General features: G+C 46.7%; 10 protein-coding genes and 2 pseudogenes across 12 annotated transcripts; 9 read left to right on the plus strand and 3 right to left on the minus strand.

Moving 5' to 3' along the window:
* The first annotated feature begins 13,451 nt into the window (after window positions 1-13,451).
* Window positions 13,452-19,175, plus strand: LOC112875675 (protein DETOXIFICATION 40-like). The gene is made up of 7 exons (XM_025939612.1): window positions 13,452-13,893; window positions 16,259-16,890; window positions 16,999-17,055; window positions 17,158-17,396; window positions 17,869-17,987; window positions 18,064-18,150; window positions 18,773-19,175. The coding sequence occupies exons 1-7, from the start codon at window positions 13,621-13,623 to the stop codon at window positions 18,854-18,856; spliced, it is 1,491 nt and encodes a 496-aa protein (XP_025795397.1). The 5' UTR covers window positions 13,452-13,620; the 3' UTR covers window positions 18,857-19,175.
* A 249-nt stretch (window positions 19,176-19,424) lies between these two features.
* LOC112875673 lies at window positions 19,425-23,892 on the plus strand (annotated as a pseudogene).
* A 1,001-nt stretch (window positions 23,893-24,893) lies between these two features.
* Window positions 24,894-29,300, plus strand: LOC112875674 (protein DETOXIFICATION 40-like). The gene is made up of 7 exons (XM_025939610.1): window positions 24,894-25,607; window positions 27,096-27,727; window positions 27,823-27,879; window positions 27,985-28,223; window positions 28,335-28,453; window positions 28,549-28,635; window positions 28,787-29,300. Exons 1-7 carry the CDS (start codon window positions 25,272-25,274, stop codon window positions 28,847-28,849), a joined length of 1,533 nt encoding a protein of 510 aa, XP_025795395.1. The 5' UTR covers window positions 24,894-25,271; the 3' UTR covers window positions 28,850-29,300.
* A 5,414-nt stretch (window positions 29,301-34,714) lies between these two features.
* Window positions 34,715-37,791, plus strand: LOC112878275 (protein DETOXIFICATION 40-like). Of its 3 annotated transcripts, XR_003225670.1 has the most exons (8): window positions 34,715-35,190; window positions 35,304-35,935; window positions 36,023-36,079; window positions 36,174-36,412; window positions 36,555-36,673; window positions 36,813-36,899; window positions 37,083-37,349; window positions 37,479-37,791. XR_003225670.1 is itself a non-coding variant. In XM_025942721.1 (7 exons), the coding sequence occupies exons 1-7, from the start codon at window positions 34,807-34,809 to the stop codon at window positions 37,545-37,547; spliced, it is 1,587 nt and encodes a 528-aa protein (XP_025798506.1). In that variant the 5' UTR covers window positions 34,718-34,806; the 3' UTR covers window positions 37,548-37,791. The 3 variants fall into 3 exon arrangements, 2 of the variants coding, with proteins under 2 accessions (XP_025798506.1, XP_025798507.1); XM_025942721.1 differs by lacking the exon at window positions 37,083-37,349 and having other exon boundaries at window positions 34,718-35,190; XM_025942722.1 differs by lacking the exon at window positions 37,083-37,349 and having other exon boundaries at window positions 35,076-35,211.
* Window positions 37,792-42,594: 4,803 nt separating this feature from the next.
* Window positions 42,595-57,930, plus strand: LOC112873511 (protein DETOXIFICATION 40-like). Its single transcript, XM_025936472.1, has 7 exons — window positions 42,595-43,057; window positions 44,180-44,775; window positions 44,883-45,135; window positions 45,422-45,425; window positions 56,548-56,705; window positions 56,794-56,880; window positions 57,859-57,930. Exons 1-7 carry the CDS (start codon window positions 42,788-42,790, stop codon window positions 57,928-57,930), a joined length of 1,440 nt encoding a protein of 479 aa, XP_025792257.1. The 5' UTR covers window positions 42,595-42,787.
* A 950-nt stretch (window positions 57,931-58,880) lies between these two features.
* LOC112872768 (tyrosine N-monooxygenase-like) lies at window positions 58,881-60,832 on the minus strand. Its single transcript, XM_025935824.1, has 2 exons — window positions 59,813-60,832; window positions 58,881-59,733 (listed from the first exon to the last, which is right to left on the minus strand). The coding sequence occupies exons 1-2, from the start codon at window positions 60,830-60,832 to the stop codon at window positions 59,110-59,112; spliced, it is 1,644 nt and encodes a 547-aa protein (XP_025791609.1). The 3' UTR covers window positions 58,881-59,109.
* An 8,776-nt stretch (window positions 60,833-69,608) lies between these two features.
* Window positions 69,609-74,733, plus strand: LOC112872769 (annotated as a pseudogene).
* Window positions 74,734-75,522: 789 nt separating this feature from the next.
* LOC112872770 (tyrosine N-monooxygenase-like) lies at window positions 75,523-77,764 on the minus strand. Its single transcript, XM_025935825.1, has 2 exons — window positions 76,796-77,764; window positions 75,523-76,377 (listed from the first exon to the last, which is right to left on the minus strand). Exons 1-2 carry the CDS (start codon window positions 77,762-77,764, stop codon window positions 75,733-75,735), a joined length of 1,614 nt encoding a protein of 537 aa, XP_025791610.1. The 3' UTR covers window positions 75,523-75,732.
* Window positions 77,765-80,731: 2,967 nt separating this feature from the next.
* Window positions 80,732-86,231, plus strand: LOC112874611 (polyadenylate-binding protein RBP45-like). The gene is made up of 7 exons (XM_025938041.1): window positions 80,732-81,093; window positions 83,212-83,689; window positions 84,914-84,969; window positions 85,055-85,185; window positions 85,504-85,600; window positions 85,690-85,860; window positions 85,937-86,231. The coding sequence occupies exons 1-7, from the start codon at window positions 80,797-80,799 to the stop codon at window positions 85,937-85,939; spliced, it is 1,233 nt and encodes a 410-aa protein (XP_025793826.1). The 5' UTR covers window positions 80,732-80,796; the 3' UTR covers window positions 85,940-86,231.
* Window positions 86,232-87,666: 1,435 nt separating this feature from the next.
* Window positions 87,667-89,951, minus strand: LOC112874610 (pentatricopeptide repeat-containing protein At1g09900-like). The gene has a single exon (XM_025938040.1). The coding sequence runs from the start codon at window positions 89,852-89,854 to the stop codon at window positions 87,908-87,910; it is 1,947 nt and encodes a 648-aa protein (XP_025793825.1). The 5' UTR covers window positions 89,855-89,951; the 3' UTR covers window positions 87,667-87,907.
* A 2,089-nt stretch (window positions 89,952-92,040) lies between these two features.
* On the plus strand, window positions 92,041-96,668 carry LOC112873699. The gene is made up of 9 exons (XM_025936722.1): window positions 92,041-92,165; window positions 93,248-93,539; window positions 93,618-93,687; window positions 94,025-94,080; window positions 94,387-94,462; window positions 94,552-94,588; window positions 94,954-95,068; window positions 95,986-96,252; window positions 96,361-96,668. The coding sequence occupies exons 2-8, from the start codon at window positions 93,256-93,258 to the stop codon at window positions 96,194-96,196; spliced, it is 849 nt and encodes a 282-aa protein (XP_025792507.1). The 5' UTR covers window positions 92,041-92,165; window positions 93,248-93,255; the 3' UTR covers window positions 96,197-96,252; window positions 96,361-96,668.
* A 9,289-nt stretch (window positions 96,669-105,957) lies between these two features.
* Window positions 105,958-110,109, plus strand: LOC112872771. Its single transcript, XM_025935826.1, has 6 exons — window positions 105,958-106,142; window positions 106,263-106,388; window positions 106,477-106,674; window positions 106,981-109,672; window positions 109,778-109,862; window positions 109,957-110,109. Exons 1-6 carry the CDS (start codon window positions 105,958-105,960, stop codon window positions 110,037-110,039), a joined length of 3,369 nt encoding a protein of 1,122 aa, XP_025791611.1. The 3' UTR covers window positions 110,040-110,109.
* Window positions 110,110-111,207: the final 1,098 nt, after the last annotated feature.

Below are 111,207 nucleotides of genomic sequence, written 5' to 3' on the forward strand. Positions count from 1 at the left end.
GAAAGAAAAGCTGGTAAAGAGGCATGATGCTCAGCACAAGGAGGAGAGGGAATATAAGCTGGAGCGTGTTCACCGTGCAAAGATAGCAATGGAGGAGAATCCAAATGTATTGAGGAAGGGAAAGTGATCTCGTTACACTCATTAGTATGGTAGATTTGCTAGTTGTATAGTTTATTTATATAATGAATTTGTCATTGTGTTCTTACGTACTTGACTTTTTATTGTGTTGTCATTTATTGCATCTTCCATGTGTCGTTGTGTTCCTATGTACTTGACTTTCCGAGCATTGGTCATTTATTGCATCTTCCATAAGCTCAAGTGTCGTTCTTTCATTGATGTTGTTCATAATATTTATTTCAATTTATGCAGAGGTAATAAAACAAGATAATGTAATGGAATCAAGACCAACAAAGTAGTGCATTACATAATTGAACACGCACAACACATGAAGTGGCATGTGAGGATCGGTATGAAACAAGAGTAAAGTGGTCTTGGACTAAATCTAACATGCCTTAGGTAATTAAACGAAACAACAAACATATGAATATAGCATGTGAATAAGACAGATAACTCCTAGCACTATCCCCACATAGCAAATTGTGTTGCCCCTTCTCCATAGTATCCCCCCATTGCAGCCGGCGGCGGCGGTGGTGGCGAAGACCCCTTGTTCCTGTGACAAGGGCAGTTACAATATGAATCAGTGCACAACACCTCCTGTGAACTGGCACCATTGTTGTTATCGTCCTCTTCCTCGTCCTTGTCACCGCTGATCACTTCCCTTTCTAGATCGAAGATATGATCCTGCAGGTAGTAGATGTAGTCCTAATGCGGATGAAGTGGAGGAGGATCGACCCACCTAACGAACCCGCAGTTTTCTGGAGCATCTGAAGACTGTAACAAATATCTCATGTAAGTTTTAGAAAAGAAGAGAAACATATCTAACAAATGAATAGTAGTAACAGTTACCCAAACTCGCGAGCATTCAAACAAACAACGACCTCCATTTGTCCCCTCGACGCACATCTGCACTAAACAGTCCTCACCGTGCCTGCATTTTGGCCAATCTTCTTTGCGGTCACCGTATTCTCTGAGAGGCTTCTCTTTGGTGAATTCACCTTTCCTTTCGACTGGAAACTCATGCATTGCTTCCGAATAGGATTCAGGACAAACAGACCCCTCCCACACAATGGGAGGTCCCTTCCTTCCTCCCTTCCCTCTCCCAGTGCCAAAACCCTTTTCACTAGATGACCCTCCAAACATTCTTAAGTGTCTCTTATTTTCGAAATTAGAAGCAATGCATGCAGCGACGCGTACATATAGATGGGTGCAGGTTTACTACCTGATCTGCGGTGTCGTAAATGTACCTGAAAAGCCTACGGATCTATAACTGAAAAGCCTATATCAAAGGACACTCAAAAGACTATACGAAAACATACTGAAAAACCTACATGAAAACATACTGAAAAGCTTATTCAAATTCAGACTGCAAAGGCTATATCCTTTTTCCGATTGGACAATAAATATTGCAATAAATGTATTGGTACATTCATAATTGCCATAAAATCATGTTATATGCTTTTGTACTATGATGAACGAATCACGAGAAAAATTCGCAAGAACTTTACTTGTTTTACGAGCATCCAGAATGATAATAATAATACATTACAATTTGATTCAAACATGTATTCAACCAAATACCACCAACATATCCACCAAGAAACAGAATATCATAAGCATAGTTCATAGTCCATAAGGTCCATACAAACAAACCAGAGATAAAGTCCATACAAGCTAAATAGTCCATACTAGTTGAATAGTCCATACAAGCTGAACAGTCCATAGTATCCACGAACTAACTCTCACTGCCTCCTAATCTTACCTTTGCCCTTACCAAGAGCGTCGATACCTGGAGTGTAAGGGTCACGTGGACGGCACTGCCTACGTGCTGCCTGCTGTGAAGGCTGTGTGAAAGGAGCGTCTTCCAGCCGAGACACTCCAATCCCCTCGGCTCCGTCCTCCTCGTCCTCACCACCACTATCCTCAAAAGTAGCCCTTATTGACCAAGACGAGCTCTGTCGTCTGGACCCGAGCCTCGCTGCATTGATGTACTGAGGCCTCCGCTGGTGTCGGATAGTCTTATCGGAGGACCGTGCACGTCCATCGCCATGCTAGTCCTGCAACCACAATGAGCAGCAACACGACATAGACGACCTGCAAGTCTCTGCATTTGAACATGAAGTTAGTGCATAAGATTGAACGAGAGGTGAATGTCCATATATGTAGTAATTTTAAAAATTTACTCCAAGGAAGTTGTTTAGTGTCGTCTCGTCCACTCCTCGTTTTGGAAAATGCTCGATGTCAAGTATGGATTGCTTCAACATGTTTTCCTACACTCAAACGAAACAAATGGTTAGTCGTTATACATGATCATATTATTACAATGGATCTGAATTATTCTGGGTTAAAGGAATCTCCTGAGTAGCCATACCAACATCATCAATCCTACAATGTGCACCAGCATCAGGACAATGCCAAACTCATTCACGCCGGATTGAGCATCAGAGACCGCAACCGCATCTTCCTGATCCACCTCAAGATTAGGTAATAGAGGGTCAGCAGGTGGCGGATGCTCCTGTTCTTGCGAAAACCCACGAGGGGTGAATGCAAGTTAAGGGTTGAATGCACATGAGGGGTGGGAGCATTTGACAACTTCCACAAAATCAAATCCAAATATTGATACTGATTCTTCATGACAGTCTTCACATACTTCTCCCATTCAACCTTGCAATTGGGACCAACCGTCTGAAAATCTGGCCCAATTTACCAAAGTGAACGCCCCTTTAACGAAGATGGCATTCTCATTTGAATTGCATTGAAGCTCATCACGAGCCCTAGCAAACACCTCACTAAACAACGGCCGATTATTGAATATCAGAGAGACCCTGTGTGTTCCATCAAAAGTGATATTCCCAAACACATCTTCCTTGACACTGCCACCATAATACAATGTTATCAAATTGTCCATCTAGTTTGTATGCACAACAGAAAGGTTATGACAGGTATAATGTACAAAACAACTAATAATATTTTCTAACTATCTAAATTACCTAAATAACTAAATTACCTAACTAAATACCTAACTGAAGTACCTAACTAAATTACCTAACTAAATACCTAAATTTATCTACCTAAATACCTACATCTATTGTCTAACTAAATTTTCTAAGTATAGTTTCTAACTATCTACAAAAAATGACTAACTATATTACCTAACTAAACTACTAAAACTAATTAAATAAGTTATCTCAAATTAAATAGACTACTAAAATTACCTAAATTGCTAACTACAATACCTAACTAAATTAAAAAAAACTAATTAAAATAAAAAACTTTACGGGAGGCTTGCCGGCCAAGGAGGCCGTGCGCCGGCTCGCTGCCGCGCCGGTGCTCCCGCGGCGGTTTGGCGGAGGAGGCCGTGCGGGGCCGCCCTCATCGCCGGTCCTCGCGCGGGGGCGGTCGGAACGGGCGGCCGGCGCCTCGGTGTAGGCCGCGCAGCGAGCGGCCCGCAAGACCACGCGCGTGGGCACTCGGAGGAGGTCGCGCGCCTGGCGGCTGTCGGTGTTTTACCGGCTGCCCGCCGAGGGTTATACCCGAGGTGGTAAGTTTAGGTGAGGAGACGCCGAGATCAGGAACTCGAAGGTGCAAGGAACACAAGACTTTAGACAGGTTCGGGCCGCGAGGCGTGTAATACTCTACGTCCTGTATGGTGCTTTGTATTCCCTTGGGTGTTGATGTTGTGTTTTGAATGGGTCCCTGCCCCCCCTATATATCCGGAAGGTCAGGATTACACAGATCTAGTCAACACTAGCCAAGGAATCGTACCCGGGTATAACTCAGGTAGTTTCCTTCTGTACCGACTAGCTTTATCTTCTACTCAAACGAGTAGAAAACAACATAAATAAGAGATAAGACGGGCTTTATCTCTTAACCCTGTTTAAACTACGTTATGTACACAGCCCCGTAGCCCCGGGTCTGACAAGCCCCCGAGCTCTTCGTAGCTGAGTACTGCAGGCTTCTCGAGTACTTTTGAAGCAATCTTCGGCTTCTTTTGAAGCTTCGTCTTGAAGTTCTTCTTCGAGTAATTTCTTGGCTGCATCGAAGCTATGAGGTGCTCATACCCCGAATTACTTCTTTGGTATGGTGTGCGATTGAAAAATCGCACTCTATATGGAGTAGCCCCCGAGCCTTAGGTTGAATCGGAAAATGAGGCTGAGGGTCACATTAGTCTTGAATCTTACTTACTTACTTTTCGAATAAACTCGAAAAACAAGTAGTCGATGCCACTATCCCGCAGCCCCCGAGCCTTAAATCCAAATCTCTCAGGTTTGTAAATAGGATCCAAGAATCGTGGCATTGGTGTTACTCTGAAATTCCGAGAAAAACTCTTCGCCTTCTGCATAGGGAAACTGAGCCTTCCGCTGTTTTATTTAACCGCGCGGTGACTTAAAGTTTCTTCTGCACTCTCAGTCTTCATATGAGTCGTCTTCGAGTAGTTTTGTGGTGTCCAGCCCCCGAGCTTACGAGCTAGGAGAGCCAAAGGAGCCATGCTACCTAAAGAGTTGTTGCCGAAGCTTGATCTAAAAAAAGACAATGCATACATTATGTAGCATAATGCGAAGATATCGAATAGTACTCAGTAATAATGTGAAGACACAAAAATTTATTCTGTGTAAAAATTGCTGTGTCGAGCTCTTTTTTAGGCCATTTAAATCTCCCGAGTAGTATGCCTGTTATGTTTAAGCACTCGGTCCCGTTTTAGCCATTGCTCATAGCGTGTATGAGATCTTTGTCTCGTCTACACGTAAAGGCATTAGGCATGATAGAAGAGCCGACGTTTCATGGATTAGGGATGTGCTACCCGAGTAAATTAGCGACCGTTAAGAGGAGACAACGAGCAGAAAGTTGTCGTCATGCGATAAAGAGGATGTGCAGTGCGCAAAAGTAGTCGACAAAGCGTAGCTCTGGAGGGTTTCAATACCCATCGAGAGTCGTACACGGATAAGTAGTCGGCGAAGTGTAGCTCTGGAGGGTTTCATGCCCATCGAGAGATGTACACGGATAAGTAGTCGGCAAAGTGTAGCTCTCGAGGGTTTCAATGCCCGTCGAGAGACGTACACAGATAGGTAGCCGATCACGGAGTAGCCCCCGAGGGTTTCATGCCCGTCTAGAGGCGTACCCAAAAAGGTAGCCGATCATGGTGTAGCCCCCGAGGGTTTCATACCCGTCGAGAGGCGTACACAAAAAGGTAGCCGATCTTGTGAAGAACAAGTCGGAAAAGGTATAGGTCACTTAGCTTGATTCATGGACGAATGTCGACGAAGCCGTGGAGCTCGTTGATGGAGCTGCGATGATTTGTTGATGAAGCTCGACTAGTCGGAGTCGATTCCGACTAGTTTTCAAGTCGAGACGAGTAGTTGATATAGTCGGCGGCGGGCCGCCGATCGTTCTCGCGAAGTCGAAGTAGTCGAACTCGTTGCTGTTGCGCGCGGACATTGCGGCACAAGCCGAAGTTGAACCGGGTCGTCGAGGTTGGCAGTCACGGTGCATCGACATTGCAGCGCGAGGTGAAGTCGAGCCGAGTAGTCAAGGTCGATGTAGCCGTTCGCTTGAGTGGATTGATGTTGATGAAGAGATCCTTCAAATTCGCCCAACGATCGCAACGATCAGCCCCACGGTGGGCGCCAGCTGCGACGCAGACCCATGAGCCGAAAACGAGCGTCGTGCCGTCGGGGAGCACGGCACTGGTGAACTTAAACGATGCCATCGAGTTCGCCGGTGGATCTTTGATGCGCTCCCCTACCTGGCGCGCTAGCTGTCGGTGTTTTACCGGCTGCCCACCGAGGGGTATACCTGAGGTGGTAAGTTTAGGTGAGGAGACGCCGAGATTAGGAACTCGAAAATGCAAGGAACATAAGACTTTGGACAGGTTCGGGCCGCGAGGCGCGTAATACCCTACGTCCTGTATGGTAGTTTGTATTCCCTTAGATGTTGATGTTGTGTTTTGAATGGGTCCCTGCCCTCCCCCTATATATCCGGGAGGTCAGGGTTACACGAATCTAGTCAACACTAGCCAAGGAATCGTACCCGGGTATAACTCGGGTAGTTTTCTTCTGTACCGACTAGCTTTATCTCCTACTCAAATGAGTAGAAAACAACATAAATAAAAGATAAGACGGGCTTTATCTCTTAATCCTGTTTAAACTACGTTATGTACACAGCCCCGTAGCCCCGGGTCTGATAGCGGCCGTAGGAGGCCGCGCAAGGGGCGGCCAAAGGAGGGCGCCGGTGGAGGGGCCGCCGGCAAGGGAGAGCAAGAGGGCGCGGGAGAGAGAGGAAGAGGGCGCGGGGAGAGAGAGAGAGAGAGAGAGAGAGAGAGGGAGGGCGCGGTGTATAGGATAAGAGCTCGGCACCGTGATCTGTGGCGCCGAGCTCGGTGCCATGGGTTGTGGCGCCAAGCCCTCAGCCACATCAGCGCCAAGTCAACGGCTTGGGGGTGGGACCTCGGCGCTAGGTCTCACGGCGTCGAGATGTGTTATCTCGGCACCATGAGTCACGGCGCCGACCCCTAGGGTTTAAATTTAGAAATATATTTTCCAGGGGTCTAACTATGAATTTTTTAAAAAAGTTCAAAATGCAAAAGGTACGGGTCAGAGTAGGGGTCGCGGTTGGGAGGAGAGGTCACCATTGGGAGAGTGGTGCCCGCACCAGCAGGTGAAGACCAATGAAACAATGCAGAACCAGTTGTTTCCAAAAGTTTGGTTAGAACTTTGAATGCTCCGTTTGAGTCTTCTAAAGTTCATTCAGAATTTCGATAGTTGTAATTAATGTTTGCAAGCTCTACTGGGTTTTCTAAGTGGTAAACTAGTAATCCAATTTTTTAAGCCCCGGCTGATTTTTGTTAAAATTAATTTCTGGATTCAAAACCCCCAAATCAAAATTTTAAAGCCCTTAAAATAATTAGAAAGTTCCTTTACACAAATATTGTTCTTATCTCCTGTATAAATATCTGATTGTCTGGTTCATTAATCTTGATGCCGTAACCCTTATGTGAAAACTTGATTTGAATTTAAATTCTTGAAAACTTGACGAACTTGAGAGGTACTAGATAGAAAAATTTAATCATGGGAGGAACTCGCAAGGCAGTGGATTTGGATCTAGACCTAAAGCACTCTAGACTAGGCTTGGGTCGGGCAAAAAAAAAGCTAGACGGCTTAGCCCAATGGTCATTCAGGGTTGGCCTTGGAACTGGTTTTGTTCGAACTACATGATATTTAAGACATCAAAATAATTCAGAAAATAATACTTTGACTAGTAATTTCTATTAAATGTAACATTTCAACAAAGATAATAACTACATATTATGAAAAAACCTATTCATCATGATTCTAGTAGTACATATCTTGCATTGTCAACTCTTTTTATCTTGATGGTCAAGGTATAATATTTGTAAACACATATGCTCTCGTGTAGGTATGCAAACTCATTCTTATAACTACATGCACGCATACTTTATCTCCTATGAATGCCTTCAGAAAACCTGGGTTGGCATATCTTGACAGTGACGAAGATTATACGCGTGGCTCCCTGCCGACGAACATATCACCTGTTTCTAAAAGAATAATTATGGAGGCTCGCAAGAATCCTAAGGTTATTGAATTTTAAATTGAAGCACATATCAAAGTGGCTGAATTTTTTTTAGCATCAGAGGTGGCTTAAAGTTGAGAACATAGCCATCCTAAGCACAAAAATACCGTTGGCTTGGTTGACTGTGTAAGCTTCGATCGTGACCCAGTCATCTTACGCCCAAAACAAGATATTGCTAGCTAGCAGCAGGCGTCTGCACGTGATTGGGTTCAGAATCCTCGATGTCAATCGGCGTCCGCATAGGCTGGCCGGCGGCCGCCACCGCCACTCCTCCCCCGCGACAACCCAGAAACCACGGCGGCGCGCGTCCAAGGCGCGCATCCTAGCGCTTGTGGATATGGAAAACGACGAGCTGATGGAATCCTCGCTGCCCTTCTTCCGCGACGAAGGTGACCGCCTCGGCAGCCGGCGAACCCGACAAGCGCATCGCTTTCGGATATCCCGAGCCCCCGGCCACCCGATCTTCGTTGATGTTATCACCACCCTTGCCGCCTAGACCCCGCGCATCCTTGGATCCACATGGACGCCGCGCCGTATTTAAAAGCGCCTGTCAGCCCGCAGCACGGCACGAGCAGGACCAGCCGTGCCAGCAGCAAGCTGCACTTGCCACAAGAGATAGAAGAAGACCAAGGACGTGCAGTGTGTGTGTCAAGCGGGAAGCGGCTGCGGCGAGCCGGCGACCATGAGCAGGCCGCGGGCGCTGGAGGACCTGATGATGGCCGTGGACGCCGGCCGCGTCGACGTCCCGATGGTCGACTCCGACAAGCAGCTCACGGCGCCGCGGCGCTCGAGCTACGGCGGCCGCGGCCGCATGGGCGCGCCGGCGCCGGCGTTGGCGACCTCGTCGGACGCGAGCTTCGAGTTTAGCGCCGTGGTGAGCTACAGCTCGGCGTCGCCCGCCAGCATGGTGTTCTCGGACGGCCAGCTCCGGGCGCACCAGTTCCCGGCCGTGCGGTCGCCGGCCGGCGGCAGCAGCGAGGCGGCGTCGCCGGCGCGACGGAGCGCGTCCGCGGGCGGTAGCGCCAAGGCGGCAGGCGGGCTAAACGGGAGCAAGAAGCGGGTCAGCTTCGCGACGACGGACGGCGCGGCCAGCAAGGCCGGCGGCGGCGGGCAGGGAAATAAGAAGAGCGGCGGCTTGCTGGGGTGCATGGGGTCGGCCTGCGGGTCGTCGCGCAGCGAGGTGGTGGAGCCGGCCAGGAACGCGAACCGCAAGGTGGTGGCTGTTTGATCTGACCGGTGAATTGTTGGGGTTTTAGTAGAGGGTTTATATATACATATCTTGATCAGTATGCACGATCATATGCAAGCATGCGTGATCGCGTTAGTCGTCCATCATTTGATATGGTGAGATTGATCACGCCTTTTGTCATAATTTTTATTTTCCTTCTGTCGCTCGATCAAGCGAAGCCCATCAGTGCAGCAGTCGTACTATGTTTCTAGTGGAACGTCAGCCTGTGTGTCTCCATTTCTGGCTGTTTTTGCCAAAGAAAAAAAAGTGAAGATAATACTATTATGCCTAGCTGTCAGCATGATTGTTTTTTCTTTTTGGATAAAGCCAGCTCGATTTTTACTTTCTCCCGTCACGTTTCGGATACTGATGCTGTCTCCGAATATTAGTATTAGTTATCTTAATTTTTTAACACTCATAGATTTTGCTATGTATAATAAAAATTATGTACCTAGAAAAGCTAAAACGATTAATAATTTGGGACGGAGGAAATAGCGATCATCATGCAATGCAAGTAGCAATCATACAAATGTGAGCATGGCTGACCCGTGATCATGCGAGGAGAGATGGTTGGGAAGTACTCCAAAGAGAGGAGAGGAGGAACAAGAGAGAGGTGAATTGCAACATGATTATACAAGAAAATTCAGTTTTAACAGATGACGGAAGTTATATACTTCCTCCGTTCTGAAATGTAAGGTATTGAAGGATTCAAAATTTATACATAAATATAAGCCATGCTTGGGTGTTTTGGAAAATAATTACTCCGAGCTGCGAGCCGGCCATGAAATCAGCAAAATGATAACCAAATAAGGTATTAAATAGGGTACATGTGTTATTTTCTCATCTCCTTAATTTGGTATAAAAATGATATTTTAGGACAGAGGGAGTAAATGATACTAGGATTGTAGAAGGTAAATCGATAATTAATTAATTACCGAAGGTCAAATGTGCTTCTTCCTCACATCAATATCTTAAATTTGGTCATGGCCAAATTTTGGCTTAGGGCATTCCCAACCCTTCATGTTGTCCATAGCATTAATTATATTATCACATAAGACTTTTAGCTTACGTGACACTGTAATAAATGAGAGAGAAGAGAGAGAGGAAGAAACTGGGTCTCGTGCAAGACTCGGTTTCAACATGAAATCCAATACACTAGACACTATTATTAAGTTTGCATTAGGAGAAGGTAGTATCTTCATGATAGATGGAGAACAAATATGATAGATGAAGAGGAGAGAGAATAAATTTATTAGAGACCACACTAAGAAACTATGGATTGTAGAGCATAGTTTATAAAGAAAACATCATAAGGAGACATCATACATATTATCTATGCACATCACGAGTTGGGATTGCTCGGCCATTTCGCATGGCCTCGCTGAAATTGCGTGAGGGCCCAGGAGTCACTTGCTGATTTGGTAGTTTTTGCCCGTTTAAATAATTTACGATGGACACCAGCCCAACATTTATCCGGCGCCCCGTTTCAGCTCAGAGATCACATGCTTTGATATTGGTGCAGATGAAAATCGAACGGCCACCACGTGAAGCGGCGCCGTTGAGGCCTCGAGGGACCAGGGGCGGGTGCGGGGTACAGCAGGTAGAGTAGCGACTGGCTAGTGCACCACATGTCTGATTGCAGTTGGTGAGGATGAATTTGTACTTCAAACTGAAAACGTGTTTCTTTTACTGCAACTCAATTTTCATAGTTGTTTGAACCTTTGCAGTGTGGCACAGGCTTAATAACACGCAATGAGGTCTAAGATGAGAACGGTTTTAAAATTTTAAAGTTTTGAATAATTCAATATTTTCAGGGCACTATTTCAATAATTCAAGAATACTTAACACAAATTGTTTCAGCCATCAAAACAGAAAATGCTGGAATTTTTTTTAACCATTATTCTACTATGTTTTCGCAATTTTGTTGAATCAATCCTTAAAAAACAAATGGAATGTCGTTTTATCTAATTGTACAGAAAACTAGGAAGATTGGCGCGCTTCGCCGCGCCGGTGCTGCTTGCGTGCGCCGTGCGCTGGCCGCTGGGGGGTGTCGTGGAGTACGGAAGGTGCAGGTCTGTGCTTCCAGACATACTGGCTTGTGCAGTCCATGCAACAAAAAGCAAGAGCTTTTTTTAAACGGCCAGCAAAGTAATGCTTACTATACAGGTATCAAGTAACGCACAAGCATAGAACTGTAGAAGGGACCAAGCCATGCAATCGTGCGTCGTAAAGACAAAATAAAGATAGGTCAATTACAAATGTATAAATGATAAAGCACAAATAACTGCATATGCAGTGGGTTTGAGCCAGCTAGCACAAGATAGTGGCCATTCAGTGTTGGCCGCCCTCCTTTTAAACTGATACCTGAAAATGAAGTAGCTAGTACTCAATTTCTCCAAGAGCCAACATATTATAGCATGAGACAACATGAGATGAAAAACTATAGCATTGTACCATTGTGTGAGATATGTAACCGTTCAAAGTACCAAGAACCAAGACTGCTGCCTTAGTTCTTAGAACCCAAAAAACTTGCAAGAAAAGACAGCAATGAGAAAAAGAATTGAGCCTTTCACCCAAAGGTCTAAACCTTTAGAATCAAAGGCGAAACTAATACCACATACCAAATTCATGTTTGCACCTAAAATATAGATATGGTTCTCGCTCTTTCGAATTGCAACTCTCATGGGGTAGAGTCTATAAAGGAAGATATGAACATAAAATCAGTAACCCCTCGATTTAGTAACTAATAAGAATAAAAGCGCATTGCTAGATATGGTTGATGCCTTGTTGGTTGCCTGGAGCAACAACTGAAATCCAATGTTTTAAACATATAATCTGGTACTACCACGGGCGAACAGAATACTACAAAAAATATAGGAGAAGAAATAATGAGAAAAGAACCAAACTTATCATTGTTTGAAATGACAATTCTAATGAAAAAAAGAACTGATTGTACCTTCCTTCTTATGAAATTCTACTATTCTAGTATACTAAAATCATATATACTAACTTGAGATAGAGCACTTCATAACATTGAGTGCCACAAATTGAGATAGAATTAGACATGTAATGTTTTTGCTATCTTGGCTACTTCAGATCATTGGCTCATTGAGTAGCACAAAGAGCTGCAAGATATGTCCAAGTATATTATGAAATATTTTTTATTTTAATAAAGAAAGACTCACTGGAACTCCTAATAACCTCGACAGATTTGTAGCAAAATCACGGGCACACAAAAGGCTACAGGATAAGAATCGCAGATCAATTTGGAGGAACAACAGAGGGTACAGGAACTATTATTTCAATCATCCACTACTACACCATTTGAGGGGAGAGGGGGCTAATAGTACCCAGAACTGGTAGCGGACCCGTGACGACCTTCATGACGATAGGCCAAGGCAAATGCGAGCGAATCGCCTCCTGGCGCGGCAGAGGGAGACGACGCTGAGCTGAATTGGCAACGGCGGGGTTGCCGCAGATGGCTCGTCTGCTGGAGACGGATCTATCTATCACCGTGCCGAGCATGCACAGCATTGCGGCCTATTGGAGTTGGAGCGGAAGGAGGACCGCAGCTGCGGCACCTTCATCGTGCCCCTCCCCTCTTGCACGCACGAGCTGCCGCTTAAAATGTTTAAGTTTCCTTTGCGGAAAAGATGTTTAAGTTCTGCATGCATAAAAAGACACAAAAGCTGCACGACAAACCAGAACAAATTTCTGAGCCGCGGTCGACGAGAATAGCCCGTAAAATCGTGTGCCCCAACTACAGGCAAATGCTATAGAAAGAAGACGGGCTTCTATTTCTAGTTTTTTTTTTAAATCAATCACGACTTGTGGACTCTGGGCTGCGTGAATCCGGTCCACAATGTACATGCGAGTCTGGGCCGTACTTCTTCCATTACAAATTATTATTCGTTTTGACAAATTAAAATATTAAAAATATATATAAATATAATATATTATATATAGATGTATAGTAAAATTTATGTATCTAAATTTATTAAAATAATCAACGAACCGAAACGAAAGGAAACGTAGGAGCAGGAGATACTATTTCATTTCTGCTGCGAGCACAGCCGAGGCGGCATGGAACCTGCTCGCCCATGGAAACGAGTGCTGACATGACTAGCCAACTCGGTCGCGAGCTTCTCTCCCAATCGCTTTCCCAGCTCATGTGCAGGTAAATCTCTGGGCCAGCGTTACAGAGATAATAACCCTTTGAAATTAGCGGCGCAAGCGACACCACACGGACGGATATCATTTGCTTGACGTTGGACACAACAAACAACGCATGCTACACCCTTCTAGAAGCCGGAGTAGAATTTGCATCCGCCCTCCTCTCTGCCATGTACCTGCCTGTCCTACGTGGGTGAACCCCCTGATACCGAGTGCAATTTTTAGTCGGAAAAGATCGCCGGCGGCTGTCAGCACGCGCGTCCGCCCTGAGGTCACCGCGGGCGTCTCGTGGAAGAGAAGAGTGACTGACAGTCGTGTGCCGCCGCTGCTACTGCTAGTTGCCATTTGGAGTGCAGGCATTCCAAGCCCGCGGCGGCGACCATAAATTCGCAGCCCGCCCGCCACCAGCAATCCTCCTCCTTCCTACGGCTTTCCTTTTCCTATCCACCCGCGGCCAAGCACGGACGCAGGGACACCCCGTGGCTGGCCGCCGCCGGTAGCAGCAGCTAGCATCCATGCCCGGCGGGGACGCGCACGGCGGGTCCGGGGGCCGGCTGGAGAGCATCCTGGCGGACGCGTCGTCGCCGCGGGCGCGGCGCGCGTGGGCGGCGGGCGCCATCGAGCTGCGCCTGCTCACGCGCCTCGCGGCGCCGGCGGTGGTCATGTACATGATCAACTACCTCATGTCCATGTCCACGCAGATCTTCGCGGGCCACCTCGGCAACCTCGAGCTCGCCGCCGCCTCCCTCGGCAACACCGGCATCCAGATCTTCGCCTACGGCCTCATGGTGCGCTCCTGCTCCTCCCTTCCGCCCCCCCCCCCCACCCCCCTCCCTTTTCTTTCTCGTCCCACTCTGAATTCTGAAACCTCCATGCATGATGCACGCTGTCCATCCCGCGGCCTCCGATCCGCGCGAGTCCATCCGACAGTTCAGGAATGGCCGCGGTCTGCAACCTGAAAAACTCAAATTCCCATTTTGAGCTCCTGCAGAGGCATCCTTGCTCCAGTCGTTTTGAAGAAATCTCTTTACACGGTTCAGATAAGAACACAGAGCAGATTATTAGCAGGTTCGGGATGCGAATGCGAATGTGTTCCCTAGCTTGGTGGTCGATCGGTAGGAACGTTTCATTCTCCATCGTATAGTATTCAGTTGCGCAGGAAACTAACAGGGAAGTCCTCCTCCTCAACCGCTTGCTGCTTTGCATGTCGTCACATTAAGATTCAAGAACTACAATGAGATCTCAACTACAGTAGGACCCCTGCGTGCTCTCGATCCGGTCCGGAGCTCCAGATCGTTCGCCAGGTAAGTAAGGCCGCCAATGCCAGGCTTTGACTTTTGACTTTGACCAAGCATGCACATGCTGCCTGAATTAGTTCAAGCATGCACAGGCCGCCAATGAGATCTCAACTACAGTAGGACCCCTGCGTGCTCTCGATCCGGTCCGGAGCTCCAGATCGTTCGCCAGATAAGTAAGGCCGCCAATGCCAGGCTTTGACTTTTGACTTTGACCAAGCATGCACATGCTGCCTGAATTAGGGATGTTTAGTTCGCTTTGCATTTTTGCAAAATTTCACTGTAGCAAAGGAATCTTACTAATTTAAAGTACTAAATGAAGTCTATTTGCAAAACTTTTTGCATGGATGGGTTGTAAATCACGAGACGAATCTAATGATGCTAATTAATCCATAATTAAGCAATAATTAGCGGATGGTTACTGTAGCATCACTGTTGCAAAACATGGATTAAGTAGTCTCATTAGATTCGTCTCGCGATTTACAACCCATCCATGCAAAAATTTTTGCAAATAGACTTCATTTAGTACTTCAAATTAGCAAGATTCCTTTGCTACAGTGAATTTTTGCAAAAATGCAAAGTGAACTAAACAGGGCCTTAGTTCAAGCGTGTCCCAACCTACTACGGGATTGACAAGTCGATCTTAGTCAGTCTTAGCTGACAAGTCGCGCGGCTGGCCGGTGAGGACTGTTTGATTCCTCACTCATCCGCCGCAGCCGATGCGAGGTGCCAAAGCAAAGAAGAAGCAGAGCACCACCGCTCACCGGCCCGGCGCCGCCGGCGGGAGCGTCTGTGGTTGCTGGGGCAGCCACGTCAGCCCCCAGTCTAGTGCAAACAATTACTAGTACAAAGCTAGCTGCATGCCCTGTCGCTCTGGCAGGCTGCTACGAGGCTGGACGTGCGGCGCGGAGGCCCTCGGCCAGCCGGCCGGCTCCGCGGCTTTCTCGTAGCGTCCGCCGGAATCCGTCGGGGCGAGCTCGTCTCTAGAGGGTCTCGCGAATTTCGGGGGTCGCGGCGTGTGGAGAGGCAAGGGAACGTGGTGGTGCCGAGTCAGACCCGGCGGCTGGCGCTCGCGCCGCGTGGTGACGACTGACGACGATAGAAACCGACAGGGGAGGGGACGGTCGCCATCGCGAAGCGAAAGGTTGCCGATAGATGTTTCCAGCGGCTCGCGGCGGCCCTCGCTGCGCACCAAGGGCTGGCATCTCGAGGCTTCCGTCGACTCTTTTTTCTCTCCAAGTGCAGAATTGATGAATTTTGGACCTATAAAAGGAAGCATCTCTAGACGATTTTTATAATTTTGTATGTTTCTCTAAATTTTTATTCAATTTTCATTCAGAGACCGACTCCAAATGCTCCTTACGTTTTGAAATAGTACACCAAAATCTGCATGGAGCAATCAAATACTGTCTTCTTAGATTTCCCGACATTTGATTTGTGCCGTTACTTTAGCTGCGCTGGTAAATTAGTATGTGTACATGGGCCTGCATCTCCGTCGACTCTTGCTTGCTTAGTTGGCGTTTGGGCCTTACTCACCAATATCCTGAAGTCGGCCCACGTCTGTTTAAATTCATTTCTTGCGATCCAGGGGACGGTCAAGGGTTCACCCAAATCAAGATCCGAATGTTTTTTCTTTTCTAAACCAAATTAGACTACTGTTTCTAACTACCGTGATGGAATAATCATATTGTATTTGCATTAGTAAGTCTAACCTCCATTTCAGAATAATTGATAGCTTATACAAGCAGCCAGAGATATTAATCCAGACTCTTGTTACCTTACTTAACTAGACATCTAAACAAAAAATGTTAAAGTTTTTGAGTAGTGACAGTAATAACCTGACGTTTCGTACTTGCAGCTAGGCATGGGCAGTGCAGTGGAAACGCTCTGCGGCCAGGCCTACGGCGCCCAGAAGTACGAGATGCTCGGCATCTACCTGCAGCGCTCCGCCGTGCTCCTGTGCGCCACCGGCATCCCCTTGGCCGTGATCTACGCCTTCTCGGAGCCGATCCTGGTGCTCCTGGGGCAGTCGCCGGCGATCGCCCGCGCCGCGTCCGTCTTCGTCTACGGCCTCATCCCGCAGATCTTCGCCTACGCCATCAACTTCCCCATCCAGAAATTCATGCAGGCGCAGAGCATCGTCCTCCCGAGCGCCTACATCTCGACCGCCACGCTCGCGCTGCACGTGCTCCTGAGCTGGGTCGTCATCTACAAGGCCGGGCTCGGGCTGCTGGGGGCCTCCCTGATGCTCAGCCTGAGCTGGTGGGTCATCGTCGCCGCGCAGTTCGCGTACATCGTGATGAGCCCCAAGTGCCGGCACACCTGGACCGGGTTCACCTGCCAGGCGTTCTCGGGCCTGGGGGACTTCCTCAAGCTCTCGGCGGCGTCTGCCGTGATGCTCTGCCTTGAGACCTGGTACTTCCAGGTCCTGGTGCTCATTGCCGGGCTGCTCCCGAACCCTGAGCTTGCCTTGGATGCGCTCTCTGTATGGTGAGCATCACCATTCATCCATCATCTTACCATCTTCCCTGTGATTTACAGCTCCGGTTATTAGAAATCAGCAAGTTTTTGTGACGACTTGTTTCGTGTCATCTGCAGCATGACTATTTCAGGGTGGGTGTTTATGATTTCAGTAGGGTTCAATGCCGCCGCAAGGTTTGCAACTCAACAAAACTACAACTGAAACTTGTTGCATGAGTTGAGTATGGGAGTTTATGCTAACTGGTGTTTTATCCTGACCTCTGAACCATTTTCCAGTGTGAGAGTGAGCAATGAGCTTGGTGCCGGCAACCCAAAGTCTGCATATTTCTCAGTGTGGGTCGTGACGGCGCTCTCTGCCCTAATCGCCGTCATCCTTAGCATTGTGATCCTCTGCCTGCGCAACTATGTCAGCTACCTGTTCACAGAGGGTGAGGTGGTCTCAAACGCGGTGGCAGATCTCTGCCCGCTGCTTGCTGTCACGCTCATTCTCAATGGCATCCAACCTGTTCTATCAGGTTAGTTTCAGATACTTCTTGTCATGTGGATATACCCAGTTATCAAATTTTAATTTAATTCTTGTGTAGTCAATATGTAGTAAGCAGAGCACAAAAACACTGCTTTACCTTTGTCGAAAAAAATACCTATACATCAGGAAAAAAGAATGAACTTGTTATACAAGTATTTGCATATATTCTGACTCAGATGGGAGTGGGGCTCTGCTTGGTTGGTCAGCCCACGTGGGTGCGAGGCTGGCAACCAGAGTTCGAATCCTGCGGGTCACGTCTTTGGTAGAGTGTGGGACGGACCGGCCGGGATTTAAATCTCGGTCCCCATGCCACGTTCCTCGGGGTGGCAGGAGGCTAATCTATCATCTAGTCTCTATATTCTGACTCAGAAAGCACTGAGGACAACTTGGTATCATGTCCATTTTCAAGTTTAAATTGGATGGCCATCATGTATTCTCTAACAAGTCAATAATTCACATAGGTGTCGCTGTTGGGTGTGGATGGCAACAATTCGTAGCATACGTGAACATCGGCTGTTACTACATAGTTGGTGTTCCCCTCGGCGTCCTTCTTGGGTTCGTCTTCAAGCTCGGCGTAAAGGTAATGGAATCACAGGCATAATGTTTTTACCTCTTTCCAGATTATCAACTATAAGACGTTACTTGTGTCCTGGCAGGGTATTTGGGGTGGTATGATAGGAGGAACTTGCATGCAGACGGCCATTTTGTTGTGGGTCACCTTGAGAACAGATTGGAACAAAGAGGTAGCCATTACTGAAATTGACAGAAGAAAGATATGTTTTTTTTTCATTTCCATTTCCATTTTGTATAAAGGATCCATGCATTATCCACAATTACAAACTTTAGCTACCTTCGATCCCAAGATTTGATCTAGCTTTCTCGGTGGCATAAGCATAAATTTAGTAGCTGGAGAAATATTGCAGTACCCTTTACTCCCATATATGCAGTAGGTACAAGGACTCTTACAGGCCCTTTTTTTGGGTAAATTATATATGTAGTGGGTACTACTTTATTTTAACCAGTCTATGTTGGATTGAAAAGTTTGGATAGGCTAGAAGGACCAATAGGTACAAAGTAAAACTTCTTCGTCTTACCGTACAAATAAACCACTCGCGGCCCCATGAGGTTTAGAACTCAAACTTAGTAGCTTTAATGTAGGAATCGGTGGTCATCAGATCACTCATGGTTCTAACATAAAACATTGGATGATGCTGTTTATCAGATTGGATACGTTGTCGAATTCTGGTGATTGAAGAACATTACTTTATTCCTATTGCAGTATCGTACATGACTTGCGAGACATAAGTGTTATATATTACTATTACATCTGTCAGACGGCTAACAGTATTGCTACAACTTTTTCAGGTAGAGGAAGCACAGAAGAGGCTCAACAGATGGGAGGATAAGAAGACGGAACCCCTTCTTGCGGGGGTCAGCAATGGCAGTTAACTGAAACTATCCGGAACAGTAGCTCCTATTTCGACATCCATCACCCTGCAAGCGCAAGCCTTTCTCCGGAGTGCTTAGATCTTTTTTTTTACGGTGTCAGTGACATCAAGCTGCTGAGAAATTAATACACTGAGAAATGCAATCACACGTCGCAAATTTTAACTGAAACGGAAAGGAAGATTTTAGAAACAGAACTGAGGTGTCTTGCATGGTTGAGTCGGAGAATTCGAGGCTTATACACACTAGAGGGAGTAGTGGACAATTTAAATTTTCAAAATCGTATTTGATCAGATGGCGGGAGCTAATCTGACGACCTCGATCCCTTGCTGGATGTTTCGATCTGTTTGAGTAGCGCGTTGTCGGGCTTCAGTCAGTAGCAAGTAGTTACAAGAATCCTTTTCTCATGAGCTGAGACACTTTGCGTTCTGAACTTCTGATAGATATTTGAACTGTCGTTCTGAACTTCTGATAGATGTTTGAACTGTCGGCCTGCGAGCCCATTCTGTTGCCAGCGAGGCTTTGCCAATACTTCTGTAATCCTGTACAATTAACTTTCACATACAGTACAAATTAACATAGATAAAAGAGGTTATCTGTAAGTTTCACACACAATGCACAATAATACACCTGACATGCTCTTGCACTAATCTTAAGGCACTCTATCGTGCTGTTCGCACACGCTATAAAATCCACACGCCGTAAAACAAGCAAGCCTACAACTAAGCTCTCACCGAATCCCTGTCCGGTGGTTAGGTCACACGAATGAGAGAAACGTCATGAGCGGCGCCGGCGAGGCCGCCGGCGGCAGCAAGCTGCAGAGCCCGCTGCTGGCCGCCTCTGGGCCGGCGGCCACATCAGCTGACGGCGATGGCGGGCACGGGGTGAGCCGGCAGCTGGAGGGCATCCTGGGCGACGTATCGCTGCCGTGGGGCCGGCGGATGGCCGCGGCGACCCTGGTGGAGATGCGGCTGCTGGCGCGGCTGGCGGCGCCGGCCGTGCTGGTGTACATGATCAACTACCTCATGTCCATGTCGACGCAGATCTTCTCCGGCCACCTCGGCACGCTGGAGCTCGCCGCGGCGTCGCTGGGGAACAACGGCATCCAGATCTTCGCCTACGGACTCATGGTACGCGAGCGCCCACAATCTCTATCGTCTGAAACTCTGAAAGCGATCGTGCAGCCTTTCGTAGTAAAATATAAATCTTTGGTGTGTTCGATCGTGCAGGACTCGTGTGTCTGTCGGTCTGTCCTGCGAATTTTTTCCCCTCAAGTCATCACGTCTCTTCCACTTTTCCGTTCACACTCTTGTCCGCAACGACTTCAAACATTTTATCGACCAAACTTGCTGCTCCTCCAGGGCATTTAGGCACTTGTGACTTGTGATGCCCATTGTTCCGTTTTCACACAGCTATTGTGTAAATGTGTACTTTTTCTAAGCCATGCATGTATTTCGAAACTCAGCTTTTCTTAATCTTCGATCAACAACTAGCCTAAATATTTGTAAATTATATTTATGTAATTTTGCACCAATGGTCCATACATTTATATGATGTTAAATTTATTGTCATGCAATGTAGCGTAGTGATAATACTACTACTAGTTGTAATAAGAGAAAAGTTCAATTCACACCCTTAATTATCATAAAAATCTAGCTAATTTCAAACTTTCAACTGCAAAACCGGATAACAAGGACCATCCAACTATTGAAATCACGCAAACTTGGGCCCCTTAAGTGGTTTCAAATGTGGTTTTCAATTTTGTAGAAATTAAAAAATTCAAGTTTAAAAAAAATCATAAGTAATTTATTTTAAATTAGAAAAATATAAAACGGGTGCCAATATTTTTCTAAAAATATAACCTATTTGTTGGTAATCTATTCATTAGTTTTTTTGGATCTAATTTTTTCCTATTTCTAGTATTTTTTTCTTGAAGTTATGTTTATTATTTTTGAATAAATAGATCAGCAACATATAGGTTATATTTAAAAAAAAATTGGTACCAATTTCACATTTTTCTTATTTAAAATAAATTATTTTTGATTTTTTAGTCTAACTAGAATTTTTAAATTTAAAAAAATATATAAATAACAAATAGTGCTAGTTCGAGAGTGAAATTTGGACTGGTAATAACAAGCATGCATGCAACACCTTAAATAGTTAGACGAAAAATAAAAAACTTTTTTGTTCACATTAGTATGGTTAGACAAACTATTATATTCAACATAGTCCCGTACACCTTTGGTAGATTATTTCAAAATAATATCTGATACCCAAACCCAACTGCGTCGATGTGGCTTATGGTCGAAAATGGAAATTGCAGCTTGGCATGGGTAGCGCCGTGGAGACGCGGTGCGGGCAGGCGTACGGCGGGCTCAAGCACGACATGCTGGGCATCTACCTGCAGCGCGCCACCGTCCTGCTCATGGCCACCGGCGTCCCGCTCGCCGCCGTCTACGCCTCCTCCCGCCCGATCCTCGTCCTCCTCGGCGAGTCGCCGGAGATCGCCAGCGCCGCCGCGACCTTCGTCTACGGCCTCATCCCGCAGATCGTCGCGTACGCCGCCATCTTCCCCATCCAGAAGTTCCTGCAGGCGCAGAGCATCGTGGCGCCCAGCGCCTACATCTCCGCCGCGACGCTCGCGTTCCACCTGGCCCTCAGCTACCTCATCGTCTACCGGCTCGGCCTGGGGCTCCTCGGGGCCTCGCTCATGCTCAGCGTCAGCAACTGGGTCATCGCGGTCGGGCAGTTCGTGTACATCGTCGCCAGCCGGCGCTTCCGGCTCACCTGGACGGGGTTCTCCTGGCAGGCGTTTCTCCGGCCTGCCGGAGTTCTTCAAGCTCTCCGCCGCCTCCGCCGTCATGCTCTGCCTCGAGACGTGGTACTACCAGATACTCGTGCTCATCGCCGGCCTGCTCAAGGACCCCGAGCTTGCGTTGGCCTCGCTATCTGTCTGGTAACATTCCCACGTCCAGGAACATTGTCATATTTGAAGTGGAGCTCCATATGTGAAGCATTTTTTATATGGAGATGACTGAATTGCGTTTGCGCATTGCAGCATGACAATTTCAGGGTGGGTGTTCATGATCTCAGTTGGATTCAATGCAGCAGCATGGTAAATAAAAGGCATGCATTTTTCTTTGCATGCTAGTGTTCTTCTGAACTGCAGCTGAACTTGCAATTAGTCAGACTAGCGTCATGCAAACTGTTCCTGTGTGTTCTTCCAGTGTAAGAGTGAGCAATGAGCTTGGTGCCGGCAACCCAAAGTCAGCAGCTTTCTCTGTCGTGGTGGTGACAGTGCTGTCCTTCATCCTGTCAGTGATAATCTCAGTGATCATCCTGCTCTGCCGGGACTACATCAGCTACATCTTCACTGAGGGCGAGGACGTGTCGCGGGCTGTCTCCCGGCTGACGCCGCTGCTGGCGTTCACTCTCATCCTCGACGGCATCCAGCCGGTCCTGTCAGGTATGCAGAAACCAACACACTGCATATCAGCACATGGTTTTGTGCTGTTATTCTGCTAGCATCACTGAAGGCCACCGTACCCCTGAGACAACTAAGACCTTCAGACCTTAGTTAGGAGATAATTGATGTGAATCATTTTGAGCATAGGGGTAGCTGTGGGGTGTGGATGGCAAGCCTTCGTCGCATATGTTAACGTCGGCTGCTACTACATCGTTGGCATCTCCCTTGGGTGCCTCCTGGGGTTCTACTTTGACCTTGGAGCGGCGGTGAAACCTCTGCACATGTGATTTTGAGTTCATTTCCGTCTACTTATCATGTCTTTTATACCTCGATATATGACAACATCCTTGTAATGTAGGGTATTTGGAGTGGTATGATTGGGGGGACCCTGATGCAGACCTTGATCCTGGTATGGGTTACATTCAGGACCAACTGGAACAAAGAGGTACATTGACTTTATTATTTTACTATCAAATGGTCAATTTTGAAAGTTTTCAATTGTTCAACCTGCCATCGTAAAAGTAGCACAAAAACCATTAGAAAAATATTAGCAAAAAACTTTCATTCTTGAAAACTTGGGACCATCCACGGACTAATTGGTCGGTAGCTTATTTTAGCTAGGCGGATCCAAACCAGACCGGCTATGCGCAGCTAAAATTCTTCTAACTGGCTGGATAGTGACTATGGATCATGACTATCCAATTAGTTGGTCCACCCAGCTAAATTCAGCTAGCCACTAATGGGTTAGATGGGTGGATCCAAATGGGACCTTGGAATATTATTAGAATTCAATTTCCCTAAAACTGTATTTTCTCTATTTCTACTTCCTACATATAGGTCATTTTTTACAAGACATACTGAAACACAATACATAATGCTAGAACATACTATGTGGGACCAATAGGCGCAACAATGCTCGGATAAATGTACTCGATCAGTTGCATGCTTTTTTTTTTTTGAAAAAAGAAGTTTCACTCACTTTTTAATTCTTTTATGTAAATCAATGTATCCCATTCAAGTACGTGAGGAACATATAGATAAATTTACACATCATTACTCCATTAATTTCAGGTGGAAGAAGCCACGAGAAGATTGAATAAGTGGGAAGATAAGTTCCCTATATCTTGAACCATAAAATGAAATAAGTCTTATGTATTCTCCGATGAAGGACGAAAAGAGCCTCATAGCACCTTAGGTCCTCGGTTCGACTCCTTATGGCCTCATAGCACCTTAGGTTCTGGGTTCGACTCCTCGTGGAATCGAATTTTCTAGAATTTAATGGCGTTGTGCTTTCAGTGGTAGGCGACGTTCCTATCGACAGCGAGGTGCCTATGGTGACTTCGTCAATCTTGAGGATTTGCCGGCTCATTCTTCGAAGATGCTCATAGAGTGCTTTCATTGGGGTGGTTATGCATGCTTTGTGAGTGTCTGAGTTGTACTGTGTAATCGGAAGGAAAAAAAAAGATAAAAAGAGGTATGGTCATTTTATCGTCGGACCAAGAACCAAACGAGCATGTGGATTATCAAGTCTTGGCCCAGATCTATTGAGAGTAATCAAGGAAAGATTCTTGTATAAGGATAGAATAATACAAGGTTCCTGAAGGTTAAACAAGAGGGTTGTGACAATTGGGAACCCGAGCAAAGAGGTGAACGGTGCAAGAGATGTAGCGGCTAGGAATGGTATGGATAGAGATTTTGATAGCGTTAACGAAGTTGTTAGGTTCTACCTGCGAGATGGAGATTAACACACGTCTCTACCTACCCGCCCATGCATGTTATTGTTGGGCCAGCACACATAAAACATCCTAGAGGACCACACCTCAATATGTCTGTACTCATTTCACCATGCGCCCATTAACAACGGCACATGTCAATAGTGCACATCGCAGGGGTAGGTACGTGTGTGTGTGCGTCATCAACCAGTGGAATCTAACACCTACGACCAGTTTTCCTCACCTGCTAATCATGCTGTCAGCGGACGTGTGAACGATACTTTTTAGACAACGAAAAGACAAGGAAAAAAATAAGCAGGTGTGCGTGATGCCGTCCGGCAGCCATCAATATCCCGAGCAGAAGAAGAGGGGGAGGAAACAAAAGCCAAACAGAGATCATGTCCCGGGCCGTTCGTGGGCGCCTGCTGTCAGGCGCCGTGCCGGCCAAGACGCGCGAGCAGCCAACCACATGAGCGCGGGAGAGGAGGAAATTACTAGAATAAACATAATAGCGGCTGCAGGTAGGGAGGCGCCGCCACGCCACGTCACAGGTGACGCGGGAGCCGTGGCGCCGCCGAGAGGTTCTGCGTCATCACTGACCGCACCGCCGCCGCCGCCGAGAGGTCGATCGCTAACTCTAAGACGAAGCGCTGGCCGCGAATCGTTCGATCTTCATTTTTTTTTTCCCTTTCAGATTGTTACTGCCAGCAGCCACTCCAGCAGGACGGCGTACGCTCACCGGCGGCTGGGCGAGCGTTAACGCACACAGGACCACCCGATGCTGCACGCACCACCTGCTGCTGCTTCCTAGCTAGGAGTACCCCTCCGATCGAAAACGATCGGGAGCTGCCGCTGCCGGCAGCACAGAGCGGAACAGCAACCGGACCTCGCGTTGAATTCGTATGCAGACGCAGCAACGGCCACCCATCATTGGCACTTCCGCCAGCCGGAGCGAGAGGTAGCTGCTAGCGCAAACCAAACTCCGATCCCACCACGCTCCAGACCCAAAAGAAAAACAAAAACCCACCACCGCTCGTTTCATCCACCCAGCTCGTCCTCCTCCTCCCGCGGCGCCCGTCGCCAGAGTTCATATAGCCCGCGCGCACCAGTCCCAGCTGATCGACCCACTGCAGGACTAGAGATCGATTACCATCACAGCAGCGAGCATCTTCCTCCTCCTTCTACCCACGAGCCCCCCGCGCGCGCGCGCACGGCAGCAGTTCCTGGTAGTCGATCGGCGATGGGCAGCGGCGCCGGGGGGAGCAAGCTGGAGAGCCCGCTGCTGGGCCCGGCGGCGGCCAGCCGCGGCGGCAGCGGCCACGGGGAGGCGGCGAGCGGGGAGCTGGAGGGCATCCTCAGCGACGCGTCGCTGCCGTGGCGCCGCCGGATGGCCGCGGCCACGCTCGTGGAGATGCGCCTGCTGGTGCGCCTCGCGGCGCCCGCCGTGGTCGTCTACATGATCAACTACCTCATGTCCATGTCCACGCAGATCTTCTCGGGACACCTCGGCACGCTCGAGCTCGCCGCCGCCTCGCTCGGCAACACCGGCATCCAGGTCTTCGCCTACGGCCTCATGGTACGCACGCGCCGCGCCCCCTCTCCTTGATCACTCGCTCGATTCTAGCTACTCCTATATACACGTCGTCTTCGTCTATCTTCGATCCGTGATGCAATCTTGACATTTTACCAGTACAGTTTTCTCGAACATTCTTTGTCGGGTTCGAATAGGTTGACACCAAACTTTTTCCGCCGGAGATCGATGTGGTGTGGATGACCACCACTTGCACCATCTATCTCTGCGCAATACAGTTGGACCAAACTATAATTTTTGTGGAAACATTACGTACTTTATAAATAGGTAAAGATTATTTCAGCCCCCACAAAGTTCTGTACCTTTTAGCTTCGCGGGTAACCTTTATGCTATCTTCATGCTTGATCCTTGGATTTGAACTAACGATCCCTTAAAGTTAAAGACACGAGGTATCTGACACCGGTACCTCATCAGCTGCTGGCAGATGCTTGTAAATTTTTTTTTAGAGTTTAAGGGGTGAACCCCCAGCCTTAAGCACTGCCAAAAGGCCAGGAAAAACGTTTACAGCATCTGAATAGGGTTACCATTCTACAGTTTTGAAGCAAAAACACCAGGCGAAGCTGGCAACCAGCAGACAGAACTGTGCCGAAAACAGAGAACTGCTAGACCAAAGACTAGTATCTAACCAGCGTCTTCAGGCAAAACCTCTTTCCCAGATGCTTGTGTAAAATGAAGGGTGGGCAGACCGACGACATAGCTGGTATAGTATCGGTAGAAAAATGCGATTCGGTCCCTGGGTCTAGGCGTCTAGTACACAATCTTTTCCTTGCTCTCGTTTAGTCCACGAGCACATGATAGATCCTGAACAGAACACGTGGCCTCGTCCTGTAGCCAGCAACAGCATCGGGTGCAGGGCATCTAAGTATCCAGCATCCATAGATCACTCGCTGCTCTAGATAGCGAAGTGATCGCTCAGTTATTCCAAAGGCTAGCAAAGTGTGTGTGGCCCGTGTCGCTGGAGCCTCAGATTAATTTCACAGCTAGCCGAAGAACCCTGCCCCTCCGCAGCTGATTCGACGGCCGGCGTCCCGTCCCGGCCCGGCCACCCGCCGGAAAGCTCCAAACGCGGCCGCGCCACGCCACACATAACAGGCGCACAAGCTAAGACGGCCTTTGGCGGCTCCGATCCTCATCCCTTCCCCCGTGCAGTAGCGCTCCCGTTCCGTCTGCGGCGTCCGCGTCTGGAACATGGACGCCTGACGCCGACGTCCATGGACTCCGTGTCTCTGCCCATTCAACGGTGGGCTCCGCGCTAGGCAGGGTCGCTCTCGCAGCCTAGATAGCTACTAGTACCTGCTGCCTGTGTTGGTCGACGCTTTGGATACGGACATGCCACCGCTGATCGAGGCCACTCATCATCATCAGTTCTAGACTTTTATTAGCACACTGTCAATGTATGATAGCAAGAAGAATTGACCGATCGACGGCGGCGGCTCGCCATGCCCGGCGGCGTGCTCGTGATGCCCTGTGCAGCTGGGGATGGGGAGCGCGGTGGAGACGCTGTGTGGGCAGGCGTACGGCGCGCACAAGTACGACATGCTGGGCGTCTACCTGCAGCGCTCAACGGTGCTCCTCATGGCCACGGGGGTGCCGCTCGCCGTCGTCTACGCCTTCTCGCGCCCGATCCTCGTCCTCCTCGGCGAGTCCCCAGAGATCGCCGCCGCCGCCGCCGTCTTCGTCTACGGCCTGATCCCGCAGATCTTCGCGTACGCCGCCAACTTCCCCATCCAGAAGTTCATGCAGGCGCAGAGCATCATGGCGCCCAGCGCCTACATCTCCGCCGCCACGCTCGCCGTCCACCTCGTGCTCAGCTACCTCGTCGTCTACCAGTTCGGGCTGGGCCTCCTGGGGGCCTCGCTCATGCTCAGCATCAGCTGGTGGGTCATCGTCGTCGCGCAGTTCGTCTACATCGTCACCAGTCGGCGGTGCCGCCTCACGTGGACCGGGTTCTCGTGGCAGGCCTTCTCCGGCCTGCCCAGTTTCTTCAAGCTCTCGCTCGCTTCCGCCGTCATGCTCTGCCTCGAGACCTGGTACTTCCAGATACTCGTGCTCATCGCCGGCCTCCTCAAGGACCCTGAGCTTGCATTGGCATCGCTCTCAGTCTGGTAAAATTCTTATCCCTTTTTTTTTCTTTTAGCATGATCGAACTAACTGATGCGTTGTTGTTCAGAAGACTGACATGTTTTTTTGCATCTTGTAGCATGACAATTTCAGGGTGGGTGTTCATGGTCGCGGTTGGGTTCAATGCAGCTGCCAGGTAAAGAAAAGCTTACAATTTCCATTCTGAAGCAACCAAACTGAACTCACTGAGAAGATTAACGCAATTGGGGACCCAAAAAAAAAATCAATTTTGTACTTTCAGTGTCCGGGTGAGCAATGAGCTTGGCGCCGGCAACCCCAAGTCGGCGGCGTTCTCCGTCGTGGTGGTGACGGTGCTGTCCTTCATCCTGTCGGTGCTCATCTCGGTGGTCATCCTCCTCTGCCGCGACTACATCAGCTACATCTTCACCGAGGGCGAGGACGTGTCGCAGGCCGTGTCCCAGCTGACTCCGCTGCTGGCGCTCACTCTCATCCTCAACGGCATCCAGCCCGTCCTCTCTGGTAAGTAGAAAGATCAGCACACTGCTCGTAGTCCCAGCAGAGTAGAGATCAACTGAAGCCTTCACTCTACAACACACATTGACAGAAAGAAAAAATTGTTTCGAATGGCAGGGGTGGCCGTGGGGTGCGGATGGCAAGCGTTCGTCGCGTACGTCAATGTCGGCTGCTACTACATCGTCGGCATCCCCCTCGGGTGCCTCCTGGGGTTCTACTTTGACCTTGGAGCGGCGGTAACGTCCCTGCTAGACACTGTTCTAGATCACTGCATCTCTGATCTACTGATGATGCATGGTTCTAATGATCATTGTCCAATGTAATAATGCAGGGTATCTGGAGCGGCATGATCGGGGGCACACTGATGCAGACCTTGATCCTGGTCTGGGTTACATTCAGGACCAACTGGGACAAAGAGGTATGCTGATTTACCGACTATGCGCCGATTATGCCTTTTATTTTTAAAAGACAATATTTGCATTCTGTGCAGATATTGAAATTAAAGTTTCAGAAGTTTTCCTTTTCCGAATAGAGAGATTGAATTCATGCCATTTGTTCTTTGGTCGCAGGTGGAAGAAGCGCAGAAAAGGCTAAACAAGTGGGAGGAGAAATCTCCCCAACTGTTACACTAAGAATGGAATAAATCTTCCTCATCTATTGCCAACCCAAGAATGGGACATGGATGTGGTCCTCTATTACTGGGCCAACATGAACTGTAAGGTTGCGCCGCTGATGTGCTCAGCAAAGAAGGAATTTTGATGTGAGCTCCAGGCGTCGAGGACCTTGTGGCCAGCGATTCTGCTGCGTCGAACGTTTAATGGAAGTACCTGTTGTTCCTCTCAAGAAAGTCAGTGTTAAGTACTAATTCTGTAGTGCTCATTTAGCTTTGTGTTCCCATCTGTTGTTGTTCAGTGATGTGATTGCGTACGAGCCGGTATTAATTTTTTGTTGAGCGTTCCTCGAACAAACTTGTTGAGAAATGCTTGTATGCGATTGCTTGGCCACCTGTTCAGCTCAGCTTCATGTTGATCACCCAGAAAATGGCTATGCTCCATCAATAATGGAAGAAATAATTCCAGAGACTTATCATCTCATCCGGTAAAACGACGGGAAATATATATTTATTAGCACGAGCTGCTAAAAAGATTGTTATTGCTTGGCGTCCGTTCTTCTCTTACCTTTCACTTTTGCAGTCAGCATCTTGTCCCAATTCTTTGTCCTACTTGAGTGGATTAGTGCCAATTATATTGCTCTCTTTTTTATGTTAGATCACATCTTCATGTCTGGGGCCCGGATTAGATCCAGTGTCACTTCCGTTTAGTGATTGATATGATTCATTCACATGATGAGTCCATGTTGCGCGACTCTGCCCGAGGAATTGCCAAATAAAGGGACTCTTGAAGTAGGTAAGATTGGATCTCCCAAATAATTGCACAGCTATCAAGATTGAGAATTTGGTAACCGAACCGGATGGGTGTCATGGGAATGATACTCGTCTCTTACCTTATGAAACTTCCCCTCCTCTCTCCTTGTAATAACCTTGTATGTCATGTCAGCAAATTTGCTGATGTGATATAAAATTTAATTTAATGTTTATGAAGTTCTTATGAAATCCTCACTTGAACTGGCTTTACTATACATGAATTACCCGAGTAGTAACTAATTTCTAATTTATGCTTTGTACATTCAAGGCAGGAAAAATGTTCGTGACATTGAGAATCCAAGGGGATGCATATATGAGTAAAGGCTCGTGGAAGATAGGTTTACATAATATGACATTATTTTGTGCTTCCCACACTTTGATGAATTTACATACATGCCATTTTGGACATATGGCACATATGAGAGTTACTTTAAATATATAATATACATACACTCTAATGTGCTAATGCATATGAAAAGAAGTTCATTAATGCTGCAACTAAAGAGGGAGCAGACTAGGAAAAACATACCTAAGTTGCCTGGAAGCTGTGGAACAACAAATATTTTGAAAAATTGTAAAGAAAGCAAAATTATGATACAGTTGAGAATCGAGGAAGTACTGCCATAAAGAAAATTTGTTGCTGCACACATCCTACAACATTAGGTTACGTGGCAATGGTAGTATTGAATCATTTCGCTGGCTACTTAATTACTTGCAGCAATGATATACATTCATTGAAACCACAGGGTAGGAATTCTGTTGCATTCTTTTTGTCCTTGGTACTAGTACAATAGAACAAATAATTTGTCCATTGTAGTGAATGACTTGGTTGTAGTAAATAGGCTCCATTAATATTGTACTCCTAGATAGACGGTGCAGCGCCCTTTTTTCAAGAAAATTGTTTTGCGTAAAAATATGCCTAAGGGTAAAAAAAAAAACTGAGTGCTCCCTACTCCTAAACCTTGAAGCGCCACACAAATACTCATGAAAATTCCAAACAAGAATTTGAAATTGTAGGTATCAATTATTCCACGAATCAAGTTTGCAACACATCAAACCATATCATCACATACACAAAACACGCTTCCTCAACACCAAATGATCGAAACTCTTCCATGTTTGGTTTGGTTACACCCTATCAGTGACCCACATATTCAATGCACGAACGTGTGAAGTACTATGAACTGTGAACCCGGCCCGTTCAGCATACGAAACTACGAGGGATGGTCTGAATGTGACACAAATTATTAAGAATAATTTAGATAGTAACCAAATCAAGCGTGCCTGGGGGTGGGGGTGGAGGTTATTCTTGTAGTGGTGGTTACATTATATAATCTCCACAATAATATGGACTGTTTGGATGAGATACAATTGCTTAGCTGGTTTTCATAATATGAATATCACATCCAAACAACACAATTTGTCAAGAAACAATGCCGGGACCAACCTGAATACTAGATGGAGGCTCCACTTCTATACCCTATTTTTGGACATGATAGCTTCAATATGGAGATGATTCGCCAGCTCATGAGTCGTGCATCTCTTTTCTCCTAGTGTCATTGACCGTACCCCTATTCTCTTGGAGGCTCTGTGAGAGCTAGATAGCATCTTAAGAGCATGTTAAGAGATTTAACCAACAACGCTATGGTCCGTTCTCTCCATACACGTATGTGGCTGACTCAAATTTTTTGGTTGTTGGATTGAGATTCAATGTATTGTCTTCTTCTTCAACCTCAAGGAGCAGAGATATACGACTTCGGTATTCTTCCCTCGAGCGCCATTGGCCAAGCTGCTGTCCTACCACAGCATAGCTAGCATGCAGGCTACTGGCATAGCACTGTATATAGGCTAGAGATCCACTCCTAGCTCTTTTCCCTGAAAAGTATAAAGTTTCGGTTAAACCGGTTGTCACTGTCGATTTAACCGGTCGCACTCAGCTTGCCTACTAGTCGTTGAACTCCAACTGCCATCATCTGCTGATGTCATTGCATAGACGCAATGCAGCGACGACCGTTGGTTTAACCGGTGCTGAAAACTTTCCTTGGAAACCTTTCTAGAACCCAAAACATACATACTGAGTAACCACAGCACGCTTCCACCGACACTTTTTTTGCACCGTCGGTTTAACCGGTACCTCTATCATTTCTTCACTTGATTGCCATGTTATCTCCTCATTGCACCGACACCTCCATACTGATAGCGTCATTTCAACCAGTGGTACTGAGTTCTTCTGCACTTTACCGCTATTGCACAGTCCAATGCACCGCTCGGTTCAAATATGATGCCGTCGGTTTAATCGACGCATGTATTCATGTTGAATCTAGTCCAAATCAGCTCGGTTGTTATTTGGACACCTCTAAAATATTTTTCACTACACCTTGGATATCTTAACAGCGAATTAGAACATCTTGTATATAGATTGGACTCCATCAATGAAATTAGAATGCTACAAACTTAAGCTTACAAACTTATTAATTCCATTAGCTATATTATCACACAATCATCAAAATTACAGTTATAGCGTAATGGAACCATATTCCCCGTATTCCTTAGGGCAGTCCCAACCGGTGGTTTCCATACACGGTGTCCAAAGTGCCATGTCAACTGGAAACTAGCTTAGGAAACTACTACTCCAACGCAGATTTCTTAGTGTGGGCTCGTGCTGAAATTTTATATTCTCCCTTGTGACTCTCTCCCCTATCCTCTCCTTCCTCAGCTAAAGCAATCCAACCGCACGGCAACAACAGGCAGCGAGCGCTCGGATGGAGGCCTCGAGGCGGGCGGCTCGCGGGTTGCAGAGGAGCTGGGCCGGCGCCGGCGCGGCAGTTCGCGGAGCAGGACCGTGTCCGGCCGGCCGACGAGGCGATCTGCGCAGGCGGTGGCGCATCAGGACCGCATCCGGCCGAGCGGGCAACGCCGGAGCTGGCCAGGCCGACGAGGCGAGCTGCTCGGCCGGCGCCGGAGCAGGACTGCGTCCGGTCGCACGGGCAACGCCAAAGCTGGGCCACGGCGGGCGCTTCGGGCGGGCATGGCGCTGCGGCGGCGGAACGGAAGCGGGCGCAGCGGATCGGGAAATTGGGGGAAGAAACGATGAATCGTCCCCAACGCCCGTTTCGCTGATTTTTCGTCTTGGAGCATGTGCCGACATCGTTTCGTGCATGAGACACCGTTTCCATATTTTTTCTTCTCTTTCTTCATTAATTCTCTCGCCACATCAGACTTTTGCGAACACCAGCTGAGGTGAGGGTTGGGACTACCCTTGCATATATATCATCGCTGAAAACGGCCTCTTGTTTGCAAGCCGACAGAGGCGAGCAGCCACCTTTACGTCTGCATGACCTACCCCAACGGAGAGAGGCCACCGGCCGGAGTGATGGAGCGAGCCTGGACTGGAATATCTCCGCTCAGCGCGCGGCCGGCCGGCGGCCTCAGCGGCTGATCCGACCGCCGCGCCACTCCACGTACGTCGCCACGCACGCTTCTGTGTCCACACGTGCGTGCATGCGCCACAGCACACACGTCGCATCGTCTCGCAGCACAGAACACGGGATGGTATAAGCCACCGCAGGCTACAACAAGCCCACAACTGCTACCAAGCTAGGCTCCGAGCTGGACGCTTCGACGGCGCGCGTGGCTAGAGCGGGAGCGATCGAGCCCGCCGTCGTCGATCGAGATGATCGATCCGCCTTCACCGGACTGCGCTACGGGCACGGCGAGCGACCAGCAGCATGTGCCGCTCCTGTTGCGGGACGGCGGCGGCGGAGGGGCAGCGGATCGGAAGGTGCCGCGGCAACGTCAGTGAAGGACTGAAGGTGCGTGGTGGCGGCGGATAGTATATATAGCTTGTCTTGCAAAAAATGCGCACGAAACCAACATTAAGTACTTAGGCCAAGGTCTATTCGAAAGAACTAAAGATAAGTGTTAAATTTTAGCATATATTAGCAATTATATTTATACTAAAATTTCTGAGTCTCGGCTAAAGTTTAGCCCACCCTATTAGCACTCATGTTTGGATGGACTGGTGCTAAAGTTTAGCACTTTCACCCATTAGCATTTGGATCCAAACAGAGTCTCAATATATACATTTATGGTTGCCAAACTCATAAATATGTACGGGATTATCTACTGCTGAAACTGAAATAATATTTCTCTTTAAGCTAACCGAGTATGCTTAAATCAAGTGTGCTTGCCGATCACGAGTCCTAATCGGGTATGTAGGTCGGAGACGTGCTCTAGAAGTTTCTCTCGGTTTGTTAACCGATCGAGAAGATTATGTAACAAAAATATCCAACAATTTCACCAATATTCCAACAGTGATATATGGAGAAGAGAATGTGTGTGACTGTGGTGGTGTTATGCGTGTGAACATTATTGGTAGGCTCATATATATGGCTACAACTAGAGAAGGTATATATGTGTTGAACAGCTCGAGGGTGATGGATTGTATGTGGTGTGAGAATTTTGTGTTTCAGGACACTGAATCTAACCTAGTTGTGAGTATACATATAGCAAGAGGGAGCGTCATTAATTCTTAAATCCGTCTTGAAGAAGTCTTGGAGCTGCATGCAATGCATTCGTTCAACTGTCTCTCTCGCTTAATGGTGATTATAAGCAAGATACTACCTCCATTCTTAAATACATGACCTTTAGGACAAGTAATCTAGTTTAATTTTTACTAAATCGCATGCCCTAAATATCAAATGTTCAAGGATGGAGAGAGTATTTATTGTCATATGAACTTGATTTAGACAATGAAGAAAACGGCCTCTTGTTTTTAACCCTAGGTGCTCGGCCTCGTGTCGTCCATGAAACCGGCCTCTTATTTGCAAGCCGACAGAGCTGAGCTGCCTCTTTTACGTCTGCATGACCTAGCCCGGCCCATCGGAGAGAGACCACCGGAATGATGGAGCCTGCTGGAATATCTCCGCATCTGCCACCGCCCTCACTAATTTCGCGTAAAGCGACACGACTGGTCCGATCGCCGCGCCACGCACGCTACCGTGTTCCACAGCCGCCCACACGTGCGCAACAGCACGCGTCGCACCGTCTCGCAGCACGGGATGGTATGAGCCTAGCCGCCGCAGGCTACTGCACTAGACCTACCACAGAGCTTGGCTCGGAGCTGGAGGACACTTCGACGTCCGCCGCTCACCGGGCTGCTGCGCTATGGGCACGGCGGGCGACGACCAGCAGCACGCGCCGCTCCTGTCGCCCGACGGAGAAGGCGGCAGCGGATCGGAAGGCGGCGCCGCTGCGGCTCCGTCGCCGGGAGAAGGTGGCGGCGGCGGCGGCGGCGGGCACGGGGTGAGCGGGGAGCTGGAGCGCATCCTGTCGGACGAGTCGGCGCCCCCTGCATCGCGGCTGGCGCGCGCGGCGCGGGCGGAGCTCCGGCTCCTCGTGGCGCTGGCCGCGCCGGCCTGCGCCGTGTACATGATCAACTACCTCATGTCCATGTCCACGCGCATCTTCTGCGGCCAGCTCGGAACGCTCGAGCTCGCCGCCGCCTCTCTCGGCAACGTCGGCATCCAGGTCTTCGCGTACGGCCTCATGGTACGTACGTCGTCGTCCTAGGTGCCGATTGGTCATTTCATCGATCACTTTGCTCGAATCCAAAACCATTTCAATTTTCAAAACACCAAATTGATCGAGAGCTCGCATCGCAGCTGGGCATGGGCAGCGCCGTGGAGACGCTGTGCGGGCAGGCCTACGGCGCGCACCGGTACGAGATGCTGGGCTTCTACATGCAGCGCTCCTTCGTCCTGCTCGCCGCCACCGGCGTCCCGCTCGCCGCCATCTACGTCTTCTCCGATCGGATCCTCGTCCTCCTCGGCGAGCCCGCGCGGATCGCCGCCGCCGCCCGGGTCTACGTCCTCGGCCTCATCCCGCAGATCTTCGCGTACGCCGCCAACTTCCCAATCCAGAAGTTCCTGCAGGCGCAGAGCATCGTGGCGCCCAGCGCCTACATCTCCGCCGCCACGCTCGCTGCGCACCTCGCCCTCAGCTACCTCGCTGTGTACCGCCTCGGCCTCGGCCTCCTGGGCGCGTCGCTGGTCCTCAGCCTGAGCTGGTGGGTCGTCGTCGCCGGGCAGTTCGCCTACATCGCCACGTCGCGGCGGTGCAGGCTGACCTGGACGGGGTTCTCCTGCCGGGCCTTCTCCGGCCTGCCGGAGTTTCTCCGGCTCTCCGCCGCGTCGGCAGTCATGCTCTGCCTGGAGACCTGGTACGCGCAGATCACCGTGCTCATCGCCGGGTTGCTCAAGGACCCGGAGATCGCGCTCGATTCCCTCGCGGTGTGGTAAGGCTCTGTTAAATCTTGTATTCTTGTTTGTTCTTGATTAACACGTGCTGAATTCTTCCACATGCTGCGTACTCTCTCGATCAGCATGTCCGTGGCAGGATGGTCGTTCATGGTGTCGGTAGGCTTCAACGCTGCTGCGAGGTAAGCAGCTTACCTCGATATATGCGTGGCACAGTGGCACTGGTACTGACGACGACGAGCGCATCGATCATCTCTCCCGTTGCATGCAATGCAGTGTGAGGGTGAGCAACGAGCTCGGGGCCGGGCACGCCAAGGCGGCGTCCTTCTCCGTCAAGGTGGTGACCGCGGTGTCGGCGGCGGTGGCGTGCGCCATCGCCGCCGCCGTGCTGTGCCTCCGCGACCGCATCGGCTACGTCTTCACCAGGGGGGACGACGTCGCGCGCGCCGCCTCCGCCATGGCCCCGCTGCTCGCCGTCACCATCGTCCTCGACGGCATCCAGCCTGTCCTGTCAGGTATCATTATCAGCATCGATTTTGGTGCTCTCAAATCCAAATCATGCTGCTGCTGTGTCGTATTGATTATTGCATGGAACTTTCTTATTCATTACTACTCCTTGGAATTTGCGATCTGTCTACGTCTTGGTATTTTTCGCAGGTGTGGCGGTTGGCTGCGGTTGGCAGGCGTTCGTGGCGTATGTGAACATCGCGTGCTACTACGGCATCGGGATCCCCCTCGGCTGCGTCCTGGGGTTTCACTTTGATCTGGGCGCCATGGTAATTATATTAACCTTCTTGTCGATTTTTGGATCAAAAAAAAAATCAGTTGCCTTTAATTTGTCCCGCGCGTGTGCTGTTCGAGTTCGAAGGAGATATTAACGGCTGAGATTTATATTATGTGATCCTCCACCCGCAGGGAATATGGGGTGGGATGATCGGTGGATTGGTTGCTCAGACGCTTACGCTTATCTGGATCACACTCCGTACCGATTGGAACAAAGAGGTATGCTAGACAATTTTCACACAACCTTACTATGCAGTCTGCTTGCAGTGCCATAACATATGTGGAAGTGATGGAACAGATTCTGATTTATATTCATGTATTTTCATTTGAGTTAACTATATGTACCATCAGTAATTTGGAATACATGTAGCAAAAGAATGATTCTTTTAGGACAATTGGCAGGTGCTCTGCCTTTTCATTACAGTAGGAAGCAGCAGAAAATACAGTGGTTTAGAATGAAAAACGTGAAAAAAACCGAAGGAGCTAGAAAAGGAAAAAAAGGAGAAAAACGGTCGAAAGAGGGAACTCGACCGCCGACAACCAGGAACGCAGAAAAAAAAGGGTAATTACAGGAGGGATGACCAAACGGACTGTGCTGAGTAGGAGCAGTTGGCAGCAAGGTGTGAAGCAGCAAAAGAATGATTATTCGAGTTAATATCTCAGAATTATGTACGGTACTGTTGGGTTTTTGCACGTCTTGTGTTGGCAATTGTGATTTGGTGTTCTTTGAAAGAAAAATTGTGCCGTCGTCAACTTTAATTTGAATATGCATTTAACTTTTTTAAACTGTATTTACAGGTGGAACAAGCGCGCATGAGGCTAAATAAATGGGAAGACAAGAAGAAGCCCCTATTGGCGGAAGATTGAGAAGTCGCACGCATGCCGCGGTGCACGTGCTGATCTATACACTATGCATGTCAATCATGGTATGGAAGATAGCCAAAATGTAATTAAGTCATTCTCATGGGCATTGAAAATAGTGGAAACTGAAACTCGAAAAAGAAAAAAAGACTACTGCCCCGGCTGTCAACTTGTCACAAACAGCCATAATGTAAGTGGCATAAAGGGCCACATGCATGCCATCGATCTCAATCAATACCGAAGTTACGTACCGGTTTGGGCCTTGCTGTAGATCAGGCCCATGTGGGCCTGCTCAAAACTCCGGTCCACGGTTGGGCGCCTCCGTGCCCGGATTTCCTATACATCTTCCGATAGATCTCAAGTATTTGAGATTGGTGCAAACAATTACGGTTGTTGGATTCATACCCAAACCCAAGCTTCCTCTCTCTATCCCGCCAGCCGCCTGTGCCCGCCGCCGCTGCCCCACGCGTGCCGCCGTTTTGCTGGCGCCGCCGTGCGCCCAGCTCGCCGGAGAAGAGGCGCCCTGTTCAACATTTCGATTTTAGTATTTTTAACATTTGTTGCTTCCAATTTCAACATTTCGTCTTTACAATTTCAACATTTTGAAAGTCAATGTTTAAGAAAAAAATTGAGTTAATCCTATCAAAATGTTGAAAATATTTGCAGCAGCTTAATTTATCTGCACAAGATAATTGGGCCAAAGTGGGCTTTAAAGATGGATGGCTTATGTATCTTCCACAAGATGGATAGGAAGCCCCTTCCGTGCCAAAACACACGAAGGAGCCTTCTTGATATTCTGGGATGTACTCGCAGTATTTACCGGTAGGCTCGTTGTTGGTAGAGGCCAATGCCTTACCAGAAGCAACCATGGTCAGTTTCCTGAGTGCAGAATCATCAGTCATGAGTGCCAAATTGTGATTTTAATGACAAGCCTAGCAAGTGTTATCTTACCCCATCCAAAGAGTGCTCAAAGGCTCGGCAGATTTCCATACATGGATCAGAATGGAATTCATACAAGGAAATAAGAGTTACTACTATACATGAAGAGTCGAAGTCGCCTCGGACTTGGTTCATCGCAACTACATATGCATGCCTTCATCATCATAGAAAGAAATCAATAAAATAAAATCCAGCACAAAATCTTTGTCTGATACTAATTGGCAATCGGCTTACTCTGTCACAACCCAAATATTAAAACCATGATTAACATGTAACTAGTAGCATCATGAGCATCATTGAATCATAATGGAGCATCATATGCATGAAATTGAATGATTTTATTTATTTTCTTACCTTGTTTGTGTGAATGTTGTGAAGCAAGTTTAATTTTTGTTAAGTAACTATGCACTAAAAAATTTGATTCAAATACTATATTTAAAATGATGAATTTAAAATATTTTTCTTAATTTTTTGGCAGCAAACCCGAGGCACAAAATTCTTGGAATGTTTAAAAATTGCTGTCTTGTTTATTTTACTATGAGCAATCTAGAATAGATTTTTGAGTTCTTGTTATTGCATTGTGTTTGAGGTGGTTTTATATTGCTTCTGTAAATTTTTGGCAATTTTTGAGCTTGGGAAGTTCTAGGTTTTGAATTTTAAAAATGAATCATCGTTTTTTCTTTTCCCCTCCACCCCAAGCCCACCTGTCAGCCCCGACCCCTGCCTCCTCTGTGCTTCCTAGCACGCTCGTTGGCCAGCCTAGGCGGCGGCACCGTCGGCTACTAGTTGGGCCAGCGTGACCGCGGGCAAGCGAGGCCCCGCCTGGCCGCTTGGGTCCCCTCCCCTTGACCCCCGCGCTAGATCTCCTCCCCCAAACTCTAGCCCTCCTCCTCCATTACCGCCGCCATCTTCTTCTTCCTCCTGCCAGCCGCTGCGATTCGCTGCCTCCGGTGAGCCCCACTTCGATCCCTCGCGCCCCCACCTTCTCCTTCCTCTCCTCAATCGATTCCGGTGCTAACCCAGCCTTCTTCCCCGCCATGCAGGGCCCCCGGTGAGCCCCTCCCGCCAGCGCCGCCCCTCCGCCACCGCTCACGGCTCCTAGTGAGCTTCACCCCTGCCTAGACCACTCCATGCGCTCGTCGCCTTGCCGCGCCGCCGCCCGCCGCCCACCGTCACAGGCCGGGCCTGCGCCCGTGCATCGCGCACGGCGCGTTTTGGCCGCGCACCTACCACGGGTCAAGGCCAGTGGCCGGCCTTGACTCAGCTCGGGTCCGTATGGCTTCCTGGGCCCACCTGTTAGCGTTTGGGAGCGCCGGATCCGGCTGCCCCTATCGTTTCCTCGCGTTTTTATGTATTTCATAAAGCTGTCAAATTGTAAAATTCATAGAAAGTTGTGTAGATCTCCAAAAATTGAGAAACTTATTTTGTTGGATTCCTATGTTGCAGATATACTCCCCAAAAATGTTATTTTGCATGTTACTATTCTATAAAATTAGTTATACTTTATCTTTATGAAAGTAATTTAATTGCTTAATAAATAATCTGATGCTCTGAAAATACCAAACTAAATTTTGTTGGACTCCTTGTGAAATGTGTTATCAATAGGTGTAGCTTGTTCTAATGAATTCTACCTGTTTAATAGGATTTTGGATTGATTTCATGTTTGCTACCTGTAAGCTTGCTCATTGCATATCTCTTTGTTGAAAAATGCTAAAATGGCAAAACCATTTCTGTTATCCTTGTTTCATGTCTAGATCCTTTGGTTATTTTCTAAGAATTTTTGGAAGTGATTTTATTATCTTTTAAGATTTAACTTTTTTGAAGTAGCTGATTATTATCGTGCTCATAAATAATTCTACAAAAATGATTTTGCTACAAATCTAAATTCCATGAGTTCCTTTTGATGTTCTCCGTATGCTAGAATTAAATTTTGATTTATGTTTGCTGTATGAATTTATTTTGACCAATCCTGGCTATAGGCCCTTTTGTTTAAGAGCATAGTAAGCAAGATCTTCTCGCTAGCGTTCATGTTACTTGTCTAGTTTATGTATGCCATCCATTTCTCATTTCATGTCATATCATATTTATATCATGGCATCATGCTAATGCATGCATCTCATTCATGCATTATAGCGACCGAAATGCCGGAGAACGAGCACGTTAAGCCCGCCAAGATCGTCGAACCTGAGCCCGGAATTGAGTTTGCTGTTGAGCTGGAAAAAAATCAAGGCAAGCAGCTAAGCATGTTCCTTGACCTGCCTAATTTGATTTAATTTAGTTATCTCACTTGGGTATATGTGGTTACGCTATATGTTTATCTATTGCATCGTTGATCCTACTTTCTTGCATTTACCCTCCTTATTTTATATATCCATATCCTTGTCTCTTGTAGTTAGTAACTAACTAATTGATTAGATGCTTAGCCATGCTTAGAGTTGGTCTATAACTTGTAAGGAAATTTTGGGAATAGAATCACACTACACTCACTTAGCAACTTGGTTACCCTTGTTCACACTTGTCCGGTTTTGGGAATGTTGGAAGGATTGGAACGGTCTAGTTGGAAAAGTGGTCACGTGGTTTGGACGGAATGTACGGACTAGAGAAAGGAGTCTCGGAGGTATAGTCCGCTTGAATCGTTCAAGGACCATCCGTGTAACCTCAATTTTGAGCAACTTAACATACTACCACGTATCCAATCATGATATGGATGAGCCGAATACCTTCTATGATTTAATCATTGACGTACGGTTCTAAATGCATGGCCATAGGGCTTTGTAGAGAGACTTAGAGGTGTCCCTGGTGGACCTAGGTGACTCTCCGTGAAAGTTAGGCGTGATTTTCAACTGTTGAGACTTGTTGGAAAAGGTTGATGCGAGTACCCCCTTACCCAGCGTGATCCGTTGGATGAGCCGCATGGTCCTTGTGTCCTGTGGGTAAAGAAGTACACCCTTGCAAGGCTAAATAATCAATTTGAATTGCCGCACTCTCGGTTATGAGCCTGCCAATATCCAATAAATTCTTCGTAGAAGTATCATTTTTACTTTGTTATGACCATGCCACCTTCTGTTACTTTAATTGTTTAGTAATTTAAGCAACTAAAATTGTGAGTTGGGTTAAGTAAGTTAATTAAATTGCTAGAGAGCTGGATGTTGGATTAGAGAGCTCATGCTTTGCAAACTTACTTAACCCTAAAGCCTGCCTTTATCTTGTTGAGCCCTCATTGTATACTCCTTGGTTATTAAAATTGCGTAAATCTTGCGAGTACCTTTATACTCATGTTGCTTTTAAAACTGAGTTGCAAGTGAGCCGGAAGTTGTGTTTGGCCACTTCTACCCTGCCGATCCTGGTGCGGGGGAGGAGTAGGTCATTGTGGCCTCTGATGGTGTCCTTGAGCAAGACTCCATTAGTTTATCACGTTTTATCAAGTTTATCCGCTGCGCAATGTTTCTTTTGGGATAGTATGTTAAACACTAAATTTTAAATCTCATATCCCTTTTAATGCTATTTATGAGCCTAAGGTTTGTAAGTTGTTGTTGAACCTTTAATTTCATATTTGAAGCCTCCTATGTTGAACTTGTAATGTTTATTTGCCAAACTCTTGAAATGTTTAAAGTTGCTCTTTGTGGTTCATCAGTAGTAATATATGTGATTGTAAACGGTATGTGTGTATGCTTGATCTTGGGCATATGGTGGATCACGTACCGGAATTTATTTTTGGCAAACGACGTGTCGGTTGTTTATGTCGTTAGATATGGGTTAACACGTGGCACGCTCTCGCACGAGTACGTATTAGCTCTCATCTTATTAACAATTATCGACGATTTGGTTAAAATGGTGTTAAATTGAGGTTCTTGCATGCTCACACCGCTAGATCTTGCCGATGGCGCCCAACGGCTGTCCGGATTCAGTTTCCAAGGACTACTTGTCGACAGCAGGCCTATCATTTTCCTCCTCCCGGACAGAGCAACAAGCCGACAACTACACTGGTTCCAACTTCCAACTAGTCACACCACACAGATGTGACAAGATACTGACCTAGGTGGAGACAAAAAAAAAAGTTACAGATCCAAAGACCCATCTGATCAGCATATCCATATAAAAGAAGGAAAACCGAAAAGTCAGTGCTGAACTTCTGATAATATATGCATTGCTGCGTTTGTCCCAGCTGCTAGTACAGAGAGTTGGTAGTATACTTCCCTAGCTAGCTGTTGCTCACTAGCTTTTCACATCTTCATCCTTCTGCGAGTGAGCTCTAGGCCAGTAGCCCAGCAGAGAGGGATACATGGCCGGTGGCGGCGCCGGCGGCCATGGCGGGACGTCGGCCCCATGAGCTGAGCGGCCGGCTGGAGGGCATCCTGGCCGACCGCGAGGCGCCGTGGGCCCGCCGCGCCTCCCGGGCGGCCATGATAGAGCTCCGGCTGCTGGCGCCGATCGCGGCGCCGGCCGTGGCGGTGTACGTGCTCAACAACGTCCTGTCCATCTCGACGCGGATCTTCTCCGGGCACCTCGGCAACCTGGAGCTCGCGGCCTCGTCGCTCGGGAACAACGGCATCCAGGTCTTCGCCTACGGCCTCATGGTACGTTGGCACTTGCTCTCTCTTCTTCACTGCACTGCACACTTGATTTATTTCTGAACGATTCAGCGGTGTAGTTTCTACCCTCTTCTTCCCTTCAATCTGTTTGGGACGGGTGCGTTCGAAATCCCATGAGAGTGAGAGAGAACAAAGCTTGGCGTCCCATGAGAGTGAGAGAGAACAAAGCTTGACTTCCAGAATGAAAACGATGCAACGTTTTGACTTCTTAGAACAAAACAAATGACTGCTCAATCGAGACATGCATCTACCAACATGCTGGCCCACATCCATTATTATATTAGCGTAGTGTATATGAAGATACAACGACGCATCAATTTGAGGTATGGGTCCCATTTATATTCGCAAAGGAAATGGAAAAGGGTGATGTGCTAGGTGATCAAAGTTTTTGGATTGATGTGAGTGTTGTAAATAAGTGGCAAATGCAAAAAAAGATTAAAATGGCTCGGTCACACACATTAAGGTATGTTTCGGAAGAAAACAATAGAGTAGATGAGACATCCCTTACTATCAAATAATGTGGCATTGTTTCCAAATTATGTTTTCCTTTAGCTTCGTTATAAGTCAAACTTCTGTAATTTTGACCGAGTTTATAGGGAAAAAATATTAGCATGTACAATAGGTTCATTGAATCCATTTTGTAAAATATATCTTGATAGTGTATTTAATATTTATTTAGTATTGTAGATGTTATTATATTTTTTATAAGTCTGGTTAAAGTTAGATAAACTTTACTTAGATAAAGCGTAAGTGAGGTGTGACTTTGAACGGAGTGGTAGCTCATTGCTCAATAACCTTTTTGTCAACATCGGCCATTCAGACTCCAGTGGGCTCCTTTGAGCTTTCACCTCATTCGATATGTTCTGACGAAAGGGAAGCTGTCGGCCCGTCCTGACTCGGCCCAGTTCCAATACCGGCCCAACCCGCTGGCCCACCATCAATGTGCTTGGCCAACTCGAAGATACTGGACTGGGTGAAGGAATTAGAATATGACTGAAGAAATATTGCACACTTACAACCTTGTGAAACTATTCGATACTAGGCGTGCCTTCAGATTTTCCATGAAAATAAAGCATCGCTGAGACCATTCGAAACACAACCGTGCAGCTGGGCATGGCGCTGTGCGGGCAGGCCTACGGCGCGCACCGGTACGAGACGCTGGGCGTCTACATGCAGCGCTCCTTCGTCCCGCTCGCCGCCGTCTACGCCTTCTCCCGCCCGATCTTCGTCCTCCTCGGCGAGTCCCCGGAGATCGCCGCCGCGGCCGCCGTCTTCGTCCTCGGCCTCATCCCGCAGATCTTCGCCTACGCGGCCAACTTCCCCATCCAGAAGTTCCTGCAGGCGCAGAGCATCGTGGCGCCCAGCGCCTACATCTCCGCGGCGGCGCTCGCCGCGCACCTGGCCCTCAGCTACCTCGCCGTGTACCGGCTCGGCATGGGCCTCCTGGGCGCCTCGCTCGTGCTCAGCCTCAGCTGGTGGCTCATCGTCGCCGCGCAGTTCGCGTACATCGTCACCAGCGAGCGGTGCCGCCGGACGTGGACGGGGCTCTCGTGCAGGGCATTCTCGGGCCTGCCGGAGTTCCTGAAGCTGTCGACGGCGTCCGCCGTGATGCTGTGCCTCGAGACCTGGTACTTCCAGATCCTCATGCTCATCGCCGGCCTCCTCGCCAACCCCCAGCTCGCCCTCGATTCTCTGACAGTCTGGTAATCATATAGTTTATCGATAAAAAACAAGGTGATGTCTTTGGAAGTTTGGATTGCTTGAACACATGGAATAATAATCTCAATTTCTTTCGTTTTCTTGGACACAGTATGACGCTCGCCGGGTGGGTGTTCATGATCTCCATCGGGCTCAACGCCGCCACGAGCGTGCGCGTCGGGAACGAGCTCGGCGCGGGGCACCCGCGGGCGGCGGCGTTCTCGCTGGTGGTGGTGACGGCGCTGTCGTTCGTGATCACGGCGGCCATGGCGGCGGTGTTCCTCGCCTTCCGCGGCCGCATCAGCTACATCTTCACGGAGGGGGAGGCGGTGGCCCGCGCCGTCTCCGACCTCTGCCCGCTCCTCGCCGCCACCACTACGCCAAAACAGCAAGATGTGAGATGCAAGCAATCTGAGACAAGCTTCTAAGGGCACGTCTCAGATCACAGAAAGAGAGACGCGCTAAAAATGCGGGCGCGACGCTGCGTGGGGTGGGGGAGGGTAAGAGACAAATGCGAGACGGGCCGTGGGAGGGCACGTCTCCGATCATTTTGAGATGTGAGATGCGCCTTAACGTGGCTCGTCTCGCATTTATTTCCACCTCAATGCGCCGTGGGAGGGTTTGAAAGTAATGCGAGATGAGCCTAGTAAGGCACGTCTCTCATAGTAATACGAGACGAGCCTTAGTAAGGCGTGTCTCGCATTGATCCAGGGCCCCCAAAAGGGGGGGCGCGGTGGGGCGCGTCTGTAGCGTACAATACAATTACATATTACATTACGTACATGGAATCAATCCCTTGAAACCGAACGAACATTACATTACATTATCTCAAATACGAATAATCTCACAGTACATTACAATGTCTAGCTAAATCCAGCAATTATTATTACATTAATTATTACATAGATATTAAATCAGGCAATGGCGCTGGCTTAGGAGCGCTAGCAGCTTGGCGAGCTGAATCATCGTCCTGCCCCCTGTAAGCGTTGTTGTGACCCGAGTTACAGCAGTTTAGGTGACGTTGGTGGAACAGTCGCTGCAGGGGAGGCAGCCGCCGAAGCAGCTAAACAGTTTTGACCAGCTCGGAAATTTCATCCTGGACCAGCTCGTGTTTCGTGGGTTTCGTGAGACAATAGAAATCGATAGAGTACTACCACTAAAGCAAACAAAGAGAAGCTTCCTCCGTGCGTTTGCTGATGCAGATTCAGGCAGAATGCGACGATTCCAACAAATACCGGCAACAATGGGGGATGTTGGTGGTGAAGGGCGTTGTGGTCCCCGTGTCGCAGATCTGCGGCTGGTGGTGGAGAAGCCCGGGGATGTTGGTGGTGAAGGGAGCTGTGGTCCCCGTGTCGCAGATCTGCGGCTGGTGGTGGAGAAGCCCGCTGGAGGAGGCGCCGCAGATCTGCCGGTGGCGACCGCCGTGATCTCCGAAGCGGTGCACTCCGGGAGCGCGGCGGTCTCGGAGGATGCGCCGAGGAGGGTGATGCCGAGCGCCGCGGTCTCCGCCACGCTGGGGAGGGGGATTTTGGTGGTGGCGAGCTCCTCGGTCTCCGGGACGCTGGGGAGGGGGATTTCAGCCGTGCTCATCTCGTTCAGCAGTACATCTCGCGACTATATTTCTTTCGTTAAATAGACGGGACGCGTCTCGCTTTACAAATGGAAGACGAGCCACTGGACGGCGCGTCTCAGATCATGCGGATGGGAGACGCGCCACTGGATGGCGCCTCTCAGATCATGCGGATGGGAGACGAGCCACTGGATGGCGCGTCTCAGATCATGCGGATGGGAGACGCACCACTGGATGGCGCGTCTCAGATCGCGTCTTGCATTTGTTCCCACCTCAGACAAGACCCGCCTAGGGGTCTGGAGGTCCGAACAAGCTGTCCGAACTTGCAGTCTGATACTTTGGTGGTGCGGCTGGGTGGATCTGGGGAAAGTGGTGCTGGCGGATGTGCGGCTGGGTGGATCTGCCGCGGTGGGCGGTGGAGATCTCGTGGGGAGCGTGTCGCGGCGGGCGGCTGGAGCACGATCGAGCCTCTTCTTGCTGTCGTGTGTCGCGAGGGCAGTGGCAAGGTACCTCCGACATGATATCGATTATTTTGGGCCAATAAAATTTAGCGCAACTCTAGATCTAAATGACCGTCGTACTTGATATTTTTTCTAGCACATGATATCATGTTATTTGCCATCTAACAATATTTGAACTTAAACACTAGTTGTGCAGGGCCTCAAACTATCAGAATCCTAACGTTTTGATTTCATATTCTATATAGATGTCGTATCGGCGTTGGATGTATGGTCCACGCCTTTGCAAGGAGTTTATGGATGGTGTTCAAGCATTCATTAAGAACGCGAAGAAAGATATGGTGGACAATGGTATACAATATCTTTATGGCCCATGCAAAAATTGCCAAAATGAGAAGCGATATCTTCAAGAGCACGTGTTGAAATCACACTTGATCAAATGTGGATTCATGGAGGATTATCGATGTTAGAATAAACACGGTGAAGAAGGACTTAATGAAGCAGAGAGTAGGGATTCCTATGTGGAGAGGGAGGTCCATAGCGTTATCGAAGAAGAGGACGATGATGTGGACGAGGCGGATATACTAGGGTTGAGCAATGCCGACATCATGGAACAGGTACTAATCAAACCTGGCCCCATAATAAATCTTACAATTAGTATAATAAGGTCATGCTAATATGACTTTTCATGTCTGGCTTGACAGGTTGATAACATAGAGGAGATGGTTTGCAATGCTGACAGACACGGCGACAATGAGTTCAAAGGAGGCGAATTCGGAAAGTACAAGAGGATGATCGAAGACTCTAAGAAACCTTTCTATCCTGGTTGTGGATTGAAATACTCAAGGCTATTTGCAATGGTGAAGCTTTTCCAGTTGAAAGCAATCCACGGATGGAGTGATGGCAGTTATCCACGGATGGAGTGATGGCAGTTTCAAGGAGTTGTTAGCACTCCTTAAGGACATGCTTCCACAAGGCAACACCGTCCCTGAGACCGTTTATGAGGCCAAACAGATTATCTGCCCGTTGGGATTGGAGGTGGAAAAGATCCATGCGTGCAAGAATGATTGCATTCTCTATCGTGGCTCGAATTATCAGGACCTTGAGAAGTGCCCTGTTTGTGGACTCGATCGATTCAACCGTAGAAAAGATGGTGGTGATGATGAGGACTGCAATAGAACAAAGGGCGGACCTAAAAATGTGTTTTGGTACTTTCCAATTGTTCCACGATTGGTGCGCTGGTTTGCAAACAAAAAGGAGTCAGAATTGTTGCGATGGCACAAGGAGAAGCATAAGGTGGACGGGTTGATAAGACATCCTGCTGATGCCACACAATGGCGGAACATAGATTTGCGATATCCTAAATTTGCGGAAGATCCGAGGAATATTAGGATTGCAATGAGCACAGATGGCATGAACCCATTCATGAACAAATAGCACACATAGCACCTGGCCAATTGTTCTGACGATATACAACCTTCCGCCTTGGTTGTGTAACAAACGGAAGTACATTATGCTGTCGGGCTTGATACCGGGGCCACATCAACTTGGGAATGACATCGACACTTATTTCAGTCCTTTGGTTGACGATCTGAAGTTGCTGTGGTGTAAAGGAGTGGAGGTCTGGGATGAGTACAAGCGTGAGTACTTTCAGCTTCGAGCCATTTTGTTCACGACTATCAGTGACTCTCCAGCGGCACGGAACTTGTCCGGACAGAGCAAGAAAGTAGGTTGCGGGTGCCCACATTGTTTGAGAGAGACAGACTCTGAGTACTTGAGTGAGTCAAAAAAAAAGTGTAAATGGGACATAGACGCTACCTTGGAATGAAACACCCATTCCGGAACATGTGTGATCACTTCAACGGTAAGGCCGAGAAGAGGCGTCCTCCCCTGTATTTATCAGGTCATGATGTCTATGAAATGGTTAAGAATGTCCATGTTGTCCTCGGTAAGCAGAAAGGAGAGAAGAAAGGCAAGAAGGGCAAGAAGGTCGTTGTTGAAGAAGATGACATGTGGAAGAAGCAGTCGATTTTCTGGGAGCTACCGTATTGGAAGGACTTAGACGTCCGTCACTCTATTGATGTGATGCACGTGGAGAAGCATGTCTGTGAGAGCCTTCTCGGCACATTGCTTAACATGGATGGAAAAACGAAAGATCACGCACATGCACGAGCTGATCTGAAGAAAATGAAAATTAGAGAAGAGTTGTGGCTCAATGATGACTCCGTTAAAGGAATGGAGCTGCCCACATCATGCATCACCCTTTCAAAGAATGAGAAGAAGGAGTTTTGCGAGTTCTTGAAAAGTGTGAAAGTTCCAACTGGCTACTCAACCAACGTCTCAAAGCTTGTATCAATGCCTGATCTAAAGCTATCTCCCGGCATAAAGTCTCATGATTACCATGTATTGCTGACGCAGATGATTGCCGTAGGAATTCGGAATATCCTACCGGTTAATGTTCAGGAGGCTATTATGAACCTTTGCTTTTTCTTTAATGCAATTGGTCAAAAGGTTCTGAGTGAAGAAGATCTTGAGTCATTGGAAAAGAAGCACTATGAAACTTTGTGCGTTCTTGAGATGTACTTTCCACCTGCCTTTTTCGATATCAGTCTTCATTTCACGGGCCATCTTATCAAGGAGATAAAGCTACTTGGTCCTGTGTTCCTTCACCAGATGTATGCGTACGAGAGATTCAACGGCATCTTAAAGTCACTAGTAAGAAATCGAGCTTTCCCCGAGGGCAGCATGGTACAAGGATATTGTACAGAGGAAGCTATTGAGTGGGCCCTAAACTACGCTGACCCGAGTAACCCGGTTGGTGTTCCCAAGTCTCATCATGAGGGGAGGCTCACAGGCACGGGGACGATCGGGAAGAAGGCTATAATTCCAGATCGAGATTTATTTCATAGGGCTCATTTCCACGTGTTGCAACAAATGGACATTGTGTCTGAGTACTTTGATGAGCACAAGGAGCTATTGCTTAGAGAGAATCCTCTACACAGTGAATCATGGTTAGCAAAGGAACACATGAACAAATTCTGTGGTTGGCTCCGGAATCGAATTTCACGATCAGATACTCCTATAAGTGAACAACTCAAAATTTTGGCTCTTGGTCCTATATTCACCGTTATGACATAACAAGGATATGACATAAATGGATACACGTTCTACACCAAACAACAAGATAAGAAAAGCATGTATCAGAATAGTGGTGTATGTGTTGATGCTTACGATGTTAACGGAGAGGACAAAACTGCGTACTATGGTCAAATACAAGAGATATGGGAGCTTGACTTTCACGGTTTTAAAATTGCTCTTTTCCGTTGCAATTGGGTTGATGCAAATAGAGGTGTACAAAAAGACAAGTACGGGTTTGTTAGTGTCGATCTTAGCCATCACGGATACAAGACGGACCCTTTCGTCCTCGCACAACATGTGGCTCAAGTGTTCTATGTTTCTGACACAACAAACAAAAGACTCAAGGTGGTTATACCTGGAAAACGGCGAATCGTCGGTGTTGAAAATGCGGTCGAGGAGGAAGAGTTTGATCAGTTTGATGAGATACCTCCTTTCGCCACCTCAATGATCAAGCCAAGAATACCATCGGCCAACGAAACTCCCTACTTGCGCAACGACCATAAAGAAAAAGTCAAGAATTTCAAAAAACCAAGGGAACAACGGAAAGTAGCAAAATAATTGGGCACACAATGTATATTAATTGTTCCTTTGTCAAGTATGGGAATTGTGTGACTTTAATTGTTCCTTTGTGAAATATGGTAATTGTGTGACTTTAATTAGGCCTTTGTGAGATATGATAATGTGTGAATATTTGTGAAGTACGAATTCATATTTGTGAGATATGAATATGTGTGAATTTTCAGTTCCAGAACTGAACCATTCAGTTCTGGAACTGAACAAATACAGGCAACCATGAAAGGCGAGACGCGCGTTACCTACGGCGCGTCGCTCATATAACACGCGCGACGAGCCGTAGGTAACGCGCGTCGCGCATTCCCTATGGCAGGGGCATGCAAAACCTAGAGGGTCCGGGCGGAACCCAGGGACCCTGTGGTCCATGATGTAAAAAACACTTGTGCCTAAAGAGAGAAAACATAAAAAAGTTACCCCCGGTTGGGGTCCGGGGCCACCGGGCTCAACCCGCAGGGTACCACGAACAGATTGAACGGGTTCGACCCGCAGGGAGCCCACGGGCCTAGACCCACACCGCCAGCATGGGCAAAGAGAGGAAACAGCGGCTCAAAGGTACATGTATCGTAATTTCGAAACGGCAAGGACCGCCCAAGCTTATAAGCTGGACGCACTCGCCTTGCGTTGGTGAGGTGGGACAAAATCCCCTCCCCACGCGTGCCTGATCAGGCAACCAGCTCGGGGGCATCAAAGGCGAGACGCGCGTTACCTACGGCGCGTCGCGCATATCACAATGCGCGACGAGCCGTAGGTAACGCGGGTCGCGCATGGTACCACGAACAGATTGAACGGGTTTGACCCACAGGGAGCCCTCGGGGCCCAGACCCACACCAATGCGCGACGCGCCGTAGGTAACGCGCGTCGCGCCTTCCCCATGGCAGGGGCATATCTGTAATTATTTTTCCTATTCTAAGGGGGTCCGGGCAAAACCTAGAGGGTCCGGGCGGAACCCAGGGACCCTGAGGTCCATGATGTAAAAAACACTTGTGCCTAAAGAGAGAAAACAAAAAAAGTTACCCCCGGTTGGGGTCCGGGGCCACCGGGCTCAACCCGCAGGGTACCACGAACAGATTGAATGGGTTCGACCCGCAGGGAGCCCTCGGGCCCTAGACCCACACCGCCAGCATGGGCAAAGAGAGGAAACAGCGGCTCAAAGATACATGTATCGTAATTTCAAAACGGCAAGGACCGCCCAAGCTTATAAGCTGGACGCACTCGCCTTGCGTTGGCAAGGTGGGACAAAATCCCCTCCCCACGCGCGCCTGATCCGGCAACCAGCTCGGGGGCATCAAAGGCGAGATGCGCGTTACCTACGGTGCGTCGCGCATATCACAATGCGCGACGAGCCGTAGGTAACGCGGGTCGCGCATGGAGATGCGCGACGCGCCTTAGGCACGGGAGCACGTCGCGCATTTAGAACGCGCCCCTCGGCCTTCTTGGGACTTAGGTCAAATTTTCAAATCGTTCACACCCGTTCTCTGCTCCCCGCCGCCGCCGTCCTCTCGCGCCGCCCGTCGTCCTTGAGCCACACCTTCACTCCCTCGCGGCCGTCGTTCTTGAGCCACACCGTCACTCCCTCGCGGCTGTCGTCCCTGGCCCCGCAGCGCCGCTCCGCGCTATCGGCGCCCCCCGGGCCCGAGCTCCCGTCCCCGCGAGTGCCGCCGCCGTCGAGCCTTCCCCGAGCCGTCGTGCCGTCGTCCCCGGCCCCGCGGCGCCGCCCCAAGCCACCGCAGCGTCGTCCACTGCCGCCGTAGGTGAGCTTTCCCCCTTTCTAATTAGTCAGTGTTCATACCCTGTATATGGATGTATGAGGCAAGAAACATCTTCCATGGACACACATAATATGTTTTGCTACACAGAATTCAAAACAAATCAAATTATCAAGCGCAAAAAGAGACCAACCTAGCCAAATTAAAAAAAAGAGCGGTTAATGACCAAAGATTAAGTCATATATTTCAAAAAATGGAGATTACTTTGCGAGAATATGTATCACTAAAGCATTAAGCATGTCTAGGCCTAGGTATGGGATTCATGCGGTTACTCTATGGTTGTATCTGATTCAGAGCGGTTACTCTATGGTTGTATCTGATTTTTTTTCTTTCTCGTGTAGCACAATGTCCACTGGTCCGGACAGTGTGTAGCAACCTACAGATGACAGAGCATCATCAGGACGGCCGGCACGATCACAGTCAGGAGCTAGCACGTCTGGTGCTGGCAGAAAGAAAAGGTCACAGACAACGTGGCCATCAGATGTGAAAAGTTGTGGCCGGGTCAATTCTGAGGCAGCACCCGAAGACCCGTCAATCTTGGTGAGATTAGGACGGCTTTGTGGCCTCACTGCCCGGCAAAGGGTGCCACTCACTTTGGAACATTTCGATGACTTGTCTTGGAACGACAAAAAGAGAATCTTCGAAAACAATATTCAACCCTATGTTGAATATCCGATAGAGTTGCACGATAAGGCTACGAAGCATGCTATGAAGATCATCTATAAAGCCTGGAGGAGCTACAAGAACAAGTAAAGTGTTGTCACTTACTATTGTCATTTACTAATATTTTTTCATTATTTATTGTCACTTATGCAGATTTATTAATTTGTCGTGCAGGCTTATAAAGTGTTGGAAGAAGAAAGAGAACCCTTTTGACAAGTATGCGGACTTGACCAAAGAAGCCTGGGACGAGCTTGTTCAAAAGTGGAATACTCCCGAGTTCCAACAATCAAGTGAGTATTTTCGGGGTCTCCGAGCGCGGAACGAGCTTGACCACCACCTTGGCTCAGCGGGATATGCTGGAAAGCAACGCAAGTGGAGCAGGAGGATGAGATGCTGGCAGCGAGGGGCATTGAGAATCCCTATGAATCATTTGAGGGACGGCTGGCACCATTTATGCGTGCTAGGTCAAAGCTCACGGAGGATGGCAATATCAATTTCTACAGCACGAGCGCTGAGGAAGTTGCTCAAAGGGCTTTGATGGAGAGCAGCCAAGGTTCAAATGAAGGAGTGAGGGAGTTTGATGCGCTCACCAGGGCTTTGGGAACCCGTGAGCAACGGGGTCGTGTCCGTGGTGTTTCCAGTCAGTTGACCTGGAAGGAGGGGTTCCCTTAACACAAAGGCAGATACCGGAAGCGGACTCGAGACTCCTCATCAAAGGTTGAGATAGATGAGATCAAAAAGCAGGTGAAGATGGAGATGTTTGGAGAGCTAAAGACCATCTTCGAGTCTCAGGGATTGTCATTCCCTGATTTGCCGGGGAGTACGATGAGTGAAGAGAGAAGGGACAGCTTCGCTTCTACTGCAGCGGGTGCTTCTCATAGTAGAGGGACAGAGAGGGCAATTGTGCCTACATCAGTGGAGCCGGATACGATAGATGGCTTGGCTCGTCCGACCCGATGCAGTCTTCTCGTGCAGCTGGTCGGAGATTCATCTCGATTGGAGGTCGGGAAAGGGCTTGTGTATCCCGGTATGTCCCAGCTTGAAGGTGTCCAGGTCAGTGCATTGGTCTTTGCCTCTCTTTTCTTTTCTCCTATTTCTTTTTGTTTTTTTTCTTTTGGTATGTACAACTTGCTTGAGATTTAAAGGCTTTGTTGTTGTTGTTGTTGTTGTTGCAGGTCAGGGCTGATTGTGCTGTGGTCAAGATTGACTTACTGCATGAGTTTGCTAAGAATATCAAGCTGGATGTGCCACCAGATGACACGACCACCACTTTGCGGGATGCAGTTGCGAGAAGGGTTCAGTGGCGGAGAGCTGGTATTCATATTGATCCAGCAGATGCAGATTTAGTACCGACCACTGAACCTCAGCCATAGAGTCCTGTAGTGCCACCGACGTTTTCTGAGCCATGGCCACAGCTGCCGGATACATGAGAAGCGTTACCGGATCCGCATCCTCCTGTCCCTACTCAGCCTCAGATTACCCCCCCTCCACCTGTTCCGACAGAGCCAGCTACCGCTCCCAAGAAGCCAAGAAAGGCTAATCCTGTGAGGAAGAAGCAGAGTAGGCCGATGGCGACGAAGCGGAAGATCTCAGAGGGTAAGAAAAAGGTAGAGTGGATAAAACACCCGGTTACAAGCGCTTACACTTCTGAGAATCCAAAGTACAGGGTTGGAAAGTCCTTGCTTAGTGTCCCTGAGCTTCGGAGAGCAGGTCAATATTGTGTGGACCTGCACAACTACTACATGCGCAATGTCAATCGAGCCCAGGAAATCATGGTGTCATACGAAGAGCGGCACTTTCTGCAGCTTGAGGGCAGTCGTAACATCTTTATTGTTGCCTGGAGTAATTTGTTCGACCTTTTCAACCTCGACGCTTTGAATCTTTCTCTCATTCGGTGCTTTGCATTGTAAGTCGATTAAGACTTGTTTCCATTTCAATGCATTTGATATACGTTCAACAATTTAAGCCGTTTCTATTTCAATTCATATGGATCGTGTAGGCACATGCAACAAGAGACAAGGCGTCGAACCGGAAAGAAGTGTGGGTACCCACAGATGATGACGGTGACAGTAATGAATTCATATAGAGATTGCTTGGTCAGGTACGCACATGCAACAGTTAAACTTGTTTTCATTTCAACTTGTAGCCACATGTAGTCACTTGTTTCCATTTAACACATGTAACCGCTTGTTTCCATTTCAACTTGGTTAGATACATGGTGAAGTGCATGCGAGTACATGCTGACAAGGAGCACATTGTGGTGCCGTACAACCCAGGCAACCATTGGGTTACACTCATCATCAATGTCAGGAGCAAGTAAGTCTTCTACCTTGACTCGAGCATTCCATCAGATGAGTCGGGCGCGCCTCAGATACGTGATTATTCTCTAGTCATCTCAATCCTTGACGAGTAAGTTTGTTGTTTGCTTTAGTTTTTTATCATTTGCCCATTTCAGAAGCATTTGTAATATAACATCCGGATGTCTATGTTTAGGTCTCTTGACAGGCATCTTAGGGCCGAAGAAGGATACAAAGAGCAACGTCAAGTTGCGTTTACACATCACACCGCGTGGACGGTAACTACTATAACTAAATCGCTTTACTATTATGATGTTTTCTTGGTTCTAAGTGTCGCAAAATGCTAATTTCTATCTATCTTTGACATGTAGTGCACACGGCAACCCTCGGGTAACTCATGTGGGTTCTATGTTTGCCACAACATGCTTCTAGTTGCAGAGAAACCGGATTTTACGGTAAGAATTCTCACGTGTTCTAATTAAAAAATATCTGTCTTCATCTTGTATTCTAACTGCTTGTAATTATATTTCGAAGGACGAAGATGATTATTTCAATCAAACGACGCTTGGTAACGTGCAGGATATCCGAGAGAGGCTAGCGGGGTTCCTCACGATGGAGGTGATCAGGCCAAAGGGGGAGTTCCATTTATCATAGCACGGCAGGCGACATTGAGCTAGATTGAGAGACTTGCTTTACATGTACTCTATTGTTCTTATCGATCATTGTTGTTTTGAGTTAGGTTGAGCCTTGTTTTGAGTTTTGGACGAGGCTAATTGATTGTACATGTGTTATATAATAGTACCTTTGCTTGTGTGTATCGCACTGTGTGAATTGTATGGATGCGTGCGATGGTTGCGGTGAATTCTGTGAATTGAAATCTTTTGCAGGTATTTGATTGCAGCTGCCCAATCCTGGCTAGTTCCAGGATGCAGCTGGGGAAAAAAGGCCCCTGTTGGGGGTAGACTAATGCAAGACGCGCCTCGCTTAGGGCGCGACTCTCATTCGGCTCCCAGGGGCGCCTGTGTGAAGCCAAGGCGAGACGCGCCGTAAGTGAAGCGCATCTCTCATCTGTGACTAATGCGAGACCCGCCTAGCCTAGAGCGCGTCTCGCATTTGGCACCCAGAGGCGTCTGTGTGAAGCCAAGGCGAGACGCGCCGTAAGAGAGGCGCGTCTTGCATTTTGGTAATCTGAGACGCGTGTGAGGCGCGTCTCATATTACTTTTTAATCTGTGACGCGGTAATGCGGGACGCGACCCCTGCGCGTCTAGCATTTTGCCTAGAGCGTAACTCAGATTAGGACTTCTGGCGCAGTGACGCTGGTCCTCTCGGGCGCCCAGCCCGTCCTCTCGGGCGTCGCCGTCGGCTGCGGGTGGCAGAAGCTCGTCGCATACATTAACGTCGGGTGCTACTACTTCGTCGGCATCCCTCTCGGCGAGCTCCTCGGCTTCAAGTTCCATCTCGGGGCAAAGGCACTCCATTTTATTTTCTAGCCTTACATGGTTGATGTCAAAAAATTGTTAAATGAGCAAAATTTTTACCTGTTTCCGATCCTGACAGGGAATTTGGACGGGGATGCTCGGTGGCACCTGCATGCAGACGGTTATCCTGTTCTGGACCACATTCAGGACAGGCTGGAACAAAGAGGTACGTATAATGGGCCAAGAAACGGTGATCCTATATTTCTTGGATGAGGGCAATACACAGGGTTGATACCGATATTAATTTATCTTTTTAATTCACATCTCAGATCAACGATCAGTAATGATCAACAAAAATAGAACCGGATGGTACCGTCTAATACCTTCCAACCACCGTAACAAGTATCTTAAAGTATACCTTGCTTTGGAAACAATATGCAAAATCTAAACTTAATTAGGCGGTCAATATGAAAAGGCGGATCCTTTTAGAAGATCATGATGTATTTTTACACCCACAATTTGGAGAAATAAGGATAACATAAGGATCTGAAACATGAGCGCCTCTGCAATAACCCAAGTTGCACCCTACTGATCAAGTGATCGTAGACCTTATTAAAAAAGGAAGTATTTAATGGGAACTAAGGGAAAAAAAGGTTTTAAAACAGGAAAGAGCAGAGAGAAATTTGGGATACACGTTAAAACTAAAACAGAGTGATTTTAAAAGCAATTCTTTATGCGGAACAATTTTAAAAGCAAATTGGGTGAACGTGAAGCACAAGCATGAATATAGAAGCAAACTTACTATATAAAAAATATTGCAACAAAGGATAAGTTTGCAAGCAACATCCACAGCAATCAAATAGAGTGCGGTGAGGCTTCATAGACAAGGCAAAGACCAAAACGTAGAGTGATAATGTCAATGAGACGGAAGGAGAGGTGACTAAAGAGCAAAAACAATTAGGCCTGTCATTTGAACACACTAGTAGGCACGCAAGAAAACAAAGGACTATCTAACAATTAACAAATATAAGATGCATGACTTACGTAAGCGATGTTAAAAATCTTTTTCACAGTATATCAAATGGTTGGGACAGAGTTTATGTTCTGATATTTTCAGGATAATTTGTGTAAGTTTCGGTAAAGAGAACAAATTTATTTTGTAGCGTACAAGTTTCTCCTGTTCATCTTGTGTGTTTGTGCGCAGGTCGAAGAAGCCAGGAAGAGACTGAACCTGTGGGAGGACAAGAAGCAACCTCTCTTGGTTCCCACGGATTGACTCACCAGAGAATCATATCGCCTCTCATTTGCATGGAACTTTATAGTCCCAGTCCTGTTTGTTTCATATTCTGGCCAACTTTGAAAGCTAGATTCTAAATTCTCGATTTTATGAGTCATCTGACTTTTGAAGTTCGAACCTTCAAAATCGGCTAAAAGCTGAAACAAACGAAGCCATAATCCGTATTGTAGTGTTGTCAATTGATTGATTCGGGAGTCCACAGACTAAGTATGAGTGCAGTATACCAAACTATTAAATATTTTAAACCAAACAAATGGGTTAGACGACCTAGAGTTTCCTTACAAGGAAGGTCAAAATAAAAGGAATTAGAACCAATCACTACAGTGCGCTTATTTCCTACAAACATTAATTATCCTCATGCATCAACTAAAAACGTAGATAAAATTATCCTAAAAATGAAATAAGTAGAGAAAATTTTCAAACGTTAACATCAAATTTCAGGATCATGCATTATTCCGGCTAAAGATGCAGGGGTCCTCTTTTTAGTTTAATGGAAGCGGAGAGAATCCTTACCTGAATATAAAAATGATGTGGGGGTGAAGGTATTAAATATCCTATCTGAACAAACGTGGATCCGCTAGCTCTTCCCCAACAACACTAGCCAGCTGCACTAAGGCAGCTTCTCCTACCTGAATATATTGAAAGGGCTATTTGCTAGCCAAAAGCTTACATCTTAGAGTTTTAAGCACAGTGAAAAAAAGTTCTAGAGTAATTTAGTTTGTTACAGTGCAAGGTTACATAGATGATAGACCGACAATATTATGTCCCTAATATTTTTTTTTTGACGCGAACTACGGCGGACCCGATGGGTCAGCCTGAACCATATATTAACAAGCAAAGCAAAGGTTACATAAGCCAATTTACCACTCAAAAGGAGCGGTGAGGAGAATACAGGTGTCGGAGGAGCAGAGAACCAAAGAAACAAAACAGAGTTATAACCAGAGATTACATTTAATTACATGGAAGAAAAACACTCCAATCTTCAATACAAAGTTTATCAACAGGTGCGCGGAGCCTGTTCCGCCAGAGTCAGAAGTCTGAGACATAGCGGCGCAAGATAATATCATTTGATTCTTGAATATGGTTGAAAACTTCTGCATTCCTGCATTTCCACAAATTCCAGAGGAGCCCCGCGCGTACTGATCTGATACTAGAAATTTACGCGTAGAGATGTGGAGCCAGGCGTGGTTCTGCCTGCAAAACAAGGGGTGCAGCTAGTGCAAGGCTAGTAGGCGACTCCTGCAGGTTGATCCTGTCGATGCCTGGAGGCTTCGCCCAACTGAACCCCTGCAGAAGCCTCCCGAACAGCACCATCGTGAAGGCGGTGCCCAGCGACACCCCGGGGCAGCCTCTCCTCCCGGTGCCGAAGGTGACGAAGCGCAGGTCCGGCTCAGCGAGAACGACGGCGACCCCATCGCCGAGGTGGCGCTCAGGCCGGAACTCAAGCGGTTCCGGCCACACCTTGGGGTTCTTCCCCAGCCCGATCCGGCTGACGATGACATGGCTGCCCTTCGGGATCAGGTACCCTGCGATGGCGGTGTCCTCCGTGGCGACACGGGGCGCGTTGATGGCGTGGTAGGGGTGCAGGCGGAAGGCCTCCCGGATGCACGATTTGAGGTAGTTCAGGTTGCAGATGTCGGATTCCTGGACGAGCCTCTCTTTCCCGACGACCGCGTCGAGCTCGTCGATCGCCTTCTGCATGACGCCTGGTCTGTTCATCATTTCAGCTAGTGCCCACTCAACTGTATTCGATGGATAGACCACTGATCCAAACATCAGCTCCTGCAAAGATCAATGATCAATTATTTGAAGAACAATCTTAATTTTCTGGATGAATTGTTAATGAACAAGTATAACTCACCACGGTTTGTGCTTTGATCTCATCCATGGACAGCACTGGCTGTCCATCTGCATCCTCAAGAGAAACCAGCACGTCAAGAATGTCTGCAACATCTCTCCTGTCGCCAGCTTTCCGACGCTGAGACCACTCGCGGACCCTCTCGTCTATGACGGGGCCATGGAGCCGATCCAGCGTCCTCATCACGCCTTTCGCAACCTTCTCGTGTCCATCCAAGTCGAGGCCAACCAAGCCAGGGTAGTAATCTGACACGCAGAAGCTGTACACGTAGTTCACGAGTGTGAAGAGCGCGTCGACGTGCTCCTGCTCGTCGGCCCCCGGGCCGCCGGCCACAGACATGGCCGCCGGCGACTTGCCGAAGCACCTCTTCCCGAAGACGAGCCTCCGGATGATGTTGCCGCAGAAGTGGCGCGCCACATGGCGTACGTCGACGCAGCCGCCTGGTGTCGATTTCAGCTGGCCATGGACAGACCTGACGAGGTGATCGGCCTCCAGCACACGCCGGCCGTGGAGCCGGCACTCCAGAGCCGGGGAGAGGACTTCGGAGGTGAGCACCCGCTTCATCTTCTTCCACTGGTCCTCGACCACCGTCAGGCTAGTGGATTTGTACCCGTAGCTGAACAGGCTGGAGGCGAACGTCGCCGGGCGGGAGAAGAACGCCGCCTCGTTCCTGCGGAGAACCTCGCGAGCGATCTCCGGGCACGCCACGACGATGACGTGGACGGATCCGAGCTTGAGGGTCAGGGCGCTGGCGCCGGCCTCCGTCTCGTCGAGCACGCGGTGGATCCACCGGAACACCGAGGACTTGTTCCAGATAAGCTGGTGCATGTTGCCGATGAACGGCAGCGTGGCTGGGCCTGGGGGTAGGCGGCTTGCCTCCCTTTTCTTGGGCGCTGCTGCTCTCTTCTGATGATGGAGCAGCAAGAGCATCAGGGTGGCGGCCATGGTCACCAAAATTGCAACGGCGATGTGCGGAGAAGGCGGTGATTGTGACAGTGGTGGTGGTGTGCATCTGGTGGACATCGTTTGTTGGCTCATACTGCTAGCTACTCGATCTACTAGAGAAGAAGGTAGGTGTTGAACAGCTTGAAGGTGATGAAGAATTATATATGGTGTCAGAATTTTGCATTGTATTCCAGAACACTGAATAATCTAACCTAGTTGTGAGTGTACTTATAACGAGAAAGAGCAGTGATTCAACTCAAATACTTATTAAATCTGTCTTGAAAAGGTCTAGGATCTGCATGCACTGCATTTGTTCAACTGGCTCTCTCTTAATGTAGACAGAAAGCTTAACTAGTGGAACAAAAAAAATTTGAACAATTAGCGTGCGATGTCAGTTGTTGTAGCTGACATAAGCATGTGGACGTAATGGGTGATTATGGTTTTACAGTATTCTATGACCTCAAAAGACTCCTAATAAAGTCAAAAATGGAAGAGTAGTGTTGTACATCTCCCGGGATAGGTATTCAAACATCAACGCATTGGTTTGTTACGCGTGTAGTAGCGATGAAGCAAAATGAGCCAGTGGAGGTGCGGACGTGGATGCAAATGGGTCAACGGAAGGCTGTTCAGAGAGGGCTTTACTAAGTGATTTTATAAGCCCAAAATTTGTTTATCTGCCATGATTTTATTTATTAAAGCAAGACATAAAGTTCGTAGGTACTACGTATTTAGTGTATACATACGTTCGTTTTCACCACATCATCACTCGTGTATAAATTACTGATCTGAGAGCTCATTAGTTTCAACAACTGCTAGCTTAACGAGAGGTAAATTTTCTTAAAACTGACTTTGTACAGAAAGACGTTGGATACCTCTAGGGCCTTTTCATTTACTATTTTCATTTTTTTCCACTATCTGTCATTTGCTGGGTAAAACATTGAATCGGGACGGAAGACGTAGATCGTAAATTCGTACATACGACGTACTTGGCGTGTGACGAGGCTACTCCAAATGTGTGTTCCCATCTTGGATTAATGTCTTTAATTTCATAATTTTTTTGGTTTGGTCCTTGCCAATTATTAGTTTTGTTTTGATAGCTAGAGCGCATCTAGTAGCTGATGGAAGCTACTAATTAAGCAAAGCGTCAGAATGGAAACATGCGCATATAGAGATTAGGGATAAGTAACCGCAGATAAAACTCCATGAGTAAGATAGATAGATGTGATTAGAATGTAATTAGCACATCCCCTCATTAAAGAAATATGTTGAAATGAAACATTCCAATTGTTTATTAATTTGAATACTTGAATTTAAATAATTATATAAAAATATACATATTGGATCTCATTTGGTTGGATTATTGTAATCAACATTAAGAATAGAACGGTTTCTCAAATGAATGAAGAATTGCGACAAAAATATTTCTGAAATTTGAACTTAATCTAAGCCCCACCATTCCATTGCCCACTAGCTAATGCCACATGTCTCTCCCTAAAACCTGATGTGTGCATATGCAACCAAAACCAAATCGTCTGCATTCACTGAAGGATCGCATTCGTCCACATGTGCTTTCTCATCCATTTCAAAGTTTTTTTTAGGGTCAAACGGGGGGGGGGGTGTTGGGCATCCCACCTGAATTTCATTTCAGGGGACTTTTGAAAGCCAAAAGTCTTACAACATGGATCTTCAACAATATAGGTAAAACAAATAGATGCTGAGAAGAGAACACAAACACCATAAAATAAACGGATTACAACAGCGAAAGAGATACACAACTCGCTAACTAACCTAACCAAAGGAAAGTTATATCACAAGCTGAAAAACGACCACCGATTGTTGATTAGCGCCACCATCGAGCAACATACTTGCCAGCTACACTGTAGCCATTGCATTTCCAGCACCGCTTCTCGTAGCTACGCCGCTCCACTGCCGCCCTCCATCTGGAGACCGCCCAGCGGAATGGGGACTAAGAGCGGTGAAGAGCACACAAACCACGATTTACTAGACACGACGACCTCCTTTGAAACTGACGGCGACACCTACAGCGCATCCAAGCTCCACATACAGCCATCCAGTGCCATCCAAGGGAAGGAACCCATGAAGAGGAATGATGGAAGCGGTGGAAACACCACCCGACAAATGATTTACTGGCACCACCAAGAAGAACGCTGACGAAGCAGAGGTGTCAGAGGAGGACACTCGCCGAACCACGATGGCAGCCAACAGCCAGTGCTAGCCTCGCCGATGACGAGTCAGGAGAAGGTAAAGCTTGTGTACCAGCAGCAGTCGGCAGACCTCCAAAGACAGCGCCTACAAGTAGGATGCAACATCGATGATGCCATCGCCGTTCGCTCATAAGAGCAGGATTTTCACCCAGAGATCTTGCAGGAGGAGCATGACAACGCCTTCAAGAAGGTAAGCGGCACCAAATGACATCGTCGTTGTCAACCCAAAGAGGCGGGCGTAGCTTTCACCAAGCTCTCTTGCCATGCATGCCGCAAGCAGCTGCGCCATCACACTAGCACCCGCAGGAGGGGGCTGACCCTGTGAGAATGGCGCCTGGAGCAGGGGGGGTGCCGCTCCGTGGCGAGCGCCCTAACTTGATAGCCAGCGCGGCTCGAGGAAGCATGACCGGGCGCCATGCATGCGTAGGGACGCCATCCATCGCCAGACCTGCGCTAGACACCGTCAGCCCCGGAAGCCCCTCGTCGTTGTTGATCCCCGCGCAGGTCCCGGAAGCCCCTCATCATTGTCGATCCCCGTGCAGGTCCGAAAGGACCGGATCCGACCTTGAGAAGGCTAACTCCCGCTCAACCGGGGGAGGCCATGGCTGTCAGCGAGCCAAAGAAGCAGGATGTAGAAGAGAGGAAACCGCGGGAGGGGGGAGGGGCAGATCCGGTCGAGTTGAGGGAGGAAGAAGACCATGGGAAAAGGGCTCGTGGGAGGAGGCTCTGCCGCCACCGTCCTTGAGCCCGGGCGGACTTCTACGTGGAGAGTTCTTCGGCGGCGGCAAGGTGGAGGGAGGGAGGGAAGGGGGAGGGGCTGTGTGCGGCAGTCCGTGCTGGTCGCACCTTGGGCAACACAAGGGGAGGGAAGGCAATCAAGATGCATCCATCCATTTCAAAGTGGAAGATATGCAAGCTTCACACCTTCCGGAAGACAGAGATAGGAGTCCCACATATGTTGTATAAACACCAAACTCTCTTAAACATGGTTCGCTTACCATTATTATTAGCGGCTAACCTTGGAGATTTTCTTATATAGTGTGGTTTAAATGTGTTTTGCAAAATATCATAAAAGATAGCAAAATATGCATAATGCAGAAAAAAGGCATACATACCTAGATGACAAGGGCACCTATTGAATGCTATGGGCTGGAAAACCATCATCGTTTTTGTTCGGCATAGGTGTGAGTGTGCCCAATGGCCTCTAAAGGCCCAGCTGCCAATGCCAACTTAAAAAAGATTGGATACATCTACACGAAACACCATTGCACCATCTTCATAAAGTTGTCTAGACCAGGCTCGCCGGATAGAAGGCCCCGTTTGGTTCCCACGGGCTAAACCTTAGTCCCGTCACATCAGAAGAATCTTGTCATTCAAAAATATTAAATAAATTTGCCTAATTTTTTCACAGATGGGTGCTAATTCGCGAGATGAATTTAATAAGCCTAAATAATCCATAATTTGCAGCAGTGATGCTACAGTAATCATCCACTAATCGTAGATTAATATAGTTTATTAGATTCGTCTCGCGAATTAGCCTAGGAGTTCTGCAACTAGTTTTATAATTAGACTTTGTTTTATACTTGATTCTTTTTTATGGACAAGGCTAAAGTTTAACCCTCAGGAACCATACATCCCCGAAGTTAATCTAGTTTGGTTGCCTACACCAGAGGTTGTGCTTGGCCCATGGAGAAATGGTGTGTTTTCCCCGGGGCATGGCCCCGGCAGCTCAAGTTGCTTTCCATTAGTTTTAAGCGCTGGAAAGTACGGCTAAACAAACACCTGCCCCAATCCACCGAGTCATGCTAGATCGGGTCAGCCAACCAAACATTGACGCCTTGCGTTAGTTTAGCCTTGTCCCTGCTAGGGGCTTGTCAAGATGGAAATAGGCCAGCCCGGATCTGACCTTGAACCTGGTCCTATATCCTCGGGGCCAATTTCAGGGGCCACAGGTCGACCTAATCTAGACCTTGGCTGCAGCCTTGATGGTCCAATGGGCAGCACAGGTTGGCCTTGGTCAACATTTACATTATGCTTATACAATCACTTGATACATGAGATGCATGATGCAAGCACTCAGACAAGCATGATTACACATAATAAACTCTATACTTATACAATCACTTGATACATGAGATGCAAGATGTAAGCACTCAGACAAGCATAATTACACATAATGAACATAATGAGTTTAACTTTCATGTCCATTAGCAGTTAATAATCAGAAGTTTATATCTGCCATTACAATTCATCATCAGCCATTGGACAATTTTCGCCATCAGTTGTCGATTCATCTCTACTATTACACGTAACTCATATATTTTGCTGGTGATTACTCATAGATAACATTTAACTCTCAGTTCTCGCCACATTTTGCTTCATCACCTATCGGACGTTATTGGATGAAACAGTTCTCACAACCATCACGAACCTTACTGTCCCTCCGCAGCCTCATCACCTGTGTTCAGGGAAATTGAATTGGTGAATTTCAGTGCATATGTATATACTCATATGCAACAATAAAAAATAGAACAAGGTACAGTAGGTATACACCACAAAAGAAGAAAAATAGTCCGATCATAATTATAGAATATCTCTATCAAGTAGTAGTATATCTCTTCCCCTCAAAAAGAAGTAGTATATTTTCAAGTTCTACTCCTAGCTGGTATTTTGATGTCAACAAAATACTCGACTACCATCCAGTAAATGTGATATGGTCCATAGCATTCAACGGAACAATTTTGCAGCCTTTTATTATATTGGCAAGGCAGCCATTGACAGGGCAGCCATCATGTTCTCCAGTCAGCTGATTACTGCTAATGCTACTTGAGGTTAGATCACAATCACTGGTCACCATATGTTAACAGGAATAACATATGCTACAAGAATTTCCATACTGCTACGTGTCTACTTGAGGTTAGACATACATTCTTAATAGAAATGAGATGCAAAAAGTAGTAGGAAAAAAGTACCTTCCAAAACTGAGATAATGTCATGAACCGAATCCATGCAGCGCTGAGTAGGAGCTGCACAAAACAAGAGCAGATTTTATAACTTTATGAAATTGAAGCGTTAGTGAGAATGCAATTAACATGTGTCTCATGATTTTATACCATTTGCTCTCATCCAATCTTGCAGGCACACTAGAGCTTCAACGGTTTCTGGGGTCATTCGACTTCGAAAATCTGATAGTTTCTGCAAATCATCTTAAATCTTGGGTTTAGATTGGAGACAAACCTTCTGAAGCCATCATATTCCACAAGTGAGAAAGGCAACTCGTGCAACACAATCATCCTCGTGACTCTTTGTGTGACACTGCTTGATTAAATATTCAAGGCCCTAATGCAACTCCATCGGGATCATGATAGAGGCATTTAACTAACCAGCAACTCTAAGAGCCTTACTCCTTTCATTGCAGCTTTTCAAGTGCTTGCGCAATAAAGTCCTGATGAGAAAATGGCATAAGGAGTTAATGTGATAGCTACTGGATAAAAGCTCTGCAAAGCTAAAAAATTTTAAAGTGAAAAATGCTCACCACTGCTATAAGCTCTGCAAAGGTTTACAATTGAAGGAGACAACAGTGGAGATTGTGGAGCCCTTATCCTTGGTTCATCATGCATGAATAATAAGCTAGCCCCTTCTTCCTCTTCCATGTTGTCGAACTATTAAAAAGATTAATAGATGGGATACAGTTCATTAGTTCAGTGGGTACAGAACAACTGAGTGGTAAATTAAAGGGGAATTATTATAGAAATATGCATTAGTCAGCAATTCAATCTCTTAGATACATAATAATAACACAAGCAAGGCAGCTAATGAACCAGAATCAGAGCTGTTGCTAGTCAATATTTAGTAATCAGATGTAAGATCTGGCGTTGATGAAACCCATAGGCACATAATTTCAGAGCACTCAAGAAGAGTAGTATATAGTACTAGCAATACTCAGGACAAAGTCACAGCCAACAAATCACTAAAAATCAATCGCAGAATCCACCAAAGTACTAATATGAGTCAAATCAGGAGGTATGCAATGCTACAGAGCTATCTTTTTTCTGACAATGTGGCAGAGATGTCTTGATTAATGGATAAGATAGTTCTACCAAGGATCAGAAAAACCAGGGCTCAATATGTTGCAATTCTAGAGAACAAGCATCATACTCAAAGCAGAGCTAGTCCCTAGTGCACCTTGCATCTGCAAGAGACTAGTAATACGATGCAAATTACCATCTAACAATGTTCAGATTAAGGAGTAAGCAGGAGTAACCATCGTGAACATGTTTAGCCGGTGATGACCGAGACGGCAAACACTTGTTAGGTCATTTAGATCCAAGTCTGCACGTCTAGAGAATAGTGAAGGGTTTGGTTCCAATCTCCTACAGCCTTGGCGCCGCAATTTTAACCACCTCACCGATGGCGTAGTCGTCGTCGCTCCAAATCCAACGAGTGCCATGGTCGAGCATTGGAGGGAAAGAACAGAGATGAGAGATGGGAGAAGTTTACATGATAGGATAGCCACTGGAGGGGAGCGCGACGCGCGGAGTCATCGCCATCGGGGGCAGTGAGACGCGCCTCCACGCCGCCGCCGCCGCTGCCCGCTCGCCCGGCTATTGCGTGTGTCATGTGTAGATGGTGGGGATCAGATAGGAGAATTTTTTTAAAAAAAGGGTTAAAAAAAATTTTAAATTCGAAAAAGGGGTGCCGATTTGGAAAATTTCTAAAAATGGGCACTTCCCGCCCATCCAACGGGCGGGAGGCGTGGGGCCGGAGGTTCCCGCCCATCCAACGGGCGGGAGGGGCCTGTTCGCAAATAAGAAAAAAATTTATTCGCGAAGAGGGACCTCCCGCCCAACCAACGGGCGGGAGGTCCCTTTTCGCGAATAAGAAACTTTTCTTATTCGCGAACAGGCCCCTCCCGCGGTGGCAAAGGCATCCCGCCCGCCCAACGGGCGGGATGTGCTCTTTTTCTTATTTTTGGTCGAATTTATATTTTATAAACTATTTAAAATTCATATTTTTTTCAAATACAAGAATTATTTGCCATACTCTTTTGTATACATATAAATTTTTTTAAAAAAATCAATAACAATATTACTCTGCTTCTCATTACTCATGCAGATCGATCTGATCCACTGCACGGAGGTCGAAGCTGCATCTCAGATCACGTTGTTTGACCGTGGAGTACGTGTACCGAAAGCACAGTACAAAGAGAGCTTTCGTCGGATTCATGGTAACTTGACGCGAGCGTTACGTGCACTGGCGTGTTGCAGCAGAGATGACGAGGGGGCCTCCAGTTCATCTCATGCGTCCGCCCACGTATACACAGCTGGCCCATCGACCTCTGCAGCATCGCACGCAGCGTCCAGCGGTACTGCCGCCAGTTCGAGCTGTAAGTCCTTTATAATTATCATTTCGATCAACTTTGATTTACATGACTAATTTCGTATAATTTACACAACTTTGATTTACACGAGAGTATGGTGAATAAAAATTTTGTATTTGAAAAAATATGAATTTTAAATAGTTTATAAAATATAAATTCGAATAAAAAATAAGAAAAGGGCACATCCCGCCCGTTGGGCGGGCGGGATGCCTTTGCCGCCGCGGGAGGGGCCTGTTCGCGAATAAGAAAAGTTTCTTATTCGCGAAAAGGGACCTCCCGCCCAACCAACGGGCAGGAGGTCCCTCTTCGCGAATAAATTTTTTTTCTTATTTGCGAACAGGCCCCTCCCGCCCGTTGGATGGGCGGGAACCTCCGGCCCCACGCCTCCCGCCCTTTGGATGGGCGGGAAGTACCCATTTTTAGAAATTTTTCAAATCGGCACCCCTTTTTCGAATTTAAAATTTTTTTAACCCTTTTTTAAAAAAAATTCCAGATAGGACGCTAGGATTGTTTTGGGTTGACCCATCATGCCTATGCCTATTGGATCAGTAGGCTCCGGCTCTATGGACCCCTTCTCTCATTTGAGGCCGGCTCATGTGGCCCATCGGTCTTGCTCTTCTGGGTCGGACCAACTACCTGATCGGCCCGTCGCTGGACCAGCGCATCTGGAGCAATGGCACAGGGCCTCGTTTTGGTTGGGGCCTCCAAATTTTAGTACATTAACTATTAATAAAAAGGTTAATAACAAATTTGCAGGCCTGCCTAAGTCCCAAAACGGATCAGCGATCAGCAGTCCACCTGTCTACGTGTGTCTACATGACTTCCTTGGGTTGGGTCTTCGATGCCTTGCGCCCGACGATCGACCTTCCAGGACCCACGTCTCGCACGATCCAAATTCTCTCTACTCTCCAGCAGAACGTCGCCGCCGCCTGCGCTAGACCTAGTCACCTAACGCAACGCCGCATTGCCGCAAGAACGGAGGCCGCGACAGCAGAACTGTAGAAGTGCAGAGGGCGGATTGGCGGATGCAATCACCGAATCACGCAGGCCGCAATCACGCAACTCCGCAGTACGCAAGCACACCTGATCCTGATCGGCTGATCGCACGCGACAGCAGGTTAGTTTTCTCATTTTCTGCCCTGCTTGCCGTTCCATTAGCCACATCTTTTAATTTGTTGTTCCTGCTTGTAGATTGTCGTACTTGTAGATTGTCGATTCGATAGAGCTGATCAAATATCAAATAGTCATCATGTCCTCTAGTTCAAGAATTAGAAAATTTAATTCTGGTTATGAAAAACGCAAGAAGAAAAAAAGGCTTGAGGCGTTAGCGCAGTCACAAAAAGGTGCTCTTGATAGATATGTTATCAAAGAAAATCAGAGTAGTGCAGAGGATCAAACTCTACGGATGGGAATAGATGAAAATATTGGAGATAACACTAACAATGCTAGCAATGTTGAGACTCACACTTCAGATATTGATGAAAATACGAACAATGTTGATGGTGTTGTTGCTACCATTGAGGGATCCAATAGTACTGAAATTGATACTGATTTGAGGGAGAGGGATGATTTTCAGCCGGATATTTTTGATCCCAGATATTGGGATGGGCTTGATAGAAAATTGGTTGATATTTTGGTTCAAAAAGGTCCCAAAAGGGACTTGTCAATTCAAAAAGGCCCTAGAGATAAACTGAATAGAAGATTTTCTGCAGCATTATTCAGTAGAGTTTTATCTAATGGAGAAACATGTGATAGAGAATGGCTAGTATATTCAAAAGAGCTTGATAAAGTGTTTTGTTTCTGTTGCAAATTATTAAGAAAGGGTCATTTGAAATGTCAGCTAGCAAATGAGGGGTTCAATGATTGGTCTCATGTTAACATTAGACTTAAAGATCATGAAACTAGTGCAGATCATATTACAAACATGGCCACTTGGTATGACCTGCGTCTTAGGTTTGATAAGAATCAAACAATAGATAAGGTTGCTCAAAGAGAACTTGAAAAAGAGAAGGAGCACTGGAGGAAGGTTTTGTTCAAAATCATTATGATTGTAAAATTTCTTGCAAAACACAACTTAGCATTTCGTGGCACTAATTGCAAGTTGTACCAAGATAGCAATGGAAACTTTTTAGGACTGGTGGAATTGTTGGCTGAGTTTGATCCGATCATCCAAGAGCATGTTCAGCGGATCACAAATGATGAAACTCATGTTCATTAACTTGGTCCTAGCATCCAAAATGAGTTAGTAAATTTGCTTGCTGCTGCAATCAGATATGATATTATTAAAAAAATAAAGGAATCAAAGTACTTCTCAGTTATTCTTGATTGTACCCTTGATATCAGCCATCAAGAGCAAATGTCTTTGATCATAAGATATGTTGATACTTCTTCGGATTGTATAGAGGAATCATTCTTAGGATTTCTGGATATAAATGATACTACAGGGCAAGGATTGTTTGATGTCTTACGGAATGAATTGAAGAGTCTTGACCTTGATATAGACAATGTGAGAGGACATGGATATGATAATGGATCAAATATGAAAGGAAAAAATCAAGGAGTACAAAAGAAACTATTGGATATCAATTCTAGGGCCTTTTATTCTGCAATTGAGAAGGTGCAGGGGTTAATTTCCTTCTTCACTACTTATAGAGAAACCTGTTTCCTAAATGCATTAGAGTCTGCAAAAGGAATTGCACGTGACATGGATATTGAGCCAGCATTTCGTACCCAGTGTAAAATCAAAAGGAAAAGACAATTTGATGAGACACCTGATGATCCATCTATTGCTTCACAATCTGTCGAGGACTCCATTAGAATTAATAACTTTTTACCCGTTGTTGATCAAGCGATTACTTCACTGACTACAAGGTTTGAGCAATACAAGGGGTATGAGAAAATATTTGGTTTTTTGTTTACTTCACACAAATTGTGCTCTTTAGATGACCAGAGTTTGCTGTCTTCTTGCACTCAACTTGAGACGGCACTTAAGAGAGGTCAAAATTCTGATATTGACGGCAGTGAAAAATAGCTCGGAGCTCGCGAGCCGGCTCGAGCTCGAAGCAGCTCGGCTCGGTTCGGAGTGGCTCGCGAGCTTGGGGCGAGCCGAGCCGAGCCAGGTATTTTAGCTCGCTGGAGCAACGAGCCGAGCCGAGCCAGCTCGCTTTGGCTCGCGAGCGGCTCGCGAGCTTGGCCCAGTATGGCCCAACAGGCGGCCCACAGCGGCACAGCTCTACAACCACGCGCCCATGCGGCCATGCCCACCACACCTCAGAACCCTAGCGTGATTCTCCCGATCCAGATTAGCTGCAGCGGTGGCGCGGCGCCGCCAGGCACCAGCTCGCAAGTCGCAACCGCAAGTCTGCTACTCATCGGTGGAGAACTGGAGATCCCGATCTCAACGTCAACCGGTGAGGACGCGCAGTCACGAATCCACGATAGCCGATAGGTAGACATTTGCTTCTCCACGTCTGAGTTTCCAATGCTTTCTCAGTTTCTCCTCAGCTTTCAACAGTTCAACACTAATGCACTCACATCTTGGCTCGTGGGCATGGCCGCATGGGGCATGGGCTCTTGCCTCTTGGTGCAGGCCTGTAGGGGACGAACTGACAAAGCTTGACGGCCGGTCGGCGCCTCGGCGGGTCACAGGCCAGGTGGAACCAGAGGCAGAGTGTCAGTCTGCTAGACGCCCAGCCCAGACAGCCAGACGACATCCGCGTCCGCGTGCGGCAAGCAGTAGCAGTACTAATCTTCCTGTGAGATCTCAAATCAAATCGCATTTTGATTTTGTACTAGTCTTCAGCGGCTATGATGATTGAATATTTAATTTTTCAATTGGAATCTTCTGCATTGTAGCATACTCTCCTTTGAACGGGTACTCTGGTACCTTAGATATTTTAATGTATTCGATCCTTAACTTGGACTGCTCAAAGCTTGTGGTCATTTTAAAACTTTTCTTGGTCTGTAATATTTTAACTTCCTAACTGTTTTCCCTCCGTGCTCTTTTTGTTGAAGTTATATTAATATATGATTGGCTTCTATTACTGAGGGAGGGCACTAAAATTTAGTTTCTTTTTATTGATTGCTTATTGCTAGGTGATGGAATCCGCGGTGCAAGCAGGAACAGGGAGGAGTAAAAATAATGAGACTGATTCAGAAAGCAATTCATTTGATAAGAATGATGACATGTCTGAGGATGATTTGACAGTGCTAGGTGGGAAAGGTGCTGACCTTCCCACGATGGATGGATCTGAGGATGATGACGGTCAAAAAAGTGGCAAGAAAAGACGTAGAGGGGTGAAGAAAAAGGTTAAGGTGGAAGGGGGCACCAAGGCAAAATCTAAAGTTTGGGATGTCTTTGATAAGATAACCGTGCCAGATCCATTAGAGAAGGGTAAAATGTTATCAAAGGCAAGATGCAAGTACTGTAAGAAGTTTTATTCTTATACACAAGGGTCAACAACAACAACATTGTCAAGGCACATGAAGAACTGTGAAGCATATTCCAAGCATATAGAAAAGAAGCTAGATCAAACTCTTTTGAACTTTGCTCCTTCAAAGGCGGGTGAATCAGGTTCTGGTCTCCCTACTATTACATCCCCTAAAGATTATAATCACGAACAAGTTAAAAAATTAATTGCTAAGATGATTATAGTTCATGAGTACCCATTTAGGATGGTTGAGCACACATGGTTTAACATTGTCCTGAGATATTTGAATCCTGCATATGAGTTTATTGGTAGGAAGACCATAAGAGCTGAATGCTTGAAGGTATACCAATCTGAAAAAGAGTCACTAGCAAAGGCCCTTAAAGGTGTGGATTTCATTTCCTTAACCACTGATTTGTGGACATCTAACCAAACATTATCCTATATGTGTTTGGTTGCACACTACATAGATAGTGATTGGAAAATGCAATGTCGTGTGCTCAATTTTTTTGAGTTAGACCCTCCACACAAAGGACCTGTGATAGGGCAAGCAGCTTATGAATGTGTTACTGCATGGAAAATAGAGGATAAGATTGTTTCCATCACTCTTGATAATGCTGCAAATAATGATGGTGCTATCCGTGGTTTGAGATCTAGATTTTCAGCTAGACAGGGAAGTGCTTTCATTTCAAAGTATTTTCATGTGAGGTGCTGTGCACACATTATTAATTTGGTTGTCAAGGATGGAACTGCTGTGTTAGAGTCTCTGATAAACAACCTAAGATCAACGGTGAAATACATTAAAGTATCTCCATCACGCATGCATAAGTTTGTAGAGATTTGCAGATCTCTTGCATTGAAAATTGGAGAAGGAATCAGTCTAGATGTGTCAACAAGGTGGAATTCAACATACAAGATGTTGCGTACTGCTATAGCTTATAAAGAAGCTATTGAAGCATATGCTGATGCAGATTTAAATTATAAGTGGGAACCTACAGCTGAAGAATGGGACTTGTTTCTTGCAATTGAACCGATTCTTGCCTCTTTAGCTAAGGTAACCACCGCATTGTCAGCTTCTTCATATCCCACTGCAAATCTATTCTATCCTCACATTGTGGATGTGAAAATTGCATTGAGAGCAGCAATGTGTTCCAATAGTTTAAATTTGAGAAGAATGGGTATTGCAATGATGGAGAAATTCAATAAGTATTGGGAAGAAAAGAACAATGTTATGGTGATTGCTACTATCCTAGATCCAAGATATAAGATGAGATATATAGAGTGGTGCTTTGGTAAGATATTTGATGGGGACCAAATTAGATTTGAGATAGATGAAGTTCGAGATGAGTTAGAAAAATTGTATGAAGATTTTGAGTTGCAACATAGAGAAAGAAAAGCTGCTCAAAGCAAGTCTAGTGCATCCTCATCCTTTACAATTGACAAGACATGCAGCTTGCCATCCGCCTCATGTGAATTTCAGTCATTTTTATCATCTACTGAAGCAAACCCATCGAAGAGTGAGTTGCTCATCTATTTGGATGAGACTAATGTGAGTTTAGGAGATAAGGACTTTGATTTGCTAAACTGGTGGAAGGTTAATTCACATAGATTTCCTGTGGTGTCAAGGATGGCAAAAAAGTTCTTAACTGTACCGGCAACCTCTGTATCTTCAGAGTCTACTTTTAGTACTGGGGGTAGAACTCTAGATGATTATCGTAGTTCTTTAAGCCCTACTATGGTGGAGGCGTTGATATGCTCATCTAGCTGGATTCGAGGTGCACATGATGGAAGCTTTACACAAGTGGTATGTTATTCTTTTCTAGTTTCTTACAGTAGGTTTCAGATTTTTTATCTATATTTAATTTCTCTTTGTATTATCAGGAGGAAGATGATGAGGACGATGTCAAGAATATTTCATTTACAAAAAGCTCAGTGGAAAGCAACTAGTAATACTCACAGATTGCAATGCTCACAGATTGTACAAATGAGATGGAATCATGGAGACATGGAGGTGATGATCTGTAGTTGGACACTTGGACATGGACTTCGAAAGTGCTTTTGGAGTGATGGGAATTATAACATGGGTGCTTTTGTATGGCTACATGGACTTCAAATTCAATGACATGATTAGTAAATAACTTATTAATATGTATACATTTTCAAATGTTCAATGAAAAAGTTCACACATCAATTAAATGTTCATAATATGTATACAGGAAGCGTGCAAATTTATTGTGTTGACTCGGCTCGCGAGCCGGCTCGAGCCGGCTCGCGAGCCTTGTTCAAGCCGAGCCGAGCCTACTCAGCGAGCTCGAAAAATTACCGAGCCGAGCCTGGCTCGGCTCGCTTAACCACCGAGCTGCACCGAGCCGAGCCGAGCTCGGCTCGGCTCGGCTCGTTTCCAGCCTTAGACGGCCCTGTACCTGATGGGTCGACCCGGCCCACTCCCATCTTGGGGGCCTTGGCTCCGGGATACGGGTTAGGCTGGGTGGGTACATGAACCAATCACGCCTTAGGTACACCAGGAGCGGACCGAGACCGGCGCCAGCGCGCGAGACACCCCCTTGGAACAAGAAGCAGAAGGAAAGAAGAGTCTAGCTAGGGACTATCGGGTTTCAATCCAATGGACGGATTCGTCGACTGAGAATGCCTGGGGAAAGAACGAAGGAAAGAATGACTGGAGGTCATGAGATGTAGCACATCACCCTTAAAGTTATTATTGCTATAGTGATATAGTTCTACGATATGGATAGTAACCACCAGATGTACATGCACGCACACGCTACAACTATTCAGTACAAGAACATCAAAGTCTCACAGATCCTCCAGGCAGCCAGCCTCCGATACAGCGGATGGGCCCAACTTTTATTCCTCCACGTACTCTCGTCTCACTCCCGTAAAACTTAGCAGAACAAGCCGCAGCACGTCCTGGTACGTATGGCATCATCACTCGGCCTCGTCGTACAGGTGCGCCGGCAGCCGCGGCGTGGCCCGCAAGACGAGCGGCTCGGCCAGCTCGAGGCTCGCCGCCGCCTCCCGGAGCTCCACCCGGCCGCCGACGCCCGGCGGCGCGCTCCAGTGGAACCCCTGCAGGAGCCTCGCGAGCAGCGTGACGGTGATGAGCGTGCCGAGCGAGAGCCCCGGGCACCCCCGCCTCCCCGTGCTGAACGAGATGAACCGCAGCTCCGGCTCCGACAGCGACACGCCGCCGCCGGCCCCGGCAGGCGGCAGGTGCCGCTCGGGGCGGAACTCGAGCGGGTCCTCCCACACGGCGGGGTTCCGGCCGAGCCCGACGCGGCTGAGCAGGACGTGGCTGCCCCGGGGGACCGCGTACCCGGCGACGGCCGCGTCCTCCATGGCGACGCGCGGCGGGTTGAAGGGGTGGTACGGATGCAGCCGGAACGCCTCCCGGATGCACGCCCGGAGGTAGTCGAGCCCGCGCGCGTCGGACTCCGCCACCAGCCGGCCCCGCCCCACGGCCGCGTCGAGCTCCGCCACCGCCCGCGCCATCACCTCCGGCCGGTTCACCATCTCCGCCAGCGCCCACTCCGCCGCGTTCGACGGGTTGTCCACCGTCGCGATCATGATGTCCTGCGTGCGTGCATCAGCTTTGTGTCAGTGGCAGTATGTGCAGCCAGACATAGATACATGCGACGCGGGTAAGTACGGAAGGCGATCAAATTCGCACCGATACGGAGACGGATTCGGATGTCGTGGATATCTATCTTTTTATTTTTTTTCTTACTTCCATCCTAAAGGATGGGAGTGGAAGGAAATAAATTCGGATATATCGAATATCCGTTTTCCTATTTTCTTTTCCGTTTCATGCTTACGCAGGTGTGTATGTTATCTGACTCCACGTGGTCAGCCGTCAAGATTCCTGCGTAGGCACTTCACTCAATGCATGCCTGAGAGGTGTCTGTTCATTGTTTGTTCGTCGCCATGGCGTTAATTAATAAGCTCTTGTCAGCGTTAGAAAGGTGCTTTAAGTAGCAAGTAGGTAGCTTACGATGGTTTGCGCCTTAATCTCCTCCATGGTGAGCAGCGGCCGCCCGGCGTCGTCGTCGAGGGAGGCGAGGACGTCGAGGAAGTCGGCGGGCTCGCGCCGCTCGCCGGCCTTCCGCAGCAGCCGCCACTCCTCCACCCGCTCCTCCACGATGGGGTCGTGCAGGCTCAGCGTCCGCATCACGCCCCTGACGACCCGCTCGTGGCCGTCCAGGTCGAGGCCCACCAGCGCCGGGAAGTAGTCGGAGACGCAGAACGCGTCGAGGTAGTTGAGCGTGGCGAAGAGCGCGTCCACGTGCTCCGCCTCGTCGCGCCCGGGCCCGCCGTCCGCCGGCGCCTCGCCGAAGTGGCGCCGCCCCAGGGTGAGCCTCCGGATGACGTTGCCGCAGAAGTGCCTGGCGACGTGGCGCACGTCGACGGCGCCGCCGTCCCGGCGGCACAGCGCGCGGACGTACCGGACGAGGTGGTCCGCCTCCCCCTCCCGCGCGGCGCGGAGGCGGCGCTCGGTGGCCGGGGACAGGACCTCGGCGGTGAGCACGCGCCGCATCTTCCTCCACTGGTCCCCGAACGGGGAGATGCTGGCGCTGCGGTACCCGAGGCTGAAGGACTCGGCGGCGAACGTGGTCGGCCGGTCCGCGAAGACGGCGTCGTTCCGGCCGCGGAGCACCTCGCGGGCCGCCTCCGGGCACGACACGGCGACCACGTGCACGGGGCCCAGGCGCACGCGCACGACGCCGCCCCCGGCGTCCGCCAGCAGGCGGTGCAGCCACCGGTGGACCGGCCTGTTGGCCAGCATCTGGTGCAGGTTGCCGAGCACCGGCAGCCCCCGCGGCGCCGGCGGCAGCGGCAGCCCGCCGCCCTTGGAGACCGCCGGCGCGCCTCTCCTCCGGTTGAAGACCACCGCCAGCACGAGCGCAGCCAACACGGCGGCCGCGGCCGCAGCGAGCGTCGCCGGAGCTGGCGACGACGGCATGGCGTCAGCAACGCTCGTCGCTTGCGGCATTGGCTACTGCCGTACTGCGATGCGGATGCGGCCGGTAAATGCTTGAGAATCCAGCGCCCTGCTCTGCAGACTGCAGGTCTGGAGCATCTTCATTGGCGAGATCGGCGGGGGCGTACTTATACCCGGGGGCCGGCCCATGCACCCAATCCGCGATCCGGACAGCGGAGGGGGACGGGCGTTTACTCCGGGACAGGTGGTGGCAGTGGCAGGCGCGGGAGCAACAGTGCGCGCGCGCCCGCCATGGACAGGTGGTGATCCACAGCAGTGACTCCTGACAAGTCACCCCCGTACGCCCACTGCAATTCAACTCCAGCTGCGAGGACATCATCACATGTAAAAGAAAAAAGGGGAAAAAAGCTCTGCCATGACCAAGATTTCCGCGCCGCATTCATTCCGGCCGGGGAGCAAAAAAAGTCCGGCGTCAATGCAAGGCTTGACCGGCCGGCCGGCCGGAAGATTTGATCGATCCGCGCGCGGTAACGGCTGAGCTCGCCGGAATTCAAAGATTTGCAGCGCGATCCATGAAGAACGTGGGGAGCTTGGAAACGGATGCTGGTCGGGCCGTCGGGGGGGGTCCGGGGATGGCGGTCGCGGGAAGCCGGAGGGCTGTGACGCGGAGGGTGGAGAATGGCGCGAGCGCGAGGGGCGAGCCATTGTCAACGACGACCGGGCACGCGCCACGTGCGGACGATGGACACCCTGTTGGCTGAGGAAAATGAGAGTGAGAACATGCTGACATTCGAGTGGACCGATCGGTGGGTCCACCGGGGAGCGTGCATGTTCAGCTGCTGTAAAGGAAAAGGCTTCCTGCGCTGCGTTAAGCTACGGGGTCGATCGAGATGAGCTTGGAAGCTTCATCCATGATGCATAGAGTAGGAAAAGAGAGGCCCTGCTGGAAGCTTCAAGCATGGCACAGGAACAGGTTAGTTTAGGAGCGAGCTGACAGTTGTTTGCAGTTGAAGTTGCTTGTTTCAAATCTCAAGGCGTGGACAAAGTTGATGCTGCTTAATTGGTACATGTGCTTGTCATTATCTTCCCTATTTTAGGTAGGATTACTAACAGGAGATAAGATTAGCCCATCTAATAAGAATTGAAATCTAAATTCAGCTATATGCATAAACCACCTCTAGTTACCAATAAGTGATGTTTTCTGGGGTTGTCAACACTATTAGAAACTTCAGTTGCGTATTCGAAAAAAACAATTGAGTAGACTAGTCTTGAATGTAAATTCATAATTTTTCTATATTTTACAAATATATTGTAACAAAAAGCCACTACACAAATTTGCACCCTGGAGCCCAAATTGGTATCCAAGACCTCACTTGTTTATAGCTGGAGGGGGTATAATTGATCGAAAAGGAGTAGCTAGCACACACGTTGAAAATGGATTAAAAGTCATTAAAGAGAACCGCGCGTGGGAAACCAATCTAAAGATGTCGGTGCGCTACGGTGAGGATGGGACATGGAGAACGCAGACATCGCATTCATCAGGTGTGATAATGCACAATGGAGATCAATAATGTCCACAAGCTTGCTACACGAGTGACACACACGTTTGTGCAAAAGTAATGTCATGCTAATATTTTTCATTGCCGGTGATCATGACCTTGACAAAAGAGTTACCTCAAGACTTCCAAGGAGGTGAAGACTAAAGACCTCTCAAATGAGATTGTGGAGGTATGGTGATAACCCATTCGGAAGGTAAGTGTAAAGAAAGTGTGTGCGAGTCACATGAGTGAACATGTTATTGTTTTGTGTCATTAGTTCAACACTATATGTACGTAGTATGAACCTTTTAAGTTGCAAGCGAGGATTTGTGGGTAAAGTAATATGAGCCCTTTACTCTAAGCATGAGAAGAGATGTGTCTATGCAAGTACATATTTGGTCTTTTTTAGCGAGCCTTGTGGAAAAATTAGTAGTGTAATATAAAAGCTCGGATTGGTTGGTAAAAATGTGACCAGGTATACATGTTATATTGTTAGGGTTGGTTGTTGAAAGTGGCCCTAACCTAGCTTTATACACGCTAGTGGATAAATTAGCACATGATCTAATCTATACTCATCACCATGTTTATAAATCTGACCTCACTTAGATAAGTGATGGTGATGAAGCTTTTGTCTTAATGACGAAACATTCCATATTCTCTCAAATTTTCAAATTATCATGGCATTTTAATTATTTCATATGTATATCATAGACTCCTTTTAAATACTTGAGTTATTAGTTGTTTAGCATGAAGAATCCAAACATGGAGAATGTGTATACTGGATTAGTCCTAACTCTTGAGTAAGCATCAATGGAAGTCTTACTATCTAGACATGATTAGATAACCTTTTCGGTGCAGTGCTACGTTGCACTTGCAACATGTTAGCCATAACACATTTCGGTACTTGCAATTAGATTAAAACAATCCAAAATCCAATTGGGATGACACTTTCCATTAAGAGTAGCGAGTTAATAAATCTGGTTTGAACGATTCTACCTGGATGGTTACTTTCTTAAATAAATCTTGGGTGAAAACATGATTTAATCGAATGAATCTCGAGTGAAAATATGGTTTAATCTTGGACTTTTTGCACAATAACTAAATCTTCCTTGTCAAACTCACATGAAACATGAAGTACCATGAGATGCAACTTGCTAAAAAAAAAGCTCGAATTTCTGTAAAACTTGTCTAAGACTCGGATGAAATTTCAAAATGAAACACCTGAAGATCTTCCATGCAACTTATGTGGAACTCGTAGAAAAGGTCATGTGAACCAAAAATGAGTCCATCCCAAACATTGCCGGAATCAGGTGTGCGGCGGTTTTGCTTTCTTTGGCAAAACCGGTAGCCCCTTTCCTCCGCTAGATCCGCTCTGGTCGATCTCGGCCGTCCGCTCCAGATCGGACTCACGAGACAACCTCCGCAACCGCAATTTCTATCCATCCGTTTGGCTCACGCGCTCCCTCTTCTCTCACCCCGGCGTCGCTAGGGTTTTGACTCCTAAACCGCGCCGCCATGATGCAGCCGCCGCCGCCGGCACAGCAGCAGCAATGGGCAATGGCGCCCCCGCCACCGCCGCAGTACTACCAGGCGGGGCACCCCCCACCGCCGCCTCCGCAGTTCTACCAGGCGGGGCCTCCGCCGCCCGCCATGTGGGGCCAGCCGCCGCCGCAGGCGGCGCCAGCGCCGGCGCCAGCGCCGGCACCGTCCGGAGGCGGGGGAGGGGACGAGGCCAGGACCCTCTGGATCGGGGATCTGCAGTACTGGATGGACGAGAACTACCTCTACAGCTGCTTCTCCCAGGCCGGCGAGGTGATGCGCCGCCGCCGTCTCCCTGCTCTTTACTTTAACTGTTTCTCGATTGGTCGATGAGTATTTAATCTTACCGGAGTAGGAAAATTGTGCGTGAATTCTGTTTATGTGCGTGATGAAAAGAGATATTTTTTAGGATTTGCCAGCTCAGTGGATTGTACAGCAGGATCCGCAAATTCTGCAGTGCCAAATTATCGAGTAGTGGTTTAAAAACATGATTTGATGCTAATTTATGTGCATTTTATGGTGGGTTGGTACTATCCGGTTGGGTTGATGTTGTTTGGTTCAGACTTAGCCTCTTAGGACAAAATTGGTACGGGGTAGTAGATAAGTGACCATTTGTAGAACTGGCGGTAGCATTACTCAGCTAGCAGGCAAACCTGAGAATGTAGCCCCTAAGCAAACTTCCACTGTGTTACAGCAAATGATTTTGGTGGTTCATTTAGGGATGTTGCAACATTGCATAATTTCTACTTATTAATGGCATAAAAAAATTAATTCACCGGTTCAGGAATGATAATACCTTTCTGGGATGCATCTGAATGGAAACACCAAACAGCTGGTGTTATAGTAACCTTTTAATGAAAGGGAGCTTATGTTACGATTTTTCTTGTGGCTCTTAATATTATTATATGTATTGGCCATTGGGTAATGATTGCGATGATAGATTCAATCTGTTTCGGAGCACAATAGTAATTTTGTCAGTTCACTCTAGCTGTTAGGCTCTATTAGCTAATGTCTTATATAATCCGTTAATCTTTTCTTAGTATACTTCGGCAATTTCCTTGCTTATATTCATGATTACTCGGTTAAGATCTATTTAGATCACTGGAAGTTATTGCACTGCACTTTTAATCTTCACTCTCTTCATGCAGGATTGGTTATCTCATAAAATGAGTTGCTTCTACTTTCATGTATTTTCTATATTTGAACTTAATAATGCAAATTGTTTAGTACAGTATGCAAATTGTTCATATGTCATGAGCTGCTAGTGTGTTCATGTTGACTGCCTTCCGTAAGGGACTCAAATGATTGGGTACTTATGGATTCATATTAATGTTAGCAAACACTTATGGTTTTTGATGAGCTTTCAAAGTTTACAGATATCTTTTCACATGATTTATATTATGTCATGACTCAGGAGTCATTGCCAGACTCAAGATGGTTCACATGATATTTGCATTCCCAATGTTTATAGGTTCATAGGTACCCATCATTGAGACATTCTTGATTGTGTTTTTTTATTTATGCCTCTGCTTCAGTTGTATTTATTGATAGCTTGATACAACTAGAAATGTGCTAGATAAATGTTCCTTTTGATTACTTCACTAAAATTATACTTTTGCCTTCTTGAAATTTTACCACCCTGTTGTTTTTGTTATACGTATTTTTTTTACGCTTGCTTGGATGTGGCATTTGGATTTTTGTATGGGGATTGTGCATGCATAGTTTAGTGGGATCAACAGTATAGTCTGCCACAAGTTAATTTACATGTTTGTTTGCATCTTTTTTTTTTACTAGTAAACAGTCTCTTGTTGGCCATTCACATATCATTCACTGATGTTTTAGCATTGCTTATTGAATTCGATATGGCCTGGACATTAATAAACTGACATATTTCTATGAGTATCGAATTGTGAAATCAGTGCCCCCTCTGCATATACATAGTACATGTATGCTGCGTTGGACATGTGCATTTTGCAAGTGGTAACTTTTAATATAATGATATGTCACATTATCTTGGTAAAACCCATGGAGATATGGACATGTAGCATAAATAAAGGATTCTTTATGACAAACTTGTCAGAATTACTTTCACTTGTTCAATCTATGTATATATCCTCATACAGTTAGAAAGTTTTAAGTGCATCCTATTTGAAGCAACATACATTCTATACAAACAACAGCATACCGTGTCACACACCAGTAAATAACTAAAAATAAAAACAGCCTCCTTTTTAGGACACATCAATAAAATTAATTCAACATTTGGAGATGTGGACTTATGTATTTCATTTTATATCAGAGATTTCATCCCTTGCTTTATCAAGTTTACTGCATGAGAAACTCCATTGTGGTATATTGGTCTAATGTTTTGTTGACTTGAATAATGTTCAGGTTATTTCAGTGAAGATAATTCGGAACAAGCAGACTGGGCAACCTGAGGGTTATGGTTTTATTGAATTTGGCAACCATGCTTTAGCTGAACAAGTTCTCCAGAATTATAATGGTCAAATGATGCCTAATGGTAACCAACCTTTCAAATTGAATTGGGCTACAAGTGGGGCTGGTGAGAAACGTGGAGATGATGGTTCAGATTATACTATATTTGTTGGGGATCTAGCCTCGGATGTTACAGATTTCATTCTACAAGATACGTTCAAGAGTCGTTACCCATCAGTTAAGGGTGCAAAAGTTGTCTTTGACAGAACTACCGGCCGCTCAAAAGGCTATGGTTTTGTTAAATTTGGAGATTTGGATGAACAGACACGAGCAATGACTGAAATGAATGGACAATACTGTTCTAGCAGGCCCATGCGCCTTGGACCAGCATCCAACAAGAAGAATACCGGTGGACAACAACAGCCATCAAGTGGTATGCGAGCTTACTTGTAGCTAGGACGTTTTTGACTGTCAATGGAATTATAAAGTATTTCCTCATTTTGGATGGTTTGTGGTAGATAAGGGATGCTTCTATTTTTTTTTTGTTATCTTCATTTACTTGAGCTTTCGATTCACCATGTTTCATTATGAGAGGCCTTGAATATTGCTATATTTATTGCTTCACTTAGTATGGGCTGTATGGCAGCACTTCAGTCTGGAACAGCCACAAAGTTAATTGATTGAATAACTAGATGGACAGATGAATTGTTGAATCTCCTTGTATATATGTCATATATGGATTAGATCAGATGCCCTGTAACAACCTCAGATGGCTTGACTTAGTATGTTGTGTGAGCTATCAGTCGCAAGCTAGGATATTCACGCATCACTGGGGAGGAAGATAAAAAAAGGACAGGAACATAGTTTGCTTGCTTCTCAAAGACTCAGATTCTCCTGTTGACTGGGTAAATCAGTTAAACATACATCCCTAGACACTTACCCATGGTCCTGAGTTTCATACTGCTGAAGCCATTTTCACACTGCTGAAGTTACTGTCACAAACACAATAGCATGGTCATGTTCATCACACTGCTGAAGCCATTTTCAATTCCACCTTTTGGGCTTGCCCCGCAGCTGTAGTGCCTTTGTCCAATCTCCATTTGAATCCTTGGCATTCCTATTTTTGTCATCTTCCTTGTTGATGGCAGATAACCAACAACTGACCTGTGGTCATTTCTCTGTACCATTTTGTTTTACAGACTTCATACTGGAAGAAATAATCAAATAATAAAATCTGTATTAGGCCCACCATTTAAGACTTTTCAGATATGAACAGTATCACAGCTTCTGCCATGTCTGTTATTGGATCTACTTCTTTGTTTCAGCTGTGCAACAAATTTGCTTGAACTGTTGTTTTTGTTGCAATATTTTGTTTTGCACCATGAATATTGTTTGAATTGTTGTAATGTCGAACGCAATATTTTGCATCTTGCAGTTGGACTATTTTGTTGTTTACTTTTTTTTATTATCTGTTATGATCTGACCCTGTTGACATGTGGCATATTTGTGTTGTTACCACCCATGATTGATTGTTGAAAACTTGAAACCTCAAATGTTTATGAGTCACTAGATAACAGTTTGCATATTCATGACTTGCATACAAATCTATGACTATAGTCAAAATGTAAATTGTCTCACTCTTTCCATTCTTCTGCAGCTACATACCAGAATACACAAGGAACTGATTCTGACAATGATCCAAACAATACTACTGTGGGTATCCAAAAAATAGTTTTGCCTTTTCAAGTTGAATCGTGAATGGATGTTTATTTTTTTAGGCATGTTTCATTGCTTGCAGGTATTTGTTGGTGGTCTTGACCCGAGTGTGACTGATGAGCTTCTGAGGCAAACCTTCAGTCCATATGGAGAGCTTCTCTATGTCAAAATACCTGTAGGAAAGCGCTGTGGATTTGTCCAATATTCTAACAGGTATCAAGGGTATCTTTTTCGTGTAGTTATTTGATAGCCTCATTATATTTCGGTTTAGTACACTGTACAGACCAATTTACAGACCTCAATGCTTGGTTTCTTGAGTATCCCAGTTCTATACCAAAACGTTTCTCTGGAAATATTTTAGTGCCAAAGAGGGCATCCAATTGGATATAGTAATTCCACATACCTGGGTGTATTGTGCAAAATTTTAACCACATGGAAAAGATTGGAAATTTAAAGTCGAAATGCTGCTGTAATTTTCTGAAGCAGACACTCTATATGGATTTGTCTTAATTAAAAATTTTATTTGTTCAGGGCATCAGCTGAGGAGGCCATAAGGGTGCTAAATGGAACCCAGTTAGGAGGCCAGAGCGTAAGGCTCTCATGGGGTCGTAGCCCTGCAAACAAGCAGGTATTTTTTGCATGTAATTAGCGTGCCTTCTACTTAGTGCTTCATTAGACAAAAATAATCATATGTTCTTTGCTGGATTTTTGTTCCAGCCTCAGCAAGAGCAGAATCAATGGAGCAGCGGCTACTATGGGTATCCCCAAGGATACGATCCATATGGTTATGCTCGGCCTCCTCAAGATCCTGCCATGTATGCTTATACAGCATATCCAGGGTATGGAAATTACCAGCAGCAGCCACCACAGCAGCCCCCACCACAACAGGTTAAGCATGTTTCTCAGGGTCCTCGTACGACTTGTATTGTTTCTGCACTGCTAAGATAAGCTTTTCTATGTGCAGTAAGAATAATGGCTCGGGAGGATCATCATTTGCAAGCTGGCAAAGGAGTAGTTGGGGCAGCAACTTGGGTGCATTGGCATGAGAAATTTTGTGACTGATGCTTGTTTTATATTGCTCCAACGTCCTTGTACACGTAGCCTGTGTTGTAACTTGAGATTTTGCTGAGGCCTAGAGTGACTAGTGTTTCAGCTGTAACTGGGTCAGACATTTTTCCACTGTTCAAGAAGTTTTGTCATGAGGATTTTATTGTGTTGCTCGTGCCACTTAGGAATACTGAGTCTCGGTTTTAATTTTCTACGTGCTCTTATTGCTAAAATCTTTGAGAAAGTTTACAGCTTTGTTTCTGCCTGCATTTCGTGTCTGCACTAGTATTGACATTGCTAGGACTGGCAATTTCGTTCTCACCTGACGGGGCAATTTTGCTTGGTTTCATTAAGGCTACATGTTTCCATCCATGATACAAGAATACTACATCTAATTTGGTTTACTTGTCTTGCCGTGTTTAGGGCATAGTTGCATAGATGTGTCTATCCACATTACTTTAATACTCCTGATGATAATGTCTTCTCATATGGAATACTCTTGATGATAATGAAGCTTATAGCTCATTGGAACTCTTGACAATAATTAATCTTATTGATATAGTTCTTATATGGAACATATGATGTGTACTACATAATATTGGTCATGACTTCTCAAATTTTTACTACATGCATTCTGAATGAAAATAATGTTTAGCAGCACCTTTTCGCTAGATTACATAGAGCTGCACTTTTCTCTTTTCAAAATCTTGCAAACTATTTTTCTTATTACCAAGACACTGTCATAGGGTTCCCATCTACCATTTCCTTGATATTATAATATTTTTAATCCCCATGGCCTTAAAAATGAAATGAAGTACATTTGGAAAGATAACTCTGAACTCCAACATACATTGTATGTGTGAAACTGTACAAAATTATCAACTTGTACAATTGCTAGTATATAGCATGGTACAGGTTAACCCTCATCTGAGGGGTGCTGCAAATCCAGTTTTGGAGCATGTTTGTATGCCAAACAGATTAAACCTTACCGTGCTCAGCTCAACAATCGTATCACAGTAGGTGCCACAACCAAGATTTCTTAAAGTGTTCCTAAAGTATATCAATATCTCCAACTTATAACAGAGAGTTCACTGCACAATATTTTTTGGACACAGATTCCTTCAGGATTTCCCAAAGTTCTCTTCTGCAGATTAAACTTGAAACTTTGAACAGTGAACTGAACAATTGGTGCAAAGAGAGACAATGCGATGCTACAATGATCAATTGAACAGTAGTAGTCAGATCAGATTTAAGATCACAGCGCTGTCGCTATTAAAAAGTAGGGATATTTTGGCGTTCCACACGTCCCTATGAAGTACTATGGTATACATAAACAGTAATGGCGTTATTACTGGTCTGATGCATACAACAGTAATTTCATCAGAATCAAAGTCTTTCTACCATGTGATAGTGAGGCAATCTGCAGTTATGTAAGCAGTAAAGCATGCGAATATAATTTCAAACTACTCAGGGACTCATCCAGAGGTGGGGTTACTTTCCATTTCCTCTTTTTCTCATCGTTAGTATTTTTGAAGTTCTTTCCATAAAGAATGGCACTGGTTACAACAGTTAATTGTGTGTTCAGCATCTACTGAAATAACTTAAAAACTACTCTCGTCAAATTTGATGTCAGATTAAATCCTCTACTAGGGAACCAAAAAGTTCGAATGACTTCGCAAACTGCTACTAATTAGGAATCATTGAGACAGTCTTTCAGCCTTAACTTATGTGGCCACCCATCACGAACTGCATTTGAATGGCATAAATATCATACCCAACCACCAAAATCTGAAGTTCAAGTCAAGGAGCAAATACCACCTTCAGGCTAACAAGAAACTGATTTCCTGACAACACCAGCATTTGGCAGTAATAACTAATGGTTTATACTTTATACAATACCGAAATGCTGCATCAAGTGCTTTCTTAGAGCACCTTTGGAGCACAACTCACTCATCATCTCCTGTGCCTCCTTTACAAATCCCTCACTTGCTAAGCCTCGAATAAGTATAGTGTAAGTTGATTCGTTGGGCATGCATCCACTGGACACCATATAAGCCAAAAATTCAATAGCACGATCTGTTTCCCCTCTTTTGCAAAGCGAAGAAATAACTGCATTGTAGAGCACTGCATCGGACCTTATTGTCGCATCTTGGATGCTGTCAAGCATCTGAATAACCTTGTTGATTCTGCCTTCTCTGGAGAGAGCGCAAGCTATTGATGAATAAATAATTGTGTTTGGACTCATCCCTTTTTTGACCATCACATTTAACAGCTCCAATGCTTCATCCGTCTTGCCAGCCTTGCCGAGCCCATCAATCACTGTGCTGTAACTAATCAGGTCGGGACTGCATCCATTCACTAGCATCTGCTTAAGAAGTTCAATGGCCTGCTCAACCATTCCTTTTTTACACAAGAAATTGATGAGCGTATTGAACGTAACAGGATTTGGAGCACAACCTTGCCGAATCATTTGAGACATCAGCTCCTCTGCATCCACCCATCGTTCCGCACTGCACAAACCCTTCAGCACAATAGTATAGCTTATGGTATTCGGCTTGCACCCGCAGGCTGCCATACTTTTCAACAACATGACAGCTTCGTCGATAAGCCCTTCTTTGCAGAAGCCATTGATCACTGTAGTGTATGTGATGACGTCCGGCATACATCCATGCTCCAACATCTGCTCAAGAAGTTCGATCACCCTGTCCACCAGCCCATTCTGGCAGAAGAAATCAACAAGTATGTTGAACGTGACATCATCAAGCAGGCAATCCTCGTCAAACATCTCAGCCAGCAACTCCTCAGCTTCCTCCCACTGCTCGGCACTGCACAAGCCCTTCAGCACGGTGTTGTAGCAAACGACATTGGGCTTCAGCCCGTACGATGGCATCCTGCTCAAAATCTCATGCGCAACCTCGAGGTGCCCCTCCTTGCAGACCCCATCGATGATGGTCGCGTACATCCTGATGTCCGGCGTGCACCCGTGCTCCGCCATTTGCGCGAGCACCTCGTGCACGCGCTCGAACAACCCGTTTCGGCACAAGTACCCAATCAGGGTGTTGAAGGTGACGATGTTGGGCGGGCAGTCGACCCTTACCATCTCCTCCATGAGGTCCTCCACGTCGCCCCACCGCTTGGCCATGCACAGGCCCTTGAGCACCGCGTTGTAGCTCACCACGTCCGGCTGACACCCGAAGGACGGCAGGTCCCGCAGCAGCCGCACGGCCTCGTCCACGGACCCCTGGTCGCAGATGGCGTTGAGGACGAGGTTGCAGTTGCCGGCGTCCAGCGCGCAGCCCCTGTCGTGGAGCGCCCCGAGGACCCGGACGGCGCTCCGGAAGCCGCCGCCCCTGCAGGCGGCCTCGAGGATGACGTGGTACATGGGCGGGATGGGCGCGCAGCCGCGGCGGGGCATCCCGTCGAGCACCGCGAGCGCGTCGGCGATCCGGCCCCGCGCGCAGAGCGCCCGCACGACGGGGAAGTAGGTGTAGGCGTTGGGCGGGACGGGCACCGCCTCGGCGAGGCGGCGCGCGGCGGACAGCTGGCCCGCGCGGCAGTAGCCCGCCACCATGGCGTTGTAGGCGACGATGCCCGCGCCGGCCCCCGCCGCGAACAGCTCCCGCGCGGCCTCCGCGGTGCGGCCCGCGGCGCAGAGCGAGCGGATGAGCGCCGAGAGGCGGCCGCCGCCCCCGTCCGCGCCGGCGGGTGTCGCGGCCGTGGCCGCGGCGGGGGCGGAGGCGGAGAGCACGGCGGGCCAGAGCTTGTGGGGCTTGGGCGCCGCGGCGGGCTTGGTGGAGCCCGGGATGGTGGGCGGCGGGAGTGACGAGGTGAGCATTGGCGAGTCGCCGCTCAAGTGCGAGGAGGATGCGGTGCGGAGACCGGATGGATAGTGGGTTTCTGGTTTGGATTCGGGGGACCTGGAGCAATGTGTCCCTGCACTCCATGGACAAATACTACTTGCCGAGAAAGATATTTTTGGGGAGCAAACAACGAGGAATTTTAGCATATGTATGGGCGTGGCGTGATTGGTCGCTGAACATGGCCGAGCATGGACATGTGGCTCCGGGCACCCACCAGGCTGGGGTGGATATGGGCCTTTTTTCAACATCGCTCAGCAACCATTTCTGTGGAGCGGCCCATGTTATCAAGGGGCTGTTTAGTTCATTTTGCAAAAACGCAAAATTTTACTGTTGCAAAGCAATCTTACCAATTTGAAGTACTAAATGAAGTCTATTTGCAAAACTTTTTGCATGGATGGGTTGTAAATCACGAGATGAATCTAATGATGCTAATTAATCCATGATTAAGCAATAATTAACGGATAGTTACTGTAGCATCACTGTTGCAAAACATGGATTAAGTAGGCTCATTAGATTCGTCTCGCGATTTACAACCCATCCATGCAAAAAGTTTTGTAAATAAACTTCATTTAATACTTTAAATTGGTAAGATTCCTTTGCAACAGTAAAATTTTGCGTTTTTTCAAAATGAACTAAACAGGCCCCAGCTCACGCTCGCCCCTCTCGAGCCTGGGAGTCTGGGAGAGCCTGGCCGCTCGCGCCTCCGCTGCCTGACGGACGAGCGGCGACTTTTTAAAAAAAAATTAAAAAATTAAATTTGAAAAAGAGCACCGTTTTGAAAATTTTCAAAAAATGTGTGCCTCCCGCCCTTGTGGGGCCAACGACCTCCCGCGCATCTAACGGGCGGGAGGTTCGAAATTTTTTCCCAGACCACTCCCGAGGGTTTCTTCGCAAATAAAAAACTTTTCTTATTCGCGAAGAGACCTCTGAGGCATCCCGCCCTCCCGTTAGGCGGGAGGCGTCCCGCACGCCCAACGGGCGGGAAGTTCCTATTTTCTTATTTTCTGTTCGAATTTTTGTTTTACATATCTACTCTCTCTGTCTCTAAGACTCTTAAGATCTGTTTGGTTGGTGGGATGGGTGGAGATGGAATAAAGCGGTTCAATTTTTAGCAGTATTTGGTTGGGGAACGGTGGAACGGAACAGCTCCAGCAGTGAAATATACCCCATGATGCGGAACGGGTCGGTAAAAACGAGCCGAAGCGAGCGCTCGGCTCCCACGCGCGCGCAAGCACCAGTGCCCATCATCACCCACCCCTCTCCCCTCTGCAGCTGACTGACCGCCCCTCTCCCCTCCCCTCTGCCGTCCACGTCACCCCCCCCTTCGGCATTGGAACTTGGAACATCTCAAGGCTCCCCCCTGGCATCCCCATCTCCAATCTCCATTCTTCCATCCACAGGCTTGGCCCCTGACGGCTGACAGACGCACACCATCACGCTTGGCAATTTGACATCAAGTAAGCTCTCCTACCCGTGCCCCCCCCACGCCGGCGACCGGCGAGCGCGCGCCAGCCCCCCTCCCCACGCGGCGGCCACCCCCCGCCGGCGGCGGCGGAAACCGCCCCCCCACCCCCGGGTGCCGGATCTGCCGCCCCGCCCCTCCCCCCCACCCCCCCGGGCGCCGCCGGCGCCGGATCTGCCGCCCCGCCCGGCGCCTGGAGCCCCCCCCCCCCCCCCCCCCCCCCCCCCCCCCCCCCCCCCGCCTGGAGCCCGGCGCATGGCTCCTTGATCTGTTTGTTGAACTTGATATGTTCAGTTTCAGTGATTCTTTATTTTTAATTTTGGCAGTTCGCAGGAGAAATTTGGCAGGACAATGCACTTAGAATTAATTCTACATATTATGTCATGTTGAAACTCAGTTAATTATATTGCATATTATGTTATGTTGAAACTCAGTTAATTAGGGTGCATTTTAACTAAAATATGGTGGTAAGCTCACCCCAACAAAGGAGGAGGTAACCACACTCATTTGGCTCTCCAACCAAACACAATGAAACGGTTCTACTCTAGCGCACTCTCCAACCAAACAAAAAATGGAGCGGCTCCGTTCTCCTTACCAAACGTAGAACGGAGCGGCTCCATTCTCAGAAATTAGAATGGAGCCATTCCATTCAAGTCGTCTCCCCAACCAAACACACCCTCAATCTCTCGGCTCCCTAGTCCCTGGACTGGACCGGCGGGCGGCGGCACCTCCGTGCCTGGAGGCCGACGCGGTCAGAGCACGGGGCCCCGGAGGCTCGTCCTGGACTGCCTGCGAGGCTGCAAGCACAAGAGCAGGAGCACGAGGTCAGTTACTCAGTTTGGATTCCCAATCCGGCGAGGCAATCCCCGTTTTTTTGCTCGAATCGAACAGATTGGCTTATTAGATTATTTATGCCCCATTTTGTAGATTAGAATTACTCAATGATGAGGCCCAGGATATTGAAATCATTTTTATTGAGTTTGTAGTACAATTAGACTTGGAATTGGGGATATACTCCAGATCATGCAATTTAAGCACTTTTAGACTATAGCTACTGTAGTCATCGGTATGTGCACTAGTTTAAGTGTTTTTAGTGCTTTGATTAGTGGCTCTAGGCATGAATTTCTACCAGCTCCGCCACTGCATGTATGCCCTCCCCTTCTCTTCCCTTCCTGCTACGCGAAACGGAGCACCCCGAACCCTCATATAAGCTATTCATATTTGGATCTGACCCAGTTACAGTATATTAGCACCTACAAGCGTCGATTTTGTTTGCCAAAATTATCGGATGTAAATGTGTGCAGCCATGTCCTATGCTGGGTCCGCCCCTGATTATTATTACCTATAATTTCAGAGGGAACTTATTCTGACTTCTGTGCAGTGGTGAAATTTTAAGCTGGTAGTTACATATGTGCATGCTGGGAACTTTTCCGTAATGTAATGTTTGCTAGCTGAATGTTAAAGATCATCATAGTTTCTCGGTGTTTGGTGGGAGTTCGTTTTTGTTTTGGTGCTAAGAAGGAACGGTGCACACAAGAGATCGCGGAATAGGCGTAAGATACTGATGTTTTGCGGTCTATGATGTGTTGGCTCATTAGTTGATGATCGGGACTTGGGGTGGTGCTACATGCCGTGTAGTTGGATTATAACAACTTATTTATTTGGAAAGAATATACACAGATTTTGCACTCTCTGAAATGTACTCCGCATGTCATGCCTATTCATTAATGCACGGCTTAAGGAGCAGGCCTCCTCTTCTGTGAGGATATTTTCTCTCAGTAACTTAGTTTTTGAGGAGTTGCTCCTTTATTTATGTATCAAAGCTAGATTCCGTTTATGTTACGAGTTGTCTGTTGTCTTTCTTCGTATGGCAGCATGGCAAGTTTTCTGAACTTTTATCCTTTAGATATTAGGATGGATGAAGTTACACAAGCTGTTGAAAACCTGAAGAAAGAATGGAGCCAAGCGGTTTCACAGCTTGAGGAGAGCATTGCTGCAATCAAATCATGTGGAAAATCAGGGAAAGGGACAGAGGAAGCAAATTCTCTTCCAAGGCTGAATGGTTCTGCGCAGGATGCTCTGCAATTGCTCAAGTCACTGCAGTTTCGGCTTGATCTTCTAGCACAGCAGCTACCCACTTTTGAAGAAGTGCAGTCCGGCCAAGCAACCTTAGAGTCATGGGATGAACAATACAAGAAGTAAGATAGTCTTGGAATTTATCCCTTCTGTCCTACTTAGCATGCTTCTTTTCGTAACAATTTTGATTCTGTTTGCAGGCTGCGTGCTAGTCTGAGGAATGCTAACTTACAAGCGAAAGAGAACATTAGAAAAGCTGCTCAAGAGGAGGTGTGTGATTTTGCCTCAATCTCATCATATAAATCCGATTGATTTGCTGTCTGAGAATTACATACTTATTTAGATCGTTACCAATACCAGGGATTTTTAAAAGTGAAAGATGATGCCGCATAATAAATAACTTATTTTTAGAACCTATTCTTTGTATGCAAGCATCTGTCTTTTAGGTTTTTATGTACCCACATTTCAGAAGCACCGTTAAAGCTATTATTGCTTTAGTTTTTGCATCTTCTCTGGCAAAATTGGCAAGAAACCCTGCTGCCTTTTTAGAGCATTGTAGGTGCCCTTACAACTTAATGCTATCAGGTCCTAATTGTCTTTTCTCTAGAGGGAGCTTCTTCTTGGGGGTGGAGAAGAGTCTACCATCCGCAGGCGTAATCTCCAGTAAGTAGATTTACTTGAAGCCCCCTTTCCTTTAAGCCAATATATGGGATATTTAAGGAGTTTTTAAGATTTGAAGAACAAGATAAGGGCTATGACTCTAGTTTGTTCTATATTTTAAACTAAGAATTGTGGAATGACAGTTAAGAGTTACTGTGTCTGTGTTAATGTATTGCACTAATGAAAGGGCTGTCCTTTTCTATTCATGTTCAGATCAGTTATCTTGCATCACAGTAATGAATGACCCACCCTTCTACATTTGTAGTCCAAGCGACTTCCAGTTTTGTTGTATAATGTGATTTGGTGCAGGACAAAGGCTGGGATGACATCTGCTGCTGAAAGTATCACCGAGAGCCTCCGACGGTCTCGCCAGATGATGGTTCAGGTTAGCATGTCCACTTATTCAATTATTAGCTAGTATGCTAATGGCTTATTGCTTGTTAATTGGAAGCCAATTGATATAAATGCTTGCAGGAAGTGGAAAGAAGTGCAAGTACCTTGGCAACATTTGGTATGCATTCATAATTAAGCCTTTAGTCTGTACAGAATATCTTATTCATAATTTTTATCTTTCTAAAGTGATTGAATTTTGTTGGCCGGTTTTCAACAATCTCCTGTACAATGGCTTGACAATGTGATGGGTCACAATGGAGGAAATAAAACTGTTTGGGTGTTGACATGCAGTATATTTATATTTGTGGTTTTGTCCTATTTTCTTTGTTCTTATTTTACTATAGGATGCTTCTATTATGGTTGAACTATTATAGCACATTCATGTACTTCATGGTTGTGTTAAAACATTTTCTTATCTGCCTGCATTTTTAGGATCATCATAGTCAAATTGCAACAAGCAAACTAATTTATAAACTAATGCAGATGAATCAACAAGTGTTCTCCGGAAGGCTGAAGGTGAATATCAAGGACACCGCTCTTTGCGGATGCGTACCCGTGGTTTGCTCTCCACGATGCAACGGCAAGATGTTCTTGATAGGTAGGTACTCTCACTATTTTGTACAGTTCTAAACTGTCGTAACTGCAAATCAATGTATAATGTGGTTGTATAGCTCGCATTCTTGTTTTACAGTCAAGCCATTTAACTGAAAGACATGTCTTTATATAATGTGTACACCTACTAGCAGCTCAATTCATGTTTTGCACGATGAGTATCTACAAATTGAACCACATCCATGGCTTCTTCTGTAGAAATGGTGGTGAATTCTATAATGAAAGTACTTAACTATCTTGTCAGGATCATTCAAGCCAGAACACTTTTCATATTAAACACAGTACAACTTTCTAGGCTATCTTCGTAGGAAAGTAGGAAATACATGATTTATTATAGCTCATGAGGCAAAAAAAGAGGAGACTTGCAGGACACATGCTACCATTTGATTTGCATATTATCACAAGTTTGACACTGTACAAAAGTCGTGTGAATTTATACTTGAAAAGCCTTTATAAACTCAAGAAGTATGTTTAACGCCAAAGCACACCATAATCATCAGATTGTCATTGAATAGACATTGCTACCTCCTCTATGAGCACTGGGGCCTTGTTGAGAATGTTCCTTAATCCTTGGTCAATGGTGCAGTCCTGCCTGTTAAAGGTTGAAAGGCACATATATTGTGGACTGCTTCAAGTAGGGTCATGAGGTGCCTTCTTAAGTTCTTATGGAACACAAAGTGTCGCGAATGGATCAAAAATCTCCAATCCAAAGTCTTATTACCTCTGCTTTGCATCTCCAAGAATCTGTACCATGAAATGAGGATGCATGATATCGTTGTCTGGAGGTGGATTAGTGCAGTAACATTCCAGACATGACTATTTTATTCCTGCAGGACAATTTTCTTCCTATCTAATAACAATTCTGTGTGTCATGGGCAATTGCTAATTAGATCTGTTTCCCAGGGTCATCCTGACTGTGGGCTTTACCATTTTCTCCTTGGCGGTTCTCTATGTTGTTTCAAGACGTATTGGTCTGTTGACGTTGCAAAGGAAACTGGCTGATGCCATCAGATCAGGTTCATTATCAGCTGAGGACATCGTAGCAAAAGCCCAGCCTGGACCTGCTGCAGCTAATGTCCCAGCTCCGGCCCCTCCCATTTATGATGAACTGTGATTCGCTTGTCCATGATTTTATACATGTGTATCCAGATTCCAGAAACAACTGTTAAGGTAATATTAAGTTTCACAAATAAGATATGGCAATTTTTCTATAGTCTGCAGTGATCATCATGCAGCGACTCCTGTTTGATTGAAATTTGCAATGCATTTCCATTACAGATGTACGCTAGCGAGTTTGGGAAGGTTTTCGACTGGCGGAATGAATTAGATGCCCCGCTGCAGCATGGGAAGGTCTTCTCCTGAATGAAGTATAGTGCAGTTGATTTTTTTTTTGGGACATTTATTTATACCAACAGCACCAATACGGTTCAGATAGTACCTTGATGCAGATGCATAATTGTCCCATCCCTCTTGAAGTTTGATGAGGTGGTCTATATTTTGGGTTTGTTTCATGCAAAACGGCCAGGATTCAGCTTCTGAATACTGGTATCCTTTTTTTTTTGGAATCAATGGGCGAGGAGAAGAGATATACTGGTATCCTCTTTTTTTGGATCCAGGAGGCTGTGCCACATGATCCCCGGCCGGTCATTCTAGAGGCATAGGAAAGTCACGGCTCACGGGCACCGGGGCACGGGCGTTGTTTCTACGGTAGCAATGGCAACCGATCGAACATGCCCACAGCGCGCTGGACTGGACGTGTGCGCGACACGGCTGGTACCGTCGGCCACGGCGCGCGACGGCCTTGTCCGAGTCTACCGAGAGAGATGACACTAGCGGGCTAGCGCGGTGCACCGTGCAGCAGCAGTAAGGCCCCGTTCGGTTACCTCCATTTCGGGCCGTTCCTGACGTGAAATTAATTCAGCTGATCATTTGCTACTACAATAAATCTGCCATTCCAGCTGGAAGCACCCGTTCCTAACTAAACGAACGGGCCCTAAAGGAACGACGTACCCAAGGCATGCCATCCCCTGCCATGCCAGCGCTCCCAAAGAGATACCTATAGTACTCCTAGGCGCAGCAGCGCCCGGAGCATCCTTGGCCGCCGGCGCCCGCGGCTGACCTCCACCAAGTTCCCTCGCCTCCTCCTCGTGCTCCAGTCCTTGGCTCCTAGAGGCTAGACTAGAGCAGAAGCACGCTCTCCCACGCACGGCAACTCGCCCTGAGGGTAGGCTGCAGCTACCGGCCGAGCTAGCGGGGGGGCAGCAAAACCAGGAGAGAACCACGCGAGCAAGCAAAAGATCTCACCCGATCCGCCTGCAGCGCCGCAGCGGCCGTGACATGACCGCACAGCACCGCGCGCCTCCACGCTGAGCACGCCCATGCCCATGCGCCATGCAAGGCACGATGCCACACGACGGGACTCCGCCAGCCGCGCCGCGCAGCACCGTCCTCGTATCGTATCCCTTCAACTCGATTCAACCTGCTTTCCAACACGCCTGGCTCTGGCCGTCTCCATCGATGGATGAAGATGAAGATGAAGTGAAGCCCCCGGCCTCCGACCAGGCGACCGCACCTGCCCTGTTCATCAAGTCTCCGGCCCTCGTCGGTGTTAACGGGGCAATTCAGGCTAGCCGTTTTTCTGTTCGTCCCGTTACGTCGTCGGCGAATCCGGTAGCGGTAGGGTTCAGCTACGGCTGTACGATCCGTCAAGTCTCAGGACTCAGGAGTAGTACGTGTTTTGAATTACAGATCGAGTCATGTACAACTCATTCTTTTTATCTATTTATCAGCAACTCTAGTACAATATAAGTGCTGACCAAAAATATACCCAACGCTTTTGAACGTTGCGTTGGAGTCACTACAAGAAAACGGCAAACTTCCGACGGCCAAAATAAACTTTCGACGGCCCCGTCGGAATTTAAAAAACTTCCGACGGCCAACGAGTCAGCCGTCGGAAGTTACTGAACTTCCGACGGCCGGATAGCGAGCCGTCGGAAGTTACTTAACTTCCGACGGCCGTAGTTGAAGCCGTCGGAAGTTAATTAACTTCCGACGGCCGGGAAGTTAAGTGGCACGCCGTTACCCCCCCGGCCGGGCTCGCGTTTTCTCCAGCTATCCGTTTTTTCCCCCAAATCTATCGATCGCGATCTATCTCCCGCCGCCGCCGGCCCCAGCTCGCCCCGCCCGCCGCGCCGCCGCCCGTCCCCGCCGCCGCCCGGCCGCGCCGCCCGTCTGCGTCGCCGTCCGCCCCGGGCCCCGTCCGCGCCGCCACCTCCACCCCCGGGCCGCGCGGCCGCTCGGCCTCCCGCGCCGCCGCCCGTCCGGGCCGCCCCCCGTCCGCGCCGCCCGCGCCGCCGTCCGCCCCGGGCCCCATCCGCGCCGCCGCCTCCGCCCCCGGGCCGCGTGGCTGCCCGGCCTCCCGCGCCGCCGCCCGTCCGCGCCTCCCGCGCAGCCGCCCGTCCGCGCCGCCCCCCGTCCGCGCCGCCCGCGCCGTCCGCGCCTCCCGCGCCGCCGCCCGTCCGCGCCGCCCCCCGTCAGTTGTTGAAGCTGTTGCATTAGTTTCAGTCATTACCCTATAATTTTTTATGGTTTTGCAACATTTGTCCGTTCTTCTAATAAATTACATCAGAAACAAAGAGATGTTTGGGCTGGTAGGCAAAACCTTAATGGCTTGAGTTTCATATCTTTCTGTATTAGGGGTCTCTTCACAAATGTGGATGATAGACAATTTAGGTGCCACAGAACAGAGTGTCAGTATTTTTTGCATATAATCATCGGTTATTTTTTTACTAGTTATCCTAGTTAACGTGCAATGTGACACAAAAGGTATAATAATAGTTTCATCATAAAAACAGTACTCAAGTTTCATTATATCTTCGTACGAAGGTTGGCCTAATTTGTCAGATAATTGGATAGCTAATACGGAGGAATTTGTTAATCGTGCTTTTGCTATATCAAAGAATGGAAATGATGTGAGATGCCCATGTAGCCGTTGTCCTAATTTTGAATATGATTGAAACTATTAATTATACTTGAATTGATGTACTAACTTCTTTTTTTAACAGGATGTCAAAAAGGATAAAAAACCTAGCAAAGAGTTTCGTGAAAAGCACTAAGCTATCAAAGAGACAAGATGACGATCTGTTTGCGGGCACTTCTGCGAGAGCTTCAAGGCGTAGACAATTGCTGGAGCACTTACCTCCGGAGATGCAGGGGCAGATTGCGTTCCAGAGAGATGAGGTATATATGTAATGTTTATATGTTTATTCTAATTTTGAGATTGAATATAATTACTGCAATATGTTATGTATTTTGTAGAGTGAAGAGGAGACGGAAGAGGAGACAAGTAGCAAGGAGTCGGACGAGGCGGCCCGGGAGAATGACTTAGGTGGTTGGGATAGATGGTCTGAAGGATCTGCTGGTGGAGGGTCGGCAGGTCAAGGGTCAAGAGTTGGTGGGTCAAGAGCTGGAGAGACTAGTGCTGGTGATGCGGGGACAGTAGCTGGTGATGAAGGGGCAGGAGCTGGAGAGGCTGGGGCTAGGGCTGGAGGGTCAGAAGCTGGAGGATCTGGAGGGCAGGGTCGGACACGTAGGCGGCGGTCGAAGATTGGTTGGATTCCGCCGCCTAAACCTCCACGAGAAGAAGAAAAGTGCGTGATCACACCGAATGGAGATGGGTTAATATGTTTTTTCTATATTTTAGTACATAATCTCTATTCCGAATTGATTCTAATTGTTTTATATACTTGTAGGTCTTGGTTTGAACCTAATTTCCCAGGTGTTGGTCATTTAAGACAGGTGAACAAAATTTTAGGTAACATATGCCGTATGCTTTGGCCTGGAGTGGTAGAACTTATATCTGGTGAACGGATCCCTGCTACATCTTGGAATCATTATAGATATGGTCTCAACATAACGTTCGGCAATACCCAAAAGGCAGTTTGGGCTGAGTTTTGGGTATGATTGCTATTATGTACTGATTTGATTTTCTACATACGATGGCTACTGATTGTGTAATATTTTTGCAGAAATATTACAAGTTGCCTGAGGAGGGAGCTTATGATGATCATGCCAGACGTGTGTTCCACCATAACGCACACATTGTGGTTAGAGACATGATTTCTTATGCTAGAATTCAGGTTGTAGCTTCTTATCTGGAACGGACTCAAGGGATACGATTTGAGAAGAAACGGGATGCTGGGAAATATTACTTGACTGAGGAGCAATACCGCGAGGTAAACTGTTGCAAGTTGCAATTAGTATGATTTTGTTTGTTACCTCTAAATGAAATATTGTTGTGCAGGAAATGATTCCGTGGATGGCCACACGTGAGGAGGCTTATCATGCCTTATGTCACTATTGGACCACAGATGAGTTCAAAACCATTTCCTAGAGAAATAGAGGAAATCGTGGAACTGAGTCCTATCACACCTACGGAGGTGATGGGCACTTCCGATTGGCCAAACGCATTGTAAGTGAACTCTTTGAAATGAATTCTATTAATTTCATTTATCAATGCATGCTTCTTTAATTTTCTGTTGTATGTATAGGAAGTTCGCACAGGTGTAGCGCCGAGTGATATTCAGGTCTACCTCGAAGGTCATAGAGGACGTGATCCTACAAATCCAGATCAGTTATGCTCTCAGGCGGCTACAGAGCATCTGGTATATCTAAATTTACAAAATTAGCACTATCGAGTTGTCATGAAACAATCTTATGTAATTGTGTGATTTTGTTCTTTGAAGGCGGCATATGGTGACCAAATGATTGCTCGCCATGGAGAGGGTTATGATTGGAGAAACGCGCCTATTGATCCTGAGGCCGTTTATAGTAGCGGTGGTGGAAAACCTCATGGCCGGTTAGATTTCTTTAAATTTTAATCTAATTTTATAATTTAAGCAAAAATACATATTTTGAATTTGCTATATTTGGTCAATATTTGTAGGTATCCATTATTCGACAAAGTCATTGACTCGAGTCAGGTGCCGTCGCGTCAAAGAGCGGGATCGTCGCGGTCAGCAAGTCGTAGCACAAGTAGTGGCGACGACAGCGCGGAGGTAGCAAGGCTGCGTGAAAGAGTAAGACAACAGGAGCTACAGCAGCAGTGGTTCCAAGCTCAACTTGCACAACAGAATGCAATACTGCAGGTAAATTTTAATTGTTACAACTTAGGTTAAGTTACATTCTTGCTGACAAATTTGATCTTTCAGCAAATAGCGACCCAACAGAATATACAAGTGCCACCACTGGTACCTCCACCTTTTGCACAGGCCGGTTGGCCATCAGCTTCACCTCAGGTATGATAGTCAAGGATTCAAATGTTAGTTTATAGTTATCCAATTAGTTATCTTTCAAACTAATCTTGTCCATTTATCTTTTATAGCCTTTTCACACCCCACCACCTAACTTAGCGGCACCGGGAGACTCACACATTGATCCAACAACGAATTGGGTGGATCAATTCATTGGAAGTGGCGGATCAACTCAACCAGGTGATGGAGGTGGCCAAACTTAACTGAAACATTATTGTTTTATGAATTTGTTTAATATGATACTTGTATGAAGTATGTGGATATATGAATTGTATAGCTGCGTGCAATTTGTGATTGTGAATTATAATTGTGGATGAAATTTGATTATATATAGTGTTTGTGGTTGGTTATTGTGGATGAAATTTGATTATATAGTGTTTGTGGTTGGATTTGGGGTTGCAAGCTGTGCTGGCCGTCTGTTGAAGCTTAACTTCCGACGGCCGTTGAAACCGTCGGAAGTTAAGAAACGTCCGTCAGCTGCCGTCAGAGCGCTAACTTCCGACGGTTTCTTCGGGCCGTCGGAAGTTAGGAAACTTCCGACGGTTTACGGTTAAGCCGTCGGAAGTTTAGTATTTCCGACGACTACGGCCCGTCGACCGAACTTCCGACGGCTTAGCGCTAAACCATCCGAAGTTATCCGACGGTTTAGCGGTAACTTCCGACGGCTAAACCATCGGAAGTTACCCGTTTTCCTGTTGTGAGTATCTTCAAGGGGAGGAGAGTTACTTCCCTCTATTTTTGTTAGCTATACTAAAACTCCGCATCATATTTCTTTACGGATATGGTTTACAAACACCAAGCCGATGTAGAAATCGCAACAGTTTCTGCGATTTCTAAAATGCTATCTATAAAATTATTATTGTATATATATATATTTTTCTCATGAAACCTCTGATCCTACGCCACAACTCGATGTCCTCTCACACCAATATCAAGCTTTAGCTTTGCTTTGCTTAATCTTAGCTTTGAGCCTTTGACACTGTCACCGTTAGCTCGTTAAGGCGACGACGCCATATAAAAGTAGACGATTATTACAATCAATTAATTTCGCCAGATAATATGAGCTAATTTTATACAGCACGTGCAAGAGCTTGTTGGTAGAGAAGAGAGGAATGAGATGTAGTTTCGACTTTAACAAGGGGAACTTTTTTATATTTACTAATTATACTCAAAGTATATCTGATCTCTATTTTTAATGGTATACCTATAACCACAATTTAATGGGAACACCACTGATCCAGTCACAAGGCATTTTATATCGCACAATTATTGCTTGAGTAGTGTAAATTTGGAAGAGTAAATAGCTGACTATTTTTTTAAACTCAAATAGAGGTGCCCTAAACCGGTTCAATGAAGTGGTAAATGCGCAGGCAAGAAAGAAGAGATCGCGTGGAGAGAGGGAGAGAGAGGGGACACAACACAAGCGGGGAACTTGGGAAAAAGACCACGACTCTCGCCGCCTCCACTCCGCGCCCGCCCGTGCTCCACTTTTCCCCCCTCCTCTCACTGCGCTCCCACCCCTCCGCCGCTCTCGCGACGTCGGGACTCCTCGGGCGCGCCGCCCGCCGCCGAGGCTTCCCTTCCATACCGCATTGCCGCCGGTAACGCCCTCCCCCTTGCGATCGTCCTGTTCGTTCGTCGTCGTGGACCGCTGCGTTCTCCTCGCTCCCTTCTCCCGCCGGTGCAACCGCAGGTGGTTCTTGGGTGTGCTAGGGTTTAACTTCCAAGTGCCGATAACCTCCAAGGAGGGATCTTGTGGCTTAGCATCCTATTCTTCCCTCGCTCCAGTTTTTTGAATCTTTGTTTTTTTTTGTTTGCATCTTCTTTAAAACTCTCGAGAACACTAGCACTTCTTTAGGGAAGATGCGAGAGTTCTTTGCATTGATTATGCTTCTCCATGTCGAAATCGAGTTCCTTTTTTGCCGGCTTCCTTTTCCTTCCTTGTAAAATCGCCGCCCTTGCATTTTATTTACTTTCCCTCTGTTGATGTTTATTAGTTTATTTTGCATCATCGGTATACTTCGAGTTGTGCTCCTCATGTATGAGTCCTTTGCGGGGGTTTGATTTGGTGTCACGCGAATCGCATCCCCTATTATAATCGTTGTGTGATGTTCTATGGATCTCAGGTTAACTTGTGAGTTGTGACGCTGACGACTTGAGGCCAAGGCGAATTTCAAACAGAAATCGGCTGCGGGGACAAGGTATCACTCTTCTCTCTGTGGCCTCATGCATGAAGCACGAATCATGTATTGACTATTCCTAGTTCTGTTCCGCTTCGGCATTGATTCACTCCACTGGCATCTACGTCGCTCTCTACCTACCGGTCTCAGTACCTCTATCATAAATTGGGCATTTTTCCTGTTTGGGACCAATCATAAATTTCGTTCTTGTTTTATAAAGATTGAAGGATTGGGCGTTGTGCGGGCTGCGGTGCTGTTCGGTTGCCAAGAGTGCACTTTTCTGTTGCTCAACTAACCAGTTTGGGCCCCCCTTTGTTTCTACCTGGGGGAGAACAAAGGCATGGGCCAGGCCTGACTGATGCTATGCTAGGCTTTCTTTTGTTGTCCAATGTGTAAGGCAAGTTTAGAGTTCGAGAATTCAGTAGCACAGAGGCTTGATTTTGTAGTGTCACATTTTTCAATAGTTATATATTTCGAAGGACATGCTTTTGGCTTTTTTTGTGCTATTATTAGCAGCAAACACACAGATAGATTTTCTAACTTTAAATGTGAAAGCAACATGCTTTTCACCACGAGATTAACATTTATAAGATAATAACCAATTGAAACACGTGGAATTAAATATTATAGAATTTTTAATCCAAAATCACGCTGTGCTTTTATGCAACAGGCAATGCCGTACCAGCCTAGCTGTTAATTTATTATCCAGAAATGATGGTAGTATTCGATTGCAACCTTTTACAAATCTGGGATTGGATTGACAACTGAGAATTGTATACACAAACATGGAGAGATTGCCTCGTGGGTGAAAATTAATTGTTAAAACTAAAATGTGTTACATGCAGGCTAGTTAGAATAGTGAAGATGGTTAATGGTAAATTTCTAATATTGGAAAACGGTGTTTTCTATTAGTCCGGTTATATTCGTCATCTTCTGTAGAATGGAAGAAGAGTTATAGATGTAGCTGAACTGTTTGCTTTTTTTATTGGCATGCAGATTACTTTGTATATGATATGTACTGTGGTATCTGTGGCCAATTATTCCTGGGTCCTCTCATATATCTCTTTGGTTAAGGTAACAAATAAGAAAAATAATCTCTAAGCAATGTTACGGAAGTCCTTTGATTCACCTGTTGCTCAATAATTTTTCACATTCAATCTCATCATGCGCCACAGAAGTTCTTTTTATTGAAAAAAAAATCTTTCAATATGGTTTGTCTGTGATTCTTTTTGTTAATCAAAATAACGAAGGTTTGTTGAATGTTGACCTAAAATTTTTGGCATATATTGATAATGACTTTGATGACACTGTTTACAGTTTTACAATCTTTTTATATTGATTTAATTTCATAGCCAAAGGGGTAAGCTTGTTAGCTGTTGCAGGCTTGCAGTAAATATGGACTTAATATCTACCATCGTAAGGTTCATATGCCTTTAATTACTAAAGGAGTAAGCATGATTGCAGGATTTATGAACATGTTGTTTTTGTCGATGCATAATGAGTACTCAGTAACAAAAGAGATTTTACATAATTTTGTATTTATTTGTTTCTTAAATAAAATTCAAGCTGTTCCAAGATATAAGGTATAATTTCTGTTTTTGCCATTTTGCTTCAAAATGTAAGGTTTCCATGCCATTTGAAATATCTGTTGTCATTTTCTATCATTGATCTCTATGTTGTTCAACATTTTGGGTAAACACCAACACAACTATTCTCCCCCTTCTTGCTAAGACATTAGCATCACAAGCACTTCAGTTATTTTCCTCTACCATTTTCTTGGTTCCACATGCTCCTTAACACGGCCAATAATAGTATGCCTTATATAAGATATGTAGGGACTCTCTAGCAGATAGATGCCATATTATACAGTTCTGTTTATTATGGACACTCGACCATTCAAGTCTACCGATTACTGTTCTCCTATGCTGAAAGTATAGGGGTGGATCGACCAAGTGCTGGTATTTGAAGGATGTTTTAGGGAGTACGAACTAAAAGGAAATCCTTGGTATAACTTGGTAATTTATCTGCTAAATTTCTTATCGAGGGACATGTTGCAAGAATTATCCAATGATTCTCTATAGTTGCTAGGAAACAAGGGAGAAGGCAACAGAATCTTAACTGATGCAATACCTGATGATGACATTCATATTCGATTGGTAGGTGCCTCCTTGTGTGCAGAGTCTTGGCATTGCTATTTCTTATTGTAATCTAAAGTTTTACATTTTCATGGAAGTTCTGACAAGTTAGATTTACCTCCGTCTGTTTTTTAGCCTGTGAAAGCTTCACCCAAGGAGTAAAGGATTCAAGCCAGCTTCCCTGTCTTATCTGTGATATTGGAGCTGGCATTGTCACTGTCCTCTTCATTAAGTGCTGCCAGATAACAGATGGGTTCAAAAAGCTTATTATTGTCATCAGTACATGGACAAACTGTGGGACAAGCATCAGGAGGTTATTCATGCGCTGAGAAGTACGATTGGCAAAACTTATCCCTTCATCAAAGTGAGCAAGCAGCAAGGGAGCAACTTGATCATGATGCAACCCTGCACTGCCCTCTGGATATGCCTAGCCGGTTATTCTCTTCATCAGTGCATGAAATTAAGTTTCAAATTCCATGCTATATAATCATGCTTTTAATTTTATAGGTTCAGATTTATCTTATCTTGATGGAATTTTGTGATGTACAAAACAGGGTAGAAGATTCTGTGACTGCTAATGAAATTTCACATCCGCCTAGAGGTTCTTATGATTTGCATAGAACTCGGGGAGAAATTGTGAACTATAGATATTGTAACTGTGATACATGTGGTGTAACGAGGTGTGCATCCACTGCCAAGCTTGTGATGCTCATTATTACTTGCACCAAATATTTCAGTTTTATGGAACTAAGATGTTTTGGCATGCAGGTTGGGGGAATATACTACATCACATGGTCATGGACGTTCTGAGATTCATGGCCCAGGAAATGGAGTAAGTGGACAATGCCACCTATCTTCTTGTTCTTATGGTGGATGCCATGGTAAAGATCATGCTTGTGTCAGCAATACATCGAAACAGGCTAGGTGCAGCATTGCAACTGCACTTGATCCCATCAGATCTTACCGGTAATCTCTCATTCTGATATTAAGCGGGTGTTTGGCAGGACTCCTCCTGAGGGCTCCTCTGGAGGAGCCGCAGCCATTTTGGAGGAGCCACAATTTGTGGCTCCTCCCAAACGGCTCCGGCTTATCTGTTTTCCACTAAAAAATGGCTCCTCATACAAAACGTTTGGTAGGGCTCCTCCGGATGAGCCGGAGCTAGAGCCGGTAGAAGCCCTACCAAAAAGGCCCTAAATATTTGTTGTTATGCATTTATGACAACTTTTCGTACTATTTATTTCCGGCTAGTTAAATGGTTTGTTTCTAATCTAGGACCAACAGAATCCCTTCCTTTGGTCATGGTCATCATGGTGCAAAAGGAGCTCACAGACAAATATGTCAAGCAAGAAGTTGTAGGAAGAATTTTTCTGCTAACCAGGGAAGTAGCAGTCAGAATAGACACTATCGTGATGATAGATATCTTCCAAGTAAACATGACTTCCTGGATGGTCATTTTTCTGAGATAGATGCAGAAATGCATCGGTTTTATATGCGCAGATTTCACTCTCCTAGTAATCATAAGGGACACTCTTGGAAGGATGCTACATTAAATATTCCTGTTCACACCTCACATGGTCGATCGTGTCAAAGAGATGAAGAAGAAAGATCTCACCCGAAGAGACAAGTTAATGAATTTCGTTCCCTTCACCATGAGCAACTTGAGCTCGCTCCCAATGAAAAATTTCATGAATGCTTGGATAGCCATCGGTATTTCAGAAATGCTTATAATGGCAAGATGGTAAAAAGGAAATTTATAAAACAGGGTTTCCATGAAAGCACTTACAACGGTGCTGGTGCTAGTAAATATGAGAGAAACAGTAGCCAGAAAAGGAAGGCAGGTCATTTGGGTGGAAAGAAAGCTAGGAATAATGTGGCTTATGAGGATAAATCTAAAAGACTTCGCTGGCCCAGTGAAAAGGACCAGAAACAACAGGTTGAGACTGACAAGAGGAGAAATGGTAGTCTGGAGGGAAACGCTGTAATAACCAAGTTTGTGGGTCGAGACGGAGGAAAAGGGAATTGCAATCCAAAGCAGGATGCTACAGCTGCTGCTGCGATTGGCTCAACAAAGTGTGATGAGAACGCAAACATGTTAAGTCCCAAGTGCAGCAAAACTGTCGCTTCACTGAACACACCGAAACTGAGTGAAGGAAGTAGTGACATGGATCTAGAATCTGACAAGCAGTCTGATGTCGATGGTTGCACTGAAAGAGGTATACTACAGCATCTTCCAGTCACCCATACAGAGAGGAATATGGAACTGAAAGAATCAGATAATCTTTCTCAGTCTGAGGCACTCCACCAAGATTGTTTGATCCTTTGGAGAGCAAGACAATTAAGAAAGGCTAATGCTGCTAAGGCTGACAAAATTGTAAAAGCAAATCAACGACAAGCTGGACAAAGAAGAAAGGTGTCAACTGGCAGAAGAGTGAGCAATGGAAGACCTGCTGCTTTTGCTACCTCAGAAAGTGATAATGAAGATGACAGTGCATTGGGGTGTTCTGATCAATTTAGTAGTGCAACATCATCTGATGGGCTACAAAAGTGTGGTGATGGAAGAGCTAACAAAAAGTTAGAGAGGCCCCTCAAATTCCCTAGTAACAGTAAATGCAACAAAATCCCTCAAAACGCAACTGCTGAGAAAGGACTGGAGTGTAGTCTCAAGCTTCCACCAGAAGCAAATCCTCTTGAACTTGCGCAGCAGAAAGAAAAGGAAAAAATTCTTAACAGGAGGCAATTATCGACTTATCATCCAGATGCCATTGTGCATGGTGGTTTGAATGGTTGTTCTGACACTAGTATGGTGGATGAAGCTGCTGTTTCTCATTGTGACAATCGTGCACATCAGAATATTTCTCATCAGGAGACAAATAATGCTGACAGAAGGAAAGAGAAACTAGGTGTAAAATGTGAAAAGAGAGCAGAAGGCCATGGTCTCAAATGGGCTCAACAATCTACTAGTTTGTATACTGAGCCTACATTGCTGGACCAAGAGACTATTGCTCGTTGCTCAATGCATGGAAATTTGAAGGTAAATGCACTAGAGACTCCAAATCATGAGAGTGGAAGTACTCCATTTCATGGTCATATACTGGATGGAAGAACTGCAAACATGTGCCAAAAGAAGCAAGTCAATAGGTCCAGTGGAAGTTACTGTAGAGATTTCAAAAATTGGTTAGATGGAAATGATCATATAGATAACCAACAGGAAGCCATGGATCGTAATCTTTTGAGAAAGAAGCAAGTATGTTCAGTGCTGGCAGGCCCTGAAAATGAGTTGAACGAGAATGATACAAAGGACTGTGAACCTCAAGCTCTTGGTGTTGAGAATACATCAAATCGACAGATAACCACTGAGGATTGTACTTCTAACACAACACATTCTGGTGCTGCTAAACAGGGTGATTGGATCCCACGTTCTTGTATACCAGACTTAAATTACTCGCCTAGTATGCTCAGCGATGAAGATTTTGTGGCACCTGAGGAACCGGTTTGCCAGGTAACTGCAGGCGGTTTCGAACCTCAGGATGTTACCAAGAGTCTTTCAGCTTTGTTGACTGGACCAATTGTAAAGGAACAACAGTATGAGCAAGCAAAGGAACAGCAGTGTAGGCAACCTGAGGCAACTCAAATCATCAGTGATGTCTGCAAAAAGGAGGGCACCTCTGAAGTGGTCGCTCAGTTGGAGATCTCTGAATCTAATAACGGGCTTCCACAGCGAAGCGCAGTCGAAGAGAGCAGCGTGCCAACAGATGCATTCATGTGTGCCCTGTATGAGTTTGTCAAAAATTTCTTAAAGCCTCTGTGGGAAAACGGGCTTGTTTCCCGGGAAGTCCACAAGATCGTAGTGAAGAAGGCTGTGGAAAAAGTGGCTGGCGCTTGGGCCTCGAATGCTCCCTCGACAGAACCGGCAATCTCAAGGATTCTGTCCGACGAAGCTAAAAATATAGAGAGGCTTGTTCAGGTGGACCATCAATCCTCGTCCTGTTCACCATTTATGCAACGTTCTACCGCCGCGAACTATTTAACGTAACACTATTTAATGTAAGATATATTGCTCGTCTTGCAGGGGTACCTGAATATGTACGTGGGAAGAGAAGTTCTTAAGAGTTGTCCCTGGTGGTGTCTGAGCGGTCCAGCGAAACGCAATGCAAGTATTTTCCTGGCCCCATCTGCTGATACCATTCTCCGTATTCTCAGGGAGTCAAGTTGTTTACATGCCGGTGATGAATTGTTTTGTTTCTACAGGTCGCTCCATGCGTTCAGGAGGGTGTGAAGCTTGCGACGCCGCTGCGAAGCGACCATGGTCAATGGAAGGGAAAAACAATTAAGTTATGAGAACTTCAAACGTGTTACCTTCTCTCCTCGTGATGAGCCATCTTGGAACTCTGTCTACTCTCACAACTGGGCACTGTTGAATCTTAACACATCATCATTGCGGCGGCTATGGACCATGTATAAGTTAAGCAAATGTTTATGAATGTGTATTATTATTATATACTTATTTGTCGGCTTTCCGCTGGTGATGCATCCCATTTCCTCTGCAATCATGAAGGTCGGTCACTCTGGTTGTGAAATGGTGCAAAGCCAAAAAGGTGAACTGGTGTGGTGTGGTGTGGCCGCGCGACATGTGATGGTGTGCGTTTCACTTAATATCCATGGGCGCGCTCTCTCTGGTGGTGCGTGATGCTTTTTTGAGCAATGTTGCTTGCAACGCATGTTTCGTGGGCGTGGAGACTGTCTGGCAACTTCTAGATGGCACCTTCTCTTTTTTTCCTAATTACTTTCCCATTATCTTCCGTAATTGTTCTGCCTGGTCGTCTGAGATTTACTCTGTAGTTTTCATTGGCGGCGCGCTGTCCTCGTGGTTAACTCTTTTGAGTGCGAGATCTCTACTATGTTCTACCATAATTGCGTTTCAAAAAATAATTAGGCGACCCGGTTGCACAATGTTCCAAAAAACCGATCAATATTATTTAGAAGATATATAGAGAGAGATCTATTCCGTCGTTTAACCAAGATCTAGGCTTTTCTGCATCGCAAAAAAAAAAGGCTTTTCTGAGGGTTTGTTTGTTCATCGGAAGTAAACTTTACTCCCGTCACATCGAATGTTTGGAAACCAATTAGAAATATTAAATAGTCTAATTATAAAATCCATTACGTAAATGGAGGCTAATTCGCAAGACTAATGCATTGAACCTAACTAACTAGTCCATGATTTGATAATATTATCCATGATTTATAATATTGTGGTACAGTATATGGATTAATTAGGCTTAATAGATTTGTCTCGTGAATTAATCTTCATTTATTCAATTAGTTTTACAGTTAAGTCATATTTAGTTCCATAATTGGTATCTAAATAGCTGATGTGATGTTTGGAGCACTCCAACTCAAAAAAATAGCTCTACTCCACCAATTCCATTTTTTTTCGGCTCCACTCCACCAACTCCACGAAAGTATGGAGTTGTTGTACATGTTTGGCTGATTGCAGGGCTC

The sequence above is a fragment of the Panicum hallii genome, chromosome 9, assembly GCF_002211085.1.
Source record: "Panicum hallii strain FIL2 chromosome 9, PHallii_v3.1, whole genome shotgun sequence".
NCBI lineage: Eukaryota > Viridiplantae > Streptophyta > Magnoliopsida > Poales > Poaceae > Panicum > Panicum hallii.

Bases quoted from the DNA above. Each gene is read 5' to 3' on its own strand.
- LOC112875675 (XM_025939612.1), top strand. From the start codon at position 13,621: ATGCCCGGCGGGGACGCGCACGGCGGGTCCGGGGGCCGGCTGGAGAGC. The intron at 17,056-17,157 runs GTTTGCAACTCA...ACCATTTTCCAG, and splicing joins GGGTTCAATGCCGCCGCAAG to TGTGAGAGTGAGCAATGAGC. The intron at 18,151-18,772 runs GTAGCCATTACT...CAACTTTTTCAG, and splicing joins GAACAGATTGGAACAAAGAG to GTAGAGGAAGCACAGAAGAG.
- LOC112874610 (XM_025938040.1), bottom strand. From the start codon at position 89,854: ATGCTCACCTCGTCACTCCCGCCGCCCACCATCCCGGGCTCCACCAAG.
- LOC112872768 (XM_025935824.1), bottom strand. From the start codon at position 60,832: ATGTCCACCAGATGCACACCACCACCACTGTCACAATCACCGCCTTCT. The intron at 59,734-59,812 runs GTGAGTTATACT...TGATCTTTGCAG, and splicing joins AGATCAAAGCACAAACCGTG to GAGCTGATGTTTGGATCAGT.
- LOC112872770 (XM_025935825.1), bottom strand. From the start codon at position 77,764: ATGCCGTCGTCGCCAGCTCCGGCGACGCTCGCTGCGGCCGCGGCCGCC. The intron at 76,378-76,795 runs GTAAGCTACCTA...GCACGCACGCAG, and splicing joins AGATTAAGGCGCAAACCATC to GACATCATGATCGCGACGGT.
- LOC112878275 (XM_025942721.1), top strand. From the start codon at position 34,807: ATGGGCACGGCGGGCGACGACCAGCAGCACGCGCCGCTCCTGTCGCCC. The intron at 36,080-36,173 runs GTAAGCAGCTTA...CATGCAATGCAG, and splicing joins GGCTTCAACGCTGCTGCGAG to TGTGAGGGTGAGCAACGAGC. The intron at 36,674-36,812 runs GTAATTATATTA...CTCCACCCGCAG, and splicing joins ACTTTGATCTGGGCGCCATG to GGAATATGGGGTGGGATGAT.
- LOC112873699 (XM_025936722.1), top strand. From the start codon at position 93,256: ATGGATGAAGTTACACAAGCTGTTGAAAACCTGAAGAAAGAATGGAGC. The intron at 94,081-94,386 runs GTAAGTAGATTT...GATTTGGTGCAG, and splicing joins ATCCGCAGGCGTAATCTCCA to GACAAAGGCTGGGATGACAT. The intron at 94,463-94,551 runs GTTAGCATGTCC...AAATGCTTGCAG, and splicing joins CTCGCCAGATGATGGTTCAG to GAAGTGGAAAGAAGTGCAAG.
- LOC112874611 (XM_025938041.1), top strand. From the start codon at position 80,797: ATGATGCAGCCGCCGCCGCCGGCACAGCAGCAGCAATGGGCAATGGCG. The intron at 81,094-83,211 runs GTGATGCGCCGC...AATAATGTTCAG, and splicing joins GCTTCTCCCAGGCCGGCGAG to GTTATTTCAGTGAAGATAAT. The intron at 83,690-84,913 runs GTATGCGAGCTT...ATTCTTCTGCAG, and splicing joins ACAACAACAGCCATCAAGTG to CTACATACCAGAATACACAA.
- LOC112872771 (XM_025935826.1), top strand. From the start codon at position 105,958: ATGGGTTCAAAAAGCTTATTATTGTCATCAGTACATGGACAAACTGTG. The intron at 106,143-106,262 runs GTTATTCTCTTC...TGTACAAAACAG, and splicing joins CCTCTGGATATGCCTAGCCG to GGTAGAAGATTCTGTGACTG. The intron at 106,389-106,476 runs GTGTGCATCCAC...TTTGGCATGCAG, and splicing joins GATACATGTGGTGTAACGAG to GTTGGGGGAATATACTACAT.
- LOC112873511 (XM_025936472.1), top strand. From the start codon at position 42,788: ATGGCGGGACGTCGGCCCCATGAGCTGAGCGGCCGGCTGGAGGGCATC. The intron at 43,058-44,179 runs GTACGTTGGCAC...ACAACCGTGCAG, and splicing joins TCTTCGCCTACGGCCTCATG to CTGGGCATGGCGCTGTGCGG. The intron at 56,706-56,793 runs GCACTCCATTTT...CGATCCTGACAG, and splicing joins AGTTCCATCTCGGGGCAAAG to GGAATTTGGACGGGGATGCT.
- LOC112875674 (XM_025939610.1), top strand. From the start codon at position 25,272: ATGGGCAGCGGCGCCGGGGGGAGCAAGCTGGAGAGCCCGCTGCTGGGC. The intron at 27,880-27,984 runs GTAAAGAAAAGC...TTGTACTTTCAG, and splicing joins GGGTTCAATGCAGCTGCCAG to TGTCCGGGTGAGCAATGAGC. The intron at 28,636-28,786 runs GTATGCTGATTT...CTTTGGTCGCAG, and splicing joins GGACCAACTGGGACAAAGAG to GTGGAAGAAGCGCAGAAAAG.